The sequence below is a fragment of the Microtus pennsylvanicus genome, chromosome 8 (genome assembly GCF_037038515.1).
Source record: "Microtus pennsylvanicus isolate mMicPen1 chromosome 8, mMicPen1.hap1, whole genome shotgun sequence".
NCBI classification, from domain to species: Eukaryota; Metazoa; Chordata; class Mammalia; order Rodentia; family Cricetidae; genus Microtus; species Microtus pennsylvanicus.
Genome location: NC_134586.1, coordinates 23,298,118 through 23,429,121, shown reverse-complemented (window position 1 = coordinate 23,429,121; position 131,004 = coordinate 23,298,118). Strand labels below are relative to the sequence as shown.

Sequence of the window (131,004 nt, the reverse complement as noted above, 5' to 3'; positions counted from 1 at the left end):
GAAAGTGACTGAGCCCAAAGAGCCTTCATTCAGAATTTTAAGACAGTTTCATAGCTCCTGTTGGTCTTATGTGAGTCCCGAGCTCTCTATGGGAAGACGCCCTTGAATCCCTGGAAGGCCCGCCCTCTGCCCCCTTTGTGTCGGGGTCACAGGAGTTTGTCACTAGCTTCACCCAGTTCCCCAAAGAACTTTCATGGGGTTTGCGATTCCTGCCAAACCTGAAGACCTGTGTTGATCTCTTGACCCGTTTAGTGGAAGCAAAGAATCACCTCCAGCAAGTGGTCATCTGATCTCACTGGCTGCATGTACACATTTGTGCAAATAAATGTAATTAAAAAAAACAAAGCCAATAAAGTCCCTTATCTGAGCCATCTTACCAGCCCCAGTTTTGCTTTTATTAAAAAAACTTGTGGCTAAGCATAGTGGTGTATGCCTTTAATCCTAGCACTTGGGAGGCAAAAGCAGGTGTGTATTTGCGAGCTTGAGTCAGCTAGAGTTATGAGGTGATGCCCTGCCTCAAAACAGAAAGGCTTCTTATAATATCTCAAAGATAAACAGAATTCATCAAAAGAAAAATTATAGAGATTCCTCATGGAAACAGATGATGGATTTCTGAGGCACATAGTAAAGATGTTACTGAATCTGCAGGTAGATCGCCTATGTTTTCGAAAGTTAATTTGAAAAGACACATGCGAAACATTGTGCTGGTTGGCCTGGTTCGCCTGACAAGCTGGAGTCACCTGGGGAGAGGTGACAGACATTACTGTGTCTGCAGGCATTCCCTCCGTTATGATTGATGTGCTGCAGTGGGATAAGCCTTCTGTAGGCTGGGAATATGTTTTACTCTCATTGGTTAATAAAAAAGCCGATTTGGCCTATAGCAAGGCAGAATAAGGCTAGGCATAAAGCCAAACTGAAAAACAGAGAGAAGGGCAGAGTCAGAGAGATGTGAGTCACCTCTCAGAGGGTCAAGACATGCTAGATGCTTGGTGGCTAGCTTAGGAGAGCTGAGGACCCAACTCAGGGCTTTATGCTTGCTGGGCAAACACTCTACCATGGAGCTGAATCCCCCGCCCCGGGAGGGCACTCCTCATGCCAGACCAGAGTTTGGTGACTAGACTCACAACTGCCTGTTAGTTCTGCCCTCTTGTGGCCTCTCTGGGAACCGCACTCAGGAACACACACCTCTCACAGACATACACACACAACCATGTCAGACAATGAAAAAAACTTAAAAGAGCTTCTTAGTTTTGCTTTTTTCCCCCCCTCAAGACAAGTTCTTGTAGTAGCCTATGCTGGCCTCAGATTTGCTCAGATTAGTCCTGAAATCCAATTTTCCTGCCTCAGCCCACTTGGGGCTTGGGACTGCAGCACGGCACGGCAAGTATCTCAGATTTACTCTCTTGTGTGAACAAACTATCCCACGTAAGCACACAGCATAAAAAACAGCGCTAGTCACAAACCACATAAAAGTTCCTTGGCAAACTGGGTGAACCTAGTGGCAAACTCCCGTGATCCCCATGCGGAGGGGGCAGAGGGCGGGCCTTCCACGAGTTCAAGGGCGTATCCCCATAGACAGCTCAGGACCAACACGAGACAAACACGGACTACAAGACTGTCTTAAAATTCCAAACAAAGGCTCTTTGGACTCCGACACTTTCACTTTCCTCACCGGTATAGGAAACGGAACAAAATCTCTCTGCGCAATCTAATCCGCCACCCTCTCTAGTTGTATTTTCTAGAGACCAGAGTTTTATGAGGCTGGGGTTGGTCTCCAACTTCTGTCCTCTGCAGGGCTGGGACTCCAGATGGGAGCTCCATCCCACCATCCTGGATCTTCACTGCGAGCTAAGACAAGGGGCATCTCTCTCGCACTTGCCTGGTGAGGAGTCAGGAGGAAATTGCGGCCTCAGAGATGGCTATGCCCCCACTCACCCTCGCGGGAGCCTGGGCTGCGAGAGAACAGCAGGTCTCTCTCCCGTGGAACCCACCCTCAGAGGTCCTGAGCCCCGCCACCCCGGCCCGGGCCTGCTCTCACCATCCTGCACTCTGCAGACCAGCTCAGCCGTTCCTCAGCACTGATCCTCAACTGCCCCTTGCCCGCACGCAACTGTCCAGGCCGGATACGGAAATAAATGCAAATATCTAGGGGCTTATTGGCCCAGAGTGTTTCCGGGGTGGGCCTAGGCTCCACAATCCACTTATGATTGGATGGGGCTCAATTTGAAGTGCTCGCACTTTCTGATTGGACGTGGCTTTGGCGGGAAGGCTCTGGAGTGGCTGGAGGGGATGAGCAACTGGAGGCTGGGGATGTCTGCACCTCCCTGGTGCAGCTTAGCAGGACAAGTGGGGTGAAGCCTTGCACACTCAGCATCTCTCAGGGCTCAGGGAACCTCCCACCACCTTACCTCACTTGGTGCAGAAAAATTGTTCTGCTGCGCCAGGAAGCCTGCAGATAGCCCTTCTTCAGACAGACATCCTTATCTGGGCACTTGAGTCCTGCCTTAGGACCCAGCATCCTTTTGGAAGTCTGTGTGAACAGTCATCTATTATGACATCATTTTCCGAGGGTGTTGAAAGCTGTTGGTTATACAGCTCAGATGACTTCTAAGTCTTTGTCGCCCAGGCACCCACAGTATAGCACAGCCTACAATTCAATTGCATGCAGTCAGATATCCTGAGGAAGTAAAAGTATGTCTATTAAACTGTGTTTCTGCAAAACTGCAGATTGAAGGAAGGTCTGATCCCCACCACGCACTGTGCATATCAATAGCCTCAGCTCTGAGGCATGCTGAGACAGGGCTTCTATTTGTGCAAGCCTGGGCTGTGCCAAGTGGACTCCCGTTCAGTGCCCACTCCTTTCCTTTCCCTAACCCATAGTACCGCATTCTCCATGGAGCCATGCCCTTGGAGGTGAGAATGGGGCTGCCCTAACCATGTTATCCGAAATGAGGAGCCCCCGGCCCCTTGGATGTGTACCCCCTCTTTTCCTCTATCTCACCATTACTTCTTTATGTAATGAAAATTGTTTTTAGTTTTTAGAACTAAGTTTCAGTTAGATGATCTATTCTAATTGACTATCCTCAACCTGGTTCCTAAGTTTTAATTAATGGTGATAATTTTGATGACAAAAACAATATCGTGGGCTGCAGAGATAGCTCAGAAGTTAAGTGTGCTGACTGCTCTTGCAAAGGTCCTGAGTTCAATTCCCAGCAAGCACATGGTGGCTCACAACCATCCGTCATGAGATCTGGTGCCCCCTTCTGGTGGCAGGCATACATGCAGGTAGAACACTACATAATTTTTAAACACATAGCAAGGCTATTATGAGGTTTAGGAGAGAAAATAAATGGGGATGCGTGTGGAATGATGACTTGCAACACAGTTTCCATGGTGAATGCTGTGTAGTCCCTTTCATGCCCATTGTCCTCCACACAAAGGCTATTACAATCCCACATCATGAAAATTATTGAGAATATTTAGAGTCAACTGTGGAGAAAAACAGCAATGAAATGTTGTGGAATATTAGCTGAATATGTGTAACATTTGTTTATGTTGGGAAACATTATCTAATAATGCAAAGATGTGTTGCATTCTTTTTTGTTGAATTTGGTTAGCCCTGTGACGCTGTGTTACTTTGCCTGTCTGTAACACCTGCTTGGTCTAATAAAGAGCTGAACAGCCAATAGCTAGGCAGACGAAAGGATAGGCAGGGTTGGCTGGTAGGCAGAGAGAATAAATAGGAGAAGAAAAATTTGAGAAGAAAGGTTTGGGAAGCAAGAAAAGGAAGAGAGGAGGACTTTGGGGGCCACCCAGCTACACAGCAAGCCACGGAGTACAAAGGAAAGGAAGGTATACAGAAATAGAGAAAGGAAGAAGCCCAGAGGCAAAAGGTAAGTGGGTAATGTAAGTAAGGAAAGGTGCTAGAAAAATCCAAGATAAGGTTGGGCATTCATAAGTAATAAGCCCCTGTAGGATTTATTTGGGATCTGGGTGGCAAAGGCCAAAAGAGTAAAGAGTGTGTAAATAAAATAAAATAAAGAAGGACCAACTACAATGGAGTTCAAAAACAAATGAAAAATAATGATTGTCGGGCAGTGGAGGCCCACACCTTTAGTCCCAGCATTTGGGAGGCAGGGGAATCTCTGAGAGTTCAAGGCCAATCTGGGCTACAGAGTGAGTGCCAGGAAGACACACAGAGAAACCCCGTCTCAAAAAACAACAACAACAACAAAAAAGGGAAACAAAGAAGGACAAAGTAAAGAGCTGATTTATGAACAGGGAGGCAGCCACGTCTTAGGAAGAGGCTGCACATAATTAGCACAGAAATGGGGCCACCATGAGGAAGAGAGCCAGAACTAGAGTGTGCTTGTGGCTGATTTTTTTTAATAGACTGTGAGTTGAGTATGCACGTATGGAGTAGAAAAGAGGGTGGGTGGAGAGGGAGAACAGAAAAAAGCAAAGGACCAATGCAGAGAACAGTCCTGAAGGAAATTAGGTATAAAAGCAACACGAAGATGTCCACAGCTGTGGAATCAGACAGAAAAAAAACAAAGTCTTTGCAGAACCAGGATCCTTCTGGCGTGGTCAACTCAGCTCTTCTGGAGCCCGCAGCAGCTGGTCCTCAGTAGCTCTAGAGGGGCGCAGGGCTGCCCTTTGAGACCCCTATAGCAGCTGCCTTTCCCTGTTAGTACCCCAAATGGCAGTCTCTCCTGACAGGTAGGTGTTGAGATCCATGTAGCTTAGCAATGAGACGCATGTGAGGATTAATCCCAATAACTATTTGTAGCATGATTTCTAATTGTTCTTAATAATAAAAACCCTGAGTCAGATATAGGGGTTAATGCTGAAAGATCAGAGAAGCAGAGCAACCAGCAACTAGAGAGTTCTCACCTCTACCAATGCTCAGACCAAAGGGGCAATTCTATCTCTACGAATCCTCAGACTGCATCTGAACTCCTGTTTCCTCTCGGCTTACATTCCTCTAGATGCCCAGCCATATCATGTCTGTCTCTATCTCCCGAGTGCTGGGATTAAAGGTATGTGTTCCCAGATGCTAGGATCCCCTTTGTGTGAGCTCTGTTTCTCTTTTAGACAGATTCAATCTCGTGTAGCCTAAGGTGGCCTTGAACTCACAGCAATCCATAAGCCTCAGTTTCTTGATTGCTGGGATTCAAGGTGTGTGCCATACTGCCTGGCCTAAATGGCCAACTAGTGGCTTAGCTATGCATTCTGATCTTCAGGCAAGCTTTATGTGTTAGATCACAAACAAAATATCACAACTATTTTCATAGTTTAGGAAATGTTACGTTCCAGGAGCTCAACTGTCTTAAGTCTAAGATAAGAATGATGTGTCTACATAGTGGAATAGACATACTCGATGAGATTAGTTAATGGTGATAAGGGTGCAGGAGCCGCTCTCTGGGGTGTTAGAATAATGTAACTGCTTGCTATTGAGTTGTTTCATTTGCATAAAACTTTAGAAACTACTAGAGCACATTTAACATATACTAAGCACGCAGAAATTCAAACTATCATCATTCCCACTGTTGAAGAGTGTCCCAGATTCTGGGCATGGCTTGAACCACCAGAACTGTGACATTCCATGAATTCTTCTAGGCTTCTGTTCTCAGGTGCCATGTTAGTTAATTTTCAGTTAATAACAGCTGCGAGAGAGCAGCGGCGTGAACGAGACAGCCTGCTGGCCTTGCTGGAATTCTGTTTCCTCCTGGGCCAGGCAAAGAGAGGCTCTGAGGGAGAGTAGCCCCTGGCTCATGGTTTATTGTGCTCTCCGCGAGCCGCAGGCTTCTCACCTCACTGGCTCTTTTAGAACACAGTGTTGAAGCCAGCTGCAGCCTTCCTGAGTCTCTGCTCCTGGGTATTCTGAAGGCTGAGTCGGCTGTGCACTTTCTGTAATCGCTGGGTCAACTTGTCCTTCACCTGCAATTTCAACAGTTTTCCACGTTTCAAACATGGTTTTAAAGCCACGTTCTTGAGATTTAATGCCCTACTCTATAATTTACCTCTTTTAATGCGTGCTTCTGGGCTCAATCTGGGCTCCTCCTCTGATCTCCTGAATAGCTGGGGCCACAACTGTGCCTCCACACCGCACTTGTAATTTATTTAAGGAAAGGAGCATTCGGTTTGGCTCACAGTTTGAGGGTCTGTCTTGATGAGAGAGCTTTGGATGCAGGATGCATGTATATATATATATGTATGTATGTATGTGTGCATGTGTGTATGTGTGTGTATGTATGTTTTGTGAGTCAGGGTCCCATGTGTCCAGGCTGACCTTGGTGTTGTTATGCAGCCCAGGTTAGCCTAAAACTTTTGATCCTCTTACCTCTCCCTCCCAGTTGCTAGTAACATAAAGCTGTATAGCCAGGCTCAGTTTCTGTAGTGCTGGGGATCAAATCCAGTGCCTCTTTCATGGCAGGCAAGCACTTTACTGTCTGACCTATGTTCTGGGTCAGTAGGCAGCCATCTTCCCATGTGTCCTAGCTAGCTTTAACTATCAACTTAGCACAGCCTAGAGTGACCTGAGAAGGGAATGTCAATCTAATCTAGGGATTGCCCAGATCAGATCTGCTTGTGAGCATATCTGTGGGGGATTATCTTTTTTCTTTATAATTTTAATTAAACTTTAAAATTTATCTTACATACCTACTACAGTTTCCCCTCCCTCCTCTCCTCATGTTCCCTCCCTCTACCTCCCTTCTACCCACCCCATCCACTGCTCCATCTCCCTTCAGAAAGGGTCAAGCATCCCATGGGGATCAACAAAAAGCAAGGCATATCAAGTTGAGGCAGGACCAAACTCCAACATCAAGGCTGAGCGAGGCATCCCACCATAGGGAATGGGTTCCAAAAAGCTAGTCCATGTACCAAGGGCAGGTCCTGGTCCCACTGCTAGGGGTCCTGTGGGGGACTGTCTTAATGGATGACTGATGTAGAAGCGCCCCACCCACTATGGGCTGCACTATTTCCCAGGACAGAAGGGTCCTGGACTGCATAAGGAAATCTAGCGGAACAAAGTATGAGTGTCCAAGGAGGAGCGTTCCTTCCTGGTCTCTCCTTCAAGTTCCTGCTTGGGTTCCTGCCCTGACTTTCCTCCGCAATGGACTGTGACCCACAAGTGTTAGCTGAATAAATCATTTCCTCCTATTAGTTGTTTTTGGTCAAGGTGTTTGTCACAGCGATAGCAGGAACCCGTGCTTCTCTGGTTATTTCTGTAGACAGGTGAGTCAATCGCCTGGGCAGTTTTCTGGCTAGTGGATAATGAGAAGTTACCTTCCAAAAATGAGGTTACATTTTGCCTTTTGAAAGCAGAGTCTGGGATCACCAGTTGCAAGTCTTCTGAATACCATTGCAGTCCCTGTTTCCGGGGCCAGAATGTTTCAGCCCAGGGATACCAGCTCCCAGGCTGCACCCAGGGTTGCAGTAAGGAATTCTTCAAAGTAGCGAGGGTTCTCTATCTAAGGATCTTTAGGAAAAGGGTCTCATGTTCTGAAGGTAACTTTCTTTATTACTGCATCTTGAAAATTCACTCTTTGAGCCGGGCGGTGGTGGCGGTGGCGCACACCTTTAATTCCAGCGCTTGGGAGGCAGAGGCAGGCGGATCTTTGTGAGTTCGAGACCAGCCTGGTCTACAAGAGCTAGTTCCAGGACAGGCTCCAAAACCACAGAGAAACCCTGTCTCAAAAAACCAAAAAAAAAAAAAAAAAAAAAAGAAAAAGAAAATTCACTCTCTGAAGATTAGACTTTTTCTATCTGAGGGTAACAAGAAAACACAGGCTTTCCAGTGGTAACCTAAGAAAAAAGGAACAAGCACACGCTTTTCCAATGCTAACCTTCTCTTTCCCTTCAACTTAAATAATCTACTACTTGATAATCTCTTCACACAGTCACATCTCTCTCCACAGTTACAGTCTCCACTTTACATGCATCTCTCTCTCCCCACACAGCCATGAGCTTCTTTGTCACACGCGTCTCTCCTACACACACCTCTCTCTGTACCTGCCGCATCTCTGTAGCTCCACCCACTCAGCTGCGTCTCTCCACACTTCCCTCTCAGTTCTCCTCACATCCCTCACACATCTCCCTCCGCCCGTTCCTTCAGCGCACACACATGCGCACACACACATGCACACACACATGTACGTACCCATACAATCTCTCATCTCCCCTACTCCTCCCTCACACTTCTCCCTCTTCACATTCCTTCCAGCACACACATGCGCACACACGCGCGCGCACACACATGCACACACACACACACACATGTACGCACCCATACAATCTCTCATCTCCCCTACTTCTCCCTCGCATTTTTCTCTCTGCACACTCAGCTACACCTTCCTACCAACACACACACACACACACACACACACACACACACACACACACACCTCTCACGTTTTCTCCTACATTTCTCCTGCCTATCCTCACAGCCAAAGCCTCTGGACAGCTATGAACCACATCTCCAGGGTCACAGCGCTACTTGAATGAACAACGAGAAACAGAGCCAAACTGACCACAGTTTCTCTCAGGCTAAGGAGGTCGCCCTGACCAGCCAGGGAGTAAAGTAAGCAGTCAGGGTTCCCAGACAGAAAGTGATGTTGACATTCAGGACTGAAACAGCTGGCTGATCCTTGAGGGTGGGGAATAGGTGCAGAAAGCCCATTGCTGAGAAAGTTATGTCTGCTAAAGTTGCTGCATGTTTTGACCTTGGATTAACAATAATCACCTGGGAAACTGACCTCATGTGTTTGTCTATAGGACAGCCAGATATTTGTCTCCAGGGGCAGCCAGGTTGCTTTGAATTTGTTCCAAAGTCTAAAATCAGCTGTCTTAGTGACTGAGAATACTATTGCTTTCTTATGTCAAACTGAGTAATGAAAAATATCTTAGTATTGTTTCTATTCACCAGAATCATAAAACTTAAGCAGAAATAATCTTCCTGGTCATCCATAGCTGTGTGGGTGCCCAGTCGATAGGATAGTTTCACGAGATAAATACACAAGCACTGGGAATAATACCCAGAGCCATTAGTGGCACGTGAGAAAAAGTACAGAGATAAACAGTTATCTACAGCCAGTGACCCCACAGCCTTCCCAGGTGGGGCTCCCCACCAGAGAGTCACTCATCTGGTAGGTCGGCCTGTGGAACGCTAGTTGTCAACTGCTGTATACTCCCATGGCCTCTGACACGTCTCTTTGTATTTTGTCTACCAAGATCACCAGAACTTTCAGTGTCCCCAGAGGGACCCCTCTAGAAATATTGCAGGCCATGAGCCGCTGACTCCAGAAGTGCCAGGTTGATTTCACGCCAGAGGGATCCTGGTTCTGCAAGGCCTTGTGTTTTCGAAAGGACTTTGTGTTCGGCATTAGGAAAAAAATAATAAGAGGGGCAGCTCCATCGGCACAAAGAAATCCAATTAAGTCAGATCAAACCAAATTAAAATGTCCATCATTTTATTAAATACAGTGATCTTGGGTTGCCGAGCACATGACCGGGAGACAGGAAAGCAGGGAGCACATGCAAACCTGGAACCACGTGTTTCTCCTCTGGGAGCCCACTTAAATACCCTGTGGGAATGGTCCTGACCCTCCCCCAGGAGGCATGCTGGGATTTGGAGTCCAGACTAATGCAACACCCATGCTAGGGGACTGGGATGGATGCCAGGGGCTGGGGCTACTCTCCAGACTTAACATGGGGGTTCCTTGAAAGTGTCATGGCTGGCAGTGAAATGATCTTCAGAGAGGTAGGACTGAAGTCGGTTCAGGAGCACTTTAGTTAGCTGGGCTGATTCAAACTTCTGGAGTCTGGGTCCAAGTGGTTTATTTTTTACACATTTAAACACAGTAAAACTTTGGGGAAAAGTTTCCTCATTGATATGATAAAGTTTCCTCTGTATGCTATGAACATGTTTTATTACCAATGGTTATTTAAAAAAAAAGTTTTTTGGCCAATGACTTAGTAAAGTCAGGCAGGAAATCTGAACAGAGATATAAAGAGAAAGTAGGTGGAGGAGAGATGCCATGTAGCTGCCAAAGGAGACAGATGCCAGACCCTTACCAGTAAGACACAACATTGTGCCGATACACAGATCAAATAGAAATGGGTTAATTTAAGATGCAAGAGCTAGCTAGGAATACGCTAGAGTCATTGGCCAAACACTGTTGTAATTAACACAGTTTCTGTGTGATTATTCCGGTCTTGGGTGCCTGGGAATGAATGATCAGTCTCCTTCTACAGCTCATGACGATTATCACAATAAGGCTTAAGGCATGACTAAATTGAAACTCCTTTGCAAAGTACATGTGACATCTTCCACAAGAATGGGTTCTGATGACTAAAAAATAATCCTCAGGATAAGAGCTTAGGAAGGAAGGGTTTGTGTTAAAGATTTATTTATGGGGGCTGGACAGAAGGCTCAGCGGTTAAGAGCACTGCCTGCTCTTCCAAAGGTCCTGAGTTCAATTCCCAGCAACCACATGGTGGCTTATAACCATCTGTAATGGGATCTGGTGCCCTCTTTTGGCCTGTAAGCATGCATGCAGACAGAATATTGTATACATAATAAATAAAAAAAGATTTATTTATGTATATGAGTGCTCTATCTGTGTGGTACCTTATGCCAGAAGAGGGCATCAGATCCCACTATGGATGGTTGTGAGCCACCATGGAATTAAACCAGAGACCTCTGGAAGAGCAGTCAGTGCTCTTAACCGCCGGGCCATCTCTCCAGCGGGAGGAAGAGTTTGTTATAAGCATAAGCATGGGTTATATTGACTACGAAGAAGCCTGAGGGATTTGGGCAAAGCCTGGCTCCATAGAATAGCAAAAGATCAGCAGGTTACTAACCAGCATCCATTGCAGCCTTCCCGGTGAACAGGTGTCAGTTCCTTCCGTTGAAGAATAAAGCCTATGTGTTTTACATTTCTGGTTTCTCCAGCTCTTATCTGTGAGCGTGTGGACCTCGTGCCCTCCTGTGACTTTGTTCCTTTTCTTATCTGATTGCACAGCTGTGGGCATTTCTTTGCTATTTCATACCCAGTTTCCTTCGGGACTGCTCTCTGCATCGTCTTCCCCATCCGCCCTCTACCCCACTCAGTGTGGGCATGCTCAGTTCCCCGCACTCTAGAAACATAAATCACCCTACTGCACCCTCTCACTTCTGCCTCTCTTCCTTATGATGGCCCCTTTTGTGAAGGAGAGAGAATAAGTGGGGCAGAGAGACGAAGCGTGCAGTCTGGGAAAGACTGTGACTTTAATGTGGCAGACGAGTCAGATTTGAAAGCAGTTGTAATTGTTAAAGAGGTCGCTCTCATTGAAGAGAAACCTGGAGCTCTGTCCCAGGACCCTGGAAAACAGTCTGCTAGAGCAAGTTCCCCCCTCCCCCGACCCGCCACGCCGTTATGTGAAAATGCAATTGAAATCGAAATGAGAGCCTGAACTGAAAAGGCCGCTAAAGGGCTTCCCTGCCTGACAGCAGCTCCTGGGCAAGTGTTTCTCTACAGCCACAGTTCTCAACTTGTGGGTCCTGACCCCTTTGGGGGTTTCATATCAAATATCCTTCATTTCAGATATTTACATTATGATTCATAATAGTAACAAAATTGTAGTTACAAAGTAGCAGTAAAATAATTTATGGTTGGGGGTCACCACAACGAAAGGAACTGTACTAAAGGGTTGCAGCACTAGGAAGGTGGAGCCCAGTGACCCGGAGTCACTACGCAGAAGCTGATGCAACTGTGGTCCAAGGGAGCCAGGCTTCAGGCTAAAGCAAGACTGAAACCCAGCAGGCAGACATCGTACTGATTCCTGTAGCTCCATGTCTCGCTTCTGGGTTTCCTGATGGGATTATCTAGGCTTCACAAGGCTTGGGGTAGCCCTGCCAATCTAGCTCTGCTACCCACAGTAAACATAGCCTCTTCCTTGGGCCAGCTTCATTCGTTGCTTTCTTGGATGGATATCCCATGGTCTTAGAATAGCTAACATCCTGGTGTTTCCAGAAGCTTCCCCTACACAGACTTCATGCAGTAGCCCCTCATGGCCTTTCTGCAGGGATTCCAGCCCTGTCTTCCCTATTTCCCGGCCTCAGTGCCTCTCTGGAATTGTGGTCTGACTTCATGACCCCTCAAGCGTGCATCCTAACCAGTACCATGTGGCTGACACCCCCAGGTTCTGCCAGGCCCGGAAGGAGCCTGCCCACTTCAGTCTAAGGCTATTGTAATCTTCTCTTGGGTAAATCACAGGCCTAAAAGGTAGTTGTTCTTCAGCAGGGAGCCCCTTCAATCCATCTTAGTTTGGATTTTCTACTTTCAAATAAATTTGCATCTTCACAAGTTTGAGCTTTCTATGGGTTGGACTCTTGCTCTCAGGGCACCTCCCTCATTGTCCCAGGTAACTAGTGGGGAGACCCACCTTATTTGTGAATATCCTGGAGTCCTGGACTGCAGGGGGAAAAACAAAGCAAGTCTGCCAGGTGACAGCATTCATCACTCTGCTTCCCGACTGGAGGCATCGTGGTCAGCTTTGTCACCTTCGAGCCAGCATGCCTTCCCTGTCATCATGGCCTGTATCCCCTGACTGTAAGTAAGCCTGAAGGAAATCTCTCTTCCCCTAGGCTGCTTCTTATCAGAAGTCTTTATCATAGCAATGAGAAAAGTGGCAACCGATACAACACCACAGGACAGGTTGGGGGACCGAGAAGACCCAAGTTTTGTAGAAAGCTGTAGTCATCAAAATGGTAGCATAGTGGTGGTAACGGGACACAGAGCCCGGGAGCAGACTCACCGAAACACGATTCAACCAAGGAGCAACAGCAGCATGATTTCAACTGTTAGATCTGCTGGGCACTCACGAGGACTGACTCTCAATAAAAACCTCACAGTGGCACACTAACGAACATTCTGGGACACAAAGTATAGAACTGAAGGACAACAGAAACTCTAGATGACTTCTTGGATCTGACACTGAAGGATACACAAAGCACTCTCAGAACAACAATAAGAAAACAGCCTGGCTGAAAAGTGGATCAAAGCCCGTACCATTACACTCGAAAGGAAGAGTCTCTTTATACCGTAGACTGTCAGGAATGTACAGATAAAAACAGTGAGCCACAACGGCACATCTATCAGAGGAGTCAAAGTCCAGAGAGCTGACACCGCCATAAGCTAACAGGGGCGGAGCTAACGGAGCTCTCATCCACTGCCTGCTGGAATGCACACGGATGCAGCCTCTCCCGAAGGCAGCTTGCCGGTCACCATCACCTTACCCTCTGCCCTGCAACTGCACTATTTGGTATTTGCCCAAATAAATTGAAAACTAAGTCTGAACAAAATCTCACCCATACAAGTTTTATCAGGTTTATTCATAATTTTGAGAATTTGGAAGCAACCAAGGTATCTTCGAGAGGTGAGCTGTGAATTGTCCAGGTGACGGGAGACCATTCAGCTAAAAGAAATGGCTGACAAGCAATGGGAACTAGGAAGGAACCACAAATGCGTATTGCTAAGTGAAAGAAGCCAGTCTGAAAGGCTACATACTCTATGGTTCCGACTTTGTGACCTTCTGGAAAAAGCAAAACCACACAGACACTAAACACATTAGGAGCTCCCAGCTGCTCTTGTAGAGGCTCTGGTTTGGCTCCCAACATCTGCCATGCCTGTCTTACAGCTGACCGTTAACTCCTGCACGAGGGGATCCAAGGCCTCTCTTGGCCTTTTAAGAGTGCCTGCATGAGTATTGTATACAGACATACATATACACATAAATAAAAACCTTAAAAAACATTTTTTTAAAAAAATTAGATACTTCCAAGAGTGTGGAGAAAGGGAAAGTAAACCGGAGGCTAGAAGGGATTTTTAGGGCAGCGAAATGACTCCTGTGGTTCATGACATTATACGTGTTTCAAGATCCTCAGAGCTGCACAGCATAAGAGCCTTAGTGTAAACTCCGCCGTGTGTCAGCTGGAGCAAATGTTTTGCATCACTGGACCAAGCTAGTAAATGTGGAAGCTGTGTGGAGATGGAGCAGAAGGAGCATGAGAGATCGCTGTACTCTGTGCATAGATTCCAGGAGCCTAAAGCTTCTATGGAAAACAAACCCCAGCAACAGTCTTTCTTTTCTTCTTTTTCCCCCCCAGCTTTGGCTTTTTGAAACAGGGTTTCTCAGTGTAGCCCTGGCTGTCCTGGAAGTCACTCTGTAGACCAGGCTGGCCGCCATACCTGGCACAGTCTTTCATTTAAGAAAAGAAAAACTAGACCTGGGGATACAGACAGGCCAAGAGCACTTGCCTAGCATGCATGAGGCCCTGGTTCAGTCTCTACACTGTCAAACTCAACATCAAACAACAAACCTCAAACACGGATATCCCGCTTTGCTTTCTCTCCATAGCCGCCGCCAGCCGTTACTTATGTCACCGTCAAGCTTCTTACTCTCTTCGCAGAGTGAATACCAAGTGGTTTGTTTGCTAGATGCTTTTAAAAGTACCTCAGTCAGGCATGGTGACAATCGCCTTTAATCCCTGCACTTGGGAGGCAGAAGTAGGGGGATCTCTGTGAGTATAAGGCCAGCCTAGTCTACATAGTAAGTTCTAGGCCAGCCAGGGATACCCTTGAAGCCCTGAAACCCTGTCTCAGAGAGAGAGAGAGAGAGAGAGAGAGAGAGAGAGAGGAAAACCAAAACAGAATCAATGAAAAACAACTAGCAACAATAGAAAAAGTATCTAAGTCAAACAGAAATAGATGATTTCTATTTATTGGATGTCTACTGTGCAGCAAAAACTTGATGGAGACTTTTAAAAATTCTTCTGGTGCTGAAACCTAGGGCCTGAACATGCTAGACCACCACAGAGCTACACCCCAGCCTTCTGTTCACTTTTTATTGATTTTGAGAATGCCTTACTAAATCCACCAGGCTGGCCTTTAATTTATCAGCCCCTTGCCTCAACCTCCTGAGCCGCGGTCCCAGCCTCAGTTAGTCTGTTTTGTTTGCTGTCCACAAGACTCCTACTATTGCCAAACTGCATATGGTGGTATACCTTTAACCCCACTGTCTGGATGCTGAGGCAGAAGGTTCATGCGTTCGAGGACACAGGAAGACTTCACAGGAAGATTCTGTCTTTAAAGAATGAAGAGAGGAACTGAAGAGATGGCTCAGGGTTCGGAGCATTTGTGGCTTTTCCAGAGGACTGACGTTCAGCTCTCAGTACTCACATGGCTTGCAATTGCCTATAATTCAAACTCTAGGGGACCTGAGGCCCTTTTCTGACCTCCTTGGACACACACACACACACACACACACACACACACACGAGCTCAATAAATCTTAAAAAGAAAAAATTCCTATAAAAAGAAAAATTCCTATTTTTGCAGATTTGGACACGTAAAAGGCTGCAGTAACTTGATCAAGTTCACGTTGTTTGGTTGCAGGCAGTCTGCCGGGCAAATCCCCTGCCACTGAGCTAACCTCAGCCCAAGTGTACATTGTCATCTACAAGCAGAACCAGAGCCTGAGCATGAGCAGTTCCATTCTGGAGGCGGTACTACTAAATTGCTCCACTCGGGGGCGTTTTGTCCTCACCAGGTTCTCTTTGTGGTGTGGCTCTGGGGACATTGCAGCCTTTTTATTTCTATTTATGTGTTTATTTCATGATGATGATGATAAGACACTCTCTTACATAACCCTGGCTGTTCTGGAGCTCCTTGTGTTGACAAAACTGACCTCAGACTCACAGAGATCCACCTGCTTCTGCCTCCAGAGTGCTAAGATGACAGGCATTTGTCACCAGGCCGGACTGACACTGCCTTCTTAATGATGCCTCCATGAGCTGAAAGCTGCCTTCTGGAATCATGCAGTGTGCCAGTCCAGGTTGCCCCCCAGCAAGTCTTCACCCCATTACGTCTCCATCTTTTCATCTGACACCTCTGGCTAAGGCCAGTGGTCTCATTTTATTGAGCCTTGACGACACTCGTCCATCTTCATCCTGTTTGAACTCTCGGTAGTATTGGTGTAGGATAAAAGTCTGCGCTTACTTCTGGATTTTGCAAACCCACCAATCCCTGAGCCATGTTCAGGACTTGAAATCCCACTGGTCCCTACCCTGCAAATTTCCACCCTGGTAAACTCTGCCCCCAAGAAATCTTCTATCAGCCTGCCTTCCACTAGCTCTTTGCTGCTTCTTACCCAAGCAAGGCAGCTGCTCTTTGTGTCTTTCCCAAAAATTGCTTGTGTGAGGTTTGCTGTGTGTCGTGACGTTGTGGTATTTCCTTAGCTCCAGACTGCCAGGAAACCTGTGCGTTCAGAGCTGCAGCCCTTCACCGGGGAAACCTTTCCCCTCAGAGCTGTTGGGATGCTGACCACTCCCTTCTACAAAAGCATTTTTTTTTCCTCCAGAAACCAGCTTTTCTTCCTCCATGTTTGGCTTTTCTGTAGACAGAGGCCATGCCCTGTTTCTCGGCCACCCAGACGTGGATAATCACATAGAAACCATATTCATTACAACGTTGTTTGGCCCATTAGCTCAGGCTTCGTATTAACTAACTTTTACATGTTAAATTAACCTATTTCTATTTTCCTTCTCAGGATCATTTCTTAGTTTGCCATCTGCCCATCTGTGGAATGTGGGGGTCCACACGGCTTCAGCTCAGGCCTTTCTCTTGTCACCCTCATAATCTGTAGGTAGCTTTATCTATGGTCCTTCATTTAGCACCTAGATATCTGTCTTAGTCAGGGTTTCTATTGTTTTTTTTAAATATTTATTTATTGTGTAAACAATGGTCTGCCTGTGTATGTCCCTGCAGGCCAGTAGAGGGCACCAGGTCCCATTACAGATGGTTGTGAGCCACCATGTGGTTGCTGGGAATTGAACTCAGGACCTTTGGAAGTGCTCTTAACCACTGAGCCACCTCTCCAGCTCATTACTACTGATTTGAAGACACACCATGACCATGGTAACTCTTATAAAGGAAAACATTTAATTGGGGCAGACTTAACAATTTCAGGGGCTTATTCCATTATCATCATGGCAGCGTGCAGACAGACGTGGTGCTGGAGAAATCTACATCTTGATCCACAGGCAACAGGGAGAGAGTGAACTGTGTCCCACAGTGGGCATAGCTAAGCATATGAGACATTAAAGCCTGCCCCACAGTGAAACAGTTTCTCCAAAAGAGCCACACCTCCTAATAGTGACGTTTCCTACAGGCCAAGCGCTCAAACACACGGGTCTACGGGGGCCATTCCTATTCAAACCCCCACAGTGTGTAACACTCTAAAGGTATGTCTCTCGTCTATTTGTTTCTCCACGCTCAGAAGTGACTCATTCAGACTTCTCTCCGTTTAGTTCAAGTCTGTCTTCTTTGTTTTAGTGTCTGTAAAGCGTGTACACCCTAATAGTAAACCTGAAGCTGCTGACAGTTGTCTGGTTCACTGAGCAATAGTGAAGTGAAATGACTGCAGTTACCACCTAGACCAAGAAAGGGACATTGTCTGAAGCTCAGAACTCACCCCCACACCCCTCTGGGATCATAACTAACTTCCTCCTTCCTGAAGCTATGAGTCCTGGATGATTCTATTCCCTGGGGTGTTCTTATCATCTGTCCACTGCTTACACACGAACCTCTAAATAGTGTAGTTTAGGCTTTTCCAACTTTATGAATGAACTATGCTGTATCTTTTCTTTTCCGACTTCCTTCTGTAAGAGAAGGAAAAAATTTTTCTTCCTCTAATCTCCTAGGCTTTCTGGCCCAGGGCCGAAAGTTAAACTCACCAAAGATGAACCTGAAGCTGGGCTTGGTGGTACACACCTTTCATCCCCGCACTCAGGAGGTGGGGGCTGCAGCAGCGAGAGTCTGAGCCAGCTTGAGCTGCGCGGCAAGGGCTTATCCTTTTTAAAATGGAGGCAGGATTAATACAAGAGCCTAAGACTGTTGTTTAGTGGGAGAGAACTTGCCTGGTGTGCTCATGTCCTTGGCTTCTGCCCTCAGCAACACCCCCAAAATAAAAATACAACTGTCTCAAAAAAAAAGTCTTTTTGCTCTTGTTTATGATCCTGATTTGATTCCCAGCACTCACACAGTGGCTCACAGACACCTGTAACTCCAGGTCTAGGGGATCCAGTGCCCTCTTCTGACTTCCGAGGGCACCAGGTATATACACAGTGCACAGACACACATGCCAGCAAAATATTCACACATATAAAATAATATAAATCTTAAAACTCCTTTCATATTTTGCAGCACTTTAGAGCTAAATAATAATCATAATAAAAGTTGTCAGTGAGCAGGCTTGGCAGGTAAGGGCTTGCTGCCAAGCCTGATGACCTAAGTTTTGTCCCTGGGACCCACATGGTGGAAGAAGAGCGGTGACTCCCACAAGTGGTTGGCCGACCTCCATATCTACGCCATGACAGGCACTCGGCACACTTAGGTAGCTTTTTTTCTCTGTGATTGAAACATTCCATCTTGCAGGGAAGCTCCCTAAAGCAGAAGGTAAACAACTCAAAATAGCTTCTGGATAACCCTGAACCTGACCAGATTCACTAGGCCTCTCGCTCCCAGAGAAAACAGCAAAGACTGCTGAAAGTCATTCTCGGGTACGTCAAGCTGCAAAGAAGAGCTTTAGCCTAACAGCGCCTTCTGGAAAGGACCCTGGACAGCCTGTCGAGCTGACTGGGCTCCAGGTTCTCAGACTTTGTGAGCTGTCATTCATGCTGGGGTAGGCTTTGCAGATGTGGCTGTCTTTCAGTCATTTCTGCTCCTGTAAGTGACCCCAATAAAACTCGTTGATTCATCAAGTTGGACTTTGGTGATAGCTGTACTTTTGTCTGCAGTGGACTCAAGTCTGGGGTGAGCAGACCTGTGTGTTGTGTCTCTCCAGGAAAAGTCTTATCACACAACGAACACCTCCCAATAAATAAACATAATAAAAGTTATAAAGGTTCATAAAGTAAAATATATAGAACTGCAGTGTTCAGTGATAGAGTTTGCCCAGCATGTTTGAGACCTATATGTAATCTCAGCAACATACACACACCAACACACACACACGCCTTATACACACACACACACACACACACACACACACACACACCCCTCTATAGTCCCAGCAGAAACAAAAAGGTGGTTACAAGTTTGAATCTTAGGCCTGTCTAAAAAATAAAAATAAAAAATAAATACAATAACTAATTTATGATTTTATTTATCTGGAATTCATATGTAAGCAAAACTGATGAGATAGAAGTCAAATAGTTTTAATAAAAGAGGTGGGGTGGGAGTAGGGACTGGGGCCAGCTTGGACATAGCTCAGATTGTGGGTTTTGTGTGTGTGTGTGGTGTGTGTGTGTGTGACAGGGTTTTACTGTGCAGCCTTGACTCCCCTGGAACTCACTCTGTAGACCAGGCTGGCCTTGAACTCACAGATCCGCCTGTTTGTGTCTCCGGGCACTGAGATTGAAGGTGTGCACTATTGCCCGGCTGCAGACTGCTTTCTTTCATGCACAAGGATCTGTTCAGTCTGCAGCAACACAGTACATATTTTTTCCTTTTCCTTTAAAAAAAGTACCCATTTGTTTGTTTGTTCATTTGTTTGGTGTGTGTGTGCGCGTGTGTGTGCATGTGTGTGCGTGTGTGTGCGTGTGTGTGCGTGTGTGTGTGTGCGTGTGTGTGCGTGTGTGTGTGTGTGTGTGCGTGTGTGTGCGTGTGTGTGTGTGCGTGTATGCGTGCGTGCATGTAGAGATAAGAGGGCAACCTGTGGAAGTTGATTCCCTCTATACACAATGTGGGTTCTAAGGACCAAAGCCTCGTCACCAGTCTTGGTGGCAAGTGCCTTTACCCACTAAACCATCTCCCTGGTTTCTTAATAAATAGTTTTTGAAGTAATAAAAAAATAAAAATAAAGGGCCAGCAGATAGCTCGACAGGTTAAACCACTTGCCGAATATGCCTGGTGCCTGCCAACCTGAGTCCCATCCCTGGAACCCGCATAAAAAAGTAGGAGAGAACCAGATCCACAAAGTTGTAGAATGACCACACTGTATGTAAAAATAATAATAAATAAAAATAAGTGAAATGAATTTTAAAACCGTGAAGTGGTGGCACACCTTTCCAGCTCTCAGGAGACCGAGGCAAGAAGACCACACATTTGAAACTAGTTGGGCAGTTTAATGATAATATTAAAACTTTAAAAAGTCGCCAAGGTAGGGTTGGAACTCGGTGGTGGAATGTTTTCTTTAGCATGCAACCTGGATTCCATCCTCAGTACCAGATGAAGAGAGAAAGCAGATCTCTCTGTGGGCTACCCTAAATCCCAAATATCACATGTCTGCTGGAATATAAACTGGGGTCCCAGCAATGAGAACTATTGAGGGATTGGGCTGGAGAGACAGCTCAGAAGGTAAGAGCTCTGGTTGCTTTTCCAGAGGACCCAAGTTTGGTTCTCTGCATCCATGTCAGGGGGCTCACAATCACCTGTGGTTCCAGCCCAGGGAATCCAGGGTCTCTGGTCTAAGTGGGTGTCCGTACTTGCATGCACATGCCCACATGCAGACACACACACCTACACAGAATTAAAAATCATCATTTTTTTTAATCTTAAAAGAATTATTGAGCCAGGCAGTGGTAGCATATGCCTTTACACCCTAAGAGAGCCACGCAGATCTCTGTGTGTTCAAAGCCAGTCTGGTCTACAAAGTTCCAGGACAGCCAGAGCTGTTACACAGAAAAACTCTGCCTGGGGGAAAAAAGGAATTACTGGGTATCAGGGGGCATGAAATCGTATCTTCTAGAATGCTTACATGAATATAACCTTGAAACAGTCTTTATAGTTTTTTACATTACATTTTCTTTTATGAGGGGCTAGAGAAACGGCTCAGTGGCTAGGAATATACAAGACAAGTGTTTTAGCTCCCTAAACCAGTGTCAGCAGCCTTTCAGGCTCTAACTTGAACACTGTACACTTTCTACATTTTACTACATTGGGGAAAAAGTTCAGTGGCTTCTTACTGCTCCCAGGGTAAAGTCCCAAACTCTTATTACAGTTTGTCTGTCTGGGCAACCTGCTTCCTGTTTACCTTTCCCACTTCAGCTCCCTGGAACCAAGCTCCCCAGCGCCAGGCAGATGGTTCCTTCCGTCCCAGGGCCTTCACCAGCCATTCCCTCCTCTCCTTCATGGCTCTCCCTGGGGAGCCCTTTCATTACTCCCCGGGTTGCGGGGTTGCGGGTTCGGGTTCATGCCTCTAGCAGGCTCTACCAGGCATTTCCTGACCTTCCGGCCTCCATCAAATCCCAGTCCTGTGCTTCTCAGTGCTTATCTCTCTGCAGTTATTACACAAACTCCAGGAAGTCCTCAACCAAGTTTGTTTTGTTGGCTATTTTATCTTAAAACGACTGCTACATAGAAAGCACTCAATGCTTTCCAAATGTGAACTTTGAAAGTGCGGCTCAGATTCGTTTAACAAGCCGCCAGGCCCAGTCCGTGAGTGAGAGAGAGAGAGCCGGGATGCCAGCTCATCAGCACGTCCTGCTGACTCTCTCTGCACAGGGCACCCCAAAATCTCCTCTCACCAACACCCCTGCTCCAGTAGCTTCTGCCCAGCCTCTCCTCATTCGCTGGCCGTCTGATTTGGATAAAATGCTAAGACATGGATACTTCCTTAATATAGCAAAACCAATACATCTGTTTAAATTCCCATTGAATGAGAACATGCTAAATGCGAGGGTCGTGGTGGAACAAACATGAACAAGTATGTGCTTACATAAGTGTGTGCTTACATTTTAAAAAATTTCTTCTTATTTATGTATATGCTTGAGTGCTTGCTTGTCTGTATGTGCCCCATGTGCATGCAGTGTCCATGGAGGCCAAAAGAAGGCATCCAATCCGCTAGAGCAAGGGTAACAGGCCGTTGTGAGCTGCCCGATGTAGGTGCTTGGAATTAAACCTGGGTCTTCTGCAAGCATAGCAAGTGTTCTCAACAGTCGAGCCATCTCGGTAGTCCCAAAGTATATGCTTTTTGTTGGTTGGTTTTGGTTTATTCTTGTTTTTGTTATTTGTCCCAGTTAGGATTCTCTTACTTTGATAAAACATCATGACCAAAAGCAACTAGGGAGGAAAAGGTTTTTTCAACTTACAGCTCATAAATCCATCCTTGAGGGAAGTCAGGGCAGGAACTCAGGGCAGGGACCTAGAGGCAGGATCTGGAGCAGAGGCCACGGAGGAGCGCTGCCTTCCTGGCTTGTTCCATGGCCAGTACAGCCTGCTTGCTTATGCTCCCCGGGGCCACCTGCCCAAAGGTGCACCGCCCACAGTACGCTGGGCCCTCCTAAGAAAATGCCACACAGACTTACCTACAGACCAATCTTATGGAGGCGTTTTCTCAATTAAGACTCCCTCTTCCCAAACAGGGTGGTGGAGGTGCACATCTTTAATTCCATCGCTCAGGAGGCAGAAGCAGGAGGATCTCTGTGAGTTCCAGGACAGTCATGGGTTACACAGAGAAACCTTGTGTTGAAAAACCAACCAACCAACCAACCAACCAACCAACCAACCAACCAACCAATCAATCAATCAAAATGTCAAAACAAAAAATAAATTGAATGGTCTCATTTCTATAGTACTTAATAATGATAAACACACCTAGGAATGAACAAGGCAAGAGGAGGTGAGGAAGGACCGAGGTGCTACTGTCGGGTGCAAACAGAAAGGAACCAGCAGACAGACAGGTGCTGCATCTCCGACAGGAAGAGCCAACCCCACGAAGATGTCGGCTTTTCCTAATCAATCTGTATACTCAATTCGGAAACCAACCAACAAGAGTTTGTTCCTTACTAGTACAGTACAGACAGGCATAGTCCTCTGTGTGTGTGTATGTGTGTGTAGCCCTCAGTGTGTGTGTGTGTGTGTGTGTGTGTGAGAGAGAGAGAGAGAGAGAGAGAGAGAGAGAGAGAGAGAGAGAGAGAGAGCGAGAGCGCACACATGGAGATTAGAGGACGGTGTTTAGGAGTCTGTTTCTCTACTCTCACCATGTAGGCTCTGCAGGTCAGAGTTGGTCATCAGGCTTGGCATCCTTGGTATCCAGTGCCCTTACCTGCTGAGCCGTCCTGATGGCCCAGGAATACTATTTCTTTGAGTCCTCCCCCACTTAATTTTATTGAACAGCTTGTAGTAATTTTAAAAATCTAACACATTGGAATGATTATTAAGGATCCGTGTCATCCGGCTCTAGCATGACAGAGATTTATCTTGGTGACGATGTGGCCAAGCATTGCTCTGTGCAGAAAGAAGTTGGATCCGGTTCTCATAGTCAACCTTAAATAACCCATCCACTCAGACTCCTGGGATGTGTGTTTTCTTGCCATACTGTCTTGATGAAGGCCAGCCACTGAGCTCCTAACACTTGGATCCACAAGAGTTGCCTTTTATGGAAGGAACAGTCAGCTCTGAGCAATCCGTCAGGCTCTGGGTCACCTCTGCCGGGTGGTATGGTGGATACATGCATGAGCAGCAAGCATTTACCAAGGGTCAAGAGACATTACAGTTTTTTATTATTAATTTTTAATAAAGATAACACACACACACACACACACACACACACACACACACACACACACACTGACTGCTCCCTCTGAGCTAAAAGGATTCAGCTAGCCCAGATTTCTGTTCTCCAATAGAGCTGAAGTTGGCCTCCCTCACGGTGGATATAGAGCACCCATTAATCCTTTCCACCAACCCTGATTTCCACTGTGCACAGCTGGATGTTTGGGTGTGTGCTGAGACTTGCTGCCTGTGAAAGACAGGACCACTGAAAGACATTTATGCAGGGCTACTTGGGCACAAACCCCCTTGCCATTTGCAGCTGACTTGTACAAATGACTCCCTCTGAGTCTGTCTTCTCCTGTGTCAAGGGAGCACATGCCTCATGGGTTTCTGAGAGGACCGAGTCGGTCCATATTGTAGGTGTTTTGAATGCCTACAATATTTCTCTGCAAATACTCAGACACTGTTGTTTAATACGGACACTATCTGAACCAATCCTAGGGACCCCTTCCAGGAGCACCTTTGAAGGACGATATTTTTGTGTCTTCAACTTTGCCGTTGATTTTGTCCTAATGGTCTAGTGTTTCTCTATAAAACCCGAGAAAGTAAAGGCTCTCAATCTTGACTTTATTTGCAGGTGGTTACAATTTATAAATACACTTGCCATTTTTCTCCTGTTCTCCTGGATACCTGATAACGATACCCAAACCCCCACTCTCACTGTCTCACCATCCTCTCCCCCAGGAGCAAGGGAGGGATGCTCCTCCACGTGGCTTTATCTTCACCCAGGGTCTGTCTTGGTCCACATGGTATGAGTTCTCAAGGCCTGTGAAAGTTGAGGATGAGCACCACGAAGCCTTGCAAGGTCCCGGGGATGTCCTTGCCACTGACCCTGTGACCTGTTCCCTCCTTTGCCATGTTTAAAGGGCAGGGAGGCATGGTGGGCAGCGGCTAGGGTCACAAGCCTTGCCTGTGTCTGAGGCTGAATGTGTGCAGCCTCTGGGACTGGTGGGTCCGCCACAAAGTCTCAGGCTCGCTCAGACAGTAGTCAGAGTCCTGGGCAGGCACTGTGCCTTGCCAGTGTCCGGTTCTGCTCTGAAGAGGTGTCTGAGGCTTAGTCTCTTAGGCTTCTGCTTCTCAGCGCCTCCCCAGACCCCTGTGAGTTCTGGTGGGTAGAGCAGCCTCGAGGAGAAGGTGATGGACTCTCTGTCCTCCTTGCCTTTCTCAGATACCATCAGGCATCAGGTGGCATGTAGGTTCCTCGGCCCTGTCAGAGGGCATGGCACCCTAGTGTCTCTGTCTCAGCCAGATGCCAAGCTTTGCCATCTTCCTGGTAAGGTGTGGAGAGCACAGAAGGATCAGGGGCTCCTTCTTCAGGAGTGGGGTATGGAGGGTCAGGGGAAGCGGGGGGATCTCCAGGACCCCGTGTTCCCCCCAGCACTGGCCCATTGTATATATAGATATTGCCAGTGACAGTCACGGAACCTCCGGTCACATGAATGCCATTTGCACCTGTGGGAGAGAAGGCGAAATGAGAAGGGTATTTCCGGAATTCTCCTTCCTCGCAACTCCATCTCTCATTTGCTATTCCTTCTTCTGAGTCAGAGTCTCACATAGCCCAGGCTGGCCTAAAATGGCTGTGTAGTGGAGGATGGCTCTGATATCCTGGTCCTCCTGTTTCCAGTGCTGGGGATGCAGGTGTGCCCACACCCCAGCTTCTCTACAGCTCTCTGAGGTGCTGAACACGCTCCTCTGTTTCTCTCAGACTCTTCCCTTCTGTTTTGCCTCTGGATCTTTTTATTTCATCTGGACCTTATTCTTTCTCCCTGTCAACCACTCCCATCCCTCCCTTCCTCCCCACACTCCTTTCTCCCCATGGCTTGTCCAGCTCACCATGGGCCACCTGGCTGTGTTCCCCAGGCTCAGTCTCCAGCTCCCTAGCCTGGACCAGGGGACTCTGCTGTTGAAGCACCACTTCCTCCAAGACTGGGGTAACTGGGGGTCCAGCAGGGGCTGGGGACAAGTCCCCAGACGTGGGTAGTAGTGGCTCGGCCAGGTCAGGGAAATCTGGGTTGGCTCTTGGAGGGGGGCAAGGGGGAGATTCTTCTCCCTGTAGAAGAGAAAGAGAGAGAAGCAGCCGACATCAGAGGCTAGACTTCATCGTACCTTAGTCCCTATGCCCTTTCCCTTGTATTCTGGCAATGCATTCGTTGTCTGCATCTGTGCCTCACCATGCCTCAGGACCTTTGCACTCGATGCTTCTCCAGTTTCTAGAGCACTTTCTTCAAGAGTCCCCTCGTTAGCTCCCTTATTTCTTCAACTCCCTGCTCGGGTCACCAGTGCATCCGAGAGGCCTTCCCTGCCCACCTGCCACTCACTGGCCAGCTCACTTTCATTACGGCTGCCACCTGATACACAATTATTCTTTATATATCATTATTATCACTGTCATGGTTTTGTTGTGTTTGAGACAGGCTCTTATTCTAGCCCAGGCTGCCCTGAATTTCACTATAGAACCCCAGGCTGGCCACAAACTCATGGTGAGCCTTCTGTCTCAGTCTCCAAGTGCCGTGATGGTACCATTGTGACTGTGCCACCCCTCGGTGATACTGGCAACGGAGCCCAGGTCCTTGTACATGCTAGCTAAGGGCCCTAACATCCCAGCCTTTGAATTTTATTCTTTCGCAGACTCCAGGGAGGGAGGCTCTTCCTCAGCCTGTATGCTGGTGCCAGGCATGGCGGCTGGAACAAGGCCGCTCAGCAAGCAATCAGTGGAATGAACGGAGTCCACCTTCCTGACCTCGCCGCCCCGCCCCTCCTTGCTGACTTCTTCTACTCCTTTACCTCTGGATGCCGCTTGAGCAGAGTACCTGAAATGAAAACCAAAACGGGTTGAGAGGCCTGCAGTTCCTAACCTTCAACCCCTGTCCCCACCACCGTGTGCTGCCAACCATAGGGTCCTAGCGGAAGTCAGTACAGCTACCCTCATCTCTAGCCTCGGCATGAGAGGCTAGAGAGAGTATCCAGCGCCCGAGAGCCTTGTGCACCAGGGTTTGTCCTTGAATATCCCTCCCCTCCACTGCCACCTCCGCGTGTCTCCTTCCTACCCAGCTTTCTGCAGAGAGAGGGGTGCCTCATCCAGGTGCAGGCCAGGGTGGTGCTGAAGAGCAGGAGACAGACCAATGGCAGCAGAGTGGCCAGCAGCAGCATTGTTCCTGCCAGGAAGGCAGACAAGAGTGAGGCCACCAGAGGACGGGGGTGGGGGAGGTCGGGGGCGAGGATGGGGGGTGCTTCTCCCAGACATCAGGCAGCCTTTTCCCTCTTTGGAGCCATTTACTGTGACAAGGGGCGGAGGCTGACTTCGGGAAGGATCTCTTGACCACATGAGGGCCTGCCCTGAGTGGTGATGTCTAGAACGCTTGCAGTCAGTACATGAAGGATGCTTTGACTGCTGGTTTTCAAGGCCAGAAGTATGTGAAAGGCAGCAGGGAGGGGAGGTGGTGTTTGGGTCTAAGGGGGAGAGCCCCGGTTCTGTAACCGGACTTGAGATGGCGCCTGTGAGAACCTTACTTCTGAGGCCAGACTATGGCTCTCGGGGAGAGTAAGAGTTCCAAGCTGCCCACTCCCTTGCTCATGGCGGGGCTCAGGAAGAAAAGAGGCAGAGAGAGAGGACTTTGGTTTCCCAGGCTTGCCCACACTGATTCACCCACAGCTGTGGCCGAAGGGAGAGAAGAATGCAAGGCCCGGAGAGAAACTGAACCAGGAGTCTGCACACCTAGGAGCCTGTCTTTTAAGTCAGTTTGCCTATTCGAGCACTGGTCTGTCAGATGTAAAAGAAGCAGTTAACAGACCCACTGGCTAAAGCCCTAGCTCTGGAATGCTAGTGACAGTGATGTCTGTCCTTGACATTTGATGCCGAGTTGAGAATTTCTGAGCGGTCATAGGAAAATTTATGATCTCTGTTAACTGAAAGGCTAGGATATAGGGGATGGGGGATAGCTCAGCGGTTCGCATCTACTCAATGTGTGTCAACTCCCCCCTCAAAAAATGTCACATGATAAACACTTTTATTACTCCATTCTTAGTAAAGAAAAAAAAATATACAACTAGAAATGCATAGGAACGCATGGGAAGAGCCAGACGGAGACGTAAGAGGAGAAGGGCTCTAAGTTCAGTGGGTGAAGTTTAGTTCATTTTTATCCTCTCTCCCTGCTCCCTCTCTCAGAGATCAGGTCTCATCGGGCCCAACCTCAAAGTCCTGCCTCCACCTCCCAATGCAGGGGTGACAGGCATGTGCCACCACACCTGGGACACATTCTCAAAAAGTTTTACAGCACGTGTACCTTATAAACGGGCCCCATGTGAGAAAGACTCAGACACAGACGCGAATCACAAGATTTACACCCCACCCCCACCCCCGGGGTGATCTCAGGCAAACCATTTAATGCCTCAGTTTCCTATTCCCATCGGTGAGGGTGAACAACTCCACTTTACAGAATTATTAAGCAGAGTAAGTGGGATCACTGAGGGGCTCGGGGTAGCTCGCAATACCTGCAAGCTATAACCACAAATCTCTGCCCATTCAGAAATGCTACTCCATTCTGCCAGTTAGCAATGGTTACAGTCTTCAGAACAACCCTCAGTCAGCCACCAGGCTGGGAAACCCGTGAGCTTCCTAGAAGACGGGAAACCAAGAGAAACCTAGAAAGAGTCAGATGGGGCATGACTCCTCATCGTGTGTAACTGAGCAATGAGGTATTGGGTTAGGAAAGGAATCCTGTGGGGAGGCCGAGAATGGAAGGGACTTCAGGATAATGACAGAGTCAGCCGGAATTACATTGCAGCACACGGGGGTTTCCTAGCATAGCAGATGTAATTTTTATAGTGTGTAAGAATATAGTCTATTCCCACCCCCGAGACAGTCTCACTCAGGAGCCCAGGCTGCCCCCAAACTCTTGATCCTCCTGCCTCGATCCTCTAAGTGCTGGGGATGAAATGGGTATGCCACTACACCTAGCTTTCCAACTTTTGTTTCTTCTTTAGGTGGCACTTAGGTTCAAACCCAGGGCCTCATGCATCCCAGGCAAGCACTCTGCCACTATGCCAGCCTCCTCCAATGGCTTTAGAAGGAATGTTTCTTTCTCGGCCTAATCCTGGGAGGAAAGATGCACATTTCCCCGTTTTTCTGGATGAGGAAGACGAGGCGTTTCCCCCAGATCCTGCCTTTTGGACCTCAGCCCCGCCTCTCACCTGGCTCTGATGGATTTCTACAGATGGTGTCAGAGCTGGCGCTGCCTGGAGCCACCTCCACCAGGCCCTGGGTCTCACATCTGTGGAGGAAACAGGACTGTGAGCTCTTGCTGTTCTCCTTGGTACCTGGTGCTCTAGGAACACATGGTGTGGGAATGGCCAGGCGAGCATATGAAGCCAAAGATGACGGGAATGACAACAGTGGGGCTTCCTGGAGTTGGGGGGGAAGTCTGGGAAGGGGCACTCTCACCTGGTATGGGGTTGGCAGCGGGCTGTAGGGGAAGAAGTGTTCTGGAAATATCCTGGCTTGCAGGGGACACAGACGATGTCAGTATCCATAGCTTCATCTGGCAAAAGAAAGGCAGGCCAGTCAGAGTGAGTGGACAAGCGTGAGCCTAGCTGTGGGCTCTTGATGCCTCCTTCATGCCAAGCCTTCATGCCAATATAACTGTTACCTTCCCAGCTTGGCTTTAGCCTGCCGGTTTCCCCAGGCTTCCCCAGGCTTCCCCAGTGCTGACAGGAGCCACCTCCTAAGTACCTCACACCTGTCCCAATTCATGACTTGGCAGACCCCAGCCTGTGAGCCTTTTGCAAGGAACGATATTTTCTGTCGAAGAGAACTCCAGTGGGGAGTCCCCAAAGGACCCCTTGCAGAGCTCTTAGCCCTTGACACCCAGCCTCCTTTCACTGGCTGCCTTCAGTGACCTCTGACCTGTAACCTCGGCTTCCGTGCCAGGCAGGCACACTACAGGCTGCTCGCAGTGCACACACTCATTGTCCAGATACACACAGGTCATCCCTGGCTTACAGCGACACTCAGGTTTTCGATCACTGGCGCAAGCGGCCACCTCCTCGAAGCCCAGCACTGGAAGGGAGAGGAGAGGGAGAGTCAGAGAGGGACTGGGGCAGAGAGGGGCCGGGGTCGCAGCTGTATCCATCATCCAGGTGGATCCCCACTCACCAGCGTCACAGGAGCGGCAGAGCTGGCAGATGGAGAGATGGTTCCAGTATTCATTGTAGTAATTATCGGGGCAAGTCTCGCAAGCTGTGTCTTGGCTGTGGCTGCATACAGCGGAGACAAACTTGCCTGGGAGGGGAAGAGGAGTATCAGGAGTCTATCTCCGCCGCTTGCTGCACACCACAGAACCCCTCCTTGGCCTCTTTGTCCCCATCCCGTCTTCATGGCTATGCAGCCACCTCTTCAAGTCTCAGTGGCCCTGTGACAATGGCTAATGCTTCTCCCGTCTCTCTCTCCCATGTAGGTTTACCAGTGTTGCTGTCATTCGGATCCACCTCTACCACCCGGGCTTCCAGGGGCCACTGTTCTCACCTGGGGGACAGCGGGAGCAGCAGACTTGATGCTTAGGCTCGTAGTATTCCTTCTCCTGGTCCCAGCAAGTTTGGTTTTCTATGCGATACGGGGGCACCTTCCAGGGGGAGGCGGAGACAGAGAACAAGGCAGGGTCAGCTCTGTGGGCTGAAGGGCTGGAGAGAAGTTTGCCTAGGCCCTCTTTCTCACCTGGCCCATCCCACCTAGCCCCTCCCTCACCAGCGGGGGCTGGGCTGCCATCAGGATCCTGCAGAGTCCCAGCAGAAGTGGCCCCCAGACCAGGCCGCAGGGAGAGGCCTCAGGCAGGCGCATGGCGGCCTTTTGGGTCGGCTGACCAGACCGGGTGGAGGCCTGGGAGGAAGGTGGGAAGCCCGGACGTCCTGAGCAGCGTTGGCCACGACTTCCCAAGCCTGGCGGCTGGGCCGACGTGCCCCCGGGGGCCGGGAGCGGCCGGGCCTGGCCTCCAGGGCTCCAGCGCCGGGCTCAGGAAGTGGGAGTGGAGAGAGCCGGCCGGGGGCGGGGGCAGGGAGCTCTGGGAGCAGAGGCCGGCCTGTCGCAATCGCGACCGGGGAAGAGGAACAGGCTTGGCCGCCTCGACGCAGGGCGGGAGGGGGGTGGCCGGGAAAGCACGTGAGAGCTGCAGGCCCGGAACCCGGGCCTCCACCTTTCTTCTTAAGCCTGGCCCTCAGAGGGGCTGCAGATCAGGATCACCCGCTGGCGGAAAAGGGGCGGCAGAGTCCGTAACTAGCCGCCGTCTGTCAAGCCGACCACCGACAGCCTGGGGCAGAGCTGACCTGGGAACACATGGATGTTGAGGCAGAGCAGTGGGCAGCTGGGTGCCAGATTTGCAAAGCGGATGCACCAGGGATTGACAGAGCACCCGGTGGAGACACCCAGAGGTGGCTAGCAGATGCAGAGCCTGGCCCATCATCCCACTTGGCAGAAACTGAGGGCCTGCTCCACTCTGAATTTTAGGGAAAAGCTACCACAGTAAGAAGCCGCTGGGCCTCCACCCTGCTGGCCCACCCACATCACACACTATTGGGCACACCACAAGACATTGGAGAGAGTGCAGCTGGCCCTGGACCTGTCCTTCTGTCCTCTGGGGAGCTCTCCCAAAGGGAGAGTGGGGAAAGATGTGAAAACCTAGGTCCTGGTGAGTTGGGGACCTCTGGGCTGGGGCTGGGTAGCCCAATTCCAGCTTGCATGCCCATAAGCCTGTACCTGAGAGGCCAGCCTTCCCTCTGGAGAAGACCTGCTCAGGGTGCCAGGCAGAGGAATGCAGTTCCAAGGTTGTGGCTTTTCCTTCCCACTCTTATTAGCCCAGAGCTGCTTGCAGTTTTGTGACGCCCCCTCTTCCCCCTTCCACTGGCTGACACCCCCAAGCCCCACCCAACACACTCCAAATTCCAGTCCACTCTTCCAGGAAACAGCTACAGAGCCCTCAAGGAAGACTAATGTCTGCTTTGTGCCGTCTGTCTGCTCCCTGTGAGGCTATGGACTGGCCTACTGCCTGGTTAGGATGTTGAGTCTGGGCTCACAGAGTTTAGCATGATCTGGCTTAGGCCACATGCCAGGTCCACATTCAGGGAATAAATGAAGGCTGTCCACACTAGGCTACTCTGGCAGAACCTACCTGCAGTCAGGCCTGAATTTCAAATCCCAGCTCAGGTCAGCATCCATCCTGACATCCTTGGGACGAGGGGAGGTCTTCACCTGAGAACTGGCTGTCTTCATGGCGGATCAGGTATCCAGACAGGCTTTCGGGAGACTTGTGACTCAGGAACAGGAGTGAGTTGTAGAAAAGACAGGGGGGGGGGGTTGGAGAGGGGGCTGAGAGGTGGCTCAGAGAGCCATTGCTCTTAAGAGCATTGCCTGCTCTTCCAAAGGTCCTGAGTTCAATTCCCAGCAACTACATGGTGGCTCACAACCATCTGTAATGAGATCTGGTGCCCTCTTCTGGCCTGCAGGCATATACACGCAGACAGAATTTTTTTTTAAATTTATTTGTTTATTAAAGATTTCTGTCTCTTCCCCGCCACCGCCTCCCATTTCCCTCCCCCTCCCCCAATCAAGTCCCCCGCCCTCGTCAGACCAAAGAGCAATCAGGGTTCCCTGCCCTGTGGGAAGTCCAAGGAACCCCCACCTCCATCCAGGTCTAGTAAGGTGAGCATCCAAACTGCCTAGGCTCCCCCAAAGCCAGTACGTGCAGTAGGATCAAAAACCCATTGCCATTGATCTTGAGTTCTCAGTAGTCCTCATTGTCCGCTATGTTCAGTGAGTCTGGTTTTATCCCAGGTTTTTTCAGATCCAGGCCAGCTGGCCTTGGTGGGTTCCCGATAGAACATCCCCACTGTCTCAGTGTGTGGGTGCACCCCTCGCGGTCCTGAGTTCCTTGCTCACGCAGACAGAATATTGTATACATAATAAATAAACAAATATTTTAAAAAAAGAAAAGACTGAGGGAACCTACCTGGGATTTATGTCACCCTGTCTCCTCACAGGGTGTAGGCCCAGTAGCTACCACTCTGCTGGCAACTGCCGTTAGCAAGTAGTCCAAGACCAAGGCCACCAGGTGTGAGGGAAGAGATACCTAATAGCAGACCCGCTCTGGCTTCTCTTCCTTCTAGGCCCAGGGAGCTGGGGTAGGAACTAGACTCACTTGGATCTCTCTGTAACATAAAGGAACAGGTATGTAGCAGTCTTAGGTAAATTCCACTCTTCTTTTTAGTGTTTTATTAAGAAAACTTCCCATGTACCATCCAAAAAGAGAGCAAATAGGATTGGGGTTCTCTTTGTTGTCATTACCTAGCTTTAACTCAGGGCCAGTCTTCCTCCTTCACGTAGTGTGCGCATCTTAAAGCTTGTCAGTCTTCACGTACAGATGAGTGGATTCACACTTGAATTTTTTGACTTATTTATTTGTATGTATATATAGCAAGCGTAACACAATTCTAATTGGTCTTAATAATAAAAACCGGAGTTGGGTATTAAGGGGTGAAAGTTGAGAGATCAGAGACACCGTGCAGCCAACCACTAGAGACCTTTTACCTCTTCCAAATCCTGAAACCAAACGGGCAATGCTGTCCTCAGACTGCCTCCCCAGACTGCTACCTCAGACTGCAAAGAACTCCTCCTGTCTCTTCCCGCGAGATCCCAAGTGCTGGAACCAGCTTTCTGTGAGCTGTTTCTCTTAAAGACTGGATTGATTTCGTGGAGCCCAGGGCGGCCTAGAACAAACAGATTCACCTGCATCTGTCTCCCAAGTCCTGGGATTAAATGTGTGTGCCACCACGGCTGGCCTCTAGTGGTTTAACTCTGCACTCTGATCTCCAGGGAAGCTTGATTTGTTAAAACACAAACAAATTATCACTACAAGTAAATGTGGGACTATGGACACTTTCCCAATCAGAACTCAGAAAGGTGGGGAGATGCTACCAGACCTGGCAGCCTACAGGGACTTAATACAAAATGGTTATTACACTGCCCCTCCGACCTCCTTCAGGAGGGCGGAGACTTCAGGGTGAGAAACCCTCCAATTCTTAGCGAGCACCACATCATCTTTGTTCTTTCCTCTTCTGCGTTTTCCTACCTCCTGGGAACTTTGATCGATGTCCACTGGACACACCAGATGGGGAGACTCCCAGAAGGCATGAAGGGCTCTTCTCCCAGGCCTTCTTCACGGAGGCTTACTGAACTGCCCTTCTCCCTGCAGCCCATGAGTCCCTCCAAACACTCCTGTCTTCTTCATCACACTTCCATTAGCCAACTGATGCCCTTAGTCAGCCCAGTTGGGCTGGGAGACACTGAGAAATGAAGGTAGCACATAGAAGTGGACAGTCTCAGTGTTTGGACAAAGCCTTACCTAGTTATTCTCAGTCTTGGTAACTTTGCTCCCCAGAAGACATTTGGCAATATCTTAAGACATCTTAGGTTGCAGGTGCTTGGAATTCCCACTGTCACCTAGTGCAGAGAGAACAGTGGTATTGCTGTGACCTGCAGTGCAAGACAGGCCCAGACAACAAGGATTTGCACGGCTAGGAATGCCAGCAGCGCTGAAGTTGTTAAGCCCTGTACTGACCGAAGGGATAAGTCTCTAGTGGGGAACTCCTAAGCATCTTTCCAGGTCACTAAACTGAGGACGGCAGAGAGAAATCTTCTGGACCATCACATTGGGTTTATACACATAATGGAGCAAAAAAGGATGCTCTTTGCCATAGTAGACAGCCTTGTAGTTAGCACTAAATCTAAGAGTAAAGGGGTTCATTTAAGTGGGTGACTTGTTTTTATACTAGAAAGCATAAAAGCTGAAAAGGGAAAAGTAGAGGAAATTTCAATAAATTAACATACCACAAATCAAAACAATCTACCTCAAGACCCAGCACTACTGCTCTTGTGTATATACCCAAAAGACACTCAATCACACCACAAGGACATGTGCTCAACCATGTTTATAGCAGCATTATTTGTCATAGCCAGAACCTGGAAACAACCTAGATGCCTCTCAGCTGAAGAATGGATAAAGAAAATGTGGTATATTTACACAAAGGAGTATTACACAGAGGTAAAAAATAATGGCATTTTGAAATTTGCAGGCAAATGGATGGATCTAGAAAAAAACATTGAAGCTGGGCGGTGGTGGCTCACGCCTTTAATCCCAGCACTCAGGAGGCAGAGGCAGGCAGATCTCTTGAGTTCGAGGCCAATCTGGTCTACAAGAGCTAGTTCCAGGACAGGCTCCAAAAGCTCCAGAGAAACCCTGTCTTGAAAAAAAGAAAAAGAAAAAAAAACCATATTGAGTAAGGTAACCCAGACCCAGAAAGACAAATATAATATGTTCTCACTCATAAGTGGTTTTTAGACATAAAGCAAAGAAACACCAGCCTATAATCCACAACCATAGAGAACCCAGGCAACAAAGAGAACCCAAAGAGAGAGACATACATGGATCTACATAGGAAGGAAAAAAAGACAAGATCTTCTGAGTAAATTGGGAGCGTGAGGATCATGGAAGAGGGTAGAAGGGGAGAGGGGAATAAGGGAGGGGAGTGAAGACAGTGATTCCATCTAGGAATAAGGGGAAAAAAACATATAGCTCAATAAAAACAAAAAATACCACAAATCAATGTGCTATCTGAGGAAGTCAAGGTGTTTGATGTTTTCCAGTGCACATGCCTCTCTGTCAAAGATAAACCTTGGATCCTAGCCAAGATCTGCAGAGTGGGTCAACAAGTAGTAACCATTAAGTTGGGTAGGGAGGCATACATTTGTAACTTTCACACTTGGAGGATGAGGCAGGAGGATCAGGAATTTGAGAGTAGTGTGGGCCCCACGGTAAGTATCTCAGAAGCAAAACAAAAACAACAATCACTAGTCACAGAAGTCACTGAGATAAATTAACCTGGTGCTTGTCCTGGAGGAACTCGTGAAATGATCTACACACATGTAGGCATGTGCATGTAAACACAGGAGCACACGTGAGCCAGTTCCTTAACAGTAAACATCAGGAGGTGTTGAGCTAGGCTTTCCTTGGAAGTGTGGAGGAGACAGTGATTCCATCTAGTCTTCTGTCTCTGGGATAAAGAGGCAGGACAAGCTGTCAATCCTAATGCCCACCCCCTGCAGACCCTGAAGATTCACTTCTTCTCCTATAGCCACTGCATAGTTTATGGCCAAACTAATCATTGGTGGGTGGCTGGCATGGAGCAGGGAAGGCAGCCCCTTACTTAAGGGATGGTTTGGGAGCTCTGGGAGAGGCACAGGAAGCCCTGGGAAGTGGATCTTTCTGAGACAAGATAAAAAAAAATGTCCCTGACATGCCAGACAAGAGTCTACTCTTCTGGAAGTCAGGAAAGGAGCCTCAGACTTGGGAAACAACTCACCTCAACCGTGGGTGGTCCTGAGGCCTTCGATCCCCCATGTGCCCAGCACGGGGTAGATGTAGACAGGGGCAGGGCCTTTGTAAAGAGGCAGCCTCACACACTCATAGAGATTCACCTGCCTCTAAGGGATGCACCACTATGCCCAGCTTAAAAGTGCCTTTCAGGGGCTGGAGAGATGGCTCAGAGGTTAAGAGCATTGCCTGTTCTTCCAAAGGTCCTGAGTTCAATTCCCAGCAACCACATGGTGGCTCACAACCATCTATAATGGGATCTGGTGCCTTCTTCTGGCCTGCAGGCATACACACAGAATATTGTATACATAATAAATAAATAAATAAATAAATAAATAAATAAATATTTTTTTTGAGTGCCTTTCAAAGACAAACAGTCTAAAAACAAAAATGGAACCAGGCTGTGGCGGTGCACACCTTTTATCCCAGCACTCGGGAAGCAGAAGAAGGTGGATCCCTTGTGAATTCGAGGCCAGCCTGGTCTACAAAGGGCGTTCCAAGACAACCAGAGCTGTTACATAAAGAAGGCTTGTCTAGAAAAATATGAAACCAAACCAAACCAATGAATAAACAAACAAACAAACAAAAATGGACGTCAAAGAGTGATGCCTATGATATGATAAGTCACACATAGGATTTTTTAAAAGTTTTTTTTTCTTTTTTGGAAATACGTGCAAACCGGCAAGGTATACATACCTGTAATCATAGCACTTAAGAGGCCAAGGCAGGAGGATCATGAATTCAAGGCCAGCCTGAGTTATAAAGCAAGTTTAGGTTGGCTATACATTGAAACCCTGTCTCAATATACAACACCACAAACATGTAAGTCTAAAAGACACATAGAAAGAGATGGAACGGATGAACAAGCCATAATGGGTCCCCTCTGGGCTGGGGAAGGAAAGAAATGGGACAACAGGAAGCTTTTGCTGTTTTAGGTACTTCTGCCCTGCTGGGAAACCATACCATGACAACAATGTATCCACAGTCCCAGCTGAGGCAGGAGCACCACTGTGAGTTCCAGAATAGCATAGGCTACAGAAGGATCCCCTGGTTTGGGAGGGAAAGTGTGTGTGTGTGTGTGTGTGTGTGTGTGTGTGTGTGTGTGTGTGTAATATTTGAGATGGGGCTCTGACCAAAGTATAGTCCTCAATACCTTTTTTCACAACAGGTTTGCCCTGGCCCATTCCGGATCCCTAATACTGTGGTCTCCAAGCCAAGCCACTCTTGGACTCTGTCAGGACTTGCCAGAGTCACCACGCTCTTCAGATCAGACTTTCTCACAGAGTCCTTGAGAGGAAAACTATTTGTCAGGCTGCCTTAAGCCAGTACTCGGGTTTCAGGCTCAGTTAGCAAACAGAAGAGGCAGGGAGGAGTTAGCTTCTCAGAACCTCACAGATCAAACAGTCAGGGCACCTGGGCAGCTTGCCTGTAGGACACTAGTTCAGGGGCTCGATGCAAGGAAGAATGGAGTTTCTCCTAAGGGTAGCTGGGGGTGTGGAGGGGTGGGACCAGTTCAGGGACACACAGCCAAGGAGACAGTGACTCACGAGCTGATGGATCCATGGGCTTTGTGTGGGAATGGCTGAGACCCTCCTGGAGGTCTGGTTCCCTAGGAGTCTACGGCTGGTCTGTCTCAGAAGGTAAAGGGCAGGAGGCCACCTCAGACGAGAAGCTTTTTGGATTCTGCTTATCACTGCTGCTCTCTGGCTCTGAGACTTCAGAGAACTGGATTCTTGTTTTGGAGGGTCACTTTCTTCATGAACTGAAAAATGAAGAAAGAGCCAGCCTCCCCCTTCTTACGGGAGGTTTCATGAACATGTCTCAAGCCACCTGTCCAACAGTTTAGCTAGCAGGTGGAACCCTGGTCCACAGGCTCTTGTTTTAAGGATGAGGGGAGGTGGACCCTCTTCTTTGTCTGGTAAACCCCTTGTTCTTCAAGATCCATCTGCTATGCCAGGGCATCATTTGAAATGTGTCCCTCCTCCTGCCTCCCCCAGGGTCCCCCAGCTCTTGCTTCTTATCTCTGCCCCCAGAGTCCTTATCTCACCGTATTTCAACTGCTTGTTCTGCAGACCCAGCTCTTCCCATGAGCTTCTGTGGGCGCTCAGGTCTGTGTCTGCAGGTCTGCGGCACAGAAAACACTTATATCTGGTGCTGCCGGAGAGAGGGTATGTGAGGGCACCGGGGCACCGGGGCTGCCTTCCACAGGGCTCAAGCTTGGCTCTCACTGGTTATCACCAGCAAACTGTGCAGAGCCTGGACCATGCGAAAGGCTCTCCTACGACTTCTCCCACCTCCTATTTTGGGGTCTGAGCATCTGAGGTTTCAAACTTGTCTGCTTACTACCTGATGCTTGCATCTCTCTCCGATTGCTGGGTTAGGTGGAGAGGGAGGTTTTGGAGAAAAACACATCCCTGGTAAAGTAGCCTTTTCTCTCTTCTAGGACAGTGTGCCCACCCTTCTTGCCCTGGATACCAGCATGGGAACAGCTCTTGCTCTCTCCCAGTGTCTGCCATCCCTGCCTGTCTCCGGGCTCTTAGTCTGTGCCCACAGAGCTCTGTCTGGCCCCCACGCCCACATTACCTCTGGTGCCCACATTCCTGCAACCCTGTGACCACAACAGGGGACATTACACATTCCTGACCTAGCAGCCAATGGTGTCAAAAAGAACAGAATGTCCTAGGACCTGGCCCAGCCCCCTGCTTCACCTGGGCCCCTCCCAGGCCTGGACAGGGCCAGGTAGATGGGGTGAAGAGTTCAGAGGGAAGAGGATGGGAAGAATACCGTAGGACCAGCCGGTACTCCCAGTTTTGGGGGACCCCTTCTCCTTTTCCTCTGGGATCCTGGCTGTGAGGCTGACCTGGGATGACCTTGAGAGACCCAAATCAGAAGAGATCTTAGTTTCTGGAAGTCCACTTAAGTTTTTTTTCCCCTGGCTATCTTGCCTGACAGGAGAGTCCCTTTGGCTCCCTCCTTTTCCTCCTCCTCCGTCCTCCCTCAGCTCTTTGCCCAGTCCTCCTGTCTGTCTCTCTTTCCACCTTCCTTGTTCTGGTGTCCCCACCTATACACAGTCATCCTCCTTCCGCTTCTGCCTTCCTGGCTTTTGTGTGTAGAATTCTTCCTCCCTTCTCAGGTTCTCTAAACCTCACCAGTCTCTGTCCCTGGTCTCCTTGCCAGCCAGTTCCCCCATCAATCACTGACCCAAACTCTTCAGCAGGTCCCCGATTCACCTGTACCCAAGAGCCCTCCCCCCCGGGAGAGCTCCCAGGTCAGACTCCTCCTCCGACCCTCCCCCTGCCAAGCTCACCTTTAATTGAGATGCTAATGAGGCTTCTGCGGCTCCCATCCCTGGCTGACGGGCGGGCAGGCTCCAGGGCCAGGCACTGCACCTGTCAGGTGAGAGGGTGGAGAGGCTCGGCTGCCAGATTCAACTGGAAAGGAACCAGTCACTGCCCAGCCACACCTGGGAGCTGGGATCCGGAGTCAGCTCAGGCCTCCTGCAGCCCTGCGGTTCCCGAGGCACTGGAGGAGGTAGCAGGAGGCTGGAGGCCAGGGCTCGAGAAGAGGGCCCAGGAGGAGATAGGGAAGGCAGGGGAGGAAGTGAGGCAGGCTCAGAGAACCTGGCACAGAGAGGGAGACCCAAAGAGAAGCAGGAGGCAGCTGGGCCAAGAGGGCCTGAGAGCTGGAGCCAGTCACACCGTCAGGGAGGAAAAAGGCAAGAGGGAGAGCTGCTAAGCCAGGCATTGTGCCTGCTGTGGAGACCCAGGAGGCGCTAGCGGGCAAGCGAAGGTGGTTGAGAGGCTCTGTGGCCAGACAAGCTCAGTGCTGCCTGGTTGGCCCCAACTCCAGAAGGTCAGCTGGCTCCTGGAAAGGTGGAGGAGGGTGGGAGGACTGGGGGAGAGTGGCCTCAGCGTGAGATGCGGGCACGGTGAGGGGCCGCCCTGTTCTGCCTTCATGCTGATAATGCTGGAACACACCAGAGCCCCGAGCTCAACCTTGACCTAGACCCCTTACCTCCCCAACTCACCTAAGGGCTCCATGGAGGACAACAAGTGCAAGGGGCAAGACCCTTGTCCTCTTCAGTCCATGCAAGAGCTGGGGAAGGGAGACAAGCGGGAAGAGCAGGGGCTGGGTCCCGAACCCCCAGCGCCCCCACAGCCCAGCGAGGAGGAGGAGGCGCTGATCGAGTTCCACCGCTCCTACCGAGAGCTCTTCCAGTTCTTCTGCAACAACACCACCATCCACGGCGCCATCCGCCTGGTATGCTCCAAGCACAACCGCATGAAGACGGCCTTCTGGGCAGTGCTATGGCTCTGCACCTTCGGCGTCATGTACTGGCAGTTCGCCTTGCTGTTCGAAGAGTACTTCAGCTACCCCGTCAGCCTCAACATCAACCTCAATTCAGACAAGCTGGTCTTTCCTGCCGTCACCGTCTGCACCCTTAATCCCTACAGGTCAGTCAGCCCTGTGCTGTCTTCGGGGTGCCATGGGTTTGTGTTGGGGAGGGGGGCTCAGTGGTACAACACGTGCTTAGCATGCCCAAGGCCCAGAGTTCCACCCTCGGCAGCACAAAAGCAAGCCAGTCCCACAATAAATAAGAGTGGTGATGGAGGAGAGAGGCCAGCGAGCGGAGGTCCAGGTCTTGAAGGTGCTGTGGAGGTGGATAAGATCTTCGTGTAGAAGGAAGGTTTGCTGTATTGGGGAATGAGTTGGTAATATGTGGGGTGAAGGGTAGGGGAGTGGGATGGGGAAGTCTGGTTGCCACATGTCCTCCAAGTCCCTGGCTGATGTATGCAGGTGAGCCACCTCCCGCTGCCTTAGCCTCCTGCCCAGGCCTCTGACCTTTAAGGGCTTTGGTGTGTTCTGAAGTTTTGGGTTTCATCGGTGCTCTTTGCCGGGTTGTGTCTGGAAACTGGACTGTTAACCATGGGGAAGAGAGGCGGGCAGGGCTGGGCACTTGTACATACCATTTGAACTCACTGTTAAACCAGACGCGGTGCTGGGCACCGGGCGGGAGAGGCTTGGTGATAATCCAGCGACCTTTATGGAGGGCCAGGTGCTGCCCTAGCTACTGGAGACAGAAAGCTAAAGCAGGGTGGGGGAGGCAGGAGCGTAAACAAATGCTGAGCGCTCCGTGATTAGCGCTATAAAAACCGAGCCTGACTGCCTTCAAGGAGTGTGAGGTCTCTTACAAGTGTTTGAATGAGGGTAAACGGGTGTGAGCACACACATCAGGAATGCAGGCAATTATGGAAGTCTGGGATTGGTCACACGCTGCGGGTGGAGGCTCCCTCAGGTAGCCTGTCGGGCCCAGAGTTGGGTCATGGATTAACAAAGGCTGGGAAGTCCTGTCCTGGAGAGGCAAAACTGCTCCCATATAATGAACACAGTAGGAGTCACTAAGCTGAACAGGACCGGCTGCTAGAAGTCCTCTGCAGTCTCCTGTGTCATTCGCAAAGACGTGGGACGAGATGGTATTATCCTCGTTTTACATATAGGAAACTGAGGCCAGGAGAGACAAATCAACAGTCATCGATACTGACACAGTCCTGATTCATCCTGTTACTTTGGTCCCCAAACTCGGCCTTGTCTTATACTCAAGAGGAGGGACTTGGGATAAGCGAAGCTTCCCATCACTTGTTCGCCTTCATTTCAAGTCTTGGTTGTTCCCTCCCTTAGCCTCCTTTGTCCATTGGGCTTTCTGAGCTCTTTTCACCTTAGACCAGGCAGGGTGGGGGACAGAACAGGCGGAAAGTACTGGCAGGGGAGGGGCCAGGGCCTGGAAGTTGGTTGTAGACACTCAGTAAATATTTGTGGGCACAAAGATGAGGAAATATGGAGAAGGCCAGCGTGAGTCTTTTGAGGTCTATATATTTTCTAAGGTTCTGCTGGGTGCTTGGCCCTGGACAGGCCAGGAGAAGCCCCGGAGAGTGGACACACGCTGCCCCAGTCTGGGGAGCAGTTGTCCATACAGAAAATATCCCTCTTACTGGAACGTGACTGACTGCAGGGGGAAGAGGAAGAGGACACACAGAAGGCAGGGAGGGTCGAGGAGAGGACTCCCAAATACAAGAGGAAACTGAAGACCTACTATGTGCCCGATTCAGTGTTGGGTGATGTTTTAAACACTTGCTCCTTAATTCCACAAAATCTAGCAAAGTGGGCATTTTTATGTGTTTCCTTTGTTGCTTTCTTTTCTATTTTTTCTAAAGACAAGATCTCAATACAGCCCAGGTTGGCCTTGAACTCCTGGGATATTAGGGCGCTTGCTACCACACCTGTGTTGTTTCCAGTTTTCAGATGAAGATGAAATCCTTAGCTCTACAGCTGTGTAGCTGATAATGAGGGGAAATGGCAGTGACAATCCTGTCCACACAGACTTATGTCCAGATGGTTTACCAGATGGAGCCAAACTAGAATGAAATCTTAGTAAACGGGCCAGGTACGGTAGCTTATGCCTTTGACCCCAACACTCTGGAGCCAGAGGAGGCAGATCTCTGTGAGCTACAGGCCAACCAGAGCTACACAAACATAAGGCACTTGGGGCTGGATATAAGGAAGAACTGATCCAGGCCTGGTGGCACAAGCCAGTGATTCTGTGATTGGGAAATAAAGACAGAAGAATCAGGAGTCCATGGTTAGGCCTGGGTACAACTTGAGTTTAAGGCTGTATCCTGTGGGGTCCTGTGCCAACAACAACAAAAGAAAACCAAGGAAGAACCTGAACAGTGAAGACCATGGCCTCTCTCTCCTGGAGAGAGCAGAGCAAGGGCCTTGGCATCAAGAGTGGCCTAAGAGAGGGCCATTTCCTCAGAGAGCCACAGAAGGAGGTGGGGCTCTCAACTGCTAAGCCACCCTTGACCTGCACTCTTTTCAGTCTAGATGGCCGGCTTTACTCAAGTGGCTGGCAGGGAGAGCCCAGACTGAGGCCCGGGTTGGCCAATGCTCAGGCCTTCTCTGTCTGGCACTTTGGCACTGGGGCCGGAGTGGTTCAGGGCAAGAACTCCTGCATAGGCATAGGCAAAGGTGTGTGTGTGTGTGTGTGTGTGTGTGTGTGTGTGTGTGCCTGGGTGGGGGCTCAAGTGTCACGGCACCAGTTCTCTCCTTTTTACCTGGGTTTATCTGGGTGGTTTGGTTTGCCAGCAAGTCATCTCACTAGCCCCTGTCAAGCTTCCTGAATAAGAAGGGCTCCAAGAACCTAAAAGTAAAAAGAAGCTAAAGCCAGCAGCTGTTGAGAGGAGTGAGAATCAGAATCTAGGTCTTTAGTATCTTTTGGGACTTTTGTTACAACCGAGAGGTCACATGGCAGATGAGTGGCGGACATACTCCCCTGTGATGTCACTTATCTCTAATAATGAATACCCATGGTAATAAAATACCAACCGCAGCTGCGTAGTCCCCACTAAGAGTGGTCCTTAGTCCTTTCCACTGGGAAGAGGGACTCTTTGCCACCTATGTGGGGCTTCTACTTTAAGGACAAGGTGAACACTCATTGTATTGCTGAGGAAAAAGTTTTATGAGTTGTTACTTTGGGAACTGGTTATCCGTAAAAGATGCCTTAGGTCACTAAGGGTTAGACTCTATGTAGCCAGGGCCAGCTCATTAGAATGTGGAATTCTACAGAGCATCACTCTGACAGCCTAAGGGAGACTGCAGTTAGGGTTCGTTATGGCTAACTCTTCCTAAAGAAAAAATGGATCTTGTTGCCGGGTGGCAACAACAGTCCTGTTCTGAGGCCAGAAGAGCTCAGCGTACCCGTCTGTCTAAGCATGGCATCCACATTCACCTTCCTGGCAGTCCTTACCCTCCACAGTTTGTGAGTTCTTAAATCACTATCGCGGGGACTGAATTCCATGTGTGATCTCAGAGCTCAGAACCCACTCATGAGGGAGAAGGGCTACTTGTTGGACATCTACATGTGAATGTATTGGGGTACAAGCTGGGGCTGTGGGGTCTCTGTGTGTGCCCCCTTAGCATTGTTCAGAGCTGCTTGGGAGACCAGGGCCTGGAAAAGTGATTACAGAAAGTCAAGACTTTCCTGGATGAAACAGGAAGAAGGGCTCTAAGCACAGGGGTACCCATCGCTAAGGAAGGAGACGGGTTTGTCTTTTGTTCTCAGCTCTGCCAAGTATTCCAGAATGCTGACTGGGAATGCTTTAGAGGTCCCTGGGTGGGTGTTTAGGAGCCTTTTAAATATATCAGAGAAGGAGGAGTAGACAAAGATGGGAAAATAAGTGGGCCAGTCTCAACCTTTTAGGATTCCTGTGTCCTGCCAGCCTGTCCTTTTCAGAGAAGGAGAGCCACAGGGGAGGCTAGCTTGAGAGAAAGGAGATGCTGATGGTTAAATTTGAACACTCCTTAGCCAGGAGTAGTGGGAAAAAAAAATCAGGGACTGTGGAGTCCAACAAACCTGGGTTTGAAGCTTAGCATCAGTATGTCCTGGATGAGTGACCCTAAGATAGTTGCCTATGGATGGGCCTCGGATTCTTGAGTCATAGAATGAAGATAGTAAGGTCTGGTAGAATTGGAGTAGGGAGTTCACCCATCTCCCACAGGCGGGTGGCCTGACAGACAGACAGACAGACAGACAGACAGACAGACAGACAGACAGGAGTGAGGGCAATAAGCATGGCCCAGGAAGGAAGTCAAGGCCACATGGGGTAGATCACCTCGAGAACATCCCATCAGAAGTGTCTTGACTCCTTTGTCTAGCCCCTGGTCTTAGGACAAGACCTGAGGGCTTACTGTGCTTTGACTAGTGCCAGTCCAAAGCTCAGAATCCTGTCACACAAACGTCTTGTGACAAGACGTTAGGAAGGTGACATGGGAATGTTATGGAGAGGAGTGTCCTTGGGGAGGGAGAGATTCCTACATGGAACTTGACACGGGTACAGGATCAAGGGTTGCGAGACCAGACTGCTGGGGTGTTCATAGGCACCCAGTCCAGAAGAGGCCAGAGGAAGCCGACTGATATGGGGAAGAGTCTGGTGAAGACAGAGAAGTGGTAATGTACTGATGAGGAAGAGGGAGATGAAGGTGGTGACCTGTATCACAGAAATAATCCCAGCAGTGCTGGGGACCTGGATTCTTCCCGTGTGACACTTCCCTGGGCTCCTGCTCGTCTTCCCCAGGTCTGGCCATCTTCACTTTGTGTCCCTGAGCATTCCCTCATTTCATCTTTCCAGAACTTTCTGTGTCCATTCTACAGACAGGCAGCCAAGGCTGGGAATCACAGACGTCGGATTCCTTACCCAACATTATATAGCTGGGACACTAGTGTGCCCTTCCAGCAGGGGGCAGTGTGTGTGTGTGTGTGTGTGTGTGTGTGTGTGTGTGTGTGTGTGCTCTAGTGGTCTTTATGGGACAGAATAGAGGACACCCACGTCTGGGGCATGATCTGACTCATGTCTTGGCCATTTTATCTTGGAAAAGGGCACCACGGTGCTATTAGCCCAGATCATCGTGCGGTATATGTAATGGTTGTGCCCGGCTCCTCAAAAGTGCTCATACGAGCAGGCACGGCCACTCTTAAAATCATCAATGCCATTTCAGTCTCTCAGAAGGCCTTGAACACACACCTTGGATCTGAGCTCTGTTTTCTCCTGAGAAAGGATATCGGGCTGGTTACAAAAGGGGGGGATGACTAGGGTCCAGCCAGCTGGACTTTCAGGATGAAAACAGAGCCCAAAGGAGAGGACTGGGAGGCTTTAAACTGAACGGTGGCGCATTAGGACCATGGATGAGCTTTTAAATAGCCTTGGGCTCAGTTTGGATGCTCACCTTACTAGACCTAGATAGAGGTGGGTGGTCCTTGGGCTTCCCACAGGTCAGGGAACCCTGATTGCTCTTCGAGCTGATGAGGGAGGGGGACTTGATCGGGGGAGGGGGAGGGAAAGGGGAGGCGGTGGCGGGGAGGAGGCAGAAATCCTTAATAAATAAATAAATTAAAAAAATAGCCTTGGGCTGCAGGTGTGGCTCAGTGGTGGTGGGCAGAGGCAGTGCCCAGCATTTATGAGGTCCTGGGTTTGATCCTGGGCACCACAAAACGAACAAAACAAAGCGGTATTTGTGTATGATCCCGCATCTCTGGCAGTAGTGGGTCATTTCACTACTGCAGGAAGTTTGCTTCCTTTCTTTTCTTTTTAGAGACACAGTTTCTCTTCTCACAGCCCTGGCTGTCCTGGCACTGGCTCTGAAGACCAGGCTGACCTCAAGCTCAAAGATCCTCCTGTCTTTGCTTCCTGAGTGCTGGATTAAGGGAATGTACTGCCACACTTGATTCTCAATTTTTTTCTTTAAGTGACATTTAAGAGTCAAGATTTGGACATTTCCAGTCAATTCCTCTTTTACATATATTATATATGTTGTTTTTTGAGACAAGGTCTTACTATGTAGGCCTGGCTGACCTGGAAATCACTATGTACATCAGGTTGACCTAGAACTCAGAGATCTGCCTGCTGCTATCTTCCCAACGCTGGGATTAAAGATGTATGCCACCATGCCTGGCACAGTAAATATTTTTAAATTATTACTATTACTATATTTTAAGTGTATAGGTGTTTTGCTTGAATGTATGTCTTGGCACCATGAGCATGCAGTGCCCACGGAGACTAAAAGAGGATGCATAGCCTGGACTGGAGTTAAAGATAGTTGTGAGCTGTCAGGTGGGTACTGAGAATTGAACCCAGGTCCTCTGGAAGAGCAGCCAGTGCTCTTACCCTCTTGAGACATTTCTCCAGCCCCCTTTACAGTAAATATTAAACTCAGGTAGTGTAAATCCTCCAGCTTTTTTCTTTTCCACAGTTGTTTTGGCCACAGCAGGTTCTTTGCAAACAGGCATTGTCGTTGCATGTACCTGTAAGCTCAGCTGCTCGTGAGGCTAAGGCAGGAGGATTCCAAATTGGAGGTCAGCCTGAGCTGACTCTGCGTTTTCATAGACCTTCGAACCGCCTTCCACTTACTTTTAAAGTGTTTGCTGAATCCGGGGTCTGGAGTGTATGGAATCTGAAGATCAACTTGGGAGTCCCGGTGACATCTAGCGCATGGCCAGCTGTGTGATTCCTTATGTTTGCACTCTTGGTCTTTAGCAGGGTTTCAGTGTGCTCTGCAGTGGAAGAAACCTAGCTTATCTTTTTTTAAAATCAGATTTACTCCTAAGTTTATCAGATTTCTTCAAAATTCTATTTTTAAAAATATGTTTTTATTTATGTGTCCATGCGCATGTCTGTGAGTGTATGCCACATGTGTGAATGTGGTTGGGGGCCAGAAGAGAGAGTCAGATTTCCCTGGAACTCCAGTTACAGGGGTTGTGAGCGCTGGATTGTGGGTGCTGAGAACTGAACTCAGGTTCTGGAAGCACATGAGTATCCTTAATTGCAGAGCCAGTCTCCATCCCCAGCGCGCTGTTATTTTCATTTTCTATTTCTTTCTGCTATTTAGAAATACAGTCAATATTTATGTATTGATTTTGCATCCCGCAGCCTGGTTTAATTTACCATCTGTGTTTTGTTTTGTAGACTGTCATTCTAAGGCCAGCTATGTTGATGTCCACCATACAGATAATAAGACGGCCGGTACTGGGAATGAGGAATGTAGGGATTTATATGGGCCAGTGTTTGGGTCCGTTCCAAATCTCATTAAAGCGAGGCCTCTGGAGAAGGGAAGGGTGGCTACTACAACTGGTATTTTTACAGCAGTTCAGGGAGATTCTGAAAGTGCATTTGCTGAGAAGTCTGGATTTGAAGACACAGTTGACAGGCACTTCCGAAGGCCACCCTCCCCAAAGGGGATGAGGCAGGATGACCTGAGCTGCCAGGCTAAGGAAGTGAAGAGCCCCCACCCATCCCGGGCAAACAGGTAGCAACAGACAAGTCCTGGCCTAGGCTTCCACTGCGAACACATCTATTTATACACTTACTCCCAGTCAGTTCTCGAGCCATCAGAGCGATCACTGATTCCCTCCGCTTATGGAGAAAACCATTGCCCAGCGGCGGGCCACCCCTAGACCGACCTCCTCCCCATTGGCCATTTCAGATACACTGAAATTAAAGAGGAGCTGGAAGAACTGGACCGCATCACGGAACAGACGCTCTTTGAACTATACAAATACAACTACTCCTACACTGTCAAGGCTGGGGCCCACCATCGCAGCACCCGCAACCTCAGGAGTGCTCTTCCGTACCCCTTGCAGCGACTATACGCACCGCCTCCGCCCAACCCAGCCCGCTCGGCACGCAGCTCGTCTTCCAGCGTGCGCGACAACAACCCCCAAGTGGACAGGAAGGACTGGAAGATCGGCTTCCAACTGGTAAGCCCCGCCCCTCGGTCCCGGGCCCGCCCACGCGCTCACCCGTCCAATGGCCCCGCCCACTCTGTCAGACCGAGAGTAATACGGATGGATGGATGGATGGATGGATGGATGGATGGTCGCAAAAAACGAACGCTACAGCCACCTGTGCCACTTTGCTGGCAGCTTATGAGGCAAGGGATAAGTGGCGGGAAGTAAAGTCTGTTGCAGAAAATATACATTTCTAAATTCTAGTCCTTATTGATGGGACACATTTGAGACCCTCTGGTGACAGAACGAACGGAGAACTGAGGTTCTGCTAGCCTGTAACAGAGAGCAAGTAAATTAGACCCCTTAGTAAAATGAGATGTGTGTGTGTGTGTGTGTGTGTAACCCAGGTCCTTGCCTGTATTTAGCAAGGGCTCTTCCCCTGAGCTACATCCCCAGACCCTAAACTTGTAGACTAAAGGAGGAAAGGGGAGAGGGTCAGCGAGTGAAGGAGAAGGGAGGCCCTGGAGCGATGGGCCAGACCACCAGCATATAGGAGTTCTAGACCATCTCTATTGTGGAAACAAACCTTTTGATTCCCCAGTATTCACACTAGTGAGAGGGGAGAATTCTTGCTTCTCTTCCTGCCTGGTTGTGTAAAGAAGCTGCAGTGAGACACTGCCTACCACGGCCTGGGTCCTGTGTTCCTCTGGTCAACTCTCCTAGGGGCGACTGTGTTTCTCCCCTTCTGTTCTGCCTACACCCTGTTCCCTAAACCTGCTCATCAGCCCTCCGGACACCTCACCTCTCAATCTTTGACCTTGGTGGCTCCCTGATGGGCACTGACATTCTGATCTCTGTGTGCAGTGCAACCAGAACAAATCAGACTGCTTCTACCAGACGTACTCATCCGGGGTGGATGCAGTGAGGGAGTGGTACCGCTTCCATTACATCAACATTCTGTCCAGACTGCCCGACACCTTGCCATCCCTAGAGGAAGAAGCCTTGGGCAACTTCATCTTCACTTGCCGCTTCAACCAGGCCCCCTGCGACCAGGCGTGAGTAAACCCTGGTGGCTCAGTTCTTCCTCAAGAGTATCCTTCCTGGGTCCTCCTGAGGGCTCAGGAAATGCTTGTTGGCTAGGTGAGGGAAGATACGAGATGGGCAACGCACAAGCCCTAGCCAGAGGCCAGAGTCTATGCCCATCAGGTCCCCTGTAGATAGCAGTGTGCTGAGATCTGTGGGCTGAAGGTCTCCCGGGTCCCCTCTGTGCTTCTGTCTCTCGGCCTGGTGACTCTTTCGTTTCACACCATTCTTCAGAGCCTTCTCTTTGTAAAGAGAAACAAATCAAAACACAAGAAAGGTGGTTTATTCAATGAATGTTTCTGTGTGGCCACGTGCCATACTCTGTTGTAGGCATGTGGGGTATAGTACAGGTTAAGAAATATACATGTATATACACACATACACACATATACACATACCTACCTACCTACCTACATACATACATACACACAATCCTTGCCCTCTTGGCATTTTTACTCAAGTGATGTGAAGACAATGACGCTAATACCTATTTTAAGAGTGGCATCCAGTGCGTGAGATGGCAGATGTGAGCCCTTTATACGCTCCAGGGCATGCTGGGGTCAGCCCTCTTGCACCTAAACAGGGGAAGCGACATGCCCAGAGGCACAGGCTGTCCTAAGGATTTCCACATCCCACTGTCTCTCAGGCATGTCTGTTAGGACCCCTGTCAGAGTGTCCTTCCAAAGAGGTCACGGTCAGTTATCCAGCTCTCTGTGAGCTGGCAGGAGGTGGAAGTAAGGGGGCTTCTTTCTGTCGCCTCTGGCCTCCTACTCCTGCTTCACCTCTGTGCCTTGGTGTTCAAGGGCTAGCTCCTGCGTGGCTGAGGAAGGGCATTGAAGCAATAGCTCTACTCTGCAGGGGGGCCCTTCCCTCCCGTGTCACCAGAGCAGCAGCAGGGCCAGGTGTCACCTGCCCCATGCGCTCACGTGCGTCCATACCTGTCTGTACTTTCTGTTTGTCTAAGGATGAAAGTCAGCAGCTGGGGAGTGAGGCCGCTAAGCCTGGGCCAGCCGCACCTGTCACCAAGCCTCCCTGGCGCCTTCCACCTGGAGTTTTTGTCCCTGTCCTCTGCCTTTGTCCACTCCAAGCTCTTGCCTCCCTTCCCAGCGAGCCCACAGTTCATCTTTGTCTTGGCACGTAGGTTCCTTCCTCAGTTTAGAGCCCTATCCTTTCTCAGCAGGATTGTTGAAACAACCCTGCAAGCTGTCTGACCTTCTGCCTCCACGTCCTCCTCCCTTCGTTCTTCCCAGGAAGTCTTTGTCCCTTTCTCTTGCTGGAACAGAATACTACAGACTGGATGATTTGAGAAGAAAGACGTTCATCCATTTCTTACAGTACGAGAGGGTGGGAAGTCCAAGAGCCTGGTGCCGGAACCTGACTGGGGCTCCCACAGCATGACAGAGCTAAAGAGGAAGGGAAAGTGAGCGTGTGAAAGAGAAAGCAGGAAGGGACCTGACTAAATACTAGCCCAGTCTTACAATAGCTAACCCACCCTTGAACTCGAGGTAATGCCACCGATCCATTCATGAAGATTCACCCCGTGACCCTATCTCCTATTGGATCCCATTTTCAACACATTGGGAAGTCATTTCCCAAAACAGGAATGGAGACGCATCTTTGAATCATAGCAGGGAGCTTGATTTTGTTATATTAACTATTATAGTCAGTCCTGTTCAGAATCCTGTGAAGAAGGGGCTGGAGAGATGGCTCAGCAGTTAAGAGCACTGGCTGCTTTTGCAGAGGACCTGGGCTCTGTTTCTAGCACTCACATGCAGCTCCCAGCTGTCCAGAACTCTGGTTCCATGTGATTCGGCATCCTCTTCTGGTCTCCACAGATACCAGGCATGCATATGGTACACAGATATACCTACAAGCAAGCGAAGCATTCATATACATACCATCAATACAATACAACCCTCTGCAGTTCCTGTGGCCTTGCGAGTCTAACTGAACTTCCTTAGCATGGCCTTCTGGACCCTTCTCTTCTCCTTCTTCCTCTCTTTTGTTTTCCTTTTTTTCTTCTGGTTTTGTTATTGTTGTTGTTCTGAAGATTGAACCCAGGGCCCTCACAACACACAGGCAAGCACTCAGTATCACTGAGCTACATCCTCAGACACAATCTTTTCCTTCATGACATGTAGTAAGAGTCTTTCTTTTCATAAGTACAGTTTAGTGGTTTTAAAATATCTTTAGAGTTGTGCAAACGTTGCCACTGTCTAATTTTAGAGCATTTTTCCCACCCACCACCAAGAAACCTGTTTACCCATTAGCATTTCCCCATTCCATCTCACTCAAGCCCTGGGAGCCACTAATCTGCTTCCTGTCTCCATGGGCTGCTCTTTGTGGAGATTTCACACAAGGGACAGGGATGTAGCTCAGTGGTAGATTTATGGCCTAGCATGTACTAGGTACATATATATAGCATGTGTCAGAACTCATGTATGAGCAAATAATGCCGTGTTGTATAGACATAGCACAGCCTTGTGATATGGGACACACCTGCTCTTTGGCCCATATGAATGACCCTGACCTGTGTGTGCCTGAGTGAGGTTGCACACTGATAGTGTTTTAGTTTCCCCTGGATGCACGTAGGAGTGGCATCCTGGGTCCCATCACTGTTTCACCCTCAGAGGCACTGCTGGACCTGTGTGCAGGGACACACTTCTTTATCAGCAATCCCGAGGGATCTAAATTCTCCACGCCTGCCACCTGTTATTGTCTATCTTAAAAAACAAACAACAACAAATTGCCTTTAGTTATTCGTATATGTGCATGTGTGTGGACAGAGGGCAATTTCAGGGAGTTGGCTTTCTCAACCTTAGGGCGACAAGCTTGGCAGCAAGCACCTTTGCCACCTGAGCCATCTTGCCAGCCCTTGTTCTCTTTGTACTTTAGGCAATTTGATGAATCTCTGGCACCTTAATGAGAAGCTTATACAGTTCTTACTAAGTATTAAGACTTTAACTTAGCCCTAAGTAACCCCCACTTTTTTGAGCCTTTTCTTTTCTTTTGGACAAGGTCTCAGTCTTCTCCCACGCTGATCTGGAGCTCACTTTGCAGCTTGTAGCCCCAGCGAGCCTCATGCTAGCACTGGGATTAAAGGAGCGTACTGCCACAGCTGGATGGGGCTTTGTTCTTTAAAATTTGTTTGTTGCGTTTGTGTATGTAAGAAAGAGACTGTCCGTGGGAAATATGGCTAGCTCAGGGCCACATGACCAAAGCCACACTTACCTCTGGTCAGTGTCCTCTCTTACTTCTCTACTGGTCGCAGGCCAGAACCTCATTTTCCTCTTGTCCTGTTCCCACCGCTATGTCCAGATAGCAGGACGTAGAACACAGGTCCGCTCTCCCCACGTAGCTCTTGGAACCTGTAATTTGCTGTCAATCTGTGTTTCTACTGTGGCAGCAGGGCCTGTGTGATTTTCTTCTTGTTTCCCAGGCCTGTTTTAGACCATCTTTGGACCCAATCATCTGAGATATGCAGGTGCACTGAAGCCTCTGGAAAACACGGCTTCCTTTCCTCGCTGTGTTCCAAACGTCTTCCCTCTGCTCCGTGCTCGCTGTGGGCTCACCCCCTCCTCTAATGCTGTTTCCCTCCATCTCTCCATTTCCTTCATGAACGCATTCAGTAACTACGCATTAGTGAACTCCCGTGTTGTCTGTATGCCAGCAACCATGTATCTAACCCCAGAATAAGACAAAAATGAAGAGGTGTGGTTCCTGCCCTCACGGATGTCACAACCCGAAGGGAGAACCAAGATTTAGATGCCGAGAAGTTAGGAGCACTGCAGATGTCTTAATATAACACAGGAGGACACAAGGAACCAAGAAGTAAGATCAGAGGAGGAGAAGCTGGGCTCTCAAGGAGATGCCCAGGCCCATCCTCACTGTGCAGCCTTGGGATCCCCACCAGCTGGGAGGGAATGTGGGGATTCACTCCATAGGTGACATGTAACAGGTAGAACCAGTGGATCTAATGGGGCGTCATGGGCGAATCTTAAACAAAAAGCTTAGGAGACTTTTGTTTTGCTTTTTAGAAAAAGATAAAATAAGATCTATAATACACAAGATCACTTATGTAAGTCCCGGGTCAGCCATCCTGTCGGTGTGGCCTGTCTTGTGTGATGTATTTGAGGCTGTTGGCTGGAGTGACCAAGGGAGCATGGCCGACCTCCCAGGGTTGTGTGGACACACAGACGGTGGCAGGAAACAGATGCTCCTGAAAGTCTGGGGGGCGAGATGATTTCTCTCCCTCACCTGCTCCGCTCACCCCCTCTACTCACCTCTCTGCTCCTGTCATCTTTGCTCTCTTACCCATCAGGAATTACTCTCACTTCCACCACCCCATGTACGGGAACTGCTACACTTTCAACAACAAGAACAACTCCGATCTCTGGATGTCCTCCATGCCTGGAGTCAACAATGGTGAGCAGCTCCTGTCCCCACTTTGCCCTTCCAGCCAACCTGCCTCATTCATGTTTGCTCTCCCTGAGCTTATGATCTAGAGATGCTGGGCACCTTCTGGGTCCCCCCTTGATATGCCCCTCGCTATTCTGGAAGGGTCTGCCTGTCCTTTCTCCCAAAGGACAAAGCCGCTACCCCCATAGCCCATTCTAGGCATGGAAGGAATTCTGTGCTTTAAGCCTGGCCCAGGATCCAGCTCTGGGTTCCCAAGTCTACCTGAGGGGTTTACAGGCCTTGTTCCACCAGGAGATGTAGGGCTCTGCAAGGGTGAGAGGGTGGGTCTCCATCCCCAACTCTTCCTCTACTGCATCCTCAGGTCTGTCTCTGACACTGCGCACAGAGCAGAATGACTTCATCCCCCTGCTGTCCACAGTGACAGGGGCCAGGGTGATGGTGCACGGGCAGGATGAGCCTGCCTTTATGGATGACGGTGGCTTCAACGTGCGGCCTGGTGTGGAGACCTCCATCAGCATGAGGAAGGCAAGGATGCTCTGACTGGGAGCCTGGGAGGAGGGCCCCACTGGCGGGAGGAAGATGGGAAATGAGAGGTGGACTTGGTAGCCAGGAGACTGAAGGGGGGTCATGTGAGTAGTTTCATGATGTGGAGGTCTTCAGGAGTGGAACTGGATGGAGGGGCTAAGCAAGGGGGCCTGGGAAACAAGGCTTTGAGGAGAACCCCCATTGCTAAGGAGGGTTCAAGACATCCTTAGAATTCCAGAGGATGCTTTGGACCCATGCACGGGCTAGAAAATAGTACCAGGAGGGGTGTTTGGGGGTGCCGGGGCATGCTTTGAGATGGGGAGGCTGACGGGTTGCTGGCAGGGTGTGAGTTGGTAGTTGAGATGGAGGGAAGACTGAAAAGCCAGGGCTGTGCCCCCTTGCCAGTGCTCTCTTGACATCCACGGGTTCACAGGAAGCCCTGGACAGCCTTGGAGGTAACTATGGTGACTGTACCGAGAATGGCAGCGATGTCCCTGTCAAGAACCTTTACCCTTCCAAGTACACGCAGCAGGTACACAGAGCGTGCTGCAGCCATTGGGGGCTGCACAGTGGTCAGCAGGGTGGAGGGATGGAGTAGCAGAAAAGGCCCTGGTGGAGCAGTGGTTCAAAGGGCTCAGCCTTCCTGCACTTGGGGCAGGGTGAAGCCTCTTGCCCCTCCCTTCCTCCCAGGTCTGCATCCACTCCTGCTTCCAGGAGAACATGATCAAGGAGTGCGGCTGTGCCTACATCTTCTACCCTAAGCCCAAGGATGTAGAGTTCTGTGACTACCGGAAGCAGAGCTCTTGGGGTGAGCCGGGGAGCCCCTGCCCTGTCCACTGCTCACCTCCACTTCCCTATGTCCCTGGCTCCCGGAGCCCTTGTCCGGGATGGCTCCCTCCCACCTGCCCTCGTCTCCAGCTCCCGGTTGCTTTTCTGCCCTGAGTCTCTGCCTGTTTCCCACCTCCTTCCTTCCTGCCATGGGCTTTTGTGCCTGTGTGAAGGGATTGTCCTTTCTTAAAAATAACCTGCAGCAGAAGGAAGGAAGTGTGTGTGCCTAGTGAGCTCTTCCGCAGCTACTTTGGTGTGCCTACTCGTTCTTGGGATGCTCAACAGGGGTGGGGGAGTGGGGTGGGGTTAGGTAGAGCACCCAACAGCTCCCTGGGGCCCAGGAAGAAATTATTAGGAGTCCTGTGTTTCCATCTCATCTCTTGGTGCCTTAGAAACTATGTATTCTATCCTTTCAGCATTCCAGTGATGCAATTTCTGAGTGTTTTTTAAATTAACCTTCCTTTCTTTTTCCTCCCTCTCTCCCTCTTTCCTTCATTTCCTCTTTCCTTGTTCCTTCCTCCCTGCACACCTGTGCATGTGTATGGGGGGGCGGTGCTCACAGATTCAACTCCGAGCAGGCGCAGGGCCTTTGCCCACTGAGCCACCTCTCCCCCAGGCGTGTAATTTATAAATCAAATGCACATTCCTCTGTTAGAGAATGTTTTTACCTGGAGCAGGGCACAACCAAACAAGTTGGAGAGCCCTGGCATGTCCTGTTATCCGGCCATTGTTTTGGACACACCCTTTTCCTTTCCACTGTGGCAGAGCTATGCTAGAATGCAGGGAGAAAGATGTCCTACCAGGACACCATGCATGGCAGGAGATCCTCATGTTCCAGATCTGTGTGCTCTCATCTGCACAGACACTTGTCCTTCAGACCCCTCCTCCAGGGCCCCTTTAACCTCTTCACCCAGGGGCCCCTTAGCCCCTCCCAGGGGCCCCTTTAACCCCTTCTCCCAGGAGCCCCTCTAACCTCCTTCTCCCAGGGGCCCCTTGGCCCTTCCTCCCAGGGGCCCTTTAGCCCTTCCTCCCAGGGGCCCCTCTAACCCCCTCCTCCCAGGGTCCCTTCTAGCCCCTCCTCTTAGGGACCCCTTTAACTCCTCCTCCCAGGGGCCTCTTAGCCCCTCCTCCCAGGGGCCCCTCTAACCATCATCCCAGCTTTATATACCCAGCTCTCTAGCAGGGTGAGAAAGGGAGGAAGTGGGCCACAGCCATTGCTGGAGGGGACAAGGCACTAGCAGCCGTGGGCGCGTGGCGGGCTCTCTGGAGTTGTTCCACCTCGGGCCTAGTCCCACCTGCCTTGGATTGCTTCTGACAGGACTTTTCCTGTCATTTCTCTTGTTAGGGTAGTTTCCTGCTCCTGCCCCTTGCCCCCAGCTTTCTGACCCCAGTTTCCTGCCTCCTTGCCCCACCCCCGCCCCCTGCCTCTTGCTCCCCGCCTCCTGCTCCTTGCCCCTTGCTTCCAGTCTCTGCCCCCACAATCTTGGAGGGAGCTCAGAGACTACTTGGTATCAGCTTCTTTCTAAGATGGGAGGAGCCTGGGGAGCAGGGAGGACCAGATGAACAGGGCGGTGGGTGGCCGACTTGGTAGACCCTCTTCTATTTCCCTCCCTGCTTTCCAGCAACGCTTTCCAAGTTCTTTGTCTTGTTTTTGTTGAGACGGGGTTTCTATGTAGCCCTGGCTATCTTAGAACTCACTGGGTAGACCAGGCTGGCCTTGAACTCACAGAGATCCACTTGCCTCTCTGGGATTTAGTGCTAGGATTAAAGGCATATGCCACCCCCACCAGCCTATGTTCTTATATTTATTTATTTACTAAGATGGGGTCTTGATACATAGCTCGGCTGTCTTGGAACTCACTATATAGACCAGGCTGGCCTTGAACTCAGAGATCTGCCTGCCTCTCCCTTCTAATGCTGGGATTAAAAGTATGCTTCACCACTGTCTCGATAATTCTTTTAAGATTAAAAATGCTTGGAGCTCCTCAATCCCATTGGAGGGCCCCATGTCCCATTCTTCTCCTCTTTTTCATCTTGTTTTACTGAAGTAATTTGCGTCTTAGAGTTTACTCACTCAAACTATAGGGTTTTAGTTAAATATAGTTGCCATTTTTGGTGTTGGGCTTTAATTCTGGTCCCATGATCACCACCAATTTTAGAATTCTTGAAATCATTCCCAAAGAAACTTTTTTACCTATGAGTAGTCCCCCAAGTTTCCCAGCCCCCAATGCCAGCTGCTGAGAAGTCACTAGCCCAGGTGTTGAACATCTCATGTCAATGGAGTCATGAGCATATGACCTTTGCCCCGGCTTCTTTCACGTAACATGCTTCCAGGGTCCAACCATGCTAACAGGCATTGTGACAGAGTAGTTTCCTGTTGCAGTTATAAAACTTTTGTTTGTTGAGACAGAATCTCATCCTGTAGCCCAGGCTGGCTTCAGCTTTACAGCAATCCTCCTGCCTGAGGCTCATGAATGCCAGGATGACCGGTGTGGACCACTGTTCCCAGCTGGTTGTACATCTTGTTTATCCACGTAGCCAGTCGACGGATATTTCGGTTGTTTCCTATTTGGGGCTTTGTGACTAATGCTGCCGTGAACATCTGTGTCCATGTCCTCGTGTGGGCTTACATTCCCAGTTCTCTCCTTCCGCACCTAGGAGAGCAGCTGGGCTCATGTTAGTTGTTTAGCCTTTCTGAGGGACTGCTGTACTTTTGGAGGTGGCTGCATCATCTCGTATTCCCAGCAGGAGTAGATGATTGTCCCGTGGTCCTTGCTGGCAGTTTTGTTTAGAACAACTTTCCTAAGGAGTGTAAAATTGTATCTCATTGTGGTTTACCCCTTTATTATGCAGTCATTGTCCCCATTTTCTCTAACTTTAACTTGTGTGCCTTTTGAACACATATTTCTATGGCTGTCCCCTGTCCCCAGCTTAGCTTAATTTCATAAACAGTTTTGTGTGGTCGCCACTCCTGAGGCGCCCTTGAAATGCTCTTGTTGAAAAGTGAGTGCCCAGATGGTGTGGAAGGCTCTGTGTGTGGAGAAGGGGGAGATGCTCTCAGAAAACAGGCCCTTCTTTGCACCCACAGGCTACTGCTACTATAAGCTGCAGGGCGCCTTCTCCTTGGACAGCCTGGGCTGTTTCTCCAAGTGTCGGAAGCCATGCAGGTAAGGGTCCTTCCCCAGTGTGGGCTGGGCAGGGACTGCTTGGCTGGGTAAGATGGAGTTAGCTAACAGAACCCCACTTCTTCACTGAGCACTTCAATCTGTTCGCAGTGTGACCAATTACAAGCTCTCTGCTGGCTACTCACGATGGCCGTCCGTGAAGTCCCAGGTAAAGTGGGGAGAGGAGGGATGGATGCGCATGTAAACATAGTTGCACACACGTGCAAATGTGCATGTATAACCCAGTGGACCTCTGAGAATTATACATGCTGTTATATATGAGTGATGCCATCCATCCCTGAAAACCTGAGGGGTACAGGGGTGTCCATCCCTGAACACATGAGGGGTACAGGGTAATCTCCTTGCCATCTCCACCCCTATTTTTTCCCCCAGGATTGGATCTTCCAGATGCTGTCCTTGCAGAACAATTACACGATCAACAACAAAAGGTCAGGCCTGCTCCAGAGCTCCTAGGCAGGATCCTTGGGGAGGAAAGGGGGTTCTCATGGGGGAATTGGGAAGAGGGCCTTTGGAATTAACCCTCCAACATTTCTTCCTGCTCTCTCCCCCTTCCCAAAGAAATGGAGTTGCTAAACTCAACATCTACTTCAAGGAACTGAACTATAAAACAAATTCGGAGTCTCCCTCTGTCACGGTAGGGCCTGCCTTAATTAGGGAGCCTGGATCTCCTGGGGGTTTGGCAGGGTAGCTCTGAGGGAGGATGAGGGGTTGTCTTCGTGGGGTCAGAAGGGTTTGTGCCCGAGAGGTAGAAGATAAGGAAAAGGAAGTTGAGTCTAGGATAAGGTGAGGTCATCAGAGAGAGGGATCTGGGGTGTAAGGTCTGGTAGTGGGAGGCACGCACGTGTGACAGACAGCTGGGAAAAGGCCCCTGAGATGCACCCCAGTTTCTGCAGGGCTCATGACTATTTTTTTCTGTGGGGCATGATAAGCAGGAGTTGCCCCTGCACTGTGGGGAGACCCATTTGGCCCCTGGGTGCAAAGGGAGCTGGCTTGGTAAAGGTGCGGGTGCTTCTTTCTCTCGGCAGATGGTCAGCCTCCTGTCCAACCTGGGCAGCCAGTGGAGCCTGTGGTTTGGCTCCTCTGTGCTGTCTGTGGTGGAGATGGCGGAGCTCATCTTCGACCTCCTGGTCATCACAGTCCTCATGCTGCTGCACAGGTTTCGAAGTCGGTACTGGTCTCCAGGACGAGGGGCCAGGGGGGCCAGGGAAGTAGCCTCCACCCCAGCTTCCTCCTTCCCCTCCCGTTTCTGTCCCCACCCTACATCTCCACTGCCTTCTTTGCCCCAGCAGGGCACAACCCCCTCCCTGGCCCTGACGGCCCCACCGCCTGCATATGCCACCCTAGGCCCCCGTGCCCATCCGCTGGACTCGGCAGTGCCTGGCCCTTCTGCCTGTGCTCCGGGGGAGCCCTGAGAGAGCAGAATGCTTCTCTCACCCAGGCCAGTGCTCCTGGGTAAACTGAAGAATATCTCCTCTTCAGTGGCACTGTCCACAGCTGCCCAACTGTCTTTGGTGTGCCTGAGGGAGTGGGCTAAGTAAGGGGCCCAGGAAGCTGTCCAGAGAAGGGCTAATGAGCTGCTCTGAGCTGCCGGGCTCCTTTTTCTGAACACTGCTTTCCGCACAAGCTCAGACAAGTCTCCTTTTCCCTTGGATCAGCCAAGCCAGACTTGGAGCTTTGACAAGGAACTTTCCTGGGAAACGACCAAGGAACAAATATAAACAAGGCGCAGAAAAGCAGCCACAGGTTTCCTACCCCATGACCAGAGATTGGCCCGGCCTCACCGCCTTCTGAGACACAGATGTCTGCTCCCCCTCTTGAACTTGGGTGGGGAACCCCACCCAAAAGCCCCCTTTGTTAGTTCTTTGGCAATTCCCCTTTCCCGACTCCCCACTGGGGGCTAGAGTAAGACGCGTGTAGTAAAGGTTTGACCATTCGCCTTCATTTCCAAGACTCTTGTCTCGTTCGATACACCGTACCCCAGGGCCTCTGCACCGGGCCCTTCATACTTGTTTGTCTTAGTTATTTTATCAGCCTTGACGCTTCCTCTACCATCTCCAAGAGAACTTCTATGCATCCCTTAGGCCCCTGTGCAAAGACACCATTTTTTTTGTGACTTCTTACCCTATCCTGTCTCTGCCAGGGTTATCCCCACTCCCTTTGCTCCATAGTGCACTATATTATGTGTATCTGCCTCCTTGAATAGATCGTGAACTCCTTGTGGCCAGGGCCGAGTTTTGCTCATTTTTGTATCCTTGAGGTCGAGCCCAGTATTCCACTTGGAGCAGGCAGACAGGTACCCAATAAATCCTTGTTACATAAAACAATGTCTGCAGAGCCGGATGGGGCCCCATGAAATGGGCAAGGAGCTAATGCAAGCCCCAGAGGCACTGTCTAGTTTTTGGGAGGCCCTAGAGTGGAGGGGAGGGCACAGACAGTCATGCCAAACTTGTCATTGCTCCATGTCATCAAGAAGGTTCTCCTTCAGACTCCACCCATCTGTGATGTAACCTCTGCCACCCTCCTCCCTATCACACCCTAGTGGTACCAGACTCCACCCAGCTGTGATGTAACCTCTGCCACCCTCCTCCCCATCACTGCCTTGGTGGTGGAGGAGGATGAGACCAGGACCAGTTCTTCCAGAATATCAGAGCCTTGGGTAGTCTTCTTTATTCATAGCGAGAGGGGCAGAGGGAACCCTCCTGGCTTCAGTAAAGAGAAACTGGGGAACGTCTGAGTGGAACCCCACTTTTCTCATCTGCAGTTCCTCTGCCCATCCAATCATCAGAGCTGAGAACCAAAAGCGACCCTGTCTTGTTGCGTTGTGGAATAAGATTTGGAATTGGTTCCTATTTTTCCATTCATCACGATTTCTATCCTTAGGAGCCAGAGGAGAAGGGGGGTCTTTTTTCCTCACCTTCAGGGAACCCACTCTGTGGACCAGGCTGGCCTTGAACTCACAGAGATCCACTTGCCCCTGAGTGCTGGGATCAAAGGCATGAGGGAGGAGGGGATCTTGTAGAAAGAGGAGAAGGAACAGGGACTTTGGTCATGCGTGCCATGTGAAGACTTTGACTTCCCTTTCCTAGACTCCTGTAAATGACAGGAAATGATACTGTTTCAACATTGTCCCTGCCGGAGCCTCAGGTGTGGCTGCTCTGGCCTTCTCTCCCTCTCTGTTTGGCCCCAGCTTTGCCCTGCCCATCCCTGGTTGGCTCTATTCTGGAGGCTTAGTCCTTGTAGTCCCCCCCTCCCAGCTCCCCACCCTCTCCCAGCTCCAGGTTCCTCTTAGCCACCTGCATTGCCGCTCCATGTCCGGTCGTTATCTGGGGTCAGAGCATTAGCGGAAAGTGGGGTTCCACTCTCTGCCTTGTCCTCCCCAGCCTTGGCAGGTGAAAGGTGCAGTGACTTACCCTGGACTGTCACTCTCACAGAGCCGCCTGGAACCAGGCTGCCCCCCACTGATTCACCTGAACTCTCTCTAAGGCTGGGTATTGAATGGCAGGACTGCGTCCAGGGCCCACGTCACAGGGACTTGGAGCCCAGCGCCCTTTGGAATCAGCGTACACATGCTTGTGTGGGCGGTGGGGGTGGGGGAGGGGGAGGGAGGCTGTTTTCTGAGGCTCTTTCCTTCAGCCTTTGGTCTGCCTTCCTTACCCAACCAGCTCTGGTCCCCTGTTTTGACCACTATCACATTTTCTTTTCTTCCTTCAAAAGTAGTGTGGGTTTCTTTGTTTGCTTTAAATCGTGTACATGAGTGTGAGTTTCTTGTTTGTTTGTTTTAAATCATGTATATGAGTGTTGTGCCAGAGTGCATGAACGTGTGCACCACATGTATGCCTGGTGCCCACAGAAGGCAGAAGAGGACTCCAGATCTCTTAGAAGAACTGGAGTTATGGGGGCTTGTGAGCCATTTTTATGGGTTCTGGGAGCTAAACCTGGGTCCTCTCCAAGAGCAACAATTTCTCTTAACCATTGAGCTAGCTCCCCAGCTCCTTTTCTTTTCTTTTCTTTTCTTTTTTTTTAAGATTAGTGATAGTACACACCTATAAATCCCAGCACTCGGGAGGCAGAAGCAGGCAGATCTCAGTGAGTTCGAGTCCAGCCTCGTCTACAGAGCAAGTTCCAGGACAGCTAGAGCCGTTACACAGAGAAACCCTGCCTCAGAAAAACAAAACAAAATAAAACCAACCAAACAAACAAAAAAGATTCGCTGTCTTTATTTTATGTGTATAGCTGTCTTTCCTGAATGTATGTCTGTGCACCCGCATGCATACCTGAGACCAGGAGAGGCTGTCTGATCCCATGACACTGGGGTCACTGACAGCTATAAGCTGCTGTGTAGGTGCTGGGACCCCAGCCCTGATCCTCTGCGTGAGCAACAAGTGCTGGACTGTCGGCGTGTAACACCAGCCTGGCTTTGGGGTCATCTTCTTACCATTCTATCTCCTCTGAAAACTGGCTGACTTTTCACACCCTTGGGTTCGGGTTCACTGGTTCTTCCCTTCTGGAACAGAGCTGTAGGGAGCACTTTAGTACCGCATTAGCTCAAAGCTGCACCCGTACCCAGGAAAGTCAGCATTCATCCTAAGCCATGAAGGAAGAAATTCCCCTTTTGTGCCGGGCTCTGAGTAATAATGGCTTTGGCAGTTTGCACAGACAATTAAAAGTTCCTTGTAATGTTAAACATGGGACCTTAATGTTGTTATTATTAATACAAATTATTGATATTGTATGATACTTAACATGTGGCAAACACTTGCTAATACTCCATATGAATCTAACCATATAGGTTTCTGTGGGTTTCTTGTCTGTTTTAATATGTGTGTGTGTGTGCACATGGACGCTGGAGATGGATTTAAGGCCTTGCACTCTGCTACTAAATTGTACCTTAAGGCACCCTTTCCTATTTATTTCTCCTGGCTTATTCACATTGAAAACTGAATGACGGAAGGAAATGGGGCCTCCAGCAGTGGGGATACTTCCAGCTGCTCTGGTGGGGGGGGTTGTCTTGGGGATTGCAGAGGAGAGGAGGGAAGGGGAGAGGAAGGGAGAGGAAACATCAGGGTGGGCATGCTGGAGGCTGGAAGTCAGCAGTGGCTCACAGGGAGAAGGGCCAGGAACTCTGGTTTCAAGTCCCCTAGCCCTAGGCCCCCATTCCTGGATTCTCGTCGCTGGTCTGAGAGTCTCAGCTGCCGATGGCAGAAGTGGCACACATAAAGACGGTCACGAGATCTCGAGGGCACAGGAGTGAGTAGTGTCCCAGTGTAGGGGTCACCTGGGAGAAGACCTGCACACATGGGGCTGTCAGAAGGTACCCACCCCTAGGAAGGGCTGGCAGGCAGAAGGTGAGGTTTCACTGAAAGGGGCGGAGAGAACAATGTGGCCTTGTAATGGGAACCTGAATCCGGGTTCTCTGTGCTCTGCCTCCCAGCGTGCAGTGTCATAAGGCTTTTTCCTTACCCCTGAAGCTCCAGGATGTGATACACTATTTCTGGGGTCAGTCCCAATGAATGCATCAAACTATCGAGAGCAGGGTGTGGCGGTGCACACCTGTAATCTCCCCGTGTAGGAGGTGGGAGGATCAGAAGCACAAGGCCAGCCTCAGCAATACAGGGAGTTTGAGGCCAGCCTGGGCTAAATGAAACCCGATTTTCATCAATACAAAATAGTGTGTTTGGGAAAAGGGCCCTGGGAACCCTTCAGAACTGGAGGCATCTTTTTTTCTTTTTGGCCTTGGAACTCACAGAGATCCACCTGCTTCTGCCTCCTGAGTGCTGGGATTAAAGCTGAGCGCCACCACCGCTTGACTATCGGGGAGCATCTTTACGGACATGGCCTACTGACTCTTCACAGCACCCTATGTGAGGGCAGGCATTTTCACTCTCATTTAATAACTGGGGAGCCAACCAAGGCTTAGGGGGGGGGCTTTACACACACACACACACACACACACACACACACACACACACACACACACTGTTGGTGGCAGAGTCATGGTGGGCAGCTAGGGAACCTGTCTGAAAGAGAACAGATGAAAAGTCAGTGGGAGGGGGCTGAGTGGGTGAGTGGGTCAGGCCCCAGGCAGAGTAGAGAACTAGATTTGGTTTTCCTTACATTTAGGCTGGATGGGTGAAGGACGAAGAAAGTGGGATCAGAGGGAACCCTGGAGTGAAGGGAGGGCCAATGAGGGACATAGAGTACTCACCAGACACTGCCCTCCCTCAGCTCCTGCCTGCCATCCCACGAGAAAGGCTATCTTTGTTCTGTCTGTTTGAGAACAGCCTTGGTGTGTCTGTGTGTGTGTGTGGGGGGGGGAGGCGGGGTAGTCTAAGCTCACCCACCTGAAAAGCAGAGGTGTTTGAACTGGAATTCGGCGAGTTTGACTCTGAAACTCTAGGTGTTCCCAGTTCGTGTTAAGTGGGTTTGGGGTGTCAGGCTGTTGGACCCAGGCTACAAAGCGTTAAAAGAACCTTGGCCCTCTCCTCTCTCCTCCTGGTTCCCTCCTCCCTCGCCTCTCCCCAGGCTCTTCCGGTACCCGCTCTTGCAACACCACCCCCGCCACTCTCCCTTCCCCTCCTACCTCCTCGCTCCTCTCAGCTTTAATTTTCTCCGAGTTTTCCGAACTCTGGCTCCTGACCGGGCCTACTGGGTTCGAGGTCCTGAAGGACCGTGCCCAAATCTCTACCTACCCTTGACTTCCAGCTGCTCTAACCTGACTCCCCGGCTGCCATTGCCCGGGCCACCTGGTCCTATCGGCTCACTTCATTCACCGGCGTTGCCAGTTGCTGCACAGTCCCCAGCCCCAATGGGGGAGTGAGAGGCCACTGCCGGCCGGACATGGGTCTCCCCACCGTGCCTGGCCTGCTGCTGTCACTGGTGAGATGGAAGACAAGAGGGAAGGGTGGCCTGCTGGCAAGGCCTGGCGGGAGTGGGCATGTACTCGGGGTAGTGGTTGGGGCAGGGTCTTCTCTGCTTCCGTTCGCCTGTAGGCTTGCTGTGCCTCACCTGGGGTTCCCTGAGAGGTGGAAGGGAGACGCCTGAGAGAGAGAGAGAGAGAATTGTGGCAAGTCAAGCCCCCAAGCCCTGGGTGGGACAGCCAAGGGGGCTTGCTGGACTTGGCGTGTGTTGGGCTGTGGGGAGGCCGGCTGCCAGGCCAGTGGAATTAGGTGGAGCAGCCCTGTCTCTCTGGCAGACGTTGAATAGCATGGGTCAGGATGTTGGAAGACTGAGTCGAAGAAGGGGTTCAGTTGGTGACACAAGTTGGGGATACCGTGCTTGGGAGTGAACTAGGAAACTGGATGAAGCTGGGCAGCCGGGCCTAGACTTCTTCCCTGAGACAGCCTTGGTCGCTTGGCTCCCAGGTTGGCTTCCCAGGCAAGAGATCTCCATTGGCCTAACCCTCCCTAGGTAGATAGCACCTCCTTTACTTTGGCAGTGTATCCTCCAGCCCCCACCCCCCAGACCTAAAAGGCGTCTCATGGTTTCCAATTCCACGGTTCAGATTGGGGAAGTTGGTAGCAGCTTGTTTTCGTCACTGGAAAAATATCCTTTTCTCTGGCTTCGGCCTTGTTTTCGTGTTTCCTTGTTTTCTCTCTATGTGCTTGTGCTTATAATCTCATTCTGTGGCGGTCCTCAGAGCTGGGGCTCCATGGCTGTCTGGTGGACAGTGCCTCTGAGTGCTGCCTCCTTCTCCATGCCTCTCCTCTCCTCATTCCTCCTTTCCTGTCAGTCCCCAGCGCCTCCTTTTGTAGCTCCTTTCTGTGCATTCCCTTTCTTCTTCTTGTTCTGTCTAAACCAGTGTTTCCAGAATCCTGGACTCCCTTTGTCTGTGTGGTCTCATGTCTTTTCATTCCCCCTCTTTGGTCTCCCAATCTCAGCTCATGACCCCTCCCCCCCCCACCAAGACTGCCCCTTCTGGGCATGCGCCTGTCATCCAGCTACCCATCCCCTTAGTTCTGTTCTCTGTAGGGCTGATCACCTGGAGGTGAGGCTCAGCACAGCAGCCTGACCTGCGTGAACGTGGTGGGCATTCTCTATTTCCAGAACGGCTCTAGTGATCACTACCTCACAGGTGTAACGTTAAGAGTGACTAGATGGATGCCTGTTAAATATTTATTCAATTTATTAACCCTTACTCTGGGTTAGGCCCTACTTTCTGTGCTAGGACGCCTCAAATAGAAAGGGATCGTTGAATGCTTGGTGTCTATTTTCTCATCACTGCCAGTGTTTGTCATCACTGCCCAATGGCAGCCAGTGTTTGATAGAGCAAAAACAGCCTAGATAGGTAGAGGAGCCCTCCTGGTCCAGCTGTGGTGGCCCAGGTGGGGATGGGCCACTCTGAGCAGACGTGGAGCCTGAAGACTAGGGACCTCGGAAGGCAGGTGAGGTCTACCTAGGGCTGTGCACTGCCTTGGCAGTACCTAGCGCAGCGCCTATGCGGTGGAAGAGTGACGAGGAGCCACTGGGGTCAGGAGGGAGCAGTGTACATGGCCGGAATGTGACAAGGCCAACAAGATTTTATTACTCTCAAAGAGTTTAAATATAGGAGTCTAAATGACTCTAGAACAGTCCAGAGCAACAGACATGTCAAAGCCTTGTGATGTAGTGTCCTGGAGGCAGAACTGGGGGAGGGGGTGGGCCACAGGCCAAGTGTCTTTGCTTGTTTAAGGGCCCTTGCCTGTCTGCTGGGCTGAGCCTGCCTGCGTAGATCTTTTTTGTTTTGCTTTGTTTGTTTTGTTTTTTTTGGGACAGGGTTTCTCTGTGTGACAGCCTTAGCTGTCTTGGAACTAGCTAGCTCTTGTAGACCAGGCTGGTCTTGAACTCACAGAGATCTGGTTGCCTCTGCCTCCCAAGTGCTGGGATTAAAGGCGTGCGCTGTCTCTGCCTGGTGCCTGCATAGATCTTTGGCTTACGGAGAGATCTTGGGAGTGGGAGCTATTTCCCACCCATTTTGGCATTTCCAGCACCCATGAGGATCCTGGAACGGAGATCTTGACACTTGACTAATGGCTGAATCAAACAGGGAAGAAGAGATTGGTCAGATGGGACCGGAGAGGGAATGCCGCATGGAGAAGAGGACTTGGAACTGGCATCCGAAGCTGGAAAGGAGGGAGGGTGGAGGAGTTGGGAGACTGGGTTGGGGGAATGGAGACCAGCTCTCCAATTTTATGTTGAAGGTGGTAGTTACAGGAGCTGAACACCTCCGCTCGGGATGGAATGGCCAAGCTGAGGGATATGGCAGTGAGAACGGGCACTCTGGGGTGTGTGAGGAAGCAGCCAGAGCCAGTCACGATGGCGCGGGCCATCCTAGAATGGGAGATGGAGGTGGGAGATCGGTTCAAGGGCAGTTTCGGCTGCGTGGAGAATGTGAGGCCAGCCTGGGCTACATGACACCCTGTTGTAAAACATAAAGTGTGCATAAGGACTCAGGTGGAGGCCTGCTTTCCTCCCTCCCTCTGTCCCTCTGTCCCTCCTTCCCTTTATCCCTCCCTCCCCCACTTAGCTATTCTCCAAGGATCCACTCTGTCCAGACTACATTCTGATCTCTGCCACATGTGCCCAGGGAAGGATCTATCCATGGAAACCATGTTTGAAGCCAGGCCCTGCAGGTGCAGAGGATTCACACCCCAGTAGTACAAGTTGGAGCCTGAATACAGATAAGAAACTTTGTAGGTAGCTTCGGCCCCAGCAGAGGTCGGAGGTAGACACATCACTGAGGCAGAAGGTTGATGTGAGACCTGGGCAACAGAACGAGATGCTGAGACCCCGCTGTGGTGTAGAAAAGAGGAAGGCAGTTGCAATAATCAATAGTCCGAGTGTGAGGCACCCAGAGGACACGGAGGGGGTGGATAGATTATAGGAGAAGAGCCTGACAGGTGACTCTGAGGGCTGTGGCAGTTTACTGGCCAAGTAGAAGTATGCTTGGACTGAGTGAAGGAGTTCTCTGTCTGCCTTCTGGCCGATTCTGGCTGCACGGCTCGTCGGCTGGACTCGGAAAGAGAGGCACACATGGCAGAAGTGCCAATGGGACATGCGCAGGAGTGCATGTGTGTGGACGTGGGTGCACCGTCTCCGAAGTGACTCTCTTGGAGACGCGCGCGTGTCTCTGTGGCAGGAGGGTGCGGCTCCCCAACATCCTTGAAGGTATCACTGACTCCCTCTGGGATGGAAGGCACCTCAATCTGTCCCTCCAGTTTGCAGGCCCGGATCTGGGTGATGTGACCAAGATTCTCTGATCTCTTAGCTCACAGGGTTTGTGGTGTGTATGGTGAGATCATATCTACGCATTTGAAATATCTAGCTTCTGATAAGAGTCCGGAGTAGGTATGAGTAGGTCGTGTTATTCAACGTGAACAGGTGACTGGGTATCTAAAGAGCTTGGGTGGGGAGCATGAGTCATCAGTGGGGGGCTTTGCGGGTGGGTGGGAGGTAGAATCGTGACAGAGTTCTCAGGGGAGGCCTTGCCGGTGAGTTCTTCACCCCGCAGGTCTTGACATTAAATGGAACAAACACATTTTAACGTAATGAACACATTAATTCCGGGGGACGGACCAAGCGAGTGGGTGCCCCAAAAGGTGGTTGGGTCAAGGTTTGACCACAGGGTCCATCTTGGCTTCTGTGCCCTATTCGACAACCCCAGCACAGGAAGTCACACCTTCGGGCCTCCCAGGCGGAAGCTGAGGGGTAGTTAGTTAGAGAGCCTCTGTACCACTCTCTCAATCCTTTCTCTACAGGCACCCCCAGAGCTTACTGTGCCCCCTCTCTGCTCCAGGCAAAGGCATTTGGGCTTGGGTCAGGACTTTGGCCTTGGCTCCCCAATTCCGTGGGAACTGAACACACCCACTCACAATGCAACTGGTAGGAGGGCTAGTGGGTGCTCACACACATGGTGCCCATTCAGAGACCCTGAGGGCCCTGGAACCCTTGGAGCAGGTGGGATATGGTACTGGTTCCGTGCCCCTTCCGTCTCTCTTGTTCGTTTGGTTTTGTTCTTCGAGACAGGGTTTCTCTGTGTAGCCCTGGCTGTCCTGTAGTGCTGTGGCTCTGTAGACCATGCTGGCCTCTGAGTGCTGGGATTAAGGCCCCACTCTCTCCATCTCTTCTAGTTTTAAGAGGGCTGCAGGCTTTTCCTCTGTAGCTACTAGGCTATGAAGCCTTACAGCTGGCCCTGTTTCTTAAGGATTGTCTTGGGAGCCCCCAAACCCAATGCAACTGGCCAGAAGCAGGCCAGCTGTGGGAATGTGGTATGGGAGGGAGGGCCGCCTGTTTTTGTTTCTTGATGGCACTGGGGAGCATGGTGGGGGGGGGGGTAGCAGAAAAGCCCAGGGAGCCAGGAGCAGGGATCCTGGGGCAGGGTTTATCTACTGAAGACTTGTTTAACTTTGCCAAGGAATCAGGGCAGGTCACAATCTAAAGGAAGGATGTTGGGGGCGGGGCGGGGGGTGGCGTCCTCTGGGAGGAGCCTACTGACCTGATGGGGGAAGCCAGGGGTCAGGATGACTTCCCTTTGGGATGAAATGGAAGAGGGAGGCATTTCCCCGAAATCTGTGGGCCCAGTGGGACAGGGGTCCATTGCCTGGCTCTTTTTAAGGGGCAAAGGATAAAGGGCCCTGAGTGGGAATGGGGGAATGGGGGTGGGGTGGGTGGGAAAGAGAGAATGCTTGCCCTGAAGGGAGGAGATGAGGTTCTACTTGCTGGCTGGCCTTTTCTTTCTGCTGACTCACAACCCTTGTAGAGCTGGGGAAGCTGCAGTTCCCTGTCCACACTGTCCTAGATCCCCTCCCTCCCTGGCCTGAGTCACTGGGGCGGAGCTGCTGGGAAAAGATTTCCCTTTCCCGGATTTGTCTTAACCCCAAGAGTTCTGGAGAGAGAGGGACACGTGACGAGAGACACCGGGCTCCTTCTCTGGAGGCTCACCCGTCCTAGTCCTCGTGGTGGAGAAGCTCCCTCCAAGGCTGTTCTTGGCCTGGAGCCCACCTTTACCTCTTCCTGCTGCTGCCTTGGCCGGTTGGCTTTGCGTCAAGTTCTCTGATGGGCTTGGAAGTACCATTGACCTTAGGTGCTACAAACATTGCTTCTTCGGGGAAAGGAACCACACTTTTCATGATTGGGAAGTTCTTATCATAACTAACCCTTCCTGTTGTCACTCTGGAAGCCTCTGCACACCGTGTTGGGGGATGGCGGTGGGAGGGGGTGCACCCCTGCCTGAGAGATTGCAGGTGTTCAATGTGCTTCTGTGTGTGGCTTCTCGGGTCCATCTCTGGCTGAGGCCCAGGCTTCCTGACCCGTGCAGCTGCTGCTGCTGCTGCTGCCGCTGTCGCTGCGGTAACACTTCTAGTAACAGCAGCTGGCAGGTTGCACCTCCTTCCAAAAGAGCTGCGGAGGCTGCAGGGCCTTGAAGGCAGCTTGTGCGTCTAGACAGCCACGGTGGCTAGCTCTTCTCTCCTGAATGCGATCTGATTGGTCCGTTGCTCCTGCATCTGTAACATGCCTTGATGACGTCCTCTACCTTTGCTGCAGGAGCGGCTCATAGCAGGGGGTGGGGTAGGAATGAAAGGATGAAGGTTGAGGGAAACCCAAAGCTGGGAGAGATCAAAGAGCAAGCTCTAACTTGAAGCTAAGATGACTTATGGCTTGGCTTTCTCCACACTGAAGTTACTTAAAATCATGTAGTTGCTATGAGCTTTGCCAAGGTTATTAAACCAGCCTTCTAGAATGCCCTGCTTGGCCATGGGCTTTGGGACTCCTGGCATATCCTCAGTTCTTGATTTGCTGGTCTTCTTGAGCCAGATGACCAGTCCCGGCTGACCCTAGTACAGGACCCGCTTGTCTTTGCTTATGCCCAGACCTTCTCGCCTGCCTTCCCTCTCCATTTGTTCTCGCTAACTTAAGCTGCAGTGCAAATTTAGCTGCGGAAGGCATGGACCGTGGACAGGCTGCTGAGCAAGACTTGAAACAAAGATATAGAACTCTTAACCCTGAGCATGTGGCTCAGGGCATGTGTGAGGTTCTTGGTTTCATTCCCAGCTACCCCACCCCCCATAAATACCCCCACTCATGTACCCCACCCTCCATCTCCCACAAACACACCTACTCATGCAAGCAAAAGATCATGCACAGAGCTCTTCCCACACCCAGGAATGCTGCTTGCAAGAACATCATCCGCCTCTGTCCCCATCTGATTTTGCATACATATGCACACAGGTGTGGGTTCAAATCCCTGTGTGTCTGTGTGCATGGAGGTCAGAGTTCAACCTCAGGGGTTGTCCTCAGAAAGCATTCACCTTGTGTTCTGAGACAGGATCTCTCACTGGGACCAACCGGTTGCTGATTCAGCTAGGCAAGGCTGGCCAGAGAGCTTCTGGGATGTGCTTGTATCCTCCCCGTCCCTGGGATTACAAACCCATGCTCCTGTCCCCGGCTCTATGTGGGTGAAAGGGGTTGATCTCAACTCCTCATGCTTGCACAGCAGGCACTAGCCCGAACCGTCTCCATGGCAGCCCTCCCTACAACTTGATTTTCCCCCATAGTACTTTTTTATTAGTGTAATGAAATCCAGGAGGCTCCCCTCTGAAGTGTCCACAAACGGGCACACTCTGAAACCCGCACCCAGATATAGAAGTGCCAAATGAACTTTAGGACTGTCTGTTGGACGACAGACAAGCTACAACTGAAACAGCCTGCTAGTTCTGGGTAAAGACACTCCCTGGTAGGCCAGGGGTTAGCTCTGAGGTTCTGTGTGAGACCCGGAGCTCCACCTCTAGCAAACAATACCAACATCTAGACATTCCTTGACCAGATTTCTTGTAAGCAGCATTGCGAGCTCCCTTAGGGAACTGGCCAGAGTAGACTGCAGTGTGATGGGAAGGGGGTGAGACCTAATTGCCCAGGGTTATGGAGACAAATGCTAGCAGACAGAGCACTCAGAGACCAAGCAAATACTCGACTGCCCAGTGGATGCGGTTTAAGGAAGAACGTTCCTCAGGACGGACAGGATTTATGGGGGGAGGGTCACAGTGTGCTGCCTCTATGGCCCCACCCTAACTGTGTTTCCTCCTTCTGATTTTTCCCCCCAGGTGCTCCTGGCTCTGGTGGGGATATACCCCTCAGGGGTCACTGGATGGGTTCCTTCCCTTGGGAAGAGGGAGAAGAGGGATAATTTGTGTCCCCAGGGAAAGTACCCCCACTCTCGGAATAATTCCATCTGTTGTACCAAGTGCCACAAAGGTAGGGGAGACTGGGGAGCCATCTTCTTGAGCCTTCCTTTTCTTGTTTTGGGTACTCCACAATCTCGGCGGCTGGGAGTTCCCTTCCTCTGCTGCCTTCCCTGGGCTTGGGTTTTGTTCTTCGGTTCTCCACGGCAGCCGAATCCATGCCTCTCTCACAGGGACCCACTTGGTGAATGACTGTCCAGGCCCAGGGCAGGAAACAGTCTGCAAGGAGTGTGAAAAGGGCACCTTTACAGAATCCCAGAATTACCTCAAACAGTGCCTCAGCTGCAAGATATGTCGGAAAGGCAAGTCTCGGGAGCGGGAGTAGGGAAGGGCTCAAGAGAGGGGTCTGGGGTGAGAAGGCTCGTGAACACGTGTGTGTGCATGTGGACGTTGATGTTTGTCAGGGGTGAGGATTTGCATCTGCTTGTGGGGGCAGTGGGAACATGCGTGCACATGCAAGCCTGGGTCTGTGGGCACGGGAGTTTTTATGTGACAGAGACCCATGCACACATGGTGTGGACGTGTGTGTGTGTGTGTGTGTGTGTCAGGATTTGTGTGGGGAAAGAGAGGTGAGACTCACGGACCATTTTCTTCCCTTTTCAGAATTGTCCCAGGTGGAGCTATCTCCTTGCAGAGCAGACAAGGACACTGAATGTGGCTGTAGGAAAAACCAGTTCCAGAACCAAGATTATGGTTCCAAACACTTCCGGTGCCAGAACTGCAGCCTCTGCTTCAATGGCACGGTGAAAATCCCCTGTAAGCACCCCCCCCCCCAAGTCCAGGCCCTCTCCCCTCCTCAGGAGTAGCCTGCCTCTCAGGCAGAAGATTTCCATTTCTGTCCTCGCTACCCATGAGGTAGCATCTTCTCTCCACCCCATCCTGTGGTCTGTGGCTCTGAGCTTCTGCATGGTGCCTGCATCTTGACCTTCTCCCTCCCCTTGGTCCACTTTCTTAGTCTTTTTGTCTTCTCTCAGGTAAGGAGAAACAGGACACTGTGTGTCACTGCCACGTAGGATTCTTCCTGGATGAAAAAAATGAGTGTCTCCCTTGCAGTCGGTGAGTATTTGCCAACTGGTTGGGGAGCTGGGGTGGAAGAGCAGCTGTGTCTGGATTAGAGGAGGTGCCCTACAACCGGATGAGAGGAAGGCACTCCATCAAGACATCAATAGTCCTTTCTCTTTCTCCAGGACGTTAGGGGGTAGACAGCATAGCTTAGCAGCAAAGCGTTTGCAGCAAAAGTCTGACAACCTGAGTTCAATCTCTGGAACCCAAGTAAAGTTGAAAGGAGAGAATTCCACGGAACCATCCTCTAACCTCCACATGTTCCATAGCACGCAAGCCTCTCCAGTGCTGGGCAGTTAGATGTGAGCGCTCTTTTGAGACAGGGTTTCTCTGTGTACCTTTAGAGCCCGTCCTGGAACTCACCCTGTAGCCCAGGCTGGTCTAAAAAACTCACAGGGATCCTTGTGCCTCTGCCCCTCAAGGGCTGAAATTAAAGGCCACTAGTGCCAGCCCAGGCGTCTTACTATTGCTGATACCTCGGGTTGATGCACGTGCCACTCCCCTGTGGTGATTCCTTCCAGCCTCCTTGGCAGACTTCCTCATTCCTATGACTCCATTTGGGCTGCTCTGACACATTTGCTTCCAGAGAAGTAACTCTGAGACTTTCCTAGTTGAACTGACCTGAGGTTAAATTCTAACCTACCCATTTCCTGGCTGGGCAAACGTGGGCAAGTTATTACGTCTCCACGCCTATGTTTCTTAACCTTTAGAGTAAGCAGGGGTGGGGGTGGAAGTGGGGTTCAATGATAGAGCATTAGCCTAGCATTTTTCGAGGCTCTGGGATTGGACCCCAGGGTCATAAAAGCCCCAAACAGAAAACTTGACCAACAACCCACAAAACGATCTGAAGCAAAGCTATTTTCTTTCTATTTTCCCCACTCAGTTTCATTTCAGAAGAGCTTGTGTGCCCAATGCCATGTGTTTTTCACCCTGAAATTGCGAGGCAGACAAAAGCCCCTTCTCACTTGCCTCGGCCCCACTCCCTGGTGGAGTTTTCTCACTCCGCTCTGCCCTGGGACAGCCTCAACAGAGGACTCTCGGGCTGCCCCAGTGATAGACATTCTAAAACCGCTCACGCCCGGTGGCCTGTCATCTCCTAAGGCAAATGCTGTAAGTGGCTGGTGTCATCAGAGATAAGCCCTTCAGCTTCTCGTGTGAGTCATCTTTCTGTGGCTTAATCGGGTTAAAGCAAAGAAAGGTTTCTTTTCATAGCTTCATTCAGCTCACGGTGGTCAGTGGTCGGTGGTCAGTGGTTGGCATTGCTGCCATGAGGCACGGCATTGTGGGGCAAAGGTGCTCACCTTGTAGCAGCTGAGAGGCACAAAGGGTGTGGAGTGGGGTCAAAGGTCAAGTCCCCAGTGACCTAACTTTTTACTAGGCCCCATGTCCCAAAATGCTGGGGAATCAAGCTTTCAGCATGTGGACCCTGGCAAGATATTTCAGATCCAAACCTCTGGCCTCTCCGTGCTACAATTCCACCAGTAAACATAATGCTAAACTCAGTTCACTGACACGTGCCGTCTACCAAACACACACTACGTCAGGGATAAGAACTTGACCCTTAATCCCAAGGTGACATGATTTCCATGAGACACTGGGCCATAGAGGTGAAATGGCTTGTTTGTGTCATGGTACCAGTCAGTGACTGGAAGCAGTTTTATTCTAGCCATAACTGCCTTTTTTTTTTTAAAAAAAAGATTTATTTATTATGTATAAAACATTCCTTCTATGTATGCTTGCATGCCAGAAGAGGGCACCAGATCTCATTATAGATGGCTGTGAGCCACCATGTGGTTGCTGGGAATTGAACTCAGGTCCTCTGGAAGAGGAGTCAGTGCTCTTAACCTCTGAGCCATCTCTCCAGCCCCCATATCTGCCTTTTAAATTTATTTTTTAAAAAAATTTTTTTTTTGGTTTTTCTCGAGACAGGGTTTCTCTGTGGTTTTGGAGCCTGTCCTGGAACTAGCTCTTGTAGACCAGGCTGGTCTCGAACTCACAGAGATCCGCCTGCCTCTGCCTCCCAAGTGCTGGGATTAAAGGCGTGCGCCACCACCGCCTGGCTATTTTTAAAATATTGATTGAGTGCAGAATCCAGGCTCCTGCATGATATTCAAGTGCTCTGCCACAGAGCCACAGTAACCTGAGCCCTGTGACCATTTTATTTTATTATTTACAAAGGTTTTTGTTTTGTTGATTCAGAGTTTCACTGTGTAGCCCTGGCTGTCCTGGGACTCACTGTGTAGGCCAGGCCGACCCTGAACTCTTAGAGATCTGCCTGCCTCAGTCTCCTGAGTGCTGGAATGTGCCACCATGCCTGGCATTTAAAAAGTACTTTAAAAACATTATTTATTTTCATTTTATGTGTGTGAGTGTTTTGCCAGCATGTATATATGTGTACCATGTGTATGCCTGGTACCGTCAGAGACCAGAAGAGGGCATCAGAGCCACTGGAACTGGAGTTACAGATGGTTGTGAGCTGCCATGTGGGACTATGGCGACTTTAAACTTACCAACACAGCCTACTTGCCCTTTCTCCCCCTCTTCCCCTCCTTTCCTCTCTCAATTCTCTCTCTTGACTTGGTCTCCTGTTGCCCAGGCTGACCCTGACCTTGCTGTGTAGCCAAGGGTGACCTCTGGCCATTACCTCCCAAGTGCTGAGACTGCATGCATACACTACCACTGCTTGCTGTCAACTCAGTCTTCCCAAGACCCCTTCAACTTGTAAAACGAAGTTGCTGTAGGAGGAACTGTTTCATTCTTCTGCCTCAGTTCTCAAGGCAGGCTAAGTTCCACTGTCTTAAGAGATAGCAAAAAACAATCGCAGAGCAAAGAACTCTGCCATCTTTCTAGTCGCCAGTATTGTCTCTTTCTTCAGCTGCAAGAACATGGAGTGTATGAAAATGTGCCAACCTGAACCTGTCGTACACCCTCGGGAACCAGGTGAGGCACAATGGCCTGGTGTCCATGCTCACCGGCTGATTGGCTGACTCCCTTGCCTCCCTCTCCCCTCCCCAGTCTCTGCTGTGCAGAACACTGAGCGTTCTCTACTTTGCAGGTACCGCAGTGCTGTTGCCCCTGGTCATCCTCCTTGGCGTTTGTCTCTTATTCTTCATCTTCATCAGTTTAATGTGCAGATATCCCGGGTGGAAGCCCCAGGTCTACTCCCACAGTGAGTGCGGCCTGTGGGGAAAGTGGAGCTGGGGAGGGGGTCGGGTGGACAAGGTGGAGGGAGGTGAGGCCCTTTGCTCAGGGCTAACAGTCCTGGTTGGTGGGAGGGAAGCCATACTGTATCAGTAATTCTCTTGTCCCTGGGGCCACATAGTCCCTGAGGCATGACACCTCAAGTCCCCAAGGCCAGGGTTGGGGGGAGTTTGAAAGGGAAGTGAAATTCATGATGCTTTTTTTTTTTCTCAGTTTGTGGGAATTCAGCACCTGTCAAAGAGGTGAGAGGAAAAGGACTCCAACTTCCTGACTCTTCCTTCTCAACTCCCTGATACCTGAATTACTTGCACTGGGGGTGGTGGGCTCCCTTAGTTCCTCCATCCCCCACCCCCATAAAGGATAAAGAGTCGGAGAGGGCTCTTTTTCTTTCCCCACTAATGCAATGCCTTTTCTCTTTCAGGCGGAGGTTGAAAGGAATAAGCCCATAACTCCAGCCCCTGCCCTCGCCTTAAACCCCGCTCCGTACTTCAGCTCTTCCCCAGGCTTCAGTCCTGTGCCCAGTAGCCCCAACACCTCCAGCCCCATCTTATACCCCAGTAACTGGCCCAACTTCAAGGTCGTGCCACCTGTAAAGGAGGTGGTCCCAACCCAGCGTGCTGACCCTCTCCTCTACGAATCCCTCACCTCCGTGCCAGTCCCCACTCCTCTTCAGAAATGGGAAGACTATCCCCACCCGCAGCGACCCGACCGTGAGTTTGGGTTCCCGGAGGCGGGGATATTACTCCTGGAAGGAGTCGGGCAGGGCGGAGGCCAAGATGGCAGGGCTGCCGCTGGAGGCGCACGAACTTTGTCTCCAGTTGCAGACCCAGCGACGTTGTACACGGTGGTGGACTGCGTGTCTCCGTTTCGCTGGAAGGAGTTCATGCGGCTCCTGGGGCTGGGCGAGCACGAGATCCAGCGGCTGGAAATGCAGTACGGGAGCTGCCTGCGCGAGGCTCAGTACAGCATGCTGGAAGCCTGGCGACAGCGCACGCCACGCCACAAGGCCACGCTGGACGTCCTGTACAGCGTGCTTTGCGACATGAACCTCAAAGGCTGCGCGGAGAACATCCGCGAGGCGCTGGGAAGCCCCGCCTCCTAGTCGTCCGCACCCCGCCTCCCACGAGGAGGCCACAGCCCCGCCTCAAGGGAGGAACTTAAAGGACAGTCCCGGCAAGGGGCGCTGCTGCCCTATGAGCCTCCCCCTTGGATGAAAAGGAGGGAGGGGCCTTGAAGGGGCAGGCTCGAGCTGGCAATCGCTTCCTCGGTGCTACCTACTTGATGTACATAGCTTTTCTCAGCTACCGAAGATTGTCCCAGAGCCAACCACTTGTTCGGAGCAGCAGTATGTGCCATCTGTCTGCTCCCAGCAGACGGAGCATGCCAAAAGCCAGAACAGGTGATTGTAGAGGAAAGGGACAACGTATCTCATGCCCACTTGAGATGCACAGGGCCCAAGCAAGGCTTCTCAGGGCCTCCCCATTTGGTTCCTGCGCCTTTTTCACAGTAGGTAAGCAATATTTGTATCAATATCACACTAATGGAAACTCGGCTTCCCTTTGCTCCCTGCCTGGACCAACAAGGCTCAACTGCCTAAGGTAGGGGGTGAGCGCAGAACAACAGGGTCTCCAGCTGGAGCCGTGGTCTCTTGTAAATACACTAAAAGTCTTAAAAAAAATGGTCTCTGACCCTGGAAAGAGTGGTTTGTATATTGGAGAGGCTGGGAAGAGCCCAGCACCTAGGAGTAGCATGGAAAATCCAGCCATCCTGCCAGCTAACCGAGACTGCACATCATGATCCCGTGGGTGCCCATGCTTCCCTCCTCCCCCCCTCCTCCAATGTTGACCAGCCATGTTTCGGGGCAGTTTTATGTGGTGCTCAGAGATGTGTCTGTGAGACATGAAAGCACAGTTCTTGACCTCCAGATTCCACAGAGTCCACAGGAGGTGGGTGCCTGGGTCAGGCTTGGTTTGAAGTGGGTTCTTGAGGTAGAGTTCAGGGGTAGGGTGGTGACCAGCACTCTTGGGGAGACAATTCCTCTAAGAGATGTGTCAAAAAACCTCAGCATTCCTCACACTTCTCTGTAAAGGAAGGAGACAATACATTAGGTCAAGGTCAAGCAACGCGAGTGGGAGTGGGGGACAGTTAAAGCTGAGTGCCCTCCCCTCCCCACCCCGTTTGGTCCCTGTTTCGCTCTGCCTTCCTTAGAACAAAGGGCCCTCCCCACTTCATACTGTCCTTTTGTTCCATAGTCGTTTCCCTTCGCACTTACGATGTGGACAGTGGGGTGTCCAGCTGTATGATGTGGGTCCCCCTCATTCTCTGCAGCTGGGCTCGAGTCAACTTCCGGGGCTTGCCATCCCCGGGTTCCGAGGCTCCCTCTATCCTTTGGCTGGCCAGTTCCTCCCTTATCTCCCTGAGCATGTCCTCAGCCTGCAGGGGGCGGGGTCGGAGTCCAGGGGATAGAAGTCCCTCTTCTTCATCTGAGGACTCCCAGGGGCTTTCCCCAGCAGAGTCAGTAGGGGTCGGAGATTGGGGGAGCGGGCTCCGCCGTTGCGCCCTGTTTAGAGTTTCTACCACCACATTCCGTGTGGTCAAAGTCTCATCTTCCTCCTCGGACCAGGTTGGGGGTGCTCTCCTGGGCAGACTGCCTCCTCTTAGGATCCCATCTGGCAAGTCTGGGGCACTTCGTCGCTGGGGAGCTTGAGGGTCAGGAGGCTGGGGGCGCAGAGGAACGTCTCGGAGTTCCAGGGTGGAGAAGGTGAGACGAGGGTCCCTACGAAAAGCCTTGGTCCGAAGCCTATTCAGCGGGGTGCGAGGGGTCTTGGGGGAACTTGGAATCAAAGTGCCATAGCCAGAGTCCGAGGTGTCGTCAGGCATGGAAGGAGCATCTTCATCGGTATCTTCAGTCACCACTAGGCGGGGGATGATGCTCAACTCCAAAGTCCTAGAGTTAATAGCAGAAAGTCAGACTGAGATAGTGAAGATCAAATACAAGCCCATGAAAGTGTCCCCCGTTACTCTGCTCAGGAATGTCTTCTCCTCTAAACTTACTGTCCTGTCTCTTCACATGACACAGTGTTTTTGCTGCCTCACTGGCTAGAATTGTGCTTTATAAAAGACCTTGGGCACTCACTTCTTTTATGCAACACATATGCTAAAATTGGAATGACACGAGATTATGGTCCCTGTGCAAGGTTCTTGTAATTTATGAAGCTTTCTGTTGTTAAAAAAAAAAAGACAAAACCTTGAACTAAGCTGGGTGTGGTCCTTAAAAACAAACAAACAAACAGGGACTAGAGAGGTGGCTCAATGGTTAAGAGCACTGACTGCTCTTCCAGAGGACCTGGTTCAATTCTCAGCACCCACGTGGCAGCTCACAACTGTCTGAAGATCCAGTTGCAGGGGATCTGACACCTTCACACCAATGCACATAAAATAAAGTTAAATAAACCATAAAACATATTTTAAAACATCAAACAAACAGACACAAAGAGTTTGGGTTGCCTCTGAGCTATTATTCTATCCACAGCACCTAGTTCAGAACTCATGCAAGCAGCTTGTCTAATAGCAGCTTGTCTCATATTTGCACACTGGATCCTCTGCAAGTTGCTAAACAGCTGTACCATCCTGGGTGAACCTCTTACACTGGGGATTTGAATTTGCTGTGTCTTGGAAGTGCTGGTATTCTGAGAATCCACATCTACCTTCACTCTACAGCCTGATTCTCACAAGGAGCTCACACGCCACGGTTCTGCTTCCTTTGCCCTGTGCCCACCCTGTCCCACGCATCCCTTCACATAGTGGCTACCAACCTGGTCCACTCCCAGCGGCTGCTCCTGTTCCTGCAGCCACACCAGGTTCTCCAGGGCTGCACTGGTTCTCCTCCCTCCTCCCCACCTGAGGCCCCCTCCTTGGAGGGCGCACTTGGGTCTTACCTCCCCTCTGCGCTGCTCTGGGAGTCCTCTGGGGAGGGAGTGGAGGGCCTGGTGTTGGGGGACTCCTTGCCCTGGTTGCGATAGAGGGCCAGGAGCTCTCTCTTCTGTTGAACGTATTCCTCAGCCTTCAGCCTCTGCAGAGTGGCCTGGGGAGGGACTTCTGTTATTATGAGCTCATTTACTACACACTTGCAGTATTCTGGATGCTCTACTAATGGCTTTACCATGGTGCCTTTGCCCCCTCCGAACACCGCTCTGAGGGACAGGTGTTTACTCTTCCTTTCCTACCGAGAAAGGTTAACCAGAAGGCTAGAGACCCCCTTAGGAGTCATTCTTACAGGAAGGGAGCACAGTGCGGCCAAGATGTGGTGGCACCAAGCTGCAGAGCTGGTGCTAGCGGCAACTGGGGCGACAGAAAGTCCCCTCTCCTCCTCTATCGTGTGCCTGCGTTTCATGCCTCCAGGGATACCCTTGGAAACTCTCCTTGACTGAGATGAGGTGCTGCCAGGACTCTGAACCATACTGGTCCTCAGGTTGCTCTTTTGAGAGCAACCTGAGGCATCTCATCACCTTGGCATCCATCCTGAAGGTGAGAGGAGCAGGGGCATGCTGGTCCTACACTGAGGACCCTTCTGTCCCTTAGACGGTATTAAAGCAAAGCTGTCCCAATATGGAAGAGAAGACGGCACATGTCTGTGTTCCTTCTTGGGACTTTTCTTTTCTTATGGTTTTTCAAGACAAGGTTTTTTTTTGTAGCTTTGAAGCCTGTCCTGGAACTAGCTAGACCAGGCTGGCCTCGAACTCAAGGAGATCCACTTGACTCCACCTCCCGAGTGCTGGGATTTGTTTTTTCTTTTCTTTTCTTTTTTTCTTTCTTTTTTTTTTTGTTTTTTTGTTTTGTTTTGGAGACAGGGTTTCTCTGTAGCTTTGGAGCCTGTCCTGGAACTAGCTCTTGTAGACCAGGCTGGCCTCGAACTCAGATCTGCCTGCCTCTGCCTCCCGAGTGCTAGGATTAAAGGCTTGCACCACCATTGCTTGGCTCTTGAGAGTTTTCATACAGAATAAAGCAGTGACAGCCAAGAGGTGGCTTCCAGTGCAGCTCCATAGGCATGGGCTGCTTTGTCGCACACCATCACCCTACGGTGAGGAAAGCATGGCTGTGAGCTCATCTCACAGCCGAAAAGACCAGACTCAGGAGCCGCTACTGGCTAAGGAGGCCACGAAGAGGAGAGCTGGGTGAGGATGCTTCTTAAGTCCTAGTTCAGTGACTGCAGCCTTTGGAAAGGCAGCCTTGAGAGGCCAAGAGTTAACACAAGAGGACGGTGTTGCGGGAGGCAGCAGAGCCTGAGAATGCACAGGGTAGGGGTAGGAGGAGGTTTAGCATGAGGGTCGGGGTGGGGGGATGCCAGGGGCAGAATGAGCGTCAGTATTCACAGGCGTGGCTAATAAGGTACTCACAGTGCTTCCTAGCTGGCAAAGAAATGGGCATAGGCTGGGTCTGATCCCAGCATTTGGATCATGGTGGAGTCACATGAGGCAGGTGGATCTCTGAGTTTGAGGCCAGCCTAGTCTACATAGAGAGTTCCAGGCCAGCCAGAATTGTACGGTGAGACCTCATCTCAGAAAGCAAGCAAACAAGAAAGAAAGCAAGCAGGAAGGAAAGAAGGAAGGAAGGGTTGTAGCTGGAGTCTTCTATCCCCCTCCCAGGTATCCCCACCACAGCTACTGCCAAGGGGCTGCATCTGGTATGGAGTAGGGACCTCAAGTGTCCCTCCCCCCAACCCTATACAAGGTTCTGTTCTGACTGATGCTAGGCTAGCCTGGTGGCTACCGATTTGTCCTTTCTCATCAGCTAGGGGAATGTGAGCCAGCAGCCCTGGGGCCCCTTGGCTTCTCCAAAGCTTCTGTAGGAACATGGGAGGGGCCGGTCAGGACGAGACATGTTGGAGGAGGGGTGAGCAGGCATAGGAAAAACGATATCAAGTGGGCAGTTTTAACTCTCCTTCCTGTGGCTTCCCAGCCACTGAACCAGAAGAGAGGGAAGCCACGGGAGGCGGGGGTGGGCCGGAAGCTCACACACCAGGTCTGTTCCCATGCCCCTCTTCCCCAGGCTTCATCTCTCGGCTCAGCATGAAGTGGGAAAGGTATAAGCAAAGGAATGGAAATGGGGCCCGCACAGCTGGCTTGTGATGGGGAGATGCCCCTTGTTCCACAGGCCCCAAGTTTGAATTTGGGATGGGATGGGATGGGATGTCCAGGATAGGGCTGTAGTGTGGAGGGAAAGAATGGGAAGAAAAGGGGAAGTCTTTAAGAAACACCTGGAGCCAGCATCCCCACTAGGCCTGCCCCTGTCCCTCCCCAGGAAGAGCATCAGTGGGGATCCTAGGCAGCCAGCACGGGGCTTCCAGCTGCCTCAAAGCCTCAGCAGCAGGCATCTTCTTGGCCAGAGGTGAGCAGTACAAGAGAGAAAGCTAGATAAAATGTGGGGCCCACGAAGCTGAAGAAAGAGGGGGGCTCCTAAGCAAGATTCCTGTGGAGAATCCACGAGACAGAATGCTTCATCTCTCTGCAGTTCCACAATTACCCACTCTCCCAGTGCCTCTTGCCTCTCAGCCATCACACGGGTGCCTTCTTCCAGCTCCGCACCTCCTGCCACGCCTCTCTCCTCTCTTCACCTTCCTTCCTCCTCGGCCTTTCTCTTTTTAGTTTTGTGAAATTAAGTCTTTCTATGCAGCTCAGACTCAGAACTTGATGAATAGCCCAGGTTAGTTGTGAGCTCGTGATCCTCCTGTCTCAGCGTTCTGGGTGCTGGGATTATAGGAGTGCTCAGCCAGCCACTCAGCCCTTTCTTGTAAGCAGAACAATGACACACATGTGCGGAGCACCATGAAGTGCGGGGGTCTCACGCCAAGGCACTGGCTTGTCGGCTCTCACTGAACCGCAGATGAAGGCTAGGCTGAAACGGGGAGTAACTTGCCAAGGACACAGGGTGGGCTCTGGACTCTCCACAAGTCTCCCTGCTTAGTCTTCAATTGGCCCCACTTTCATTTCTTGGCCACTACCCCTGAGGGTTCTTTCTGTTCCCTTCATCAGTTCCTTTTCCTCTCCCCACCCCCACCCACAAGCTCATTTTCTGTTAAAGCGCAAGCCACCTCTGTCAACTCTCAAGGACCACACATCGCTAATGTTTCTGCAGGAGAGAAGAAAAACCTGGGCCCTGGGCAGTGGAGAGACCAAGAGATAATCTGTCACCCGAGTGTGTGTGTGTGTGTGTGTGTGTGTGTGTGTGTGTTTGTGGTATATGTGTGTATGTATATGCATGCTACATGGGTGTCTGTAGTGTGTGTGTTTGTGGTGTGTATGTGTGATGTGTGTGGTATATGTGTGTGTATTATGTGTGTGATATGTGTGTATGTGTGTGTATTTGTGGTATGTGTTTATGTATGTGTGTGTTTGTGGTATGTGTGTGTATGTGTGATATATGTGTGTTTGTAGTGTGTGTTTTTGTGGCATATGTATGTGTGTGTGTGTTTTTGTGGTATACGTGTGTTTGTGTATGTGTTTGTGGGGTGTGCATGTATGTGTGTGATATGTGTGTATGTGTGTGTTTATAGTGTGTGTGTTTGTGGTGTGTGTGTTTATAATATGTATGAGTTTGTGGTATGTGTGTATGTGTGAGTTTATGGTATGTGTGTATGTATGTGTTTGTGGTATATGTGTGTATGTGTGTTTGTAGTGTGTTTTTGTGGCATATGTGTGTGTTTGTGGGTGGGGGTGTGTGTGATATGTGTTTGTGGTGTGTGTGTATGTGTGTGATGTGTGTGTTTGCGGTATATGTGTGTTTGTGTATGTGTGTGTTTGTGGAGTGTGTATGATACGTGCATGATACATGTGTATGTGTATGTGTGTGGGGGGTGGTTGTGGTGTGTGTGTGTGTGTATATGTGTGTGTGTGTGTATGTGAAGACTGATAGTACCCCACAGGAGGGTGTCCTGGATGATTGCAGTATTTCAGGCTTTGAGTTGCTGGGAGCCTTGCTGTAAGTTTGGTCACAGGGTAGAAGTGATGCTCCTTTGGTCACCCCGCAGAGACTATATTCAGTATATGAACACCAGTAAGTTTCACTGGCTCCCAGATGTTCCAGAGAGAGAATGTGGGAGAAGGGTTGTGCTGAGAGTGGGAACCAAAGGAAGGGAGAAATTTTAGAGGACCGGGTGATAAAAGAACAGTCTCAGCTGTGGTGATGCAAGTAAAACTATGCACATACATGTGCCCGCCCACCACACAAACAAATGTACATGCTCCTCCCTGCGGCTGAGGATGGAGCTCAGAGGTCGTGTACTTTGCGGAGTAGGAAAGAGCCTCGGTTTGAGGCCCAGCTCTGCTAACCAATAAGACAAAAATATGGAGCCTCTCAAATCTCCGTCTCTCTTTGCCATTCTGCTCCCACAGTGGGTTGACCGGCAGCCTGGAGGAAGCAAGGTCGGAAACCTAACCCACAGCCACCATAGACATGCCCGCCCTTAGTCGGGGAGGGATCTCTGAAGATGTGAAAGGACCTAAGGTGGTGATCTCAGGCGGTGTGTTCTGCACTTGCGCTGGATTCTGCGGTGCATGTCTGCTGTCTTCATAAGAAAGGGAGGGAAATTCGGACACCAGTATACAGAGGGGAAAGACAGAGATGGGGAGTTGGGGTGCTGCTCCAAGTCAAGGGTTACTGAAGCCATCAGTGGCTGGGAAGAGTCACAGGCTCTGCCCTAGAACCTGGGCAGGAAGCTCAGTTCTGTCAATGCCTTGACTTTGAACTTGTGGCCTCCAAAGTGGTGAGGAATTCTGTTTCTGGATTGTTTTGTTTTGTGTGGAACTGTGGCTCAATAAACTCCAGGGTCTTATTCAAGCTAAGCACACACTGTCCCACGGAACTACACCCCAGCCCGGTTTCAGGTGTTTTAAGCCACTGAATTTGTAGTAACTATTGCAGCTTTACTAATCTCTCTCTTTTAAACTCCTGCTTCTATCACATAGGTCTGCCTTCATCAGTACCCTGTTTAAAACCTCCACTGGCTCCATATCATCTATGGGACAAAGTTCAAGTTCTTAGCACAGGCCTATGGCGTGACCTCCTGTGCTCACATTTATACACCATGTCCTGGCATTGTCAAACAAACATCCTGCTCTTTCCTGCGTAGGCACACACGGGTGCACCCACCCACACAGTCATGTGCATGCACCACACACATAATACAATACACGACACACAGACAGACAGACATGCAGGCAGACACACAGACAGACAGACAGACACACACACACACACAGAGTGGCGATAGGAGAAAGTGTGGCAGACAGCCTAAGAGGACATGACATGGTCCTACATGGTCTCAGCTGAACTCTAGAGTTTGTATAACCTTGAGCCAGCCCTGATCCCTGCCTTTAAAGTGAGAGGTAGACCACCTTGATGCCTTCCCAGCGCTGATTCTCTTGACACATGTGACTGTTTCCTACTTCTGGATTTTTGTATTTGGCATCCCCTCCTTCCTTTGCTCCCCTGACATACTCCTGTGTCTCCCGCAGTGCTCCACTGTCGGTCTGGAGTCATGGCTTGACCCCTTAATCTCCCTGGGCACCATGGCTTTTCCAGCAGACAGGTGGGGCAGAAGGCTTGGCCCCGTTCTCTGTTGCTGTCTTCTGCGTATTCACTTCGCTATTTGTACTCTGATTACTCTAATGAGCTGCAGCGCAGATTTCTGGAGGGCAGGAATGCTGGGTTCATTCTTTTCCCTGGCACCTAGCCCTAGTGCCTGTCCCCAGAAAGAGCCCCCTGGGTGCCTGAACAGAAAGAAGATGAAGTTTAGAAATTCACTATTTCATTGTAGTCAGACCACTAGGGTGTACCCTAGTAGTTAGCTCAGGAGCTGGCTGTGGGCTTTCTTGTCCTCTGTCCTTCTCTGGAAGGCACCCAAGTCTGATCAAGTCTGCACCTGCTCTTAGCCCAGCCTCTCTGCCCTCCTTCACCCCTCTGAGCTCCAGGGGCACATGCTCAGCCTTCTCCAAGGTGGCCACCTACCTGAGCCTGCAGGGTCTTCTCCAGCCACCGTGCACGATCATTTGAGCTGGGACAGTGCACAGTAAGGGCACTGGAGACACACTGGAATTCAGTGAGGTGGATCAGCAGGAAGCTGTCTGCATGGACAAGAAGCCCTGCTGTAAGGACTGGGCCTCATCCGACCCCAATCCCGACCCTCCCTCCTCTGATAGAAGAGACATACGGGGATCTCGCAGCGGTCGGCACACCAGTTTGTCCAGCATGAGAGGGGGTCGGATGACCTTGGCTCTGTCTACCCTGCGCTGCGGCTTGGTGACCAGGAGCACATCAGAGAAGAGGAACAGGTATACATCCAACTGCAGGAGAAAGAGGCAGGGTCAGCCTACCCTGCTGGGATCTGGGGATCTGGGGATGGGGGAGGGGCTGGTCTGGGATCCTGGCTCACTGGCTGATACAGTGAGCAGAAGGACGAGGGCAGAGCTGCTGAGTGCTACAGCTGGGAGGACATTGCCTTGGTCCTTCTCTTGATTTGTAGGCAGGGAAGAGGGGTGCCTCAAGGTCATACAAACAACTGGTGTGCAGGCAGAATCAGAACCACGTCCCTTTGCCCGGCCCACCATACTTTCTCCCATTGCTGCCTTGTGTGTGTTGTGTGTGTCATATGTACGTGACCGTGTGGGTGTTTATACCAGTGTGCCCGTGTGCAGAAGAGAGCAGGATGCTAGGTGTCTTGCTCTAGCAGTTTCTATTTTACTGCTTTGAGATGCAGTGGACTGGCCATGGACCTCATAGGATCTGCGTGTCCTACCCAACAACCCTGGGGCTACAAATGCAAGCAGCCGTGCCCAGCTTTCTTTCTTTCTTTCTTTCTTTCTTTCTTTCTTTCTTTCTTTCTTTCTTTTCTTCTTTCTTTCTTAAACATTTATTTTATTTTAGTGTGGGTATATGCGTGTGAATAAAAGTGCCCGTGGAGGCCAGAGGTTTTGGATCATTGCCCCGGGCTGGAGTTTCGGGCAGTAGTAAGCCACTTGACAATGGGTGCTGAGAACTGAGCTTGAGTTCTCTGCAAGATTATCAGCAAGTACTATCAGGCTGTGGTGGTGCACACCTTTAATCCCAGCACTGGAGAGGCAGAGGCGGGTAGATCTCTGTGAGTTCAATGCCAGTCTGGTCTACACAGTGAGTTCCTGAGCAGCCAGGGCTACACAAAGAAACCCTGTCTTGAAAAAAAAAAAAAAGGAAAAAAAAAAGACAACCAAGTTGCTTCTGCAGCCATAGGCTCAGTGTCTTATGTGAGTGTTAAGGATTCAAACTTAGGTTCTCATGGTTTTAGGTTTGGAGCCTGTTTGGTAACCTACAGCTCCTTGACTTTTCTTTGAAAAGTCTATATTTTTCTATTTGATGTGTATGGAATTTTGCCTTTGCGTATGTGTCTGTATACCACATGTTTGTAGTGCCTGGGAGGCCAGAAGAGGTGTCCGGTCCTCGAGCTGGAGTTACAGACAGGTGTGAGCTGCCACACAGGTGCTAGAAACTTAACGTGGGTCTTTGCAAGAGCAGCAAGTGCCCTCAACTGCTCAGCCACCTCTCAATCTCCAGGTCCTCGTGTCTACAGCAGCGCAAACGCTCTTACCCACAAGCCCCCTCTCCCGGCTTGTCGCCTCTCATCCCGCGTCCTTCCTTGCCCCGCTTCCCCTCTTTCACGCGGCTCTCACCTTCCCTTCTCGCCCTTCCTTCACGCGCACGGGTCCTTCCAACAGTAGCTGCCTGGTGTGCTCAGGAGCGACCCCTAGTATAGGAGTCATGAGATCCAGGGTGGAAAACGGACGCAGGTTCTAAGGGACCACAGAGGAAGCAGGAAGGGGATTAGGACACCAGGCAGGTGTGCCTCCCCATCCCAACCTAGGGTGGCCCATTCTTTCTGTACCTGGAGCCACAGCAAATACCCCAGTGTCCCCTCTTTTCTCTCCTCATTTACCCTTGGGACAGGCACTCAGTGATAGCACTCAGGTACAGAATGTATTAGCCTCTGTCCTCTCCTGGCCAGGCTTCTCCTTCATCTACTTTCCTGGAACCTGGAGCCCCTTTCCTCACCTTCTCCACCTCCTCGTTGGAGGGCTCTAGCACCTCATAGGGTCCAATGCGCTGCGCCGCAGTCACCAAGCTCTCCAGCTCTTCACCCTGGCGGACCTGCCCGTTTATATGTCGCAGGAAGGACTCCACAGCTGCAATCTTGGGATAGGAGAAACAGAAAGAGGCACAGCTGAGCCCAGCTTGCCCACCCAGCGGCAATCACAGCAACTAAAATAGGACTAGTCAGTCAGCACTGTGTGAGGAATGAGACCTCAGGGATCTCCGGAGAGAGCTCTTACTGCCCCCCCACCCCCTCGCCACCTTCTCCCCCACAAAGGTGATAGCCTCACCTGAGTACCTACCATGGCATTCAGGGCCTCTTTGGCTTGGGGCTCGGGGCTTCTCTTGAGCACAGCCTGCAGCAACAGAGGGTACTTGGTGACGCGCTGGTGGGGCTTGATGAGTAAGTCACCCAGCGTCTGCCTTCCGGAGCGCTTGTGTTTCTCGCACCACTGCGGGGAGAGGGGGAGGAGGGGGAGAGCTCAGGAGCCTGCTGAGACCCTCCCGCCTGCACCTCCAGGGACTGCCTCAGTCTTGCACCCAGCTGAAGCCTGGCCTGGCTGTATCATTAAACCCCTCCTGCCTCCATGTTCCATGGCGCCCCACCTGCACGAAAGTGTGGAACAAGGGGTTCGTGTCTTGCTGCTCCCGAGCGTAAGCCATGGTCTGCTTCACTCGCAGGCAGTACTGGACATACGGCTGGAACCGCTGGCCAAACTGGAGGAACAGATATTGGTTAGGCTGAAGCGGGTCATGAATTGACCCTGGCTGTCAAGCATGGCTGCAGGATGAGGAGAGAGCCTCGCACAATCCCGAAATGAAGCCCCTGCCAGTCTCTACCTCCCAGGACGTCTCCTGACAGGTCCCTCATTTTGTGCTCCCGAGAAGAACGGACACCCTGAGAGGCAGGCCCTGGCTACCCCTGGAGTTCATTCTGCCCGTGGCACTGGCTCTGCCTGCCCCCTGGACTCACTCTCCTGCCATCAATAATTCAACCTGACTGTTTTCAGGACGCTGGGGCTTCTATTACCATGACCTAAAAGTTGTCCAGAGGGCCTGCTCTGAAGGAAGGAGGTGCCAAAGGTTCCCAGGAAACTGCGCCCCTCCTCCCTGCTTTGTATCCCATCCCAACGTTACCTGCCGGCCCAGTAACACTGTAACACTGTGGAAGAAAGACCAGACCCAGGCCCAGCTCTCCCTCTCTTACCTCTCCACACTCAATGCCCCTGTGGTCTTTCACTAACCCCTCCTGCCCCCACCTTAGTGCCCCTCCCAGGCATCTTCTTACATAGGCGCCATTCTTTAAAAGACATTTAAAAATTTTTATTTTACTTTATGTGCATGAGTGTTTCGTGTATGTGTGTGCGTGCCATTTGCATATCAGGTTCTCTCAGAGATTAGGTTAAGTCCCCTTGAATCAGAGCTGTGAACTACCTTGAAGGTCCTGGGAAGCAAACCCAGGTCCTAAGCCAGGCCAGCCAGTGTTCTTAACTGCTGAGCTACCTCGCTGGCCCTTTGGGCCTCGTTCTTGCACTTAGCTATTTGCTGATGGGTCTCAAAGGAATAATTAATATTTTATAGCTGCTAAGAAGTGCACACTTGTTATTATAGCACCTGCGAAGTTAAGGCAGGAAGGTCTTGAATTTGAGGCTAGCCTGGGCAACATGGCCAGACCCTACCTTAAAAAAAAAGAGAAGAGAGAAAAGAAAAAAGGAAAGCAAATACAAGATTGTACAGCTGATGAGAGCTCATCCCTCCACCCCCAACGTTTCATGTCATAAGGGACTCCAGAAAGAGCAAAGAACCTTCGAAACCGGTCCCACTTGTGGAATCGCATGAAGGAGATGAGGTTGTATTTTGGAGTTGGGGTTGTGCCCTGCGGATCCTTTTGGGCTGACTTCATCCTGCTTTTTCTGGGTATCCCCATACTCACTGTCAGGAAACCATTTTGTAAGCTGACAGGGTCCAGAGGCTGGCCAGAGGTTCGAGTCTCTTCCAGGACGGGTTGCAGAACCTCCTCCCAAAAGCTCCGGTGGGCTCTAATCAGCTTGGGGACGGTTCCAAACAGGGTCTCAGCTGACACCTGGAGGAATGAGTAGGAGTTAGTACCAGACCTTTGTCGCGTCACAGTCAGGAAGGGACAGGACTTTCAGCTTTAGTGACAGGGCTGGGGTGGAAGGGAAGAGCCTGACAATGGCCTGGAAGACCCTAGGTGGTCGCTCAACCGCTGTGGTGCCAGAGGAGCTAGGGGCCTACTGCCTGCTGGGGGTCTAAAGCAAATGGGAAGTGTAGGGGAATCAGGAGAGTCCCAGAAAATGGGGCTGTGGAATTCGCTGTGACCCCGCCCCCTATTCCTCCCCCCTCCCCCCCACGTTCCCACTCACGTCAGTCAGTAGCCCCACACGCTGTAAATTCAGCAGCCCAGCTGCCAGGAGCTAGAGGCAGGGAGGACAGGGGCTCAGCATCTGGTCTCCCTTCTCCAGGCCCTCCCCAACCCCACCATCTTCTCTTTCAGACCCTGGAGCAGATCTGAAATCACGGCTTGGAAACTTGCCCCGCCCCCCCTCCCCGTCCCCCATCCCAGTCCTTCTGCTCTGGGAGAAGGCCGATAATACTAAGGACCCAGGTAGGGAGGAGATGAGGTTGAAGCTGAAGGTGGCTCACATCAGTCATGATCTTGAGCTTCCTCAAGAAGATCAGCTCCGTGGTCAGGAGCTCCCACAGCGCTTCCTGCTGGTGGCAAAGCTCCCGGTTCATCTCCTGAGGGGGACAGTGCTGGTTCACTTGGGGAATGCTGATAAGAGTAGGTGTCATTTGTTAAGTGCTAGATCCGGGCTTCTGGTCCCTCTCTACAGGACCTTCTAATCCTAACCAACCCTCTAGTTGGTAGGTAGCATCACCCCCATTTTCCATATGAAGCAAGTGAGGCTTGGGGAGGTCCTCCACAGTAACCAAGACTTCACTAGTTGAGGGCAGAGCTGGGATTTCAACAAGATCTCTAGAAGCTTTCCCCTCTAGATGCCGTATCCCAAGGCCGTTGCTTTTCCCAGGGCAGACGTGAGATGCATGTATGCATGTGTGGAGGAGGGTCTGATGTGCTCTGGAGACACAGATCATTTCAAAGCCACCTTGTGTCCAAGCACCAGCTCCTTCCAGGACTTTTCCATGGTCAGGCCGCTGTCACCTCCGTCTCCTATCTCCCAGTATCTCCGGTCCTCAGGTGGTAGACGGGGCATCCCAAACATGCTGAAAGTGTGTAGTCTCACCTCCAGCTCATGGGCCCTGGTGACTTCCTGGGAGAGCAGAGAAGGTGGTCAGCCTGGTACACCCCCAACATTTGGTGCCCAGGCTCCGGAAGGGCTGTGTGTGCACATATGCATATATATGTGTGCCTGGCATGGTATGAATAGGGTCGTTATTACCCAGGAAAAGAAGTTATACTTTTGCCTGCAGGAAGGTCCCTGGGTAGAGGGGTTTGAGGGAACCTCCCTGACCAGAATGACACCTTCTAGAGGTTTCCTCACTCAGAACAGAGTAAGAGTCATGTTTTTCAGAGTGGTCTTTAAGATTTGATTTTTTTTTATTCAAAAAGAAAGAGAAAAAAGAAAAAAACCTGTTTTGGGTTGAGCTGTAAATTAAATCCAGTGCCTTCTGCACTAGGCAAGCCCTCTACCACTGAGATACACACCCCAGACCGAGGAACCTTCAAGTAAGGACCAGGACTAGACTTAAGAAAGCATGGCCTCGGGTAACAATGATATATAATGGATGCGCTTTTGTTTGTTTTTAGATGGGGACTTACTATGCAGTTCAGGCTAACCTTGAACCTGCAACCCTTCTGCCTCAGCCTCCTGCGTGCTGAGACTATAAATGTGCATCCCAATACTTGTCTCAAAGTGGAGATATTTATGAAGCATCACACCTTAAAGTTTATAACTGCTTTTGGCACCAAACAATGTGGGAAACAATAATTAATTCTAAACCTCACTCAACCCTTAAGTAGACATGGAGAAGCAGTAGGGCTCATAGCTGGGGTGAAGACTGGCGGGGAAAGTAGGGATGAATAGTTTATGCCTGGCTCACACATTATCTGGTAATTTCCAAAAGCTGGTAGGGAGTTTAATATTAATAATTTATCATAGCTGGGTGATGGTGAGCACAGCTTTAATGGGCACTCAGGAGGCAGAAGCAGGCAGATCTCTGTGAGTTCGAGGCTAACCTGGTCTAGAGAGCCAGTTCCAGGACAGCCAAGGCTGTTACACAGTGAAGCCCTATCTTAAAAAACCAACCAAACAAGCAAACAAGTAAACAAAGTTTAGGCTCATGGGGTCCAGCGCATCGGTTGCATACAGAGCTGGTTCTTTGGTGGCCTCTGCACAGAGCCGTGCCTGTGGGAATTCTCGAAGGTGCTTGTGATCAGAGGCTCCCTGCCAGCGCTCGGTTCATGGAGTTTCTGGTCTTGGCTGTCTCTGGAGGCCATCATGGCTGGGGTTGTGAACACTGAGACAGAAGTAAAGAGGATCCTTACCTTGAGTTTGGGGGAGTGAGGTGGGCCAAGCCCAAAGTGGCTTCCGTGCCTCTTCTCTGACTCCGGTTCCCGAAGCGTCAGAGGAGATGGGCCTCGGATCTGGCCAGAGCCCTTGGCAAAAGGGACATGGAGGCGTAGGCGACTAGGGTCCTGGGGAAAGAGGAGGCAGGGGAAGTTCTGGGAGTACCAGAAATACTAGAGAGGCAGACGGGCTCTGGACATGATCCCTTGCTCCTGCAAGGCGGGCTGGCTCACTACTCTCATCCAACCAGTTTGGTGTGAGCTGCCGCTGCTGCTTTGAGTCACAGTGGCTGCTGCCAGGCAGGGCAAGTTCAGCTGGGCAAGGGCAGGCCTGCCTGGTTCCCGAGGGAACCAGGAGGTAGAAGCTGAGGCCTCCTGCAGAGCAGACACACAGGCACACACATGCCTGGGCTCTGCTGTGGGTATCCAGCTCCAGCCCACCCAGCCATCCCCAATACCCTCCGTTCCAAGGGCTCACAGGAGCGGTGAACGATATAGGCTGTGTTCTGACTTCATTCCTTTGTGGGCAGATAGCCTCCCTCACACACACACACGTGAACGGGAGCTCACAAGGATGCAGCCTCCTCCCTAGGGACTGCAGCTAGTGTCCTCTGCCACTGGGAGTTGCTGTCCTTCTGTGTTAGAGGTTGGATGAAGCCTTAGCCACAAGTCTCCTCCCAAGGCAGGCCTGGTCACATTCCTTGTCTGCCTTGGCCTGAATTACCCCACATACTTCCTAGTGTCTCTTTCCACCCTCTCCCTGGGAGCGTCCCCATCTCCAGGGAGGCAGGGAATGTCCCCAGCCAGATGTGGACCTGCTCTTAAGGAAGCATTGAGGGCTGAACGAGCCTAGGCCCTGGCTTTCACACCCCTTACCTCCGCTAGGCTTGGAGGTGAGCCAGGCAGGTGGAGCCAGGGGCGGGACCAAACAGTTCTCTCCACTCCCTCCTCCCTGTGAGAACCGGGGCACCCTGAACCTTTGCTCTTCTTCAGTCCTGACTCAGGAAGCTTTTGACTCCTCCCAACTCCCCACAAGTAGAGCTTGAGAGATGTCTTTCCCAGTGCACTAGTAACTCAGAAATGCCTTCCAACCCTTCCTCTGTGGGTGTGGCTCCATCGGGCTCTTGCCTCTGTCACTCTGGGGCTGGCTGTGAAGTCCTGGGATCCCAGCCCAGGCATGGCCCTCCTCTCCCAGCAACCCCGGAAAGCAGAGGAGGTTAAGGGACAAGAATAGAGCAGCCTGAGAAACTATAAGGGGACAGACTTCAAAGCCTTTGTGTCCTCCCTCCTGCCCCACCCAGGTCACCTTCCGGGCACAGGCAGACTTACCAATACAGGGCCTCCTCTGGGATAGATATTCCCAGCAGGGCTCTGGGCAGAAGTCGAATGTCGACCCCCATAAGTCTCAATTCGGGAAGCAACCAGACCTTGGAGGGGGCCCTCATTTGGAGGACCGAGGGCTTGCATTACTTCTATCCTGGGTTACCCCCAGAGAATCATAGCGCCAATGCCCGGGAAAAAGGGGGGTTCCTTTTTCTGCAAGACAGAAAGCCCAGACTGGGTTAGTGAGGAATGTCTCCACGGGTCAGAGGACAAGGAAAGACAAGAGGACAGAGTCGGGAAGAAGAGGGTCAGGTGGTGACTACTTGGGGGGAGGTGAGGGGGTGCATTAGCTCTAAGCTGGTGGGGGGGCAGGTCCAGGTGCATGCTGAGTGGGAACATCTGCCTCACATTTGGGAAATATTCCTACTTTGGCCTCAAAGGATGCTGTAGTCACGGGAGCAGCTGGGAGCAAGGGTCACAGAAAATCTCTAGTGCTCTAAATAGCCCCAGGTAGAAGGCGTCCTCTTGCACCTAGATACACTCAGTCTCTTTCCTGTGCTACCTTTGACAACGCAGCATGAACTCCACAGACGGGAAGAGGTGGGACTGACTAGGGACAGCCAGGTGGGTCTCCCATGTTGGAACAGACTATGGGCTAAGGATGGCTTTTATTTTCTTTCCTGATTTGAGACGGGGGTGGGGATGGGGGTGGGTCTCATTACATAACCCACACTGGCCTGGAACACACATTTTAACGCAGGTTAGGCTGCCTTTCAATCTGGGTTTCCCCTGCCTCAGTTTCTAGGATGCTGTGATCACAGACATATTCCATCATGCTTGGCAGCTTTTACATTTTTAAGCAGTAGAGCAAAGTAGAAGGAAAGATGTTTGGGGGAAGTGGGCAACACACACACACACGTCTCATTCCACGAGCTACAGCTAGTTTGACCACGGCACAGGAGCCACCTTTACTGGATGGCTTGCTGGCTCATGGCTGCTTCCTTCTCTTAGTTGCACTGAGATCCAAAAGGCCAGAGAAGTTACATTCCTTTTTTTTCTGTCCTTTTACTGAAAAGTCTGCACGCCCCTTACCTGGACCCCCACGGCCACGCACACGCTGGTGAAGTTGGGAGAACTGTCAGACAGGGTCGTTAGAGGCGAGCCTAGCAGCAGCAGCAGCAGCAGCAGCAGCAGCAGCAGCAGCAGCAGCAGCGCTCTGGTCTCCTACTAATGTCAGTCTTTCCCAGCCTCTGAGGACACCACCATGGAGCTGGAAGTCAGATGCAGGACTCCACCCCTCCTTCCTAAACCTGGATGGAAGACCCATCCCTTCCAGTAGGCAGGGCCTGGAGGGAAGAGGCCCTTAATGGGAGTTGGGCTCAAGAACACATTACAGGGGCAGGTTTCCCACCAAGTGGGCCTCTTTGGCCCCTCCATTTCTCTCCCCTGAGTTTCTTTGACTTAGGCACAGAGGAGATTGCTCATTCTGTCTCCCAACCCCGCAACCAACAGTCCTGCCCCTGAGGTCAGCCTCCCCTCCTTACTATCCCTTCCCACTTCCACCTTCTCCATCCTTTCCCAGGCCCAGCTCCCCACCCCCTCCTCCTTCTTAGGCCCTGCGACCCTGTCCCAAGTTCCCGGTTCCCCGCCCGGCGGGCCCCCGCCCTCCCAGCTCTCACCTGTTCGCGCAGGTGTCCCTGCTTCCACTGTCCTCGATGCCTGCTGGGGCCGATGGGGCTCAGGGTCGTTGTCAGTCTCCTCGGCGATGGCAGTCCCTCTATCCCAGCCTGAGACTGGGACCGTGCGGCCCGAAGGACCGGGCAGCACGGGGCCGGGAGGGGAGGCGAAGGTGGAGGCAGAGGGGCGGGACGCGGGCTGGCACCTCCCTCTCCCTGCGGCCGTGCTGCGCCGCGGTCTTGGTCACTCGGGAGGGGAAGACTTGGAGCCGAACTCCCGGGACACAGTCACCAACCACCCCAGGACCAAGAGCTCTCAGGTCGTGGTGTGCGCCCTCTTCCTTTCTTTTGCCCCTGAACTTGCCAGTCATCTGTCACCTGGTCGAGGCTTGGGGCTGGAACCTGTTCCACCCGCGGGCCACCAGCGCGCCCTCTCTTCCCGGTCAGATTCCTGCCAGGCGCCAGGGTAATGAGGGGTAAATGAGAGGTTGGGTGCCGCTAGGCTGAGGTGGTGAGGGTAATGACCGAGGGAATTGAGGAAGGTACCCCTCCCTTCTTTGCGCCCCTGTCCCTCTTGCCTATCCTAGACCGTTAACCAGAGAGGGGAGCCAGCCTGGAATCAGGAAGGGCGTAGGCCTGGGGAGCTTCGGCACCTTAGCTGTCCTCTGGCCATGGAGTCCAAAGTGTAGCCCTTATCTCCAGCGGACCTGCTGGCCTGCCCTGGCAACCGGGTGTAAGGTTCTGTGGACTTTGCTTTTGATTTAGGCAGGGATCAGGGGTCGGGTTGAACCTATGCCCAACTCCGCTCTCATTACCTAAGCCTAGAGAGAGGGGGCCTACCAGGTGGGAGCATCCTCCCACCGCACTGCTCCGGGGTGGACCAGCGTGGTTTTCCTAAGAACTACCCAGACTGAACAGTTTCTCGAAAGTGGCACTGCGCCCCTGTGAAAGGCTTTTTCACATTCGCGAGTCATGCCACCCAGCCTGGGTGTTTGCAATAACATCCCGTGGCTCTGTCGGGGGCACGGGCAGGTCTGAGGCCCAACTTCAGCATCTTCCTCCCGTCAATCAACTGGACCGGGTCTGACACAACCTCTTACCACACAAAGCATCCTCCAGTTCACGAAACCCTTTCAGAAGTCATCTCCTTGCGTTCAGTGCAAACAGTGCTCGCTCTAATTCTCACTGTCTCCCATGGCTCCTTTCAGTCTGGAGAGGCATTTTACCATTGGTTGTTTGAATCTCTGTGCCTGTGCTCAGGGATAGATTTGCCCTCCGGTGTCCCTTTTCCGATTATGATGTCGTGAGGGCTCAGTGGTACAGATTTGTCCTCTGGTTGCCTCCGTCCTGCCTCCTGCCGCCCCGCTGATCTAATGGGCCAGCTGTGTGCATTGGGGGCAAGGGGTTGGATGAGATTAGAACTAACGTTTGTCTGTTCCTAGCATTCACACTGGGGGAGGGCAGGAAGAGGAGGGAGAAGAGGAAGACAGATCCAGGCCTGGCAAGAGTAGCCATGAGGGAAAGAGAGAGAGAGCTAATGAACCTGGTGGTGATGATTACTGGCCATCTTAAACGACACCCCAGAGACAGTTGAGGGTTCCCAGTGGCTCCTCCCACTGTTTTCCAGATGGAGATGGGAGGAGGAGGAAGAGGGAAATTGGAATTGAGAAGGTACCAGCGACGACAGTTCTGGACCTGCATCTCCCTGGGGTGAGTTGGTGATGTCTCCCATAGAGCCAGGGAGAGTTAATCCTTTCGCTTCCCTCAAGGCTGAGGTCCCACCTCCACCTGCCAGTGCCCCAGGGCCTGTATCCTGCCTCCCTGGGAGGAGAGGTTCCCAGACACAGCTAAAGACAGAGGTGTGGCCAGCCACAGGTGTGTGGGCAGGTGGACTCTCCGAGTCTCTTGTTCTCATTCCTTCTGTTCTGGCTCCTCCGTCTGGCTGCTCTTTCTACAACTACCCCCCTTTGTACAAGCTTTTCTGTGCTGCGAGGATAGACTCCTGAGGCAGGCTGAGAAGGGGACGCAATCCGAGGAATGGAATAGGCCCCTCGTTCAACTGAAAACTGAGGTGCCAGAGGCTGGCCTCTATCGGGAGGGGTTGAGGGGGTCACTGGTCTGAACAGAGGGGAGCTCCTGGATTCTCTTCCTTTTCAGCTTCCTTAGAAGTCCCTGGTACCCATAGCATGAAGAACATTTCTTTACCATGCCGTGGGCCAGATGCTCTTCATCGGGCCCCCTGCTTGACCCCACAGCTGTTGAGGTGTCCTTCTAGGATCTGAGCTTGGAGAATCCAATGGCTCCTTCCTAAAGGTAACTATAGGGCCTGGTGGTGGGTCTTGTGGGGGTTGGCATAAAAGCCTCAAGAGGCAGGAAGGTCCAGAAAATGAGCTTGAGCCTTGAGTCCTACCCAGTCCACATCTCTAGGGAGAGGCAGACCACCTGAGTTAATGAGGTGCTGCTAGAGGTTACCAGCAGCAGGGGGCAGCAAACGGGGAGCTTATGTCTCTGAAGGGTAGGAGAAAGACTGGGGACTTGAGCGGGTGATGGCGGATCATGGGAGACAATGCATACAAGGTGGCCAGGTCACTGTGGCCCGCTACTGCTTTGCACTAACATTGGGGCCTCCTGTTCCCTCTGCCCGCTTTCCTCCTGAACACGGGGGGGGGGGCAAGGTGGAATGGATCTCCAGATAAAAGAGAGAATGCCAGACTCAAGGGAATTCCAGACTTGTGGGGAGACGGATGGGCAGACAGAACACTGAGAAAGGAAGACGCAGAAGTCACAAGCCAGGAACCATGCCCGTACATTAGAGGGACCAGTTCCTACATAGGGGAGGCAAGGAAGGCTTCCTGGAGGAACTGATGAGACCGCAGTGCTGTCCAGAGTGAGCTGCTGGTGGGGCCCCACGGAGGACATTTCTGAAACAAAGAGTGAGCAGAGACCCAGTGGTGTGGACGAGCGTGCTCTAGCCTGGAGCTGAGAGTGGTGGAGGAGTCTAGTCCCAGCTGCCTAGGAGGCCGGAGTGGAAGCACTCTGTGAACCCCAGCATTCAGAGTCCGTTGGTGCAGCACAGTGAGACCCTGGCACAAAACCCAGCAAACAAGCAAACGCGATGGCTCGGGAGACACAGACAAGTCTGAAGACCCGAGTTTGATCCTCAGGACCCACCTCACGGAAAGAAAGACTCTGACCTCCACACACACGCAATTGTAAACATAAAAAAAGAAAAAAGGGAACAAGCAAACTTGGCCAGGGGTGTGGCTCAGTTGGTAGAGTGCTTGCCTGCCATGCATGAGGCTCTGAGTTCGATCCCTGGCACTAGTATAAACTGGGCATGGTGGCATATGCCTCTTATTCCAGCACTGGAATATCAGAGGTTCAATGTTATCCTGGGCTACACGAGGCTTTTGTCTAAACAAATAAAGAAGACTATGGAAAGGGAAGGCTTCCCAAAAACTCCAGAGTCCGCTTTGATGGCTCGCTGGGGACATGCCGTCTTCCAAGCCAACCATCTCTGGGCGGTGCTGACTTGAGGGGGCAAACCCCCTTTCTCCTGGCGTTCGAGGGCCTCCTCATTGGATCCCAGTTACAATCTCCATTTTTCTTCCACTTCTCCCTGTGTGTCAGCTTCCTTGAATCTGACTCAGCTTTCCTGAAGCTTTTGCTCAAATAGTCTCCCTCAATGGTACCCAAAGCATGCCCTATCCACACTCACAGCCTCCTAACCTCTCTCAGGTCCAGCACTTGTTTCTCACCCCACTGACTCGGGTCCCCGCTCACTGTGTTTCTTCAAAAGCGCTGCTGTTTCCTTATTCTAGCACATAGCTACTGTATATGCGTCTCAGCCCTTCACTAAATGTCCCTGAAGCAGGACAGCCCCTTGCATAGAACTTGGTGCTAGCCTGGCATCAGCATTTGGTGAATGGACTGAGCTGACTTGCCGGAAGACCCAGAACATTCCATTTGGGGATACTTGCCGACATTGTCACCTCTCGGTCCCTGTCTGTCTGTTAGATAGTTGGTATCTGAATGGTTTTACAGTGCCACCCCTGGTTTAGTGCTCTCCCTTCAGGGGCAGGCTGAGCAGGGTTCTGCCGATGGGGGTGGCTCAGCAGGAAAGGGGTTAAGCTCTTTTGCTGTGTGTGAAGGTATCTGTTAGTTCTAGCGCTGAAGGAAGCCTGGGGCACTGTGGGAATGTAAGACCTCAGCTGAGGGCACACGGTGACAGAGGAAGTAAGAAAAGGAGGAACAGGGGCCCTCAGAGGCAGGGTCACTGTGGGGTTTCCCCAGGGCCAGTGTTGGAGTAGGGTGTCTGATTTCAGGGCTGTCCTCTGACTGGGCCTTCCTCTGTCTTTGACCTGTAGCCCCCAGAAGTCTTCAAACATTTCACCCAGACTAGGAAGGATTTTATGTTTTAGGATCCCAGCAGGTCCTTACCGGTGAGACTTGGGGTGACTGTACAAATCCCCTCAACTGTGGAATGCTCCCGACACCCCTCCCCCGCTTCCAGTGATTAAACTTCAAACATAGGAAAACAAACAAACAGCAGCAGCAACAATACCCAACAGTGCGTCTCCCTAGTTGCTGCTGCTCTGTTTTCTCTCTGCCCTATTACATCGGGGGACCACCAGGCTGCCCCTAGTGGCGTCTCCTGGAAATGACGTATGATTTGTTTGGGTTCTGGGGGACAGGAGTGGACAGCTTGTTCTTTTGGAGGAGACCCACAAGGCCTTGTATTCTAAGGTCTGCCTGACATCGCTGAAGAGGGTCCCTGAGTTGGCCTAACAACCTGCAAGGCTTTTTCCGGTCTGTCCTGGGAGACACAGGTGTGAGATCCGATACACACATGAGATCATGTCCTTAGGGCTCCTTCCTCCAAGTGCTTCATTCTGTGCTGACTCTGGCTCTCCTAGGTGTCTGCAGCCTTAGGGTGTCCCCAAAGCCCACGAGAGTGGGCAGGTTAAGATTCCACGTTAGTCCTTGCAAAAGCTTTCATAGCTAGGGCAGCTTTTCCCCAACCACGGTCAATTTCCATCAGTCCTAGTCCTTGTCCCTTAGTCAGAGGTCACAGACCTGACTTGTGGTGTGCGTGTCTCAAGGCCCACTTGCCAGGGCAGCTGACCGTCCCAGTCCTTCTCATTCCGCCACTCCTTGTTCAGCCCAGCTCTAAACTCTTATTTCCAATTTAATTGGGCAGCCCTAACTTCCAGGAAGTTCTTCTCATCTCTGCCCTGCATTTGTCTGGCCTTGGTTTAATGCCCTCACACTCTGGGGAACCCCTTCTCATTCGAGACTTTCCTATGAGTAAGCTAAGACACATATCATTCTGTGAGCTCTGATTCTCCAGAAGGTTCTTGCACCTTCCTTCAGAGACCCAGTCCTCGGTGAACTACATGTGGGCTGGCACCGAGGCCCCAGGCACCACCCTCTGCCAGGAACTCTTGTTGGGGACCCAGAAACCATCACTGAATTCTCTCCTCAGCCTCCCTAGTGAGGTGGGCGCTGTTGGTCTTTTCCCATTCGGCAGATGCCAGGCTGAGCTTCAGACATGAGCTGACCTGGCCAAAGTCACGCAGGCAGAGTAGGAAACCCAATGATTCGGTCCTTACACCTAACAAGGTGTTAGTGTGGGCATGGGGTCTGCTCCCAGGCTCCTAACGGGGCCACAGTGAATGTGTGAGACCTGGCTTCCCCTCAGCGTGCTAAAATGACCGGGCCTCCCCTCTGCTTCGAGGCTGTGTTAATCCTCTGCAGCTGCCTAAATGTCCCTCCCTTACCATGCTTGCTGTTCACGTTTTCACGGGCTTGTTGTTTTTAGAGGGCAAAGGGCCAGGTGTGGCGACTCAAAACCAGCCTGTTGTCTGGGCAGCATAGCAAGTCCTGGTCTGGAGGAAGAGGGGGAAGAGGAGGAGGAGGAAGAAGAGATGCTGCCACAGATGTGGAGGTGAGTGCCCAAGTTCTCTCACTTGGAAGGTGGAGGTAGGAAGATCAGCAGCTCAAGGTTATGCTCAGCTCCACAGGGAATTTGAGGTGTGTCTGGGTTAGAGAACCTGTCTAAAAGACACTTTACAGCATAGACTAGAAGAGAGGACACACAGTCCCAGAATCTCAGGGTCATCTGCTGTCCTGTGTCAGCATAGCAGGGTAGCAGGGGCTCCACTTGGTAGGAGGCTCTTTCCTCTCTCTCTCTCTCTCTCTCTCTCTCTCTCTCTCTCTCTCTCTCTCTCTCTCTCTGGTGCTGGGAGTTAAATCCAGGGCTTTGTAAAATAATTTATTACTGAACTCCACTCCCAGTTCAGGAGTTCAGGAAGCCTTTCACGGGCACTTTACTTTTTGTTTATGTTTTTGATTACACACACACACACACACACACACACACACACACACACACACACACAGCCCTGACATGTCCTGGGACTCACTGTGTATACCAGGCTGGCCTTGAACTTACAGAGTTCCACCTGCTTCGGTTTCCTGAGTGCTGGAATAAAAGGTGTGCACCACCACTGCCCAGCCTCATAGACACATGGTCTGACATGTCTCTCTTTATATGTCAGATGAAGATTATAATAACTAAATTTTAGGATCTTTATATTAATAACAGCAAATTTTAAAGTGATTGTGGTACACAAGGTGCATGTTTTCTTTCATCTAACCCTCACCAAAACCTTAGGAGGTACTGTGGGTGTAGCTCAGCTGGTGGAACATTTGCCTGATATGTGTGATATGGGTCCCATCCCCAGCACCACAAGAAGCAGGCATGGTGGCCTGTCATCCCAAGGCACTCAAGATCAGAATAGGTATTATTGTCCTCTACCATGAGGAAATGGGCTTGGCTCAGAAAGGTCACTAAACATTTTCATGATGACAAAGTTAGCAGGAGCAAAGACATAATTTGAATTCAAATTCGTCTCATTCCTCTTATCTGCTCTTGTGTGGGAAATGAATAGGTTGTATGCATAGACGCACCTCTGACCGAGCTAGCTAATTGCCTAGCAGGGCATGGTGGACCCATACCTGTGTAAACACAGTGCTCTGGAGGTAGAGGCAACAGAATCTCAAAGGCAAAGCCAGCTTGGGATACATTATGAGGTTCTGTCTGCAAAAACCAACACAAAAACTAGCTACCCAAAGCTTGATGACTTTGCTTCAGCCCTAAGATGCATCCCATCATTCAGAGAAGCAGAAATGTAACTTGCAAGGCTTTCATAAGGAATATTGGTATTTAATAGAGTTTATAAGCCAGGAGCCATGCTGTGTCCTTATAAACCCCAGCTACTTGAAAGGATAAGGCAGGAGGGTGGAGAATTGTAGGTCATGTTGGGCTCTACAGTAAAATCCAAGTCAGTCGGGGCTGTAGGGCACCACCACAGCTCAATAATCAAATCAGTCAAGAGCAAGAGAGAAGACAGAGAAGTCAAAAGAGAAGAGTGAGCATTTGCGTATGTGAATTTTGGTTCCCTCATTGGGGTAGATGGTCCCTGATCTTTCATGACATGTCTGTGCTACTTGGTAGCTTCCTCCCATACTACTCTGGTTTGAACTTGTGATTTGCTTGAACCAATAATGTGTCAAAGGAGTGGAAACATACTGGTTTCCACTTGAAGGCTGGAAGGCTTTTGTGCAGCTAGGTGCCAAGGTGGTCTACGCTTACAATTCTTATCCCTGCACTTGGGAGACTAAGGCAGGAAGATCGTGAATTTGAGGAGAGCCTGAGCTATGCCGTGAGATGCCTCCTTCTCAAACAAACCAAACCAAAACCAAACCAAAACCAAAACTAAAGCCAAAGCAAATCAAAACAAGTAACCCTGGCTTTGTGCTTTTTCATTCTCTCTCAAAAATCCTCCCGCAAGCATGAGGAAGAGGTCAGGAGTACCTTACACAGGGTGAGAGACTTTGCGCCATGAACTCTGTCCTCCTGAGTCCTTCCCAGATGGCTTAGTCACTGTTCTATTGCTCTGAAGAGACTTCATGACCAAGGTAACTCTTATAAAAGAATGTTATGGGATAATCTTTTTGTATGCTATGAAGATTTGTCTGTTTTACCTCATCTGCCTAAAGCACCTTCTGATTGGTTTAATAAAGAGCTGAATGGCCAATAGCTAATTGAGAGATGAGACTTCTTAAAGAGGCCCTATTGTGCAGCTGAGCAGCTGAGTTGGGCCTATGAGAAGCTTAGGTAGAAAAGCCTGCCTCAGTGCAGACCCAGCAACTTCCAAGGGCTAGGGCAGGTAGGTGCCAGCTCCCTGCCAGTGCCTGCAGGCATGAGGCTAGGCTCTCATGAAAAAGCTAGCAGCTGCTGCAGCCCAGAACCAGTGGGGTAGCTTGCTGGACTGACTAGGGGGAGGTGGAGCCAAGCACCATGTGCTAAGCAGAGCCTCAAAGAACAGATGCACAGAGGTTACTTGACCTTTTAAGGTTTGGCTCAAGCTGGAGATTCTCAGAAATCCAGGCCCAGATTGGTGGCGGGGAAACAATCCTCTGAACAGGTAGGGTATCCTTGAAAATGTGCTTAGGTGCTGAAGAAAGAAAAGAAAATTGAAAGAGCACTGACTGCTCTTTCAAAGGCCCCAGGTTCAATTCACAGAACCCACATGGCAGCTAACAACTGTCTCTAATGCCAAGATCTGACACCCTCAAACAGACATACATGGAGGCAAAATACTGATGCAAATGAAATAAAAGTAAATAAATGATTAAGAAAAGGAAAAAAGTCAATATAGACAGTCATTAAAAAATAAAGTTTGAAAATAATAAAGTGAAGTCTTTAAAGAGAGTAAAGTAATATAAAACGAATAATCCACAGATTCAACGCAATGCTCATCAAAATCCCAACAAAATTCTTCGGAGAACTCAAAAGAATGGTACTCAACTTCATATGGAAAAGCAAAAAACCCAGGATAGCCAAAACAATCCTGTATAATAAAAGAACTTCTAGAGCCATCACAATCCCTGACTTCAAATGCTACCTCAGAGCTACAGTACTGAAAACAGCCTGGCATTGGCATAAGAACAGACAGGAGGACTAATGGAACCGAATGGAAGATCCGGGTATCAATCCACGCATCTTCAAACACCTGATCTTTGATAAAGAAGCAAAAAATATCAAATGGAAAAAAAAAGCATATTTAACAAGTGGTGCTGACATAACTGGATATCAACATGTAGAAGAATGAAAATAGACCCATATCTATCACCATGCACAAAACTCAAGTCCAAATGGATCAAAGACCTCAACATAGAGCCAGCCATACTGAACCTTATATGGAAGTACACCAATGCATTGGCACAGGGAACCACTTCCTAAATATAACCCCAGCAGAACAGACACTGAGAGAAACAATTAATAAATAGGACCTCCTGAAACTGAAAAGCTTCTGTAAAGCAAAGGATATGGCCAACAAGACAAAATGGCAGCCTACAGAATGGGAAAAGATTTTCACTAACCCCACATCATACAGAGGTCTGATCTCCAAAATATACAAAGAACTCAAGAAATTAGACACCAAAAGATCACATAATCCAATTTTTTTTAAAAAAAATTGGAGTATAGACCTAAACAGAGAACTCTCAACAGAGGAATCTAAAATGGCTGAAAGATACTTAAGGAAATGCTCAACATCCTTAGTCATCAGAGAAATTCCATCTTACACCTGTGAGAATGGCCAAGATCAAAACCACTGATGACAACTTATACTGGAGGGGTTGTGGGGAAAAGGGAACATTTTTGCATTGCTGGTGGGAATGCAAGCTGGTACAACACCTTTGGATGTCAGTGTGGCAATTTCTCAGAAAATGAGGAAACAACCTTTCTCAAGATCCAGTAATACCACTTTTGGGTATATATCCAAAGGATGCTCAATCGTACCACAAGGACATGTGTTCAACTATGTTCGTAGCAGCTTTGTTTGTCATAGCCAGAACATGGAAACAACCTAAATGCCCCTCAATTGAAGAATGGATAAGGAAAATGTGGTACATTTACCCAATGGAGTACTATACAGCAATAATAATAATAATTACAGCTTGAATTTTGCAGGAAAATGGATGGAGCTAGAAAACATTATTTTGAGTGAGGTAACCCAGACCCAGAAAGACAATTATCACATGTACTCACCCATAGGTGGTTTTTAAACATAAAGCAAAGAAAGCCAGCCTACAAACCACAATCCTAGAGAACTTAGACAACAATGCAGACACTAAGACAGTAAGAGAGAGACTTACATAGATATAATCTACATGGGAAGTAGAAAAAAAGAAGTAAAAAAAGACAGATCTCCTGAGTAAATTGCGAACATGGGGACCTTGGAAGAGGATTGAAGTGGGGAGGGGAAAGGCGGGGGGGGAGCAGAGAAAAATGTAGAGCTCAATAAATATCAATAAAATAAAAAAAAATGTAATGTAAATTCTAGTCCCTAAAAGCTACTATTACAAATGTTTTAGGATAATTAGGATAGCAATTAAATTTGTAGTAAGGGTTTAGATGTACTCAGAAATAAGCTTTATTTAGCCTCATGTATTTTAAATAGATTGGTGGTTTTCAAACACTTTAGAGAACTATAGAATATGGCATTTAAGATGTTTTAATAACATAAGGCTTTTCATGACAGTGAGACATATTTGCTCCTGGCAGCACCAATCTACTTCAGAGAAGATGATGGGCATTGAAGAACCTTTATTTGAAATTTGCTTTCAATGTGGTAAAGTTAGCCACTGAACAAGAAACTGCCCTTGCCTCAACTGCTGGCAATATGCTGTCCAAATAGGATAAGCAGAACACATAGGAAAGCAATTGCAAAACTTTGCCAAGACAAGGTAGGTCAGTTCTTCAATGTTCCTGATTCACAGAAAAGTTTGTCACATTGTGCTGTTGCTTTGGGGCTTGTGGTGACCTAGCATATGATGGTGGTAGGGGCTTAAACCACTTCACAACAAGGAAACAAAAGAGAAAGAAGGGAGCAGGGTTTGCTCACACATCATAAGAGTGCCCTCCAGGAACCCAAAGACATCCTTCCTACTGGACCAACCTCTGAAAGTTTCTATCACCTTCCAATAGCACCAAGTGTTTTGTGTGGTGGTTCTACTCTGTTCTTTAGGTAATAAAGACAAGAAAAAAAGTCTTTTCCTGTTTGGTTGGTGCAATTTTTTGCTAATATACTCCATCTGAGGTTGAATGTGAGGTCATGGCAGCTGCTGAAAACAAAAGACAGAGACCCCACTGAGAGGGACAAAGACCTCCTGCCCTAGGCTTCAATAACTTTCTTGCAGAAGGAACATGCCCAGTAATTTATCTTATGTGTGATGCTAAGCAGTCTGTTTAGAGGTCGGATTCTGCTATTTCAAAGGAAATCTAATCTGTTTTGCTGGTTAAGTTTTGTTTGTTTGTTTGTTTTTGTCACTTGGCACAAACTCAGGTCATCTGGGAAGGCAGACCTTCAGTTGAGAAAATACCTCTATCAGATTGACCTGTAGGCAAGATTTTGGGGGACATTGTCTTGGTTAATGATTGATGTGGGAGGGCCCAGCCCACTGTGTTTGATCCCAACCCTGGGAAGGTGGTCTTGGGGTGAATAAGAAAGGTAGCTGAGCAAGCCAGTAAGCAGCGTTCTTCCATGGTCTCTGCTTCAGTTTCTGTCTCTTGGCTCCTGCCTTGAGTTTCTGTCCTGACTTCCCTTCCTGATGGACTGTGAACTGTAAGGTGAAATAGCCCCTTCCCTTCCCAGTTGCTTTTGACCACGGTGTTTATCTCAGCAATAGAAAGAAAACGATGACATTTCTGTGCCTCCATCTCTTCAAAGCAATAGCATTGACTTTGTACAGTTATAGCAAGAGCCAGGTGAGTTAAGATTGTGAGCCCTTGAAATGTTACCCCATGGTGTGCAGCTCAGTTGGGGATCATGATTTGAGCTGAGGGCATTAGTGAACAAACAATTACCGATAAATTCCTTGCAGAAAAAGAACAAAGCAAGTGTGAAACCCTTCACTTCCTCCTTCTTGAAGTCATGAAAATCATGCAAATAACAGAGCCAGCTGGGGAGTGAGAAGTGAGAGATACTGACCAGGCACTTCCTTTATCACTAGGAAGTTGCCTTAGGGAGGGCTGGAGAGTGCTGTAGTGGATCAGTGCAACAGGTTGCTTTTTAAGAATCATGAGTATCAGGGTTCCCTGTCCTGTGGGAAGTCCAAGGAACCCCCACCTCCATCCAGGTCTAGTAAGTTGAGCATCCAAACTGCCTAGGCTCCCACAAAGCCAGTGCGTGCAGTAGGATCAGAAACCCATTGCCATTGTTCTTGAGTTCTCAGTAGTCCTCATTGTCCGCTATGTTCAGAGAGTCCGGGAGGCGGTGGCGGGGAAGAGACAGAAATCTTTAATAAATAAATAAATTAAAAAAAAAGAATCATGAGTATCATTATTTGATGGAGGAAGGTCATTGGCTAATAAAGAAATTGCCTTGGCCCATTTTATTGGTTAGAACATAGGTGGGTGGAGTAAGCAGAACAGAATGCTGGGAGGAAGAGGAAGTGAGGTAAGATGCCTCAGACAGAGACACCATGCTCCCCTCTCCCGGGCAGAGGTGATAGCTCTGCTCTCTGAGGCAGATGCAATGAACTCTGACCCAGGATGGACGTAGGCTAGAATCTTTCCTGGTAAGACTGATGCTACACAGATTATTAGAGATGGGTTGATCGGGATATGAGAATTAGCCTGTAAGGGCTAGAGTTAATGGGCCAAGCAGTGTTTAAATGAATACAATTTGTGTGTTGTTATTTTGGGCCATAAGCTAGCGAGGCGGCCGGGGTGCTGGGGATGCAGCCCCGCCGCTCCGGTCACTACTACTACTACTATTATTATTATTATTATTATTATTTACATCCTGACCACAGTTTCTTCTCCCTTTTCTCCTCCCAGTCCTTCCCCTCCATCTCCCCTCTGCCCCCTGCCACACCTCCTCTGTTTCCCTCCATAAAAAGCCTCCCATTGATATCTACCAAATATGGTAGATTATACAGTGCCCTGCCAGTATAGGTACCTCATCTGTGGGTGACATGGTACCACCATCTTCATCATGCCCTTGCATTTCACACAAGCATTCTTGGACAATTTTGGAGATAAGGAGATTAATGTCATCATCACTCCTGCTAGCCAGTCTGTCTGAATCCAGGGCGTGCAATGTGGGCCTGAATAGACTTTTTTGTTTTGTTTTGTTTTTTACACTTTATCCTTAAGCAGAAAATACAATTGCCCTTCTGTGGTAGCATATACCTCTATCCTCAGTTCTCAAGAGGCTGGGGCTAGATCATCTCACTGTACTTGTACCCCAAACCAATTGAGGTCTGATCAGACCTTCTAATTTTCATCTCTGGATCCATGAGAAATATACTTGGATGGAAACTGCCTAAATTTGATTGTTATGGCCAGGTGTGGTGGTGAACACCTTTGTCCCCAACACTTGGAGACAAAGGCACATGGATCTCTGAGTTCAAGGCTAACCTGGTCTACAGAGCAAGCTCCAGGACAGTAGAGCTACATAGAGAAAAACCCTATCTTGAAAAATCTATCATCTATCTATCTATCTATCTATCTATCTATCTATCTATCTATCTATTATAATTACTAGGAGCAGAGACATCTATGTTATTGTTCAGAGACAGGAGTCGTGTGTACTTTGGTACTAGTGAAGGCTTGAGGGTGTTCTGAGGTTGTTAAGTGCAAGAGAGGAGTGCGCATAGCCCACTGAGCTATCTCCTAAGCAAGAGAGGGGTGTGCATAGCCCACTGAGCTATCTCCTAAGCAAGAGAGGAGTGTGCATAGCCCACTGAGCTATCTCCTAAGCAAGAGAGGAGTGTGCATAGCCCACTGAGCTATCTCCTAAGCAAGAGAGGAGTGTGCATAGCCCACTGAGCTATCTCCTAAGTTTGCCTGCCTTGGTGGCGCCCATCTATCATCTCAGCATTAGTGAGGCAGAGGCAGGAGGACTGCTGAAAATTCAAAGCCAGCCTGAGCTACAAGAGTTTCCAGTTGATCAGGGCTACATTACAAGACCTTGTGTCAAAAAGACACCCCCCAAAACAGACACACACACACACACACACACACACACACACACACATTCAGAAAGAAAGCAACTGTCAGTTTCAAAGGAAACTCCATTTCCCTAAAATTCTGAAAGTCAGAAGGGACAAATGGCTCTCCGTGGTGCCTGTTAGCACACCAGTGTGCGCTGGCCTCCAGAGTCCTCAGTATTGCGAGTGCTGCCCACACATTTCAAAGTCCATCCCCGCTCTGATCTCTTCCCCCTCCATCCTAAACTTACCCAGTTTACAGCTTCCCTTCCCCGGAGCTACTCATTCTCCTGATAACCCTGCGACTTCAGCTATGTTCTCCCTGTCTCCTTCTCTCTCCCTCTCACTCTCTGTGCCCCCTCTTGCTCTCCCTCTCTCCACATCACCCCCTCCCGCCTCCCCGCCCTGGTTCCTTCCTGCTTTCAAGGCCAGGTCTAGCCTGCTGGCCACATTCAATCTACCGTTTTCTCTCTCTGCTCTGGACTCTTCCAGATGCCTCTGGCTGTTCTCTCCCTCACGTCTACCATAAAAACCTTCCCCTTAACCATACTATGGAGAATCAGTCTTGTTGTCGGTTTATACAGCCTCTTCTGTTATTCTTTGTCTTTAAAAAATACATTCTGGCCTTTTTTTTAAGGTTTTAAAAGCTGTGTTAGCCAATTTTTCATGATTGTAATGTAATACCCAGGACAGACCAACTTTATAAAAAAGTTTATCTTAGTTTATGGTACTGGAGTTGTAGACTGGTTAGCTTTTGTCAGCTTGCCACAAATTAGAGTCATCTGGGAAGAGGAAATCTCAAGTGAGGAACTGCCTCCGTCAGGTTGGCCAGTAGGCACATCTATGGGGCATTTTCTTAATTGCTAATTGGTGTGGAAGACCCAGCCCACTGTGATCAGTGCCACCCTGAGGCAGGTGGGGCCTGTGCTGTACAAGAGTAGTTGAGAAAGCCAGGCTAGTTGAGGAAGCAGGCTAGTGAGCAGCCCCTGTCTCTGCTTCAGTTCCTGCCTTGAGCTGCTCTGACTCCCCTCAGTGATGAGCCGCTGCTGTCTGGAAGTATAAAATAAAACAAAGCCTTTCCTCCCCGGGTTGCTCTTGGTCATGGTGTGATCACTACAACAGAAAGTAAACAAGGGTGGAGGGGTGATTCTCGCTGCCAGAGTCCTAGATAGCTAGAACACCGCAAACCAAGAGGCAGGGAGCATATGCCCCTTGTCTTTGTCGCTGCTGTCACCGTGCAGGCACTGAGCTCGTGAGAATCAGAGAGATCCAGTTCCACAGCGCTGTGGGTGCTGCAGTGACGCAGAAGAAAACTTACACAAACACAGACAGCTGAGACCAAGGGGGTCGGGACACCCCAGAATTCTGGCGTTTTCAGAATTACGTTCTGTGTCGAATGTGTTTAAAGTCTAAGTTACATATACATAGGTACACACACCACAGACACACACACATACACCTTTCCTATTTGAAACTTGCATATTTTGTTTTGTTTTGGTGCCCTCTATGAAACAAGCAAGAAAACTCCAAGCAAAGGAAACAATAAGGCCCCTGCTGAACCACACCAAAGCAAACAGAATACAAGGCTGGGAGCGGTGGCGCATGCCTAGAATCGCAGCACTTAGGAGGTAGAGGCAGGAGGAGCATTGCAAACTGGAGGCCAGCCTGATCTGTGTAGCAAGTTTCAGGCTAGTCTGGGGTACACACCTGCCCCAGAAATGAACAAACAAACAAATCTCTTAGGCCAACAATGAGTGAAGAAGAAGCCTTCAGAGTGGGAGGAAATATTTGCCAGCCGTATATCTGATAGAGGAAAATACCCTGAATAATCAAAGAACTAAGAACAAAAACAAACAGTCAAGAAAAGAAATGACCCAATTAAAACAAGGGCTAGAGATCCAAAGAGAGAGTTCTCAGTGGAAGAAATAAAAATCACCAAAAATAGCTCAAAAAGTGGTTTTCATTGTGGTGATTTGAATGAAAATGGCCTCTATAGGCTCATCTGTCTCAATACTCTGATCCTCAGCTAGTGGGAATCTTTGGGAAGGATTAGGAGGTGTGGTCTTGTTGGAGGAGGTGTGTCCTTGTTGGAGGAGGTGTGGTCTTGTTGGAGGTGTGTGTCCTCGTTGGAGGAGGTGTGGTCTTGTTGAGGAGGTGTGGTCTTGTTGGAGGAGGTGTGGTCTTGTCGGAGGAGGTGTGGTCTTGTTGGAGGAGGTGTGGTCTTGTTGGAGGAGGTGTGTCCTTGTTGGAGGAGGTGTGTCCTTGTTGGAGGAGGTGTGTGTCCTCGTTGGAGGAGGTGTGGTCTTGTTGAGGAGGTGTGGTCTTGTTGGAGGAGGTGTGGCCTTGTTGAGGAGGTGTGGTCTTGTTGGAGGAGGTGTGGTCTTGTTGAGGAGGTGTGGTCTTGTTGGAGGAGGTGTGTCCTTGTCGGAGGAGGTGTGTCCTCGTTGGAGGAGGTGTATCGCTGGGAGTTGGCTTTGAGGTTTCAAAAGCCCACACCAGGCCCAGTGCCTCTCTGCCTTCTTGTTGCCTGTGGATCAGGATGTAAGTTCTCAGCCCCATGGCTGCCTGCCACAATGTTCCCTGCCGAGATGATCATTGACTAATCCTCTGAAGCTGTAATCAAGCCTCCAATTAAATGTTTTCCTTTATAGGAGTTACCTTGGTCATGGTGTTTCTCCATGGCAATAGAACAGCGACTGAGACAATCACTCTTAGTAGTCAGAGAAAGGAAGACTAAAATAACTTTGAGATTTCATCTTATCCCAGTCAGAATGGCGAAGATCAACAAAACAGCTGACCACAAATCCTGGTGAGGTTGTGGGGAAAGGGAACCCCTCATTCATTGTTGCTGGAAACGCGAATAGGTGCAGCCACTCTGGAAAGCAGTGTGGAGAGTTCTCAAAGCGCTACCAGTAAATCGACGTGTGACTCAGCTCTATCACAGCTTGGTAAATACCTAAAGGGTTTGGCAGCCTAATCCATAGGTACTTGCTCAGCACATAGTCACCCGGTTCACAGTCGCTTGGAAATCTTTAACAGGTGAATGGGTAGTAAAAATGAGGCACGCGGACAAAATGGAGTTCTATTCGGCAACCAAGAGAAAATAAATCATGAAATTTGCAGGCAAATGAATGGACCTAGAAAAGAGTATACTTTAAAAAATATAAAAAATAAAAATAAAAGAGTATATTGAGTTGATAGCCCAGATTCAGGAAGACAAATCCTACGTGGTCTTATCTGTGATTCCTTGCTCCAAATCCTCAGGTATGGGTATATTAAAGGAAGTAACCTCAGAAACCAGGGAATAAAGGGACGGTGGAATGGGGGAATGTGGAGAAAGGAATAGCAGGATCCAGGTGATATCAAGAGGTAAATGAAAAAATGGGAGGGAGCTTCAACTGGGGGTGGGAGGTCAATACAGAAGGAGGAGAGATGAGGGACAAATAATACCTCTATCTATCTATCTATCTATCTATCTACCTACTTACCTACCTACCTATCTATAATCTATATCTATATCTATCTGTCATCTATCTATCTATCATCTATTTATCTATCGATAAGTTTTGCTGCTTGGGTGATGGAGGAAGGTCATTGGTTAATTAATAAAGAAACTGCTTGGCCTGGTAGGTTAGAACATAGGTGGGTGGAGTAAACAGAACAGAATGTTGGGAGGAAGAGGAAGTGAGGTAAGATGTCTCAGACAGATGCCATAGCTCTGCTCTCTGAGGCAGATGCGATGAAGCTCCAACCCAGGATGGACATAGGCTAGAATATTCTAAGCGTACCTTGGGGTGCTACACACATTAATAGAAATGGGCCAAGCAGTGTTTATATGAATGCAGTTTGTGTGTTGTTATTTCAGGGCATAAGCTAGCCAGGCAGCTGGGAGCAGGGCGGCAGGAATGCAACCCACAGCTCCCACAACACTTGGGTTAACAATGCTCTTCACAAAAACCATAGACTAACAAACCCCCTAGTACCAGGCACAAGAAATCTCCTTTTGAATGGTGGTCAGGGTAGTCCAGGTAACTCTCAAGACAATATAGCTGCCCTTGGCTGCCTCTCAGAGGTTGAAGGTAAGCTCTACTGCTGGAGACATGACACACGATACAGAACTCAGATTATGTGAGCTGGATTCCATCTGAAACCCTCCTTCCTCCAGTCCAACTTTTGCAGTTCCAGAAGGTGCTGTGCGAGCTGCCAAGGGAGGGGAGCAACTGAAAGTCCTGTCCAGTGTGACATCTGTGAACCACAACAGTAACCAGCAAGGCAAGCAGGTAAAGGTGGAATGGTGGCCCTCACATGTTACTGGTAACCAGCTGCTGTCTAATTGGACCTAAGGACCACTCAGTAAGAAGGAACTCTTCTCTGGTCCTAGAAACCTAGCCAGCTTCTTAGGGTTAATTGGGTCATGGATCTCAGAAAAGAATCTACTTCTGCTGCATTGCCAGATCAGCTAATTCCTAACTATATTCTAAATGGTATCCTTACGCCCACAGGTAAGTCTAAGTATCACCTTTTGTCAAAGAAGCTTCTCTTTACAGCAAGTAGAGACCATCACAGAAACCACAACTGGGCACAGTGCAGAGATTAAATGCTCATAGGGAGCTGTCTTATTAGGGCTTCTATTGCTGCGATGAAACACCATGACCAAGAAGCAATTTGGGGAGGAAAGGGTTGATTAGGCTTACACTTCAGCATCACTGTTCATCACTGAAGGAAGTCAGGACAAGAACTCAAACAAAGCAGGATCCTGGAGGCAGGAGTTGATGCAGAGGCCATGGAGGGGAGCTGCTTACTGGCTTGCTTCCCAAGGCTTGCTCAGCCCACCTTCTTTTTTGTTTGTTTGTTTTTTTGGTATTTTTTCGAGACAGGGTTTCTCCGTAGCTTTTTGGTTCCTGTCCTGGAACTAGCTCTTTTAGACCAGGCTGGCCTCGAACTCACAGAGATCCGCCTGCCTCTGCCTCCTGAGTGCTGGGATTAAAGGCGTGCGCCACTACCGCCCGGCCTCAGCCCACCTTCTTATAGAACCAGAACCAGGCCAGGCAGTGGTGGCGCACACCTTTAATCCCAGCACTTGGGAAGCAGAGGCAGAGGCCAGTGGATCTCTGTGAGTTCAAGGCCAGCTGGTCTACAGAGCTAGTTCCAGGACAGCGGGCTACACAAGGAAACCCTGTGTCGAAAAATCAAAATAAAGCAAGCAAACAAAAACCCATTACCAGCAGGCGAGGGATGGCACCATCCACCGTGGGTTGGGCCCTCCCCATTGATCACTAATCAAGAAAATGCCTTACCGCTGGATCTCATGGAGGCATTTTCTCAACTGAGGCTCCTTCTCTGATGATTCTAGCTTGTGTCACATTGACGCACAAAGAGAGCCAGTGCAGGAGCCCAGCTCCAATGGATACAAGCTACATCACAGCGCAAATGGATACAAACTACACCACAGCTCCTGCATCTATGGCTCAGGGAACACGAGGGAGTGGAGGTGGAAAGATTGTAAGAGAATACCAACATGCCTACTGCAAAAGTCTCTTGTAGGAAAAGCTGCAGAAACACTATCCGAACATGCTAACACAGAAGGTCCTCCCTAAACAAAGAACTACAGGTAACAAATGACTACAGAGACCCAGCACTTGGGAGGCAGAGGCAGGCGGATCTTTGTGAGTTCGAGACCAGCCTGGTCTACAGAGCTAGTTCCAGGACAGGCTCCAAAGCCACAGAGAAACCCTGTCTCGAAAAACCAAAAAAAACAAAACAAAAAAAAACCAAAAAACAAATGACTACAGAGAAAAAGACGATTGGCCTCTATCGGGGATGAGCCCCCAAATAGGTCAGTTGATACAAAGGAGTCAGCCCTGAAACCATATACACAAAAACAGACTCAGCAGGTCATATTATACATTTATGAATACATACATATATATATATATATATGTAACAATAATAACCAAAGAAAAAAGGATATCACCATGAGAGTGAGGTGGGGGGAGGACATGGAAGGACTTGAATGGAGGACTTAGAAGGGACTGAAGGGAGGAAAGGAATGGGGGGAAATGGTACAATTATATTGAATTTTAAATTGTATAAAAATTTATAAAAACAACAAAACAAAGAGCAACCCTTGCAGGCCACCACTGTGGGAGAGCTGGTCCTGCCCCTCTCAGGGTGGGCATGTGGGGGTTGGGGCGCTGGCAGAGACCTGGGCTGATCAACTCAGCTACCAGCCAAGCCCAGGTCTAGGGCTTTGAGTTGGCCCACCCCAACATCCACCTCATCTCTGAGCGGCTGGATCTCGTGAAGATGCAGGTCCCGAGGATTCATAGCCACAGGATCTCTATGACTCCGGGCAGCAGCAGGATATTCGAGAGGTGTTCCACTGAGGGTCCAGTGTCCATGTAGCTTTGAGGTAGCTGAAGCCAGAGGTCTTGAACCACACTAACGACTCAATGAACATTTGTTAAGTACAGCTGTTTGGGCAAGAGGGTGTATTGTGTGACCCCCCACAGCTTCCAGTGTCACCACAGAGAACGGATATGTGACAGAGAGGTTGGAAAGAAAGAAGAGTGGGGCGGAACGGGTATGGTGTAATTTTCATTTTCATTAGGAAGGAGGTTACAAGGGTGGAGGGCAGATACAGGAGGACTGGGAAATGAGGGTGATTGGGGTGCAATCTTCCCAAAGAATCAATCAAGAAAATAAGTTAAGAACAGATAGGTAACCATTGGCTACTTAGTGTTCTCAGACAAGGCACTCCTGTTCCTGGCCATGGCGATGTGCACCATTGGTAAAAGGTTTGGTTCCGTGTTTGATTTCAAACATGGATGACATGCATGATGGACGTGCTGGACTGGAACATCACGTGCGTTCAGGCAAGTGCCCACTCCCAAGCCCACTCCTACCTTTCTTAATTTGTAAAAGATTTATTTTATTTTTATTCGTGTGGGTGTTTTGTCTGTCTGTCTGTCTGTCTGTCTGTGCACCAGGTAGTGCAATGCAGGGACTGGAAGCAGGAGGGCACCAGATCCTCGGGAGTTTCGGGTGTTGTGAGACACCATGTGGGCGCTGGGAACTGAACCCAAGTCCTCCTAAGAGCAGCCAGGGTTCTTCACATCTGAGCCTTCTCTCTAGTCCCACACCTACTGTTCGTTTATAAAGTGGCAAACGGGATGGAGTTCGGTCAGACGCCACTGTAGCTGGGCTGGTCCAGGAATATGACTGTATCAGGAGTCCAAGTACTTCTTGGTGGGTTTCATACAGCAACCAGCCTTGGCTTCTCTGCTCCTCCTTCGCGTCTCATGAAGTCCCTGTCTCCCTTCAGCCTGATCTCTGGACCAGTCCATCCGTCCTAGATCAAGAGGCTGAGGGACTGGGCTTAGGGCTGGCAGCATGAGTCTGGGTGCCTGGGAGCTCCATGGAGAGAAGTCTGCTGCTACAGACTGTGTGTGGAAACGATGTTCAGTGTTCTATAAAGTTTCTGGCACTTCGGAGGGTCAGTGAAGGCCCTGACATCTGAGCGAAGACGGGCAGCGTGGGTAGGTTATGTGAGTCGGGAGCCGGCAAAGGGGTTCAGGGTATGAGTGATGCCTAGAAGGAAACTAAGAACTGGCGAGCTGGAGGATAGGCCAGAAGTTCAGGGTGGGGGAGCACAGAGTCCCGGGGGTTTCCAGAAAGGAGCCCAGAGGGCTGGACCTGTGCAAGTCATCTACCTGGCTTACTTTCGTGACCTAAGATCTCTACCTGGGAGCTGGAGCAAGGTTGGGGGGGGGGGGGGCGGTGCGTGGGGGAACAGGGGATCGGGAGAAAGGCAGAGGTACCTGCCTGGAGGTCCTCAGAGACTAAACGAAGACAAGCAGGGTCTTATGCTCGCAGGGTTGCCTGGGGGAACTTGTGAGTAAAGAATCCTGTTTATTGTGTCTGACGCACAGTCACCTGGGGTTTCCATGGTTCCGACCAACAACGCAACACAAGTCAATATCTAGAGGGCGGGTCTGCAGGGTGGGGCATTCTCTCCCTTCTCTGGCTCGTAACTCCGCTGTTTCTCCGCACAGCTCGGGCTGACGTAGGGAGGGGTAAGCCTGCGTCTCACGCCTGGATGTCCTTGGGAGGTAGGTGAGGCAGAGGCTTGGTGTCTGTGATTGTGAAACTCTAAGCTGCAGTCTCACGCCCTCCACCTAGGTAGGGAGGAATTCAGGGATGCAGACACAGAGAACTCTCAGCAATGAAGAGTTAGAGCAGTTTATGAGCTCTGGTCACTTAGAGTTGCTCTCCAAACCAGCGGCAGGGGTGTGGAGGTGAGATGGTGGGGCTGGGGTGGGGAGGGATTGGTCGTCTATAAATACATAGCTCCTGGATAGGTTGTTAAGAGCCAAAAAGAAAGGGAAATGACAGCTGGCTTGGTTTTGTTGTTGTTTCTCCCTTAGAGGCAGGGATTCCCAACTATTCCAGGCTCGCCTGGAACGCACCTGTGCTCCACGCTTGTCTTGACCATGTTATCTTTCGGCCTCACCCCAAGAGAGCTTGGCTAGCAGGTCTAGAGTATCTTTTATACACAGATCTGGAGACTGCACAGCCTTCTTTTTATTTATTTATTTGTTTGTTTGTTGGTTTTTTCAAGACAGGGTTTCTCTGTAGCTTTGAAGCCTATCCTGGAACTTGTCCTGTAGACCAGGCTGGTCTCGAACTCACAGAGATCCTGCCTGCCTCTGTCTCCCAAGTGCTGGGATTAAAAGCGTAAGCCACCATCTCCCGGCTGCAAAGCCTTTTTATCTCCATGTTTTCATTTGCTTTGTGCAGAGCTTGGTGAAGATGCCAAAGCAAGGAATAGTGATTCATTCTAAAATGAGTAAACTAAGTGTTTTGTTTTGGGTTTTTTGTTTGTTTGTTTGTTTGTTTGGATAGGGTCTGTCTCACTGTGTAGCCTTGACTGGCTTGGAGCTTACTGTGTAGACCAGGCTGCCCTTGACCTCTTAGAGAGTTCTGAAGTTAAAGGCCTGCACCACCACACCCAGCACAGTACAGTGATTTGTCCTCAAGTTATTGAACACAATCAAGACGTCTCATGTGTAATTACAGCGCTCAGGAGGAGGAGGCAGAAGGACCTAGGAAGAGCTCTGCTGTGTGGGGCTACAGCGTGAACTTTGGGCCATCCTCGGCTACATAACGAGCTCACTCTCATTATGTACACAAGAACACAAGGCTGGATATTGCTGTCAAAGAGTTCCAGGTCTGTCAAGGCTGCGTCTATAGGCAAACCCTGCCTCCAAAGACCAAACAAATGAAATAGCCAAACAGAAGAGCAGAATGTGAACATTCCAGTTCCTGACTCCTTGCTCCCTCTGCTACATCAGTCTTTCTTTGTAGCCCAGGCTGGCCTCCAACTTCCAGTCTTTCGGCCTTAGAATCCTGATGAGCAGATTTCCTGTGCTTCCAGATTTGACTTCTATCAGTGTTCCTCAAATATGGGCATCCCGGGTTCTTGTCGTTTTAATAGGTGTCGTATAAACACGTCACCACCATTGAAAAAGTTATAGCCAGATGGTGTTCCACACCTATAGTCCTCGTACTCGCGGAAAATCTCTGTGAGTTCCCGGGCAGCGCAGTCTACACAGAAAGTTCCAGGCTAGCCAGGGCTACACAGATTCTGTCTCTAAAACAAAACAAGAAAGCAAACCCCAAAACAAAAGCATCAAAAATAACAAATGCCTACTGAATGAATAAAAACTGCTTATCACATCAGTTACTAGTGAAAGAAAACCAAGGCATGGGATATCATTTCATACCTACTGATAACAGTTAGATAGCAATGCCGCCTGTCTGTGAGAATGGGGGGAAATTACAGTGCTCCTGCATATGCTTTTCACAGTGGCGGGATCGTAGCCACGGAGGTTTAGCCTAGGTACGATTATTGCTAATTGAGAACCTGCCCCATGCATTCATGGCGGGAATGTAAAACGATTTAGCTGCTGCCGAGAACTACTTAAGGGCTCCACCAAGGGTTAAATGAAATTCCACCTGGTGGCATAGATCAGAGAGCTGAAGACACATTTATACACAAATGTGTATGTGTGGAGCGTGCTCGTAATCCCAGCACTCAGGAGATGGAGGCGGGAAGAACAGAAATCCAAGGTCATTCTTGGCTTAATAGTGAGCCAAGGCTAGTCCGGACTATCTAAGACCCTGTCTTAATAGTGAGCCAAGGCTAGTCTGGACTATCTAAGACTCTGTCTTAATAGTGAGCCAAGGCTAGTCCGGACTATCTAAGACCCTGTCTTAATAGTGAGCCAAGGCTAGTCCGGACTATCTAAGACCCTGTCTTAATAGTGAGCCAAGGCTAGTCCGGACTATCTAAGACCCTGTCTTAATAGTGAGCCAAGGCTAGTCCGGACTATCTAAGACCCTGTCTGAAGCGTTCGTCTGATTCCACTTATATAAAATGTCAATTCTAGGCTAAACCATAGAGACAGTAGATAAACTGTTTCCAGAAAGTGTGAAGGGGAAGGAACAGAGTTGTAGACAAGTTTGGAGTTTCTTTTGGGGTGATAAGAATGTTATGGGATGAGATAGTAGTGGTGATGGCAATTTGTTGTGGGACAATCCTTCTGTGAAGATGTGTATCTGCTAAGCCACCTTCTCACTGGTTTAAGAAAGCGCTGAATGACCAAGAGCTAGACAGGAGAGAAGAGATAGGACTTTCCCAGGTTGAGATAGAAACTCTGGGAAGAAGAGATGTGGGGGGCTGGAGTGGGGGGGCTGGAGAGATGGCTCAGAGGTTAAGAGCATTGCCTGCTCTTCCAAAGGTCCTGAGTTCAATTCCCAGCAACCACATTTTGTGGCTCACAACCATCTGTAATGAGGTCTGATGCCCTCTTCTGGCCTGCAGGCAAACACTCAGACAGAGAATATTGTATACATAATAAATAAATTAAAAAAAAAGAGAGAGTTTGGATTCGCCAGAGATTTGGAGTAAGTCAGATGTGTGGTACTGAGGAGAGGCAATGGGCCACATGGCAGAATGCAGATGAATATGAACGAGTTAATTTAAGTTATAAGAGCTAGTTTGGAACAAGCCTAAGCTAAAGCCAAGCTTTCATAATTAATAAGAAGTCTCATGTCATTATTTGAGAGCTGGCAGTCCAAAGAAAGACCTGCTACAACGAGTCAGTACAGCGAGTATGCCCAAAGCCACTCGGTCAGCTTTGAGTAACTGCAAGTTTGTACTGTGTGAATCATAGCTCAGTAAAAATGTCAAACAAAACAAACAAAACTCAGGAGAGCCCTTTACCCTCTGGGATGAGCGACTTCATGGGCAGAGGGCGGAAGCAGCTCCCTGTTCATGTTCCCATGTCTTGGTGAACACGCTGAAAAGAATGTTTCCTTGCTGCCTGATTTTTGAATCTTTTATTTCCTTTTCTCTTTTATTTCCTTCAACACTTTATTGACCTCAGGCGCGATGATGGTGACTCTGTGGGTTTTGGTGAATTAAATAGAGTTCAAACTGGCATCCTAGTGACCATGATAAGAATAACAGCTAGTATATATTGGATTCTGAATTATTGAATTCGGGGCTGGGAGCTGGCTCAGTGGTTTGGAGTATGTGTTGTTCTTGCAAGAGCTGGGTTTGATTCCCAGCACCCACTTGGCAACTCACATCCACCTGCAACTGTGGTTCTGGTGATCCAATCCCTCCTGTGGGGCCAGGGATGTGTATTGATGTGTATACATGCAGGCAAAATGTCCATACCTGTAAACCAAATTATTCCAAATTTTAAAAAAATATTTGCCAGGCAATGATGGCATACGCCTTTAATCCCAGCACTCAGAAGGCAGAGGCAGGCGAATCTCTGTGAGTTGGAAGTCAGCCTGGTCTACAGAGTGAGTTCTAGGACAGCCAGGACTACACAGGGAAAGCCTGTTTTGAAAATACAAAACAAAACAAAAACAAGAAAGAAAGAAATGAAAAAAAACCAACAAAAACAAATTTTTATTATCTCTATATGAGTGTAAACCTACACATGCCTGCTGCCTGTGGGGACCTGAAGAGGGGATTAGATTCTCTGGAGCTAGAGTTATAGATGGCTGTGTGTCTCTCTGTGGTTCCTGGCAACAGAACTCAGGTTCTCTGCAAAAGGAGCAAGTGCTCTTAACCGCCAGGCCATCTTTGCAGCTTTTATAGAGTAATGGCGTATACTACACAATCCTAAATGTGCTGTCTTCCCTGCTTCCACTCAGCTCTGGAGACCCTCATTTAGCTCACCCAAGCAAGCTCTGCCCTGAGGTGCAGCCCCAGCCCTGTGTGTATTTGCTCACCGATCTTTACAAAGGCATGCAGCAGAGGTCATCACGTATTACCGTCCTGAGTTTTGAAAGGGAACCAACCGTCCAGAAGCACAGAGAGGGACAGCTACCTTTGTCACGATTTCAGTTTTCTTGTCCTAACGTCCCCAAGGCCAGAGTGCTATCGAACTACAGGGTACCATTTCATGCACAAGATAAACTTAGAACCAAATGCTGTTGTGTTGTGGTAGGAGACTGGTGAAACCTGTGTCCGCGGAGTGCTTTGCCCTCATCTACAGATTTCCTTCCCAACTTCAAAATCTGTACCCCAGGGATTCTAGCCAGCCGTGGAGAACCACTCGATGGAGCCGCAGGAATTGTTATGTTGTAACATCCACGGAGTCATCTGGAAAAATTGTTTTCATGTTGCTATCCCTTGCTGGCCTAGAACTCCCCATACAGTCCAGGCTGGTCTTGAACCACAGAGATCCTGCCTGTCTGCGTTTCTATTTGCTTTTAGACAAGGTCTCTCTACGTAGCTCTGGCTGTCCGGGAACAACTCCCTCCGCAGCCTAGGGTGGCCTAGAGCTCATAGAGATCCGCTGGCCTCTGCCTCTTGAAAGCTGGCCTTCCTAAATATTTCTGCTGTAGCTGCTTGTCGGCTCTCTCCGTCAGTCACTGACGTGTCCCTGCAGGAGTGACGTCTATGATTTCAGGGAGCAATGAATCACAGACTGTGAATGGAGAGAACACTTGAAAAACAACAACAACAAGATTTCCTGTTAGTTATTTGTGTCTCTGTGGTGTGGGTGCCCGGGGAAGCCAGGGGAAGCCCGGGATCCCTTGGAGCCGGAAGCGCAGGTGGTAGTGAGTCACTTGGTGTGGGTGCAGGGGTTGCCAAGGGTGCCAAGGGTCCCAGCATTGCTAGGAACAGAGCTGCTCCTCTGTAAGAACAGAAAATGCTCCTAGCAGCTCTTTCCAGCTGCTGAAATCAGTTCAAAGCATGCATGAAGTCACGCATATGACAGAACGATGGGCCAAGGGCTCCAGGCAGCCCAGATGTCCCTGTGCGCACGCCTGCCAGACAAGCGCTCTCTGCCTTGGACTGTGCCCTCAGCCCCTGTTTCCCATTCGTTATTTTGAGAGAGGGCCTCCTTAAATTGCCCAGGCTGTTCTTGAACTCAGTCTGTAGCCCAGATGAGCCTTGAACTTGCGAACTCCCTGCCTCAGCTTCTCAGGTAGTTGGGACTATTAGCTTGTGGCAATGAGTGTAATAATATTTAGAAATATCATCATTATTTAGCTGGGAATGTATCTCAGTGGTAGAGCATGTATTTAGCATGTGCAAGACCCTGGGTTCAATTCCCAAAGTGACAGAGACGGCAGCTATTGAGGGCATAATAGTAGTTCTGATTAATTAACCAATGTCACACCCCATATTTGTAGCAATTGGAGGGACAGAACTGACACATTGAATTTCAGAGAAATTCAATGCCTCTAAGAGATGGCTGTACAGGACATGGTTGAAGGACAGCTGGTGGAACAGACCTGGAAGGCCTGTGCAGTTACCGGAGTCTACCAGAAGGGGGCATTGTGGACCTAGAGATTCTGGCCTTGGACCTCCTGGGTGGCTCAGTCTTGGGCTCCAGACTCTCTGCCTCCCTGGATTTTTCTCAGATTAATTTTGTTTCTTTCTGTATATTTGCCTGAGTTTACCATCCTCCCGCCCCAGTCCCCAGGGATTACAGGCGAGGGTCACCGCATCAGGCCTGTTGTTTCTCTGTTGCTGTTTGTTTTTGTTTCTTTGCGTAGCCCTGGTTGTCATGGAACTTGCTCTGTAGACCAGGATGGCCTCGAACTCACGGAGATCTGCCGATCTTTGCCTCCAAAGTGCTGGGATTAAAGGCGTAAGCAACCACTGCCTGACTGTGCTGCTATCCAGCCAGGTTTGATTTTTGGTTTTAAACAAACTCTCAAAAGGATTTGTGACATCGCCTTCCCTGCAAAGCCAAGAACTTTCTGAGACCCAGATGCAGAAAGCCCCTATTGATTTAGAGGGGATAAACACACTTTGTCTCGAGGAGTCCCAAGGCCCGGAAGTGGTGCAGATAGCATTTACTGCTTCAGGATTGTCGGCTGTGTCTGCCTCGTGCTGTGGGGGGGCTTTGGCATCGGGAGGAATGGTGGTGGCCCTGAGGTCCTGTCCAGCAGGCATGAATAAGGTGCAGTAACTTGGAAAGAAGAAGTGAACAGGAACAGAGGGGGCCCAACGGGGATCACACTGAGGACCCAGCCGACTGAGCTGTCCCCCTCAGAGTAAAGCTCGGAGTCCCGGGGGCACAGCTGGTAGAGTTTGCTGGCCAGGCGCTGGGTTCAACGTTCAGCTTGGCATTAAACCTTAGTGGTGGTGCAGGTTTGTAGTCGGCAGGTGGAGGGAGGTCTGAAAGTTCAGGGTCATCTTTGGCTACGTGGTGAGTTTGTGGCCAGCCTGGGCTACGTGAGAACCTGTCTGAGAGGAGAGAGAGAGAGCCAGCCAAAGAGGAAGAGAGGGAGACGCCTGCTGCTTGGGTGTGCTGCGATGGAGTCCCGGCTGGGAACTGAGGCCAGCAGGATTTCCTAGGCCACTTGAGGAACTCAGATATTATTCTGAGCAAAATGGAAAGCCATTGTAAGCTTTAAGCAGAGGAAGGAAATCCACGCTAATTTGTCTTTCTTATTAATTATGCTCACAGAAACATAACATCAAACTTAAGCAGCCTTCACTTGGGCCTGCGGGCGGTAGGGCATCTCTTTAATTTCAGCATTTGGAGACAGAGGCTGGTAGATCGGTGAGTTTGAGCCCAGTCTGGTCTACATAGAAAGTTCCAGGCCAGTCAGGGCTACATAGTGAGGGCCTTGTTTCAAAACAAACTGGACTCTCTCTCTCTCTCTCTCTCTCTCTCTCTCTCTCTCTCTCTCTCTCTCTCTCTCTGTGTGTGTGTGTGTGTGTGTGTGATGTGTGTTTGCTCGCGGAGGGCAGAGGGCAGCCTCAGAGGTCGCTCCTGAGGAGGAGCTGTCCACCTTGGTTTTTGAGATAGGATCTCTCAGCGATCTGGGGCTCCTCAACAAGGCTAGGGTGGAAAGCCCCAGAGAAGCCACGTAGCTAGTTTTTGTTGTGTGCATCCTGCGGCTGGACCTCAGGTCCCCAGGCTTTCGTGGCTAGTGTCTTACTGGCTGAGCAGTCCCGCCCACTCCAGGCACAGCTTTAGGGGACTGTTCTTTTGTTGTTATTGACAATGGCTGTAGTTGTAAACAATTCACGGCCCCACTTTTCCACCTCAGTATGCTCATCCCTTCCCACTCCTGCCAATTCCTTTCTTCCAACTAGTCCTCCTCCTACCCTCACATCTGTCCTCCCTCCTTCTCTTCTTCCCTCCCTGCAGGCCCTCGCAGATGGCCACAGCTGCCCTTGTTCCCGATTGCATCCTCTGCGTCATATCCAGGAAACGCTACTCACTTCTCTTCATTCCCACCCCTCTCTTCATCCTTTCTCCAAGATGTTTCCTGGGACGTAGGATGTCCTGTTTGACCAAGCCTTAGTTACTCATTCTTGGCACCTGACCAGTTATGAGTCCCTGGCCCTTGCCCGCAGCTGAGAGAGGCTCTGTTGACCAAAGCCGAGACCCGCATCAGTCTATGGATATAAATGTTCATATTTAGAAGGCATGAAAAGCAGGTATGTAGTCCCCTCCCACAGATCAGGCCTCAGATAGAATCATAAATTGGTTTGTGACCTCCGGATATTCATGCCAGTAGGACCACAGTGGCCACATCTTAGCAGGCAGTTCCGTGCTGTCCTTTGTGGGTCCCACAGCTGGGTTCCATCATTCACCTCGTTCTACGGTAGCAGCCTACACAGCACCCTCCTGCAGTACTGTCGATGCTGGCACAAAGGAAGCTTCCAAGTCCAGTCCAAGCTGAGTCGCATGTTTCCTAGATCAAAAGGACATGGTACCTGTAGAAAAAAAAGGTCTTATTATCTAGTTCTGGTACCCAAGAGCTGTAGCAATAGCCTGTATTCTAAGGGGGTTTGGGGACTCCCTAGCCAATGCTCACGGTGTACCCTGTGTGCGGCAATGAGATTTTAGTTTGAAAAAAAATCTAAGACTCTGGGAGACAGCTTACCTATTCTTCAGTACTTACTCACTGGGTGTGGTGACGCGGTCCTGGGATCCCAGCCCCAGGAGACTGAGGCCAGAGTGTTCTGAGTTCAAGGTCATTCCAGGCAACGTAGCAACCACACAGGGTTCAGAACCGAAAGGAAGCAAACAGTAATACTTCTGTTTAAAGACTTTCTCAAGCCTATGAAGTTTCTAGGAATCCTGTCTGCACTCTCCATCCCTCCTCTCACCCCTGGCAACTGCCATTCTTTTTCTTTTCCAGACAGGGTTTCTCTGTGGCTTTGGAGCCTGTCCTGGAACTAGCTCTTGTAGACCAGGCTGGCCTCAGAGATCCGCCTGCCTCTGCCTCGGGAGTGCTGGGATTAAAGGTGCTCGCCACCACTGGCCGGCTGCCATTCTTTTTTCTTTAAATGTTTTTTAAATATATTCTTTTCAAGATTTATTTATTTATTATGTATACAGTATTCTGCCTGCGTGATTGCTTACACACCAGAAGAGGGTGCCAGATCTCACTATAGATGGTTATGAGTCACCATGTGGTTGCTGGGAATTGAACTCAGAACCTCTGGAAGAGCAGCCAGGGCTCTTAATCTCTGAGCCATCTCTTCTGCCCATATATATATATTAATTGTCATATATTAACTACATGGCAATGGGTTTGCTTGTGGCATTTCCATATATGGATGCAATGTTTTGTTTTGTTTTGTTTTTTAAGATCGCATTCCTCTCCCATTACTTTCTCTTGATGCCCTTTTAGTCCCCTTCCACTTCCCAATTTGCCCCCTTCTATTTTCTTGTCTCTCTCTTTTCTTCTTTCTTTCTTTCTTTCTTTCTTTCTTTCTTTCTTTCTTTCTTTTCTTTTTTTGCCTGTATGAACTTGACTCCTCTGAGAACCTCACAGAAGTGGAGTCATACACAGGACTTGGCTTATGCTAAGGTGCAAGACTGAATCTTGGTGGGTGGGTCCAAACCACGGTGAGGAAGAGACAAACACTCCCATGCTCTCAGGGCCTCCCTCCCATAGGTGGACAGGGCACATGTCATGCAGACAGAGCTTATGTGGGGAGTTTTATTGGGAGGGGAGGAAGGGAGCACAGAACGGCCTCATGGGAAGAGAAAGAGAGGAGAGGGAAAGAGAGAGGCAGAGAGATGCGGAGAGGGGAAGAGGAGGAGGAAGAACAGGTAGAAGTAAGTGGAGTTTGGCCACTTAGAGGGACAGGGTATTGCCTGCCATGCACGCAGGGGTGAGGCGGCAGGGTCCCTGAGGGGCGTGGCTGGGTGTGGCTGGATGTTAACTACTTGCTATTTCATGGCCAGCTTGTTCACAGCGTGTCAAGTCCTCTGGGTTCATTCATGTTGTAGCATGTGTGAGGTGTTCCTTCCCTTTTAAGGCTGAATAGTAACCTATCATGTGTGTACGTATCAAGTTGTGTCTAGCCATTCATATGTCCATAGTACGGGTACTTTTCAGATGTTGTAAGCAGGGCTGATATGAACATACTCATCCAAATAGTTCTTTGGGGCCTGGCTTTTGACTGTTTTTCATTTTCTTTTCTTCTTTTTCTTTTTCAGAGAGGCTAGCCATGAATCCCCGCCCCCCTCCCCCCCCCCCCCCTTCTTAAGTAGCATTTCCAGATTCTGTTTTGGCAAGGAGAATTGTGACCGGCACATTGCCTAAAGCAAGGGCTACCAAAATGCCAGTGAATTCTTCACAGAAACATAAAAAAAAATCCCCAAAGTCATATGGAATTCTGAAAGACCTCAGACAGTCAACAGTGTGTGTGTATAAGAACTGGAAACTTCTTGTAAATCATATTACAGAGGTGTAGTGGTATTAATTTTTAGGGTCCCAAGGAGACACAACAGGAGAAAAGATAGGAGCTTCCAGTAGATGGTACTGAGATTTCCATCCACAAGGGAATGAAACTGACCCTGTCATCACACACACAAACCAGCTCAAGACAGGCATGTGAAGAACCAACCTGCCTCCACCTTAGGTTGAAAACTTACATTTATCTTATAGTAAAGACAAACTAGGCTCATTCTTGTTTATGATTAAATCTGCTTCTCAAGGATTAAGCTATGTTCCACCTGTGACCTTAACTACAAATGGTTCTGTATAGCCTGTTCCGGGAATGGCAACCCTTGCCCGTTTTGCCCACCAAAAACCCCATTTGGAAACTTTGGAGCTATGAAAGCCTTGTCTTCCTCACAAGCAATTCCGGCCTCATGAACCCAACCTTAGGGGAAGGCAGTTCATGTACATGAATACAAAAGCTTGCTTTAGGGCTGGAGAGATGGCTCAGTGGTTAAGAGCACTGACCACTCTTCCAAAGGATCTGGGTTCAATACCCAGCACCCACTGGCAGCTCGCAATGGCCTGCACTCTAAGATTTGATACCCTCACACAGACAAACATGCAGGCAAAACACTAGTGCACATTTTAAAAAAAAAGCTTGCTTTAATTAATTAGTCCATGATGATTTGGGCCAGCGGTCTTTCCCGTTCATTTTTGGCATTAGCACATGATGCAGCTATAAGACCAGAGACTATGGAACCCATTCCAGGCAGTGCAGAGAAAAACATCGACACTGGCCCTGCCAATGAATTTTTGATATCATACCAAAATAAGACAATGAAAACCCAGATGGTTATCTTTGAGAGTGTGGAGTAAAGGGAATGACTATGTAGAGTTGGTAGGCGTGTAGATTGGTACAGATCTTGTATAAACAAACAAATAAAAAGCAGCACAAAGGTTTCTAAGGACGTGATTAGATCCTTCAGACGTCTCCCCACAGGAAATCTCCTCAGCACCGTTCACTCCAGTGTGCACTGCTGTCCTGCTCACAGCAGCCGAGATCTGGAAACAACCATTGTGCCCTGACAGCCGGGGAATAAAGAAGGTGGCACACTCAGCGGAAGACCCTGCAGCCCCGAGGGAGAATGAGATCTGCCATTTGCCACAGCGGAGCCTGGAGGCCACCAGCCAAGCAAAACAAGGCAGATGGAAAGAAGAGCATCGTGTGATCTAAAACCATATTCAAATACGTGAGCAGAGGACAGACATCAGTTACTGGACGGGGCGGGGGCAGGGGAAAGCTGGGCTGTGTGTGGGCTCTGTGGTAGATGAGAGGTTTTAGCTGCTTTCACCACAGAAGTGGGTAACCGTGAGAGATACCGGACTTGTGAGTTCGTTCCACGTAGAAACTTCTTCACTGCACTCGGTCAACCTGGCACGCAGGATGCCTAGACCTTCACTGGGTACCATGCAATTGGTTTTTTGGTTTTAAGATAAGTTTTTACACTGGCCAGGCTAACCCTTGAATTCCTTGTGTAACCAGGGCTGACCTTGGACTCCTGATCCTCCTGCCTCTACTTCCCATGTGCAATATCTATAGACATGTGCTACTGGTCTAGGCAATTATTTTTCAAGACTTTTTCTCTGTAGTTCTGGCTGTCATGGAACTCACTCTGTAGACCAGGCTGGCCTCGAACTCAAAGAAATTCAATTGCTCTTCCTCCCAAATTGTGGAATAAATGACATGTACCGCCCACCACCACTGGATCTTTTTTTTGTTGTTGTTGTTGTTGTTTGTTTTTTCAAGACAGGGTTTCTCTATAGCTTTGGAGCCTGTCCTGGAACTAGCTCTTGCAGACCAGGTTGGCCTCGAACTCACAGAGGTCCTCCTGCCTCTGCCTCCCGAGTGTTGGGATTAAAGGCATGTGCCACCACCACCCGGCTGAGACAGGTTTCTTTACATAATAGCTTTTGCTGTCCTGGAACTTACTAGACTGACCTTTAACTCATGGAAGTCCATCTGCCTCTGCCTCCTGAATGCTGGGATTAAAGCTGTACTCCTCCATGTCTGGGAGCAATTCTCTTTTAAAACAGAAATTGGTTGCCTTGCATAGTGGTGCACACTTGGGAGGCAGAGGCAGACAGATTGCTATGAGCTGAGAATAGCCTGGTCTACACAGTGAGTTCCAGACCAGTCATGGCTATGTAGAGAGACCCTGTCTAGAAAAG

The 131,004-nt window shown here is 49.9% G+C and overlaps 4 protein-coding genes and 1 long non-coding RNA gene across 9 annotated transcripts; 2 read left to right on the top strand and 3 right to left on the bottom strand.

Moving 5' to 3' along the window:
* Positions 1-24,146: 24,146 nt before the first annotated feature.
* On the bottom strand, positions 24,147-30,874 carry Ltbr (lymphotoxin beta receptor). 2 transcript variants are annotated; one of them, XM_075982718.1, is made up of 10 exons: positions 30,310-30,874; positions 30,121-30,217; positions 29,752-29,877; positions 29,503-29,655; positions 29,041-29,137; positions 28,791-28,870; positions 26,648-26,755; positions 26,385-26,410; positions 25,434-25,650; positions 24,147-25,052 (listed from the first exon to the last, which is right to left on the bottom strand). In XM_075982718.1, the coding sequence occupies exons 1-10, from the start codon at positions 30,430-30,432 to the stop codon at positions 24,811-24,813; spliced, it is 1,269 nt and encodes a 422-aa protein (XP_075838833.1). In that variant the 5' UTR covers positions 30,433-30,874; the 3' UTR covers positions 24,147-24,810. The 2 variants fall into 2 exon arrangements, with proteins under 2 accessions (XP_075838833.1, XP_075838834.1); XM_075982719.1 differs by having other exon boundaries at positions 30,340-30,866.
* A 1,444-nt stretch (positions 30,875-32,318) lies between these two features.
* Positions 32,319-38,228, bottom strand: LOC142855464 (uncharacterized). The gene is made up of 3 exons (XR_012911515.1): positions 37,561-38,228; positions 33,986-34,083; positions 32,319-33,350 (listed from the first exon to the last, which is right to left on the bottom strand). It is a non-coding gene; the product is annotated as an uncharacterized LOC142855464 (long non-coding RNA).
* Positions 38,229-39,487: 1,259 nt separating this feature from the next.
* Positions 39,488-60,271, top strand: Scnn1a (sodium channel epithelial 1 subunit alpha). 3 transcript variants are annotated; one of them, XM_075982716.1, is made up of 13 exons: positions 39,488-39,865; positions 40,046-40,467; positions 48,047-48,320; positions 49,155-49,345; positions 53,695-53,798; positions 54,154-54,317; positions 54,751-54,849; positions 55,008-55,125; positions 58,234-58,312; positions 58,421-58,478; positions 58,703-58,758; positions 58,889-58,964; positions 59,356-60,271. In XM_075982716.1, exons 2-13 carry the CDS (start codon positions 40,052-40,054, stop codon positions 59,740-59,742), a joined length of 2,022 nt encoding a protein of 673 aa, XP_075838831.1. In that variant the 5' UTR covers positions 39,488-39,865; positions 40,046-40,051; the 3' UTR covers positions 59,743-60,271. The 3 variants fall into 3 exon arrangements, with proteins under 3 accessions (XP_075838831.1, XP_075838830.1, XP_075838832.1); XM_075982715.1 differs by lacking the exon at positions 39,488-39,865 and having other exon boundaries at positions 39,872-40,467; XM_075982717.1 differs by lacking the exons at positions 39,488-39,865; positions 58,889-58,964 and having other exon boundaries at positions 39,872-40,467; positions 59,356-59,681.
* Positions 60,272-64,863: 4,592 nt separating this feature from the next.
* Tnfrsf1a (TNF receptor superfamily member 1A) lies at positions 64,864-80,063 on the top strand. The gene is made up of 10 exons (XM_075982714.1): positions 64,864-65,206; positions 72,406-72,556; positions 72,717-72,845; positions 73,147-73,299; positions 73,518-73,599; positions 76,481-76,545; positions 76,661-76,774; positions 77,020-77,048; positions 77,228-77,516; positions 77,625-80,063. Exons 1-10 carry the CDS (start codon positions 65,168-65,170, stop codon positions 77,906-77,908), a joined length of 1,335 nt encoding a protein of 444 aa, XP_075838829.1. The 5' UTR covers positions 64,864-65,167; the 3' UTR covers positions 77,909-80,063.
* On the bottom strand, positions 78,752-96,758 carry Plekhg6 (pleckstrin homology and RhoGEF domain containing G6). Of its 2 annotated transcripts, none has more exons than XM_075982711.1 (16): positions 96,475-96,758; positions 94,802-95,008; positions 93,452-93,601; positions 92,052-92,216; positions 91,588-91,683; positions 91,308-91,358; positions 90,857-91,006; positions 89,530-89,640; positions 89,226-89,375; positions 88,885-89,022; positions 88,506-88,625; positions 87,014-87,146; positions 86,812-86,927; positions 80,745-80,890; positions 79,079-79,753; positions 78,752-78,887 (listed from the first exon to the last, which is right to left on the bottom strand). In XM_075982711.1, exons 2-16 carry the CDS (start codon positions 94,937-94,939, stop codon positions 78,878-78,880), a joined length of 2,349 nt encoding a protein of 782 aa, XP_075838826.1. In that variant the 5' UTR covers positions 94,940-95,008; positions 96,475-96,758; the 3' UTR covers positions 78,752-78,877. The 2 variants fall into 2 exon arrangements, with proteins under 2 accessions (XP_075838826.1, XP_075838828.1); XM_075982713.1 differs by lacking the exon at positions 96,475-96,758 and adding an exon at positions 95,888-96,088.
* Positions 96,759-131,004: the final 34,246 nt, after the last annotated feature.

Excerpts from the sequence above, each read along its gene's own strand:
- Scnn1a (XM_075982716.1), top strand. The coding sequence starts at position 40,052 with ATGGAGGACAACAAGTGCAAGGGGCAAGACCCTTGTCCTCTTCAGTCC. Across the intron at positions 48,321-49,154 it reads GGAAGATCGGCTTCCAACTG|TGCAACCAGAACAAATCAGA; the intron begins GTAAGCCCCGCC and ends CTCTGTGTGCAG. Across the intron at positions 58,965-59,355 it reads CGGAGTCTCCCTCTGTCACG|ATGGTCAGCCTCCTGTCCAA; the intron begins GTAGGGCCTGCC and ends TTCTCTCGGCAG.
- Tnfrsf1a (XM_075982714.1), top strand. The coding sequence starts at position 65,168 with ATGGGTCTCCCCACCGTGCCTGGCCTGCTGCTGTCACTG. Across the intron at positions 72,557-72,716 it reads TTGTACCAAGTGCCACAAAG|GGACCCACTTGGTGAATGAC; the intron begins GTAGGGGAGACT and ends CCTCTCTCACAG. Across the intron at positions 77,517-77,624 it reads CCACCCGCAGCGACCCGACC|TTGCAGACCCAGCGACGTTG; the intron begins GTGAGTTTGGGT and ends CTTTGTCTCCAG.
- Ltbr (XM_075982718.1), bottom strand. The coding sequence starts at position 30,432 with ATGCGCCTGCCTGAGGCCTCTCCCTGCGGCCTGGTCTGGGGGCCACTT. Across the intron at positions 30,218-30,309 it reads GGCTAGGTGGGATGGGCCAG|GTGCCCCCGTATCGCATAGA; the intron begins GTGAGAAAGAGG and ends TCCCCCTGGAAG. Across the intron at positions 29,138-29,502 it reads CACGGAAGCCGAGGTTACAG|ATGAAGCTATGGATACTGAC; the intron begins GTCAGAGGTCAC and ends TTCTTTTGCCAG.
- Plekhg6 (XM_075982711.1), bottom strand. The coding sequence starts at position 94,939 with ATGCAAGCCCTCGGTCCTCCAAATGAGGGCCCCCTCCAAGGTCTGGTT. Across the intron at positions 89,023-89,225 it reads AAGAGGCCCTGAATGCCATG|ATTGCAGCTGTGGAGTCCTT; the intron begins GTAGGTACTCAG and ends TCCTATCCCAAG. Across the intron at positions 86,928-87,013 it reads CCGACCGCTGCGAGATCCCC|ACAGCTTCCTGCTGATCCAC; the intron begins GTATGTCTCTTC and ends TTGTCCATGCAG.